The sequence below is a fragment of the Talpa europaea genome (assembly GCF_964194135.1).
Source record: "Talpa europaea genome assembly, chromosome: 13".
Classification (NCBI taxonomy): domain Eukaryota; kingdom Metazoa; phylum Chordata; class Mammalia; order Eulipotyphla; family Talpidae; genus Talpa; species Talpa europaea.
Genome location: NC_140080.1, coordinates 97,626,216 through 97,766,975, shown reverse-complemented (window position 1 = coordinate 97,766,975; position 140,760 = coordinate 97,626,216). Strand labels below are relative to the sequence as shown.

At 54.4% G+C, this 140,760-nt stretch overlaps 4 protein-coding genes across 5 annotated transcripts; 2 read left to right on the top strand and 2 right to left on the bottom strand.

Moving 5' to 3' along the window:
- Positions 1-9,330: 9,330 nt before the first annotated feature.
- On the top strand, positions 9,331-22,230 carry DIPK1C (divergent protein kinase domain 1C; the record flags this gene model as incomplete). The annotated part of the gene is made up of 4 exons (XM_084252330.1): positions 9,331-9,504; positions 16,076-16,765; positions 18,922-19,086; positions 22,012-22,230. 4 exons carry the CDS (start codon positions 9,331-9,333, stop codon positions 22,228-22,230), a joined length of 1,248 nt encoding a protein of 415 aa, XP_084108456.1.
- Positions 22,231-41,042: 18,812 nt separating this feature from the next.
- Positions 41,043-65,941, bottom strand: LOC311183381 (uncharacterized protein C18orf63; the record flags this gene model as incomplete). The annotated part of the gene is made up of 13 exons (XM_084252719.1): positions 41,043-41,174; positions 46,453-46,539; positions 47,144-47,719; positions 51,598-51,784; positions 52,917-53,011; positions 53,122-53,218; positions 53,989-54,098; positions 56,891-56,967; positions 58,380-58,421; positions 59,273-59,384; positions 61,934-61,990; positions 64,029-64,107; positions 65,814-65,941. The coding sequence occupies 13 exons, from the start codon at positions 65,939-65,941 to the stop codon at positions 41,043-41,045; spliced, it is 1,779 nt and encodes a 592-aa protein (XP_084108845.1).
- Positions 65,942-73,484: 7,543 nt separating this feature from the next.
- Positions 73,485-100,101, top strand: CYB5A (cytochrome b5 type A; the record flags this gene model as incomplete). Of its 2 annotated transcripts, XM_084252602.1 has the most annotated exons (5): positions 73,485-73,613; positions 93,223-93,351; positions 94,695-94,724; positions 98,536-98,570; positions 100,020-100,101. In XM_084252602.1, the coding sequence occupies 5 exons, from the start codon at positions 73,485-73,487 to the stop codon at positions 100,099-100,101; spliced, it is 405 nt and encodes a 134-aa protein (XP_084108728.1). The 2 variants fall into 2 exon arrangements, with proteins under 2 accessions (XP_084108728.1, XP_084108729.1); XM_084252603.1 differs by lacking the exon at positions 94,695-94,724.
- A 28,885-nt stretch (positions 100,102-128,986) lies between these two features.
- On the bottom strand, positions 128,987-134,664 carry TIMM21 (translocase of inner mitochondrial membrane 21; the record flags this gene model as incomplete). The annotated part of the gene is made up of 6 exons (XM_084251778.1): positions 128,987-129,082; positions 129,175-129,280; positions 129,355-129,428; positions 131,201-131,298; positions 131,400-131,462; positions 134,367-134,664. The coding sequence occupies 6 exons, from the start codon at positions 134,662-134,664 to the stop codon at positions 128,987-128,989; spliced, it is 735 nt and encodes a 244-aa protein (XP_084107904.1).
- Between the last annotated feature and the right edge of the window lie 6,096 nt (positions 134,665-140,760).

Below are 140,760 nucleotides of genomic sequence, written 5' to 3'. Positions count from 1 at the left end.
TCTGGTTTCACTTCTGCTACTTCTAATCAACATTGTCCTGGCAGTTCAGAAAAATTTAAAGGATTAGAAAGCTCAGAAAGGAAGAAATCAAACCACCGTTATTGCAATCAGGGGAGGAGGCAGAACATCCCAGACGCTGCTGGGCGAGATGTGCTGGTTGGAGGCTGAGCTGAGCCAGGCAAGGAGAGAGTCTGTAATGGATCTGGAGCGCTGATGTCAAAGAGGGCCAGAATCTGTCCTGGCAGGAAACAGGCGGTTTAGCACCGCGAGCAACAAGGCCCTGAGCATCGCCTGAAGTGGCAGGAGCTCCGAGTTTTGTAAAGAAACAAAATAACCAGCCGGAGACCTGTTTTGTGACGGCACCACAATGAGACACCACTCATCACACCCTCTGATGTGGGAGAGGGCGAAGCCATGGGGCATGGGGCCAGGGCCTGCTCTGAGATTGCCCCATCCTGCCCCTCGTCACCTCCACCTTTGTATGACGCCCCCGCCCTGGGGGAGCAGGAGACATGGGCAACCTCCCAGCCCGGAGTAAACCAGACCAGCATCTTGTGCTCTTGGCACCGCAGCCGAAGACGACAGCGATGTGGGGGGCACGCGAAGCCTCTGCACCGTGGCCAGTCTTGCCCATTAGAGCTGCAGTCGGCAAAAGAAGAAGGATAAGAGCATTTGGCAGAGGGCATGCGTGCAGAAGGGAAAAAATGACATGATAGAATGAGAACTTGGCAGAGAGGCTGGAAAGGAAGGCGCTGTGCTGGAGGCCGGCAGCTCGTGAGGCACTAGGTGGAGAGGGTGTTAATTGGTCTGTGGAAGAAAGGCAACTTTTATTTGGCCAGAATTTCTTGGTTACTTGTATTGACTGGCATTGGTTCTATGAGAATTTCTTCCTGAGTAATCCTGTACCTTGGCAAGCAGGTAAAAGGCAGCTTTTGTAACTCTAATTTTAAACATTGTTATAAGGTAAGTTGCTATCAGACTGGCCAGAATCTATGCTTGATTTCTGGATTTCAAAGAGGTGGCCGTGATGCATCACCACTTGATATTTTTCTTTACCAAATATCAGTAAATATCCAGCAGGAACCCGGGTGTTCGCACATCCATGCCAGTAGGAGCAGTGATCACAGTAGCCGGAAGTGGAAATAGCCCAAGTGTCCGTGGACAGGTGAATGGATACACAGAATGTGGCCCATGGAGAGAATAGAATATTACTCAGCCTTCAAAGAGATGGAAATTCTGACACCCGCTATAACGGGATGAAGCTTAGAGGCATGCCAGTGGAGTAAGTCACACACAAATGACACCTGCTGCCCCACAGATGAGGTGTCTGGAGGAGTCAGGCTCATAACGGTGGAACATGAAATGAGGTTGATGGAGGTTGGGGAGCAGAGGAATGGGAGTTGGGTGGAGGGGGTGTGGAGCTTTGGCTTAGAAAGGGAAGAAGTTCTGGAGGTGGAGCATCATGCTGGTGGCACAGCCGTGTGAATGTACCAAATGCCACTGAGTTATACAGTGAAAAATGGTACAATGGTAAATTTTGTATTTTGTGTATTTTTACCACAAAACCATTTTCTAATAGAGGATTATATATCTTTCATATACTTGTTTTTTAAAGATTAATTTTATTTATTTGTGTATACAAGAACTGGGGTACAGGCCAGAGGTACGGAGGTGAGAGGATTCCCTAGAGACAGAGTGGGGAGCAGAAGAGGCGGATCCACTGAAATCCACTGCTGAGGGGAGCAGCGGGGAGACAGGAAAGGTCTGCTGCGCCATGTGGGTAGCTCCCTGGCTGGGGATAGAACTCAGGCAGCAGTGGATGACAATAGCTTCACTGTGCCACCAGGGAGGCCCAGACACTGGTTTTATTGTTAAAAATTAATATCAACAATAAAATACATAATACTGTCCATTTAGGAAGCACTTTGATCATTCTTTACTAACTTCCCCCCCACTGTTTCCACTCAGAATTATCTAGAAAAACATAAACGTGCACGTTGGTTTCGAAAGTCATCGTGTGACCCTTTCCTGCCCTTCCCCAAGTTCTGTGGGAGCAGCGAGGCTGGTGGTCGGGAGGAGCGAGGCCATGAGACACAAGGAAGTTGTTTCAAACGAGTGATGTTTGCAGCAGAAGGGTCCAGGCAAAGCTTGAGCCAACCCCCAAAGCTGCTTCATTTCCATGGATCATCTTTTGGGGTGCTGTCTTCCCCAAGTGCACTGCCTGTAAAGTGTTCTTCGGAGGACGGATGTGCAGGAGGCCAAGATGCAGGAGACACCGTAACCCCGCAGGAGGCCCCAACTCCGGACTCGGGAGACCAGCCCCCGGCTGCTCCCTGGAGAAGCAGAACTTAGTCTGCGTCCCCTTGTTCACGGCGCCTTTCTCAGGAATCCTGATGTCCTTTCATACCCCCAAAGTCCTCGTGTCCAAGCGCAGCTGTGTAAGATGGTGTCTGGAGACCCGGGGCGAGGATTGGGCCTCACCACCCTGGCCGCGCACACGGGGTGGGTGGGGGACAGCGCACCCGGGGGCGCAGCAGCTGTTCTGAGATTCCCTTTCTCTGAAAGGAAATAGAAGCCCGGCTGGCTGGTGGGCCGGGCAGGAGAGACCTGAGGAGGCGGCAGAGGAGGTGGATCTGGAAGGAGGAAGGGCAGCTCGGCCCCACGGTGCAGATGGAGAGAGGGTGCGTTGCTGCGGGAGAGCTGGGGCGGACGTCTGCAGGGAGCAGCTCAAGAGCAATCAATCCAGTGGTCCCTGAGCCAGGCCGGGAGCTGGCTTCCAGGGACGCAGCGGTGCTGGAGGGAGGCGGCACCCCTGCCCTTCCCCTCCCCTGGCCCACCCAGGGCCCCTCCCCCCAGCGCTTACCGCTGGGAAGCCGCAGCAGAGGCCGAGGACCAGGGAGCTCTGCAGGAATGCCCCGCTTCATTCCGGGAGAGCGTTTCTGGCCAAGCTCAACAGATACCAGCGGCGCCAGCAAACAGCCCCGCAGAGGCCACAAGAGTGCTTCTAGATGCATCCACGCCGCGCGGCAATCACGCTGAGCGCCTGCAGCTTTCCAGCCCCGGGAGCTTAAGATCCTGGCGTTCTGGGAGCAAGGACAAGCGTGAGCCCCACATAGCTGGCCCCGCGGTTCCCCAAAGAAGCGGTGTGAGCTTCTGGGCTTCGGCTGCCCTGACCAGCGCGCACCGGCCAGCACGCCCTAGCCCCGGCCAGCGCCCACCGCCAGCCCACAGCGCCCAGCGCGGGGCCCGGGCAAGGCCCAAGTGTGGTCCAGCAAGAAGAGGCCGAGCTGCAGGGCCGGGAGGAAACGGTCGGCGAGGGATGGAATCACCTCTGGCCGGCGAAGAGGGCAGGTGCGTATGAGGGACATCCTCAAAGCACAGGAAAGGCCACTGAGCCCCCCGCCAGCAGTGTCCCCAGCGGGCGAGGACGCGGAGAGGCAGCCCCTCCACCGGGCGGGCGGGAGGCAGGGGGACGCAACACCTGGAGGACAGCTGGGCGGTTTCTGAAACAGCCAGACAGGCAATTGCCCTGAAAACCCAGGAGCTGCATTTCCGGGAACTGAGGGAAGCAGAGACAGGTCCACAGGGATGTCCACGGCAGTGCTGCCCAGCACAGCCCCGAGGTGGAGCCGGCCCAGCCCACACGGCCGTCAGCGGGGCCTGGATAGGAGCTGACGTGCCCGCAGGGCATGCGACTGGGGGCTCCAGATAGGCCGGTGGACGGACCTCAAGGACACGGAGCTAAGGCCGCGAAAGAGCCAGATGCGCGGGACGCCTGTTCTGTGGCTGGATTTGCAAATCTCTAGGCACAGGCCAGTGCTGCTTGGGCCCAGGGGCCAGGGGGCGAATGCAAATGGGCAAAAGGGGGCTCTTGAGGGCAACAGACGGGTCCCCTGAGGACGGTGGTGACGCTTGCACAGCTCTGCCAATTCACCCCAAACCGTCGAGTTGTATCCCTAAAGAGTGGACATCAATGTCCACGGCAGCGCTGCCCTCCACGTCGGTACATCCGAAGAAGTGGGCGGGAGCCTTGGCCGGTGCGGGGGGGCGCGAGCTGGAGGCTGGGCTCGGCCTGGGGCTTCTGGGCAGATGGTGCCGCTCCCTGACCCCGGATGGTGATGAGGACAAGCGACAAGGATGCAAACCTGCGGCGTGGCCCCTGACCCTCCACAGCATGGCCGCTGCTCACCTCCTGGGGGACCCTGGTGGCTTTTGGAGGACAGACTTGCAGGGTGTCAGGGCCCTGCCCTTCTTGGCACTGGCCGCAGCACAGCCGTCCCCCGGGGGGTCCCTGGAGGGCGTGGGCGGGAGAACAGAGGCGCGAGACAGCGACTCCTGCAGCAGAGAGTTCTGAGTGTAAAGGCTCAGATCCCACCCAAAGACGGCTGCGCCCCACACTCACCCCACACCTCAGTACCGAGGGCGGTGCTGACGGGGTGAACAGATGAGCAAGTGAGCGAGCGGAGCCCTCGCATGCTACGCATTATCACAGGGACGTGAACAAGACGGGGCGTCACAGGAGAGAGCAGCAGCTTTCAAATTGGTTCAGGCTGGCCGAGGGCGCGCCTGCCTCAGATGTGGGGCGTCTCGGCAGCTGCAGACCAGAGGCTGGAGGCCCGGGCTCTGGCATCTGCCTCCCGCCCGAGCCATCTCTTTACTACGTCGCAGGGTTTCTGTTGCACAAGCGACGCAAGCTTGTTTAAATAAGGGTAGAAAATTGACACATGGAAAGAGAATAAAATCAGCGGCCGTCCCCCCACCCGGAGATAACACTACAAACATCTTGACGTCTCTTTTCAGAATTACAAAATGTTTCCAGAAATCTTCACAAAAATGTAGGCATGAAAAAAAGAACAAAAAACTTTTTGTTTCTTGGGCACATAGCGTTTGGGAACTCGCTTCAACGCCCAGTGATCGGGCATGAGTGTCTGTGCCGGTCAAGGGGCCTCCCGCTCACGAGACAGAGACCTCAGAAACTGCCCTCGGCCACCGGGGACACCCACGGGGTAACAGAGAAGTGGGGAGCCCAGGGGGGGTCCTGGGGAACCACCACACTGTAAAGGACACCCTGACACTACATCTTTGCTCGGACCCTTCAAGAGTCTTCATTCTGCTAAATTAGGGTGAAACAGTGAGTGAGCCTCATAATCGGGGTGATTTTCAGGAAAATCGCTGACTCAGCCACACTGTATTTGCTGCCTGGTAAAGCTCCTTCCTCTCACCTCGGAACCCTGAGCCCGGCTGTGCAGGACCCCCAGGGGCCCTGGAATTCCCACCCAGCCTTGCCCCGGTAGATGAACTAACGTCCTTATTCACCAAGCAAAAGTCTCACTTAAAATAGGGCTGATCCTAATTAAGACTCAGCAGGACGGCCCTTTTGGAAAGCAATCTGGGTTTACCTAAAAAACTAAAAATGGAAATAATGAATGCCCGAGACGGCTACTTCTGGGAAACATCAACTGGAAACCGTGTATCTTGCACGTTCATGGCAACCCTGTTTCCAGCAGTCACAGCATGGAAACCCTGAGTGCCCAGAGGGAGACCCGGCTCCGCCAGTGCTCTGGGGCCAGCCCTGGTCAGTCCCAGGAAGGTAAAATATGGCCATTTCTAGTGAAATGGAAGGAACCCGAGGGAATCGTGGGTAGCAAAGCAAGCCAGGAGGGCAGAGACAAGGCTGGGTGGTTGCACATGTGTGAGCAACATGAGGAAATGAGGCAAAGGAACTGACAAAGCAAAAAAAAAAAAAAAAAAACCCTTTTGACAGGGTCAAAGGGGCACACGAGGTGGAGAAAGGGACGGAGGCAATCGTGTGTCTGGATAAAGTAAAATTCAACGATGACGGGGGCGTCAACTTGCTGCCGGCCTGGGAGTGCGGGGGGAGACTTTTGAGCGTGTGGGGGCGACGGGTCTGGCTGTCTCTTATTTATTCAGGCTTCTCCTCCCTCCCTCATCACCCCGCAGGGATCACAGATGTGCCCCCCTTTCTGGATTTGCAGGCCTCGCCAGATGGGGCTGCGTACCTAGCCGGGCTCAGCGTGGGCGTGACGTCCAAAATGACTGGGAGCTGGGAGACGTCTGGCCGGGGCGGGACCGCAGGAGCCATGGGAGCGACACGTGCAGGACTTACACCCTCACTTCCAGAAGGGGCCGTGCCAACATCAAGAGAGGAATTAGATCATCGTGCCCAGAGGCAGGGGGTGCGCCCTGGCACCCCACTAACAGCTGGGAGGAAGGTGGCACGTCCCCTCAGCCCTCCCAGGCAGGTGGCTGGAGGACAAGTTGACAGGTGCGACTCCATCAAGTCTGTGCAAACAGCAATACCGGTGTTGCCAAGTCCTCTGAGCAAGAAAAATATCTTCCTAGGCTCATAGAAGGAAGCAGAATTGCGCACCAATGAGGTATTTGTCTAGTGTAATTGAGTCACGACTATAGAATTTTACTTTTTCTTCCAGGAAAGGCCTGCGAGCAAAATACTGAGTCTGTTCTCAGTGACAAGTCCACCTGCCCACACCGACTCGGGGCCCAGAGGGTATGTTCAGCCCTGGGATGTGGCTGGACGGCTCCCTTTAGTCTCGGGAAATTGAAAGAAATGTTTATGTATTAAAAGCACTTTCTCAAGAAAAATCCCACAGGGCGCTCAAGGTTTTCTGATGCTCCAGAGGACGTGCTGGAACACACATTTTGCTCCTCAGCAGAGAGCCAAGGCCCTCCTTTGTGTCGGGAAGCAGAGAGCTGCTGGCGCCCCGGCACGAGACAGTCCTCACCCTCACGCAGCCTCCGGGCCGGGGGCAGAGGGAAACACTCCCTTTTTCACACACCCCAACCCTTGAGGTCCCTGGCCACGCCCCTGGCCTGTCCCCTGGCCCCCGCCCCACCGCCTGGACACCTGGGCTCCTCTGACCCCTGAACCTGGGGTGCCTGTCCTGGCTCCCCACTCTTTGCCTGCGGGGCCCCTACGCAGCCATCATCCCAGCTCCTTCAAGGCAAGGAACGTGCCTGTGACCTGGGTGTGAATGAGGGTGATGGCGGGGTACGTGGCGCTGAGTCATTTCTGATATTATGACTGCAGTTTTCACAGTTTGGGTAAGGAACAGGGAAAGCGTTCTCGGATTTCATGCAATTTTGGAACCGAGTCAGAGCTTATTCAAGTCAACTTGACGTGAAGCAGGCACTGGGCCAGGCTGCGCCCCCAGCTCTGCCCCCTCACCTTTGTCCTGCCCCTCGGGCCCCCACCAGGCCCCAGAAGGCCGCCAGTCACTCTGAGTTCCCCACAGAGCAGCACCGGGTCTGCCCACCGGCCGGAAGCCCTTGCCTGGGAGATGAGGCCAAACTTGTTTTCCTTTGTTCTTTAAGGCAGAGCCCCATGTTTTACTGTGAAAATAATTATTTGTTTATTTGTTTGTGTTATTTAGGGGAGTATCTTCAGGACCAACCGAACAGCGGGGCCGCGAGCCACCTTCACGCACCTCCCCCCCAGAGCCCCCTCGGACGAGGGACTGGAAGGCTTCTGCTCTGCTCAGGTGACCCCAGCCCAGAGGCGGCCGCAGCCCCACTCTGGGCACGGGGCTCTGGGCCGCCAGCATGCAGCACCCAGTAGGAGCTTTATCCCGAGGACATCTCTGGCCTCCGGCCTCGGGGACCACTACAGTGAAGCCCTGTGGCATTTCCACAGCTCTCTGTGGGGTGCGGTATCCTTCCCTTCTGCACACCTTTCTTTATAAGATGCCCAAAGATGTGGGATGAACGATGTATTTTGTGCATCGTTTTTAAATGACGAGAGGGACACGCACCTTGTAAGCCCCGCGCTGGCTGCAGGTTGTGTCCCTGTGAATTTTAGTCCTCTGCGTGGCAGGCTGAGTTTCCTGCGCCTGTGTGTCCTGCTCAAACAAAACTCCCGGGAAAGAACCGGGGTCACACCCACAGGAAAAGGCTTTGCCGCACCCGCGCGGGTGCTCCCAGCTGTGCAGGGGTGAGAGGACCAAGCCTCCCCGCAGCCAAACTGAGGCGCGGGAAACGCTTGCTGGGAGTTGCGTGGGGTGGGGGACCCTCTTACAGAAATGATTACACTTCATTTCTGTGGTTACTGAGTGAACCTCAAAACCCTTGATTTGGGGGGTATGTGGGGTTCCCCAAAGTGTGCCTGAGGGGACAGGCTTTGTCGCTCTGTGTTTCATCACCCCCGAGGGGTCCGCCCCTGGCAGGGGAAGCGAGAGTTAACTCGGGAAGCTGCGGGATCCACAGCGTCCAGGGTGACCAGGGGGCGACCGCAGGCCCGGACAGGGCAGGAGCGAGCTCCCCGCGCAGGGACAGGATGGAGAGGGAAAGGCGGTGGCAGCAGGCCCGGGAGGGAGGGCCGCCCTGGGCGCAGGCACAAGCAGGCGTTGAGTGAGCTTCTGTTGCAGGGTGGCCCCGGAGCCAGGGCGGCAGTTCCCAGCGCCCTCAGCAGGGAGAGGCCACCTGAGAAGGGCTCCGGGAGCTTGTGGTGGGGGAGGCGGGAGACCCCCAGGCTCTGCCCCACGACAGTGAACACGCTCACCTCGCAGCCTCAGCCTTAGACCTGCTGCCTGACTGCCTCCTCCTGCCAGGGGGGAGCTGGCCGCTGAAGGAGGGGTGCTCCTGCCTGTGAAAGGAGCCCACAGCTAGGGCCCCGGGGTGGGAGGTTTGGGAGGTTGGGGAGGTGGCCTGCTGAGGGGGGTCCAGACCTGGGACTCTGCGGAGGGGAGCTGGCCAGGAAAGGGCGCAAGGCAGCCCAGGTTGGGGTGACTCTGGAAGGGAGGTCTCTAATGGAGAGACAAGTCGGGGGACCCGCAGAGCTTCAGCCCCGAGAGTGGTGGGTCGGGCTGCAGTGGGTGGGGCTGCGGGCGGCGGGAGGGGGGGGCAGGCTGGGAGGGGAAGGGCGTGCAGTCTGCATGAAAGATGTTGGCAAAGGGCCCCCAGGGACCTAAACCCGGGGAGTCGGGGAGTCTGAACCCACGACATTAAGAGGGGCGCTGGTTCTGGGGGCGCTGGTCCTGGGGGGGCGCTGGTCCTGGGGGGCGCTGGTCCTGGGGGGACAAGGTGGGGCCGAGGTGCCAAAAAAAAGTGGGAGGGCGGCGGGCAGAGGGTCGGCGTCAGGTGTCGGTGCCTGGCCCGGCGGAGCGGACACCCCCTTCGCCACCCGCGCGGGCGCCGACCGGAGCGGGTAGGCGGCCCCGGGCACCCCGGCTCCCGCCCCCGACGGGGACGGCTCGGCGGCGCGCCCGCGGGCCGCCCCCTCCCCGCGCGGCTCTCCGGGCACCCGCCCCCGCGGGCGGGCCGAGGCGGCGGCGCGGGGCGCGGGCCGGGCCGGCCATGGCGCGGGGCGCGCGCGGGCGCTGCGGGCGCGGCGGGCGGGGCGCGCTGCTGGCCTGCGCCGCGTGGACGGCGGGCTGGGCGCTGGCGGCCGCGCTGCTGCTCCGCGCGCACCCGGCCGCGCTCTCCGCGCGCTGCACCGACGAGGGGAGCCGGCGCACCCTGGCCGCGCTGGTAGGTCCCGGGGGGAGGGCGCCCTGCGGCGCCGGGCTGGGGCTGGGGGGTCCCCACTCGCCGCGTGGGGTGCGGCCGCGCGCCCCGCTTTCCCGAATGGGGCTCTGCCCGGGTCCGCGGGGGGCGCGGGGGGCGCGCTCCGGTCCCGCCCGGTCGGTGCTGTCTGCCCCGCCGCCCCCGCGCCCTGACCTGGCCGTGCCGCGCTGCGGGGGAAAGTTCGCGGGGAGCTCGACCTCCCGCTGCCCCTCGGGGCGGCCGCGTCCGAGCCGGGCGGGGCGGGGCGGGCCCGGATGCGGGCGCGCTGCGGGGCCCGTGGGGAGCGCGGCCGGCGGCCTCCCGGGCTCCCCTCCCCTGCTCGGCGGGTCCGGGACTCCCTCCCGGTGCCCCCAAGTCCAGCCTCAGGGGCGCGGGCGGCGGGACCCTGCGCGCCGGGCCCGGGGTGTGAGCGGAGGAGGCAGCGGAGACCAGTGGCCCGTCCCGGGGGAGGGGGCGACAGGCCGTGTCCACCCCGGGGGGACGTGGGGGTCCCTCAGTTGGGCCCCGCCTTGGGGAGAAAAGAAACTCCCGGGTTCGCCGAGCGGCTGAGCTGGGCCGCAGCTGCCTGGGGGGATTCCAGGGGCGCCGCGGTGGGCCCTGAGGTCTCGCCATGGCCATGAGATTTGCGCCAAGGTGGGTTCCCTGGGGGAGCCGGGAGAGGCGGGAGAGCAGCCACTGGCGTTCAGTGGACTTTTAAGCGACTCTTCTAGCCTCAGGCAGCACCGTCTCCGCGTTTGGTCTGAAAAGTGATCTGTTTTCTAAGAAATCCTCAAGAGACGCGTGGAAAGTTTTGGCTCCAATTGCTTGCACATGGGTGCGCCTGTCGGGACGGCAGGTTTTCCAAAGGTGGTGGCATCAGGGTTGAAAGGCATTTTTTTTTTTGCTAATAAAAATGAGTGAAACATAGAAGCTAAACCCAATCACTTTTTCCTAATGAACTCGGACACCTGGCAACAAAACTGACCAGACTATCCGGCACTCAGCCCTGGCTCCTCCAGCCTGCCTTCCCCCCTGTCTGTCTGTCTGTCTGCCTGTCTTCTACCCTAGAGCAACCTGTCTGTCCGCTGGGCCACCGACATCCTGTCAGGTTTTCTTTATCTCGCAGAGCTCGTGGCCCTTCTCTGTGACGCATCTAAAAGTCCCTTTCACCAGTAAGGATTCGGGGAACTGATTTACCAACTGATTTACCAACTATATATAGCGATAAAAATTAAGTTATTAACTATAGTAAATGATACTTACTTCCAGGATGGAACACCTGTTTACAAAACAATACAACAATCTCCTAAATGAAAGAAGAGTGGCCATTACTTTTCACTTGTTTACCATTGATTAAGTGGGAAAAGCCTAAAAAAAATTAAATAGCCCAATGGAATTTAAATAATCCTCGTCGTGACTCTCCCAGCACCCCAGGCCACAAGCGTGGGGACATCCTTGGTCTGACAGGGAGCTGGAGATGCGTGCTCTGCCTGTGACGGCTCTAACAGCTCCTGTTGGCCAAAGACGCACTGGAACAGCCATGTCCATCTGTCTGTCTGTCTGTCTGCCCCCTGTGTAAAGCTCATCTGATGTTGTCTCATCCAGTGTTGCTGGGAGTGTCCTTTGGACACCCCTTTTGAGCTGTTCCTTCTCTCTCAAGCTCAGGACATGATGTACCCCCACCCCCCATTCTGGTCTGCTCAGGGGCTCGCTCTTATCTAGTCTCTGGACTAGAAGGCGGCATGACCACCGCCCCTGCTGCCCAGCCCCGCCTGCTGGCCGAGATGCATGCAGGGCTGGCCCCTGGGCCTCAGCTGAATCGAGCCTCTGTCTCCCGGCTCCCCCAGCTCTTCTCAATTCATCCTGCCTGGCTTTCATCCCTCCTATAAAGCGGGCTGTTATTTTTCTGACGGGCCTCCAGACTCATTAGCTTTCACACTGAATACGGAAGCACAGAGCACAATGGCAGCCCCCCCCAAAAGGAGCCCTGGGCTCTGGTGGGGCTGGGGGAGGGGCGCTGGACACTTGCTAGCCTGCCCAGGCCCTCCAGCGGCCTCTGCATGGCTGGCCCAGGCAGGGTCTGGGATGGAGCTGAGGAGCTGCTGAGGAGCTGGGAGTCAGCTCAGCAGGCACCTTCCCCCCCACAGCGGCCTGAGGTGCCCCCTTCCTCTGTGGAAGAGCCAGCTGGAATCGCTCCAGAAGTGGAGCCCTGGGACTCTAAGCTCTGGATTTTTCTAGCCAGACGACAGTGTTCTTCTTCACTAAGGCTTTCTGGCACATCCAGCAGCCTCACCCCTGTTTACCTGCCCTCGGCTTCTCTGGGGCTTCTAGCACCCCGTTTTTCCAGCAAATGCGACAGGAGGCTGTGCCAGGGGGTTGGGCACCCGCCGTGGGTGATCTGCGGCCTGGCGCCTGCTCTGCAGGCGGAGACATGGCGGCGCTTGCCAGCACTCAGCCGGGCGCCGTGCGAAGCAGCTGCCTCGAGCGCATCGTCTCCCAACACCGGTGGGGCACGTCCCTACTCTGCACATGGCGAAACTGAGCCCCAGAGGAAAATGCCGCTGCCGTGGCTGTGCCATGGCTGGGAGGGCCACGTTGCCCACAGCCGAGAGCCAAGGCGGCCAGGGGCTCTCCGCAGTGAAGACCATGAAGGGCTGCGGGGGGTTCATGGCCCTTCCCAGCAAGGCGCCTCAGAGCAGCACCAAAATATTCCCACAGACTCTGTTATGCCGAAGACTGAACTCCCCCTTGACTTGTTAGGTCTGATGAGATTCAATTTAGTGGCCTCCGCCGGGGCCATCCTTAGCAGGCAGGCTTATCTTTCTTTGCTGTGTCAGAAGCCCAAGGAAGGCCCCATGGGACAGCAGCCGCCTGGGCTCACGCCTGGGACAGTTTCGTGTTTTCCTGAGGCTTTGGCCCTGTTGTGGTATGTGTCTCCGGGGTCCGAGGGCGAGGCCAAGGCTGCACAGGCTCAGGACTCGGAGGTTCCAGGCACACACCACACCAGGCCCGGCCTCTGCCCCTGACGTGAATGCTGCTGACCACCTAGGAACTTCCTGCTCCTTAAAACAAAACGGAGGCACAGACACACGCCCAGCACCTGGGCCTGCCTCGGACCCCGGGGCGGGGTCTCAGGCCAGTTGGGCAGGCTTTGTGGTGGCCTGAGACCCCGACACAGCTGGAGTGTGACCTCCCCGGCACAGGGCGTGGGCCGTGCATGTGCTTTCCACGGGAGGGGCAGCCTCCCTGAGGTCACTCACTTAAGAGCACTGGTCAACGCCAGGACACACCATCATGTGGAGTTTTTTCCAGCTGACTTTTAAAGACTTATTTTTATTTATTTATGCATACAAGAACTGGGGTGCAGGCCAGAGGTGTTGGGGTGAGAGGATTCACTGGAGGCAGAGTGGGGAGCAGAACAGGCAGATCTACTGAAATCCACTGCTGAGGGGAGCAGTGGGGAGACAGGAGAGGTCTGTGCGCCCTGTGGGTAGCTCCCTGGTCGGGGATCGAGCTTCTGCTGCAGCGGCTGCTGGTAGCTTGATAGTGCTGAGACTAACGCCTGCACCACCAGGGAGGCCCCCAGTTAATTTTTAGATCTGACCCCTGTGGGTTTTGGACACACGTGTGCAGATACACACAGGGGCCGGTCTCCAAGCTGGAGGCAAGGACTGCCCCTCAGTCAGAGAAAAGCCTGATCTTACACGCGAAGTTAAAGTAGTTAAAAAAAATTGCTGCTTCACCCGGACATGCTGCTGCTGAAATGGTCTCACTGTTGTCTCAGGTGATGGCAGCTCATTACTCTGCAAACCTGTTACTTGTACTTCGAGGTCACCGACATTTAGATGCCAGATTAACGCATCCTGCAAACACGTCCCACCACCAGCTGATTTTATATCTGCCTGCCCCTACGCCTCAGCGCGTGCTTTGCTTACTGTAAACTCCTCTGACGCATGAGGTCAGGTTAGAGACCTGTGGTAGCTGGTGAGCCCAGTTGGGGTTCAGGGGGCCCCCACCCACGCTGCTCCCCCTGTTCCCCACCGTACCCCAGCAGGGGGCCAGCTGTGTAGGAGACACGTGCACCTCAATGTGCTGACCTGCAGCAAAAACCAGCCAGAATTAATGTTCTCCTGCAAATCGATGGACTCACGCCCAATGCAGCAACGAGGTCATTGGTCAGAACATCTTGCAGGCCCCGTCTGGAACGCCCTCCCGTCTGCAGGGCAGGGCTGTGCGGCTTTCGACTCGCTCCTGCAGATTTTCAGAAAATGCTGCACCGGGGAGGGGGTGGGATGCGTTTTTTAATGAGTGCTGAGGACAGAGGCGGGGCCTGCCCCAGGTGCTGGCTTCTTCCAGGGAGGCGAGGCTGATTGGGGACCTGGCATTTTGAGGGTGCTCTGAGTCTGCTCCTCACGCCCGCCCTCCTTGGTTCTCCAGGGCCCTCGGGCCCCTTGGCCACTCAGATCTCCGCACAGGTTTCCCTGCCCTCGCCCGCTGCCTGCCAGGCCGACTTGTAATTGTCTTTCAGAACTGAGTTCAGGCACCTCCATCCACCAGCCAGAGGACACCCCAGACCGTGTCTGTCACTCAGTGTCTTGGTCGCCCCCTTTCATCCTCACTTACCTTCCGAGAGAGTCCTGAGCCTCAGGGCCGGCTGTCAGGTGCCGTTTCTTACAGGGGCAGGCGGCTGGAGGTGATGAATTGAGGGGGCCTTGGCGTGGCCCTTCCCACGTTCATGTCATGACCCCAGGCCTGGAGGGAGACCCCCGGGTTAAAAGTGAAAGGACTCAAAGGTCAGCATCTTACCAAAATGATGTCACCTCAAAGTGCCAGATGGACACAGCCCCAGCATGTTTAAAACAGGGGTGTGGGGGCCTATTATGCACCTTCATCAGATACAAAGCACCCCAGGTGGACAGTGGGGGGGCCTCCTGCACCCAGGGCCAGACTCCTGGCTCTGTCAGGGACTATTTCTTTTAAATAAGCCTTTTGGAAACCCTCGCCTGGAAGGTCAGCCTTGGCCACTTGTCATGGTCCGAAACCCCAAACCTAATGCTTTAGGGTCAGGGGTGTTTGGGAACTGCACTTTCTGGGGTGTTACGAGGCTAACACAGCACACGTACTTTGCATTTTGCATGTGAGGCAGATCCAGTAATCAAATTAATAATTCTGCAGCAAAATGTATGCAAATTCACTGAGTCAGTGCTCGGCTCGCAGACTATAAATAGCTCCTACCTTCCTTCTGCTTGACACCACAGGAGGCCAAAGGAGACGGAAAACTTGTAGTTTTAAGAGCATTTAGGGTTTTGGAATCACTCCTGTTTGCAGACGTTGGAGGGACATTTTCTGACTGCAGGGAGCAGTTCGAGTAGCCCTGGGCTTAGTAAGGCTGACCGGCAGGGACCAGCTGAGCAGTGGACGTGGCTGCCGGCACGCCTGCCCGTGCTGGTGAGGCTCCGCACACTCTCCCCTCTCAGCCTGGCCCTCGCGTGCGAGACGGGAAGGGTGTGGAGGGAGCGGGCGGGTGGCCCCACGCAGGTCCACTCTCCGGCCCCGGCCCAGAACTTGCCCTCGCCCCATACCGCAGACCCGCTGGCTGTGCGAGGACAGTTGTGTTAACACGGTGGGGTCAAGAGACAGCTGTGGCCTCACGCCATCTGCCTGCCCAGTAGGACCAGGTGACCCTCGGGCTCTCGTCCTGGAAGGAAGAGAGCCGAGTGTGCTGACGGGGGCCTGGGGGGTTAGAAAGGATGCGTGGCCGCTACTGAAAATGGGCCAAGAGTGATGACCCCCCCATAACTCCCTTTCACTCCGTTCCACAACCCCCCTCCCAGGCCGCAGGACTACCTTAGAGACGTCGGTTGCGTGCTGGGGGTGGCCCAGTCCTTCCGTGAGGCACTCGCCCCACAGGCCCCCACTTGGGGCTCCGAGAGGACAACAGCACCACCAAAGCCCAAGTACCCCACCTCTTCTGGAATTTACTCACGGGCCTGTTCCTGTCACCCCCCCCCCCCAGTCCTGCTGACGCTGCCAGGTCCTGTGCCCTGCGTTCCCCTGGGCCCCTGAAAGCCCATGAGAGCTGCTGCCCTTTCCGGCCATGCTGCTCAGTCAAGGGTGGGGTGCAGGGCACGAGCTTGCTGAGATCGTCATGTGGTCGCGACCGGGGCTGTCACTGGACCATCACCGTGGTGGTCACACGGTCAGCGCAGTGCTGGGGTGGGGGGCATCAAGGTGGGTAGATGCGGCCTCCTGGGCCCCACCTCAGAGAGCTCCCCTTGTGGTTCTTGCATGGGGGCGTTGGGGGTGACCCTCATGTGTGGCCAGAGTGAGAACTAAGGGCCCACCGGCCCTGTCACTGAACCCCGCTGGACAGAGCCTGTCCCCAGCCCGTGCCACGTGGCCGGATGGTGGGGTGCCCTTCTCCCTCCCCGATTTGAGCCTGGTCTGGGTCTGGGGGGAACTTGCCGAGGGGCTCCTGGCCCGCGGGACGCACACCGGCCGGCTGCTCTGCGGGCCCCGTCCTTGCCCCCGCGCATGGCCCTGTCCCTCCTTCCAGTGCCGGGACTACCGCGCGGGCGCGCTGGCGGGCGAGCTGTGCGAGGACCTGTGCGTGGCGGGGACGCTGCTGTACCGGCGCTGCCTCCACTACGACAGAGGCAAGAAGGTGCTGCAGGCTGACTGGCGTGGCCGGCCCGTCGTGCTCAAGTCCAAGGAGGAGGCCTTCTCCCGCTTCCAGCCCCTCGGCCCGCTGGGGGCTGCCGCTGACGAGGAGGGGGGCCCGGAGCTCCCGGAGGCCGAGCTCCTCCTGCTGCTGGCCGGGGAGGTCCGGAACGCCCTGGGCCTGGAGCTGGCCAACAGCAGCCTGGGGCCTCTGTGGCCGGCAGGGTGGTGGGGCCAGCGGCGGCGGGGCCAGCTGGCCAGCCTGTGGGCCCTGGTCCAGCAGGAGGAGTTTGTGCTGTTCAGCCTCCTGCAGGGCCTCAGCCGCCACGCCCTGCCCGTGCTGGGCTCCTGCGGCCACTTCTACGCCGTGGAGTACCTGGCGGCCGGCAGCCCCCACCATCGGGCCCTGTTCCCCCTGGACCAGGCTGCGGGTGCCCCCCGGGGAGGCCGGGGTCAGGCCAAGGCCGTCAGCGACATGGCCCTCAGCTTCTTGGACATGGTGAGCCACTTCGACAACGACTTCTCCCATCGCCTCCACCTGTGTGACGTCAAGCCCGAGAACTTTGCCATCAGGAGCGACCTCACGGTGAGTCTGGGGCGGCCTCGGGGAGTGCCCGGCAGAGCCCTTGGGTTGCGCCATCTAGGCCTCGGTGACAACTGCCCTTGGCGACCCCTGGCCTCTGGCTGGCCGACCTGTCCACTCCTCCCTTTCAGGTTAATGTTATCCCCCCCACCCCACAAGAATGGGGCCACGTGGAGGCGCCAGCTGCAGCAGGCCCCGTGGGCCCTGCTTAGTGTGTGTAGGGGCAGGAATGGGCACAGTGCAGGTTTTCTATGATCCAGCAGACCGGGTAGAGGAGTCAGAGTCCTCAGTGGTTTTGCAGGTTTTTATTGGTGTTTACCAGGTACACGGCAGGCAGGGGCGCTGGGGGGCCAGGAGGCTGGCAGGCCTCCCAGCCCCCAGCAGGTCTTCACTCTGGGCTCTCCGGCCTTCTCTTGGCTTCTGCTTCTCTTGCTTCTCTCTCAGCTTCTCTTTCGGCTGTTGCCGGCGTCCCCGTGATGCCGCCCTTAAAAAAAGCATAGTCTCAGCCCAGGTGAATCCCATCTCCCTAGGCCCACACCGTACTCCAGGTGCCGCCATCAGGCATGCATTCAGGACCGCAGGGATCCACCATCTATCCTGATGGCGGGAGGGCAGAAAAGCCTGACATTTTTCCTTACCCTACAGTGTGCCATTGGAAGCTGCTCCTGGCAGGGCCAAGCCCTGGCTGGGGTGGTGTAGAGGTCAGGAAGACCACAGGGCAGGTTTTCTAGGATCCAGCAGACCAGGTAAAGGAGGAGTCAGAGTCCTCAGTGGTTTTTTGCAGGTCTTTTATTGGGGTTCACCAGGCATATGGCAGGCAGGGGTCCTGGGGGGCCGGGAGGCTGGCAGGCCTCCCAGCCCCCAGCAAGTCTTCACTCTATCTGGGCTCTCCAGCCTTCTCTCAGCTTCTGCTTCTCTTGCTTCTCTCTCGGCTTCTGCTGGCGTCCCCGTGACGCCGCCCTTAAAAGCCCGGTCTCAGCCCAGGTGAATCCCATCTCCCTATGCCCACACCCGACTCCAGGTGCCGCCATCAGGTCGGCATTCAGGACCGCAAGGATCCATCATCCATCCTGATGGTGGGAGGGCAGAAAAGCCTGACATTTTTCCTTACCCTACAGGTGGGAACTGCAGGGGTGCCTGTGGGGGCATGTTTGTACAGTGGCCCCCTGGTGACCCCGTCTGCAAAATGCCCATCTGTCTGATAACATGCAGCTTGTCCTGTTGCTTCCAGGAGTAGACGTTCCCTAGCCTTGATTTTCATTATTATCCACGTATTTTGAAATAAATTATTTTCTCCCCTGACTTGCCGGCAACCGCCAAGCAATGGACCACCTCGGCCGCGTCCAAACCAAAGACAGCGCAGGGCCCAGGGGGTGCTGGTGGCAGGCGGGAGGGGTGCGGGCAGGAGGCCTGCATGGAGGGGCCGGCTTGTGAGACCCAGGCCCTCAGCCTCCCACGCCCTGACTCCCAGGGTCCCGGGCCGGCCGCGGGGTTTGGGCCGAGTCCAGCTTCCCGCGGCTTTCAGTTCAGCGCGTCTTCTTTAAGTTCAGGTGGAGGAAATCTGCATAAATTACATGCTGTTCTTTCTCTGTTTTGGAGCCTATTTGGTTGGGAGCCAGGAAAATAAATCTGAGATTCTGGGGGCGTCCTGCTGACATGGGCTCCAGTAGCCGGGGCTGGGGGGGCCGGGGCCTGTGTCTGGCCCCTCCAGTTTGAGAACTTTGACTTGGCTACCCCGCCCCTCACCCCCACGTTCCTGCCTAACTGATGGGAACCAGTGGGCTCAGGTGACGGCCTATGGGTGGAGACCACTGGGGTGCTGCCACCCCCTCTTACATCACCCTAGACCTGCCACTGGGGCCGGGGTCAGGCCTCTGAATCATTCATTTCCAGGACATGCCAGGCCACTTCTAAAGCCGGGAAAATGTGCAAGGCTGGAAAGTGATCCTTGAGTTACAGCCCAAATGCTGGGCTCTGTCCCCAGGCCCTTCCTGGTGACAGCGGGCTGTGTGGTCAGTGCCAGCTGATGGTGTGGAAGGGGGACCCTGCATGGGCTGCCCAGTACCGGGCCAGCCACCGCAGCCCACAGCCTGGACGGCCACATCTCAGGACCGGGACGCCAGCTCTGTGCTCAGCGCTCAGTGTCCTTCTGATTCCAGGTGGTGGCTATTGACGTGGACATGGCCTTCTTTGAACCTAAAATGAGGGAAATTCTTGAGCAGAACTGCACGGGAGATGAGGACTGCAACTTCTTTGACTGTTTTTCAAAGTGTGACTTGAGAGTCAACAAGTGCGGGGCCCAGCGAGTCAACAGCAACCTGCAGGTGAGCGGGCGGGGCTGGGAGGGGTGTGCATGGGGGTGGGGTGGGAGTGGAGCGGTTCTGCTGGGGGGGGGTTGTCTGGGGGTCCTCCACCCTAGGTTGCTGTCCTTAAATATATAGAGTTCTTGCAGAGCCATTAAGAGTCAAGAACACACACACACACACACACACCTGGCAAGATAAGAACATGTAACAAATATCTAAAAGAGAAAATCCAGATGGTCAAAGAACCTGGAAAATTACTTAATTTTCTTCTTCAAAGATGTTCAAGTTGAAATACAATGAATAAATTTTCATGTATGATGACTGGGAATAGTTCTTAAAATACTAGTAATTAAATATTATTAATTAAAATACTATTAATTAGGAAAATAGACTCATGTCTATTTTGTCATTTCTGCATTCTCTGGGGGCACACGCTGTAGCAGAGCAATTCCATTGGCTCACAGGTCTGAGTATTGTCTTTGAATAAAGTCCTAAAAATGAAATCAGACTTTCTTTAGCAATATGAGAAAAAATGAGAAAAAAATGAAGCATACTCTAATGACAGACGCGCAGGTTACAAATCTCTCTTGCGACCTGACTCCGTTTTGGTACTAGGGCGTGGAGGGAGACATACATATGAAAATGTCAAAAGCAACTACTTGTGGAAGATGGAATTACAGATAATTTTTGTTTTCTTCTTCTTTTCTGTATTTTATCAGCTCTCTATAGTGTCCGTGTTTGTTTTTTTCCATAATGACCGGTCTGGAAGCGGGGTGAGGGGCGCACCACATGATCAGATTGACTCATTTCACCTCACATCGACCCAAATTCCAGATGGTTCCAACATTCACACATAAAACACAGACCCCTCAATGCAGCGAAACAAACCGGGGAGCTGAAAACCTTCCAGAGTCAGGACGGCTTTCCTCAGGGGGATCAGAGCTCAGAGGCCATGAAGAGGAACAACTGACAGATTTAATTAGCATTTTTTAAAAAACCACATGGCAAAGCCAAAATAAAACAAAATTACAAAACCCAAACCCACAGCAAGCTTGACAGTTAAAGAGAGAATTGGCAAAATGCTTGCAGCTCCTCTTACAGAGTGGGGCGTGGAGGGTGAGTGGGCCCTTCTGGCAGCTGCCAAGGCTCAGGTGTCCCCCCATTGCCCTTGGTCCCTCAGATCTGCTTCTCCACGGTTACCCCACTTCCCTGGGGCAGCATCTGGAGATTGGTCCCGGGAGATGGGGGGACCATGCTCACCACCCTGGCCTCAATGAGGAGCAACTCTGCAGAGCCATTGCAGCCCCAGAAGTCTACCTTGCCCCTCCGTTCCCAAGAACACCTCTCAGCACACACCTGCATGCACACCTCCACCGTAGAGTCTGCTTCCCAGGAACCGACCCAAGCCAGGGCCCAACGTCCTTAAGATAGAAAGAACATCTACAAATAAATATGTAAAAGTCCCACCTTATGGAGATCAGCAAAAGCTATTACATTAGCCATTCACTGGAAAAGAAGTGCCCATAATTTCTACTTGACCAGTCTTGACACACGTGACCCAAGCAAATTAAGCCATTTCCACCCTTCCTTGAGCAGAGACGAGCGATAACCCCAGTGTTGGCCAGGGCACGGGGGACAGACGTCCTGCGTGCGGCTGCTGGGGTGTAAACTGGTACAGCTTTTTGGGGGTCCATTTGGAATATTCATCAAAGCAAATTCACATACCCGTTGACCCAGAAATTGCATTTCTAGAAATGTAGTCACATGCACAACCTGAAAATGACCTCCACGCTCGCTCTTGACCCCAGCGCTGCTCATAATGCAGCGGCGTGAACAACCTACATTTCTGTCACTAGGAACTGGCTAAATGACTTCCTGCGTCACCCGTGGGCGATGCCGCCTTGAAAGCAAGGGGAATTCCCAGTGAACTGATTTGGAGGGTCCCCGTGGCGGGGGGTGGTGGGGTGTGAGGCTCTGGGACAGCGTGGCGGGACGCTGCTGTCCGTGCGTGGGTCAGCTGTGCTGGTGTCCACTGTGTGCAGAAGGACATTCCAGGGGGAGGCGCCGCTCTCGGAGCTGGGAGCTGAGTGTTCGGACGGTCGGGAGTGGAGGGAGACTAAGTCTCTCTTTGGGGCCATTTCAGGTTTTCGCACATGGAATGTACTCTCTGTTCAGAAAACCGCCCAAAGGTGACAGTTTTAAAGACTCCTCACCCTTGCCGGGGCGGGGCCTGGGAGTTAGAGTGACTTGTGCTCCCTGAAGCAGGAGCTCCGTAAAACCCAGGCGTCTGGGAGTCACAAGGGAGAGGGTAAGGCTACGTCTGGCGTCTGGCGGGGAAGGGTGAGGCGCTGTTAAGGAGGCCGCTCTGCCGCCAGGCCCCAGAGGGAGGAAACGACGCAAGCGTAAAAGCAGCAGCGTGTTTGCACAGAGGGTCTCAAGAGCTCTTCAGCGCCCCTGACTTTCATGCCCTGTTAGAATCAAAGCCTGTGAGATGGTGGCTTAATTCTTACTTTGCTTCTTTAAGTAAAACACTTCAGAGCGCGCACAGGGCCTCAGGTCAGGGACGGTGTCTTGTCACGGCCTCCGGCACCGCGTGCTCACGGCCAGCGCTTCGCCAACCTGCCCTCTCGACGACCCGGGGTCCCGTAACCAGCCCGCAGACCAGCGCCACCTCCGCCAAGCCCGTGACCACTGGGGCTCTGGGATGCAGCCCTGGCCACCCTCGGGCCTGGGAGGGCCGCTCCTCACCGGCAGCTACTGCCTGTGGCTTGCTCGAGTGTTTGAGGAGCCACCAGGACCTTCTGCGCCCCCAAGGCTGGGTGGGGTGTCCCCCGCAAGGCAGAGGGCGGGCTCGGGGAGCCAGGGCCGGGCAGCCAGCAGCAGGCTTGGGAGGCTCTCGGGGCTGGTTCGCCCCCCAAGGAACCACTTGCTCTCTCCTGTCAGGTCATCTGCGACAAGATCTTCCGACACTGGTTTTCCTCGACGCCCCGGAGAGCGGCCATCTCCTTCCCGCTCCAGCGGCAGCTGCGGGAGGCTGTGCAGGAGTGTGCAGACCCAGGGGTTCCCTCTGGGAGCACCCAGACAGCGGCCCCCAGCGTGTTCTGGAAGCTTCAGCGCCTCCTCCGGGCAACGCGGAGGGAGCTGCAGGGGGCAGAGAAGTAGCCACTGCTGGGCTGGGCGCTCACCAGAGGTGGCCCCGGCATGTCTGAGTGGCAAAGGGGAGATGTCCACTGTGCAAACGAGTGACGGCTCAGTCGCGGGGGGCCCTGGGCAGTGGAATGGCTGGACGCTGCTCTGTCCCTGGTCAGCTGCCCTGGGGTGCACCTCCCTCCCCCATCCTGGCTTCATTCCTCTTGTTTGAAAGACAGTCCTGACCTCTGACCTGTCACCCTATGAAAAAGACTTGGGGGGGCTCAGAGAGGTTTGCCTTGGAGCCCTCGGCCGGCAAACAGCACCGATGCCACTGGCACTGCCCGAGCCTCCCGTCTCCCCGCAAACCACCAGCACGTTTAGACTGCTCTTGGGTGGGCATGACGAGGTGAGTGTGTGCGCGTGCTTGCGGGCACAGGCAAGCGTGTGGCCACAGGTGTGCAAGTGGGGGAGCGGTCCGGGCGAGTGTGCAAGCGCACGCGTGCTGCCTGCCCTGGGAGCGAGTGGGTGTGCGGGGTGTGCGTGCTGTGGGGCGGGGAGAGCTTCCTCCGGCGCCGGGAGCTCCCTGTCTCTCGGAATTAAACGCAATAAACCAAGTCTCCTCTCCTGGGGCGACGCGTGTTCTGGGGCGCCTGTGTGAGGACTCAGGAGGGGTTTTCATTTTTGAGGACACCATCGACTTTATGGGCTGTGTTTGGGGCCCTTTGCTCTCGGCACAGCACCCTCGTGGGGACCAGGGAGCTGCGTGTCTCCCCTGGAGACGTAACAGCGTGAGGCGGGCAGGAGCCGGCGCCGGAGGCGGACGGCGGGCTCTGGACCGGGCGGGTTTGCTCATCCCCGGGGCCCCCGGAGAAGCCTTCCTGGAGGAGACAAACGCTAGGCCGCCTGGTGGTCACCCCACAGACGGGCAGCCGGGCCAGCCGGGTGGCTGCCCGCCGGAACTCATTTCTGGCTGCCCCCCGACCCACAGGACGCACTCACCTCAAGTCGTGAAGAGTCACAAGTGGACACAAGCGCCAAGCCACCTCTGCCCTCACCTGCCCCTTCCGGTGGGGCTGGAGGGAAAGCCGCGCCTCGCCTTGAGGCGAAAGTGATTCCAACTGGATTCTGCGCGAGGGCCTGGACGGTGGGTCTGAAACAAGAGAGAACTGGCTTTGTCTCCCGACCCCCCCAACACACACACACACACACACACACACACACACACACACACACACACACACACACACACGGGCTGCACACGGTGGGGTCTCTGGGCCTCGGCCCCCCTGCTCAGGGCCTGGGAGCAGGACCTTTCCAGGAAGACACTGGGCCCGGGGCGCCCGGGGCGGGACAGGGCCTGCTGTGGGCCGAGCCCCTCGGCCTGCTGGGTCTCGCCTGGACCTGGGTCAGAGCCCTCAGCAGGCCGAGTGGTAGCAAGTCTGGCTCAGGAAAGGGAAAAGGCTCATTTTCATTTAGAACCAAAATGGAAATGAATGTTTTTGCTCCTTGTGGCGACTGTGCAACATGTAATTACCGGCGCAGCGTGTTTTCGTTGCTGGAAAGGAGTGGCTCTCTCCCCGCGGGCCTGACCACGGCTCGCCCGCCCCACGCCCACGCCGTTCCCATCCTGCTGGGGAATCCCCTAGACTGTCTCTGAAAGTTCGGGTTTTTTTCTTTTTTTTTAAGATTTATTTATTTATGCACACAAGAGCTGGGGTATAGGCCGGAGATGCGGGGGTGAGAGGATTCACCAGGGACAGAGTGGGGAACAGAACAGGCAGACTGACGAAACACACTGCCGAGGGGAGCAGCGGGTGAGACAGGAGAGGTCTGCCGCGCCATGTGGGTTGCTCCTTGGCCGGCTGGGGATCGAACTCTTGCAGCAGAGGCTGCGGATTGCTTCATAGTGCGGTGCTTAACCCTTTGCGCCGCCAGGGAGGCCTTTATTTTTATTTTTCAGACCCTTGGAAATTACTTCTACCTAACTGTAGTGGCAGGAAGAGATGGAGCAGGATCTCTATGATTCAAGTAGACGGTGAAAGAGGAGTCCTGGAGCCCTCACTGGCTTTTGCAGGCTTTTATTGGGATTTACCTGGTACACGGCAGGCAGCGGTGCAGGGGGGCCGGGAGGCTGGCTGGCCTCCCAGCCCCCAGCAAGTCTTCACTCTTCCGGGGCTCTCTGGCCTTCTCTGGTGGCCTCTGCTTCTCTCTCTTCTGCTTCTGTTCTTCTCTCGTTCTCTGCTCTTCCGCTGGCATCCGCGCGCCGCCACCCTTATAAACCCAGTCTTAGCCCAGGTGTATCCCACTTATGTGTGTCCACGCCCCACACTCCAGGTGCCGCCACCAGGCATGCATTCAGGACCACAGATCCATCATCAATCCCAATGGCGGGAGGGCAGAAAAGCCTGATCTGTGACTTCCCCTGCACTAACATAACAAGCAAGCACTGTGCATGTCAGCATTTAATATTTTTAATGTGGCAAGTGGGAGTCTTTCTCGCTTACCTAACTGAGCCCGGCCTGAATGGCTACTAGGCTGTGTCCTAACTGCAGGCTTAGTGGACAGAGCTCTCGAAGATGCCGACGGGGACTGAAGAGGAGAGGATGTGTGAGCAAAGCACACACAGGCTATTTTTTAAAAGTTTTATCCAAATTACAGCCAGCAGTGGTTTCCGATCGCCAATCCTTCATCAGCCAATTTCCACAATTTGTCTTGATAAATTATAGTTATAATTATATTTCAATGAAATGGCCTTGGTTTTGTGCCCTGTTGGATTACAGCTGACCAACTACACCGAACTGTAGGCACAGGCCCTGTAACTGACCACGTGACCCCTGAGATGGTCACCGGGGCAGAATCATGAAGCCACCAATGTTTCTAAACCCGCCCCTCAATTCTCATCACAGTTAGTAGTAAGCAGTTTACAGATGCTCCTCCTCCAAGCAGTCCTCCAGGCTTGCCTCCTCTGGGTCCCCTCACAGTCATCCAGAACACCCAGGAGGAGCACCCAAGACAGTCACTGAAATTTTTGGAAGGGCAGCTGGTTTTAAAAGTTGACTTGGGAGCTGTCTTTAAGCATTTGGGCTTGGGGGAGTCTCTGAACAAGGACATGCAGATGCTCTTCTGTGTGTTCTGCGCCGACACCTGCTGCTGGTGAGCAGATATCTCGCTGGTTCTTCCACATCAGTCAGGGCCAGAAGTGGGAGGATCCCTCACCTGCCCTCACCCTCGCCGTGGCCTTTAGACACTGTCAGTGTCAAGATTAAAGCGGACGGATCGTACTCATTTTTGTTGAAAAAGATTACCTCTGGGAGTGCATTTCCTAAGCTGTGAAGCTGGGCGCATCACCTGCTCGTCGGTTGTGGGGGGTTCACCGAGCCCCCACTGTGGGGGGCCTGGTGTCTGCAGCCGGAGAGCACAGCCGGGGCTGGGCCCGGCTCTCCCGTGTCATGGGGGGTCTCGCAGCTGCGTGGTCCACTCCCGGGGTGAACCGCCTGTGCCTCTCCCTTGCTCGGTTTTCACTGGGCTCCTTTGCTCCGCAGCCGTCTCTCCCGTGTCTGAGCGTGAGCGCTGAGCTCTGCCTGCAGGGCTTCTCCCCGACAGCTCCACTGGCTGGTGTAGTGACCCTGGGCAAGACGCTTCACTCTGGACCTCAGCTCCCTTCCCCCCGCGCCACGCCTCTCCTCCGTCCCTGCAGGCCTGTGAGGACACAGGCCGAGGCGGCCGCGGCAGACAGCGGGCTGCCCAGCATTTTGATCTTGGGCGTTTAGCCGCCGGAACCGTGAGGAGTGTCTGCTGCCCAGAAACCGCCCGCCTGTGACTGTGATGCTGTCACAGCTTCGGCAAGAGCCCGTGTGCGGCCAGCAGCAGTGAGAGCTGGCACCTGGACGTGACTCCGCAGGGGAGGCCGCGCCTGGGCTGCCGCTGGCATGGAACAGGTCTCCACGGCCCTGGAGGCCCCACAGCGAGCCCCGGCCACCCAGGCAGCCCCATCTCGGCAGGGCCAGTGGACACGCATCCCGTGGAGCCCCCCACCCCCACTGCCCAGAGAGGCCCCAGGGCTGCTCCCCAGTCCCCGCCGGCTCCGCCCAGTACAGGAATCAGGGCCTCCACTGCTGGGGCTGCAGCCTGGGACCTGAGAGCTGCTGCCCCGGGACTGTCCCTCGCGTCACACGTAACCACAGAGTCCACTTCCCTGGTCCTCGGGAGCCCAGGGCCTGGGCTTGGGGTGTGACAGCCACAGCGAGTCCTTCCCACAGCTGCTCCCGAGTCGTGGGACCACTTTTAGAGTCAAACACCCATCAAACATTTTTTCTATCAAACATCATCTCTAGATTAAACAGAGGCTTGCTGAGCAATCACTCTTGCCCAATACACAGGAGGCGCGGATTCTGCTTTTGCTGTTTCAATTCCTGCTCTTCCTTAAGTCGGGGATCACCGGTGAGCCCACCTGAGAACTTGGTAAACACCCTTGAAGATGGTGCCAGCACCGTTTGACCTGGGTGCCCCTCCCTGGGCCAGCGGCCACTCACCGGTGGTCAGAGGCGTTGCCACCCGGGCCTCCGGAGACCCCCAGAGCAGAGGGAGTGCTCCTGTAGTTGGGCTGCTCCTCCCAGCAGCTCCCCCGCCCCCAGCTCGTGGCAAGGACAGCAAACATGCTGTTGAAAGAGGGGGTGCTATAGCAGGGTTGTAGCCGGTCAAAGGACAGTGCCCAGCAGAGGACAGGCCGCTCTCTGGGGGCTGTTCACCTGCGTGCACAGCTGCAAGACTCTTCAGCTCAGGGGACAACACCAATGGGGATTTAACAAGCAGGGAATCAGAGTTTCTAAGGCCACAAGACAGTGTCCACGCTGTCCAGAGTCCCAAACAAAAGGCCTCTCGTCCAAGATGGCCACATGCCCTGAATGAGGGCCTGTGGTAGCCGGCAAGCAACAGGCCAGGGGCCACCTCCCCGCAGCTGGAGGCCCCCACAGGGGAGGGGAGGGAGGGGGGCACTGAGATGATGCAGCAGCCCCAGCCACAGCCTGAAGGTCAGGGTGGACAGCACAGGACGCTGGACCAGACAGCACCGGAGGTGGCAGCATTGGGAGGCGGCGCTGGACAATCAGAAGCAGTTACAGCTCTCAGAGGCGACCTGGACACAGAGTGTGGTCACTGTCAGCAGCGCTGGGCAGCTCTGGACAAGGGCTGGTCACTTGGTCACCTGGTGGCGGTGGTGTCAGAAACCCCGTGGTAACAGCTCTGGTGTCGGCCCACTCTGGCAACACACGGCCTTCCGAGACGCCCGGGCCCCGGCGCTCCTTCCAGACGGTGTCGGGGCAGCTCTTGGCCCAGCCTCTGCAAAGCTTGTCAGCATCCCTTCTCCCGGAGGCCAGGTACGGCCACCCAGAGTGAGCGCCCCAAGCTGGCCCCTGCCCTGCCTCATACCCTCTTTCCGGGCCCCCACCCTCAAGCCTGATCGGACCATTTACCATCGTCAGCTCGTGGCTCACACCTGACCCAGGCACTAAGTCCACCGGCCTCTCCACTGCCCTCAGCTGGAGGAGCCACAGCCCTGGAGCCCTCCCGAGGCCACGCTCCTCCCTGCAGCCTGAGCCAGCACCTGCCTGCCCCGGGGTGGCATGGTGGGGAGGCCCTGCCACCCGCCGTCACTGCTGCTTCTGCCTGCAGCCTGAGCCCCAGTGGGCGCTGTGGCACTGCCCGCTAGCAGCTTCTGGGCCAGGCACAAAGTGGCCGCCGCTTTTCCAAAGGCTCCTGCTGCTTAGACGGCGTGGGAGGGCGCCAGTCCTACCCACAGCTGCGAGCCGTGGGACCCGGCTTTTCTGTCCCCCACTGAGCATGTGATTGTTTTGGGAACGGTCACGGGCAATGCACTTGCCAAAGCTTGGTGTTCACCGGAGAACACGCTCTGGGCACGAGATTCCTCCGGCACTTACAAGCCGCCATCCGGAAAACACCGCACGGCGCTCGCAGTAGCCTCCCGGGGGCTGCCGGCGGTGCCTCGCGTCCTTCCTCCCGGCAGGACGGCTCTGCCTTGCGCCTGGCGTGGGAAGGTGCTGGCCCTCTGTGGGCCCATGGCTGGACACACAAGCTCTCTGGCCTTGGGGCAGGCGCAGCGTGGCCCCCACGGAACCTCCTGGCTCCCACGCGCAGGGAAGCCCCGGCAGCTGGGCCCCCACCCCCTGCCCGCCGGCTCTGAGGCCGGTTTAACCCTGAAGCCCCCTCTCCTCAGACTCAGCACTGCACATCTTCCTTCTCTGCTACCATTTCATCTCCCTTCTCTTCAACCACTCCCCTTTCATCCCCTCCGGTCGCCGACGTGCCTTTGAAGGCAGCGAGATGAAGCGGTGCGGCCGAGGTGTGTGGTTTGGAGAAAGCTGGGACCTTCTCGAAATGGGGCTTTCAATCAATGCTCCTAGTCACTGTCAGACCTCGGCGGGGCCTCTGCTCCTGCTCGCTTGAAATATTGCTACCTTCTCCGAAGATCCGCGGCGGCCACTTGCAGGCGGGGCCTCCTGCACACCACGGCGGTCCAGGCGCGGCAGGCCCTGGCGCCTTCCCAGGGGCCGGAGCGAGTGTCTCGGGAGCCGCCGGGGTGGACTGTCCAGCTGCTGTGAGGGGTGCAGCCCCTGGGGTGGGGGGTAGTGGCTGGGATTTTCCAGGGTGGAGAGGGAGCCCGTCAGTCCCGGGGTGTCTCTTGGGCCCTCGGGACGCCGGCCCGGCAGAGAGGCCTCCGAGCCTGGCTCTACCCTGGAGGTCTCGTCCCGGCCTGTTCACTCCCGGGCTCAGGTCTAGGGAGGAGGACTCTGGGCTTTTAAAAGCAATCCCGACTCACCGTGTTTCCAGCGCTCGTTGCGCCCGTGGGCTGTGTGCGTGATTCAGGGCTTGGGGGGCTTGAAGGGCCTCTTGCAGCAGGGGCCTGGCAGAACCCCTCTCTCCAGGACGGGGCATGCTTGGGGTGTCAGGAACACAGTCAAGTGTCTAAACTCCTGGGATGCGCAGGTGCAGGCCTGAGACCGCCTGCTGCCCGGGGGTGGGCTGGCCGGCAGGGGCAGGCCCCTCCCAGCCCTGCCGGGCCCAGGTGTGTGTCTGCGCAGGCTCGGCGGGCCTCCTGTGGTGGGGTGTGCCCTCACCACCGGCCTCTGCTCTCCGCACCAGGACAGAGGGTGCCGAGGAAGTGGCCCATACATGTGACCGGGGCCAGGCCAGTGACGGTGACCCGGGGGTAGGGGGACCTCACACCAGGACCAGCTCCCAGGGTTGACCCGGTCAGCCAGGCCCTGGGAGCAGGAGAGGCAGTGGGCGGGGTACAGGGCCTGGGCTCCGGTGGGGCACAATCACTTCCAGAACCACTTTGGGTCAGAGCCTGCAGCAAACACCTGATCCCTGCCCTAGTCTGCCCCCTGGGGTCAGGCCCTGGGCCCAGGCCCCGCAGGGCACCTTGTCCTACTCCCCCACCAGACAGATGTCCTTGGTGACCCCTTCAGTGAAAGCAGCAAGCTGCGGAACGTGGGGTGGTGTGGCTTCTTTTTTGCTTTCTTCATTTTTTTTTTTAAGATTTATTTATGCATACAAGAGCTGGGGTGCAGGCCAGAGGTGCGGGTCTACTGAAATCCACTGCTGAGGGGAGCAGCGGGGAGCCGGGACAGGTCTGCGCCATGTGGGTCAGCTCCCTGGTCTGGGATCCAACTCAGGCCGTCCTCAGAGGCCGCGGACAGCTTCATAGTGCTGAGACTTACCCCTGCCCCACCGGGGAGGCCCGCTTTCTTCATATTTTGAAGGTGAAATGCAGCCAGCACAGGGGCTGCGTGGCGTCAGGCCAGCTGCGTTGGTGTGAAACGTTCAGCGGTTCCCGCCACCATGTCCCATGCGGCCTTTTCTATTTTTGAGGTGGGAACAGCTAAGATCTAGCCCCTTAGCATAAAACTCAATTTTTATTAAAGAAAAACACCCCCTTTTCATACACAATATACACACATGCATTTAAAACTAGTTTTATAAACACAAAACCGTAACCGCGACGAGGGCGAGGAGGGCCCTTCATCCCGTATCTCGCTCTTCTGCAGAGCCGACTTCTGATTTTTCGGTGATAATCATTTCTGGTGACTGAAAATCGCAATATTTATTTTTCAAAGTCCAACTTTTCCAAGGGTCGGTCTTCAAATTTTCCCAGGGAAAATTATTTTGAACTGTTAAATTTAATAAGATTATGGGCCAAGGCCTTGGAAAAAATGCAAGTCTATAAAAACCAAGGTTATTTTTGCTCCAATCCTCAGGACAGACCCGTCTGAGTCGGGAAGGGACGCGGCTCTGTCCTCAGGCTCCAGCCCAAGCTGCCTCCGCCCGCGGCCGCGCCTCCCCGCAGGGCCTCCCCGCAGGGCCTCCCCGCAGGGCTGGCTGTCTTGCCCCCACACCCCGAGCCCTGTCTGGAGCTTGACCCAGCGCCCACGGCCAGCCCCGCTCAGAGCTTTAGAGAAAACTGCCTTATCGGAACCCACCACTCGCTTCCGAAAGGCTCGAGGACGCAGGTGCTCTTTATTGAGACGTGTTGATGGAGGGGATTTGACGTTCCTGCTGGTCCCGCCTTTTTACTGCTTTCGGTTTTCTGAAGTGACCTGTTTGCTTTTTTTTTTTAAGATTTATGTATTTATGCATACAGGAGCTGGGGTACAGGTGCGGGGGTGAGAGGATTCACCAGAGACAGAGCGGGGAACAGAGCAGGCAGCCTGACTGAAACACACTGCTGAGGGGAGCAGCGGGCGAGTCCGGAGAGGTCTGCTGCGCCCTGTGGGCTGCTCCCTGTCTGGCCGGGGATCGAACTCCTGCTGCAGCGCTGTCTTTATCCCCTGCGCCACCAGGAAGGCTCTGATTTTTTTTTTTCTTACAACACAGACCACACATCTAAAAATAGAGGTGGCCGGCATGGCTTTGTCTTTAAAATCCCTGTCTCCCTCCACGGATGTGGGGCTAGTCCGGGCGGCCGCAAGGGCACAGCTGACCAAGGACACTGTTGGGTCCTTGAGACGCCCAAGATCGGGAGGGAGAGGGCAGCCGGGCGCTCCCAGCCAGCAGGTGCGTCAGGCAGAAGCGGGTTCACTAAGGGTATCTCTGGACTCAATGCCCCTTGGGGTTTGGTCTGGCCTTTTGTTCTGGCTCAAAGGTCCTTGGACAACGTGTTCAGCCCAGGCCCGGCCTCGCAGGTGTGTGAGCACATCGCCTGGGGGCGGCGGAGCCAAGGGCGCAGTGGGGGGACAGCACGTCTGCGCCTCGGCCATGCCTTTTGTTCTTGGATTCATCTTTGCGCTCTGACGTTTCCCAGAATCGTGACCCCCCACCGGGATCGCGCCACAGGGCTGGGGCTCACGGGAGGACAGGAAGCACCATCTGGCGACTTGGAGAGCTCACGCGGGGAGGGTGAGGAGGCTCCACGTGAGGCCCGCAGAGAAGCTGAGCTTGGGCCCGCTGGCAGGGGCCTCGGAAGACAGCTGCTCCTGCGGCGGCTTCCAGGGGCCCGTGCAGGCTCATAAAATATTCTAATGTGGGTTTTGGGGGGAAACAAACAGGCATGAGATCCCCGATGAAGTTGTCAACCGTCTCTCCGGCTTAATTGAGCAGCTGAGTCTGAAGATTAAAATAGGAGGCCTGTTTTCAAGCAGCAAACAGCCAAGAGGGCTCAGGAAATAGCTGGAATGTGTGAGGTTTGGAGCGCGTCTCGGCCATCTATCAACTCATCAGCCTGGGTCCTCGATCCAAACACGGCTCCCTCCATCTTATGTACTGTCGTAAAGAAAGAGCTTGCACAGAAATGGACAAGAAAGTATTAAGTGAGATGGTACAATCTCAGGGGAAGGACATCCAGAGACCCTGAAGCGATAACGGGCAGCCCAGGAGGGGAGTCCTGGGGGGACGGAGAAAGCTGCAGGGCACTGTGGGCCTCGCCCCCTCCCGCACCCAGGTTCCCCTGGAAGTGCAAGCTCTCCTCACACAGATGGAAGAACAATGACTCCCCAACCTTCCACCCCACCTGCTTCTCACCCTCAGTGGGCCGAGGAAGCATAGAGTAAGAAGGTTTGGGGTGCAGGGGAGCAGAGGCCTAAGCTCAAGCTGGGGGTGTGCTCACTCCTTCGAAGGCATCGCCCCCTGGAAGCCTGGGGTTCTGAGGGGGATGTCGGGGTCTGCATTAGGATGTGACCTGTTGCTCCTCATTGGGATTGAACTTGGGAGCATGTGTGCACACGTCCTTGTGTGAGCATGAGAGTGTGTGTGTGCAAATATGAGTGCTTGTGAGTGTGTGTGTGCATGGATCTGTGTGCACCAATTGGTACCAGCTAGGGATTCTTGGGGAATCATCACCCCCATCTTCTGACAGCACGGGGCGTTCTCTCAGGGGCGAGGTCCGCTGGGGCCCTGACTCCGCCCGGCAGCTCTAGGTGAGGCAGAGCAGCCTGCTGGTCCTGGCCTTTGCTTCCGCTCTTCCCTTGGACCTGTGGAGGCCACGTTATGTGGGGTGTGGAGGGATCGCCCCCCTCTACTATGCTGTTCCCTTCCGTTGCTGCTGCACCCTTGGGAGAGGCTTCGACTCTGTGAGGGTGGTGCAGAGGTGGGAGGGGGTTGGCAGGGACCAGGCCGCCGTCACCCTCTGCTTTGCCTGGGGGAGGAACACAGCGCCCCCAAGACTAGGACAGAGTTCTGGGGTGAAACCTGGGGGGCACCCATGGAGTCAAGCACAGAGGAATAACAGACTGCACACTTAGGGTTGCAAGCCACGAAGCTTCTTGGTCGATGGAGGAGGACCCAGCCAGCTCAAGGCTGCCCACGGCACCTGGCGTGTGCGCGGAACCAGTGAGGGAGCGGCCCAGGGGCCCTGGTTCAGGGAGCGTGGGGTGCACAGGGCGTGGGCCTCTGCAGCGGCCTCACCCTGCCGGAAGCTGCCTGCTCGGTCGTTCCCCAGTGAAGCCCCTCGGCGAGCAACGGCTAATAGCTCAGGGTCAAGCCAGCGGAGCATCGATCTGAACAAAGCGCTTTTCTCAATTGCTGCCCGATTTGGAAATTGAAATTGACACGAAGCCTCCTGATTCCTTGAAGAAATAAAAGGGGATCAATAATGGCACATGCACGGGGTACTAAGCCACCGGATGGGGAAAGAAAAACTAGGAAATAAATGGCAGTGCTGGAAACAGGCGTCTGAGCAGGCGAGAGCGAGCCGCCAGAAGCCTGGGGGGGGGGTCCCCGATGCCTAGCACAGTGGGGCTGGGCCTGAGTGGGGTTCACTACACCTGGGGGGACTCACCTGTGTGCAGCTTCCTCCACGCTCAGAAGCGGGGCGCTGGAATCTGCAGTGAGGAGGGAGGTGTCGGGACCATGTCTGAAAACATCTGGGGTAGAAGGTTGGGGAGCAGTGAGGCAGGAGGGGCCCACGGTCCCGATGGCCCCCACCCCCACCCCGTGCTAGCTGGATCGCCCCCTTCAGCCATCTTCCTGACACCCGACGGCCCCCCCCCCCGCCCTCCTGCTTTGAGGCCGGACGGTCCAGCTGGCTCAGCCTGCGCGCTCGGGGCCCGTCTGTGCTGGGCTCATGCCAGCTCTGCCCCGCGCCGTGACCTGTGCAGAAAACACACACTGGACTTCTTCAGAGCAGTTTTAGGGTCACAGCAAACCTGAGCAGAAAGTACAGACCTCCCATGTCCTCCCTGGCCCCACAAACGCAGCCGCCCACACCCACAGACCGTGCAGGTGCTGGAACTGGTGCGCCCCCCGGACCAGCCCCGCCATCGAGGGCCGACGCAGGTGCAGCGACAGCCCCCCACTGCTCTGGAGCTGCGGGAGGGGTGCCCACCCCCGCCTGTTCCCGTAGGAAGAGGAGGCGGGATGGTGGGAAAGGATGTGGGCTGCTCACGGGAGGCCGTCGGGGATGGACGGAGAGTGACCAGACTCCCTCACCCTTGAGAGGGGAGGTGGGGGACACGATCCTTTCGGGGTCAGACGAGCGGGGCACAGGAAGGGGTGAGCAGGGATTTGTATGTGCTCCGCTCACTTTTCTGTTCCCAGCGCCTGGCCCACCTCAGGGCTCCGCGAGCGGATGTTGGGTGGATGGGACTCGCCTGAACAAGTGGGCGGGAGCTGGCATGAGGGGGGCTTGTCCTGCTGCGGTGGCCGCCCCGCAGTGGCCAGGACATCCTCCCTCCAGGGCAAGTCAGGTCCGGGGGTGGCAGCCCCACACACGTCCCGAAGGCTCGGGGAGCCGAGAGTGGAGGGGAAACACGGCCCCTGCGGCCCTGCGCGGAGGCTGGCGGTGAGCAGCCGTGGCCCAGGAGGGTGCTGTCGGGGGAGTCTACACGGCAGGCTCCCCAGCTGCCAAGCGGAGCGAGTCCAAGACAGAGACGCACAGGCCCCCCCCCCAGACCTCTAAGTCACGTTTTGGGGTGAGTAGGGTCAGCAGAATTCGCTTTTTTCCCTGAGCAAAGCTTCCCCATGTGACTGACCATTGGCCAGTCGCCAAATGTAGGTGCAGAGAAATAGTCGGGCCGGGCGCTCTCAGCCCGCCTGGGCCACGCCACGTGAAGCGATTTTGCTGCTGTTCTTTGTGGAGGCCGCGGTCGGCGTTAGGCAGGTAAACCGAGGCAGGGTCTGCTGACGTCTCCCCACAAAGCCGCCCTTCACTTCACCAAAGGCTTCCCGGCCTGTGGGTGAACTGCTGGCCCTCGGCCCCCCGCTACAGCAGCAGGCCCCCCGCTTCATGGAGACGAGCTGCCACTTGACACGCCTGCCCTGGTCCCTGGGGCTGCGGGACGAATTTCCACACACTCAGTGACTTGAGGCCACAAAACGTGTCCCTTCCCTTGCTTCCGCAGAGCAGAGGACGTCACCATCACTGGGGTAAATCCAGGGTCAGCAGGATGCGCTCCCCGAGGCGAGGGGGCCCCTCCTGCTGCGGCTGGGGCCTGGCTGGTGACCATATGGCTCCCGCCTCTGTCTCTGCGGCCACATCGCGTCCCCCTGAGGTCGAGCCTCCTCCCGCCTGGCATTGATCTCCATGTCTCAAGGTCTCCGGTCTGATCACACCTGCAGTCCCTTTCGTCCTGCTGGGGAGCCGCCAGATCCCCGGGATCGGCGTGTCACAGGCCAGGCTCCGCCGATGAGCCAGGGCACACGTGACCGGTCCCGGCCGTGGCGCGGGCGAGCTGTGGGTCCTAAGACACGTGTGGGGCGGTGGAGGGGCAGAGCTTGTGGCCCACGCTGCCGTGTGGGGCACTAGGGGTTCATAGGCCAAGTCTGGGGTGGAGGTGGGGACAGCAGGAAAGCTGGGGTGGAGGCCCCTGGTCCCGCGGGGGGTGTTCGCGGGACCAGCGCTGCCAGCTGGGCTTGGCTCACCTCTGCGTGGCCTGGCCAGGCGGGGGGACGGGCGTCTGGGGACAGGGATGTGGCCTGGAGACGGCTCTGCCCTGGACTCAGGACCCCGAGGACAGGCTCCGTCCCACTTGGTCCACTTTGTCCTTGGAACCCAAAGCGGCGCTGTGTGAGGCGCGTCCTGTGGGACGCCAGATCCCGCTGACGTGACTACGTGGAGAGCGTCTCGCTGCACAGCTGCAAGTATTAAAATGCAAACCAGCAGCTTGCAAATCACCAGGCTTTCAGCAGGTCGTGGGGGAGGATGGACGCCGGGCGCTGGTGAAAGCACCTCAGGGTGATGGGTACAAAGTTCCTCACCTTAAGGAACGGTTTAGTTTTGAAAGAGACTTTCTTTGCCTTAATGCATCGAGTGCCTGGTGCTGGCTTCGTCTCTGACCCCAAATAAAGTCGAGCCAGTGGAGACCCTAAGGCCGGGCCCCCCGGAGGGCTGTGGAGGACCCACCTGTGCGGCCGCCGCCTTCAGGTCTGGGGCTTTGCGGGAGGGCACGGCGTGGGGTGAGGCTGGAAACACGCAGCGAGACGCAGCCTTTCCGCTGTTCTGGAGATAGGGGGATGTTCAGTTGCCTCTTCACATAATAGAAAGTTCAAGGTTATTGCGACAGGGACCGCTGGTCGGGGAAGCCCTGTGCTCCGTGACTGATGATCAGGTGCCAGATGAGAGGGAAGGTCCTCAAAGCGAGAGGATCTGACTTCATGCCTTTTAGAAAAAAGCAAGCAAGTGGCACTGATTCAATTTCCTCCAGCTGACCTTCGGCTACGATGAAATAGCAACTTAGAAAAGCTGCCACGTCGGGGCCACTTGGCCAGAGGCCCGGCAGGAGAGCTGCGGGGCCCTCGCCCGGCTGCCACTTCCCGCCCACACTGTCATGGAAAAGGGGAAAGTAACAAGTGCCGGTGAGGACGTGGGAACGTCGGGACCCAAAGAACCGCTGGCGGGAGCGTAAGGGATGTGGCTGTTCTGGAAAGTGGTTTGGCATTTCCTTAAAAAGTCAAACACAGAATGTGCAATGACCCAGCAGTTCCACTCCTGGGAACATTCTGGAAGGAACTGGAAACAGCTCACAGCAGAGTCCACGGCAGCTGCCACTGAGCAGCCCGACCCCACCAGCAGTCGAGGGTGAACGCAGCGTGGTCCGTCCTGGTGCAGAGGCGTGAGCAGCACAGAGGCAGGAACATGGCATGGGCTGCCTGCGGGTGAACCTTGAAAACGCCCCACTGTGGGCAGGAAGCGAGGGCAGAGGCGCAGACCGCGGGCCTCCGCTCACAGACCCTGTCTCCAGCTGGCAGGCCTGGCAGGGACAGAGGCGGTCGGTGGGAGCTGGGGGTGGGGAGGTGGGGTGGGGGTGACTGCGGACAGGGCAAGTTATGGGCCTAGTTTGGGGGTGCGAGAAAGTTCTGGAACTAGGCAGCAGTGCTGGCTGCACAAGGCGGGCACCTCCACAGGTTCAAGGTGGTGCCGCCCGAGGAAGGGGTGTGAGACGCCGAGGACAACTCGGGTTGAGCGCAGAGACGCGGGTTTGTCCGCCGCTCGGCTCCGGTGGACAGAGGTCCCTTTGCTGCCCGCGCAGCAACCCCGCCGCCCCCAGGCCGAGGCGGCCCAAGCCGTGTGCTTTCCCCAGCTTCGGTCTCCTGCTGAACGGCGTGGCTGGGGGGACCCACCTCAGCGGGCCTGTGGGCCGCACACCCCGCGGGCCTGCGAGTTCTCGTGGGCTCGGCCCTCTGCTTTTGTTGGCCCTGCGCCAAGCCTGTGGGCGGTTATTTTTGGCTCACTCCGGGCCTGGCCTTAAATCAGCGTCTTCTGCTCCGATGCTCCCCGTCGGCTCGTCCACATGCTGCTCACGGCGCTCCTGGAAGAGCCTCTTGTTCGTAAATCCTTGGTCCCGGCCCCGGCCCCGGCCCTCGGGGCTCCCTGGAGGAGGCGGCCCTCAGGCCCGGCGGCGGGAGGAGATGGAGCTGAGAACTCCTGCCTGGCCCTTCAGAGGATGGGGGGCGGGTGAGCCTGGCCGTGGGCACCTGGTTCAAAGCAGGTGTGTCTGCAACACCTGAGCTTACTGGAGCCAGGTGCGCCCCGGGGTCTTGGGAGCCCGCGGCCTGGGCACCCGACGGCTGCCGCGCTGCACCCTCACGGACTCACTGTTACAGACGAAACTGTGCCCAGGACAGCGTGGACGCGTCTGGGCGATGCCGCTGCGTGCAGTCAGTCAGGAGGTGGAAGGCCATTGCCAGATGATTTCACTCGTTTGTGGGCTAAAAATAACCACAGGAAACAAGCGGGCAAGACAACAAAAACACATGTCGGGCGGCCTCCCCGGTGGCGCAGGCGGCTGAGCTCCGCGCTGTGAAGCTGCCGCAGCCTCTGCAGAGCCCGTTCCATCCCGGCCGGCTGGCGAGGGTCCCACACGGCGCGCAGACCTCTCCTGCCGCCCGCTGCTCCCCTCAGCAGCACATTTCATCAGTCTGCCCGTTCTGTTCCCCGCTCTGGCTCTGGTGGATCCTCTCACCCTCCCGCGCCTCTGGCCTGCACCCCAGCTCCTGGATTAAAAAAAAAACTTGTTGGAAAAGTCATGACGCGTTTTCGTGTGAAAAACAAACAATGCGCCATGCCTGTCCCGACAGCCCTGGGACGGGCAGGCGACCGGCGAGACGGCTGTGGGGGCCGCGGGCCCAGGGTGGGGGGCGGCCGCGCTGGGGGCAGCTCCCGCGGGAGCGCACAGCCCTGCAAGCAAACGTGCAACACTCAAATCTGATTTCCAAGAACGCAACGCGCCCCAGCCCGGGCTGACGAGCAGTTCTGGGGCCTCCGAGAGGAGCCCGCCCCGCAGGCAGTCCTGGGGTCTGTGGGGGCAGCTGTCCCCTCAGGGCCAGCCTCCGCCTCCGGGCTGAGCGAGTCGGGGGCCGGGACCCCAGCGCTGGGGCCGTGGAGCCCCGCGACGGTGCCGCATCCCGCTCCTTCCCCCGGAGGTGTCTGCTCTGAGGAGGTGACCCTGGCGGGCTGGGGTCACAGCGGAGCCCGAGCCAACGCAGGTGGTGGGCGCTGGGCCCCGGGGGCAGGGCCAGAGGGCAGGCAGCGCCCCTTGCCCGTGTCTCCCCCAGGGTCCCTCCCACCAGCGCCCCGAGCCCTCCGGGGCGGATCGAGGAGGCGCCTCCCTGGCTCTGTGAGCGGCTCCAACACTCATGACCCAAGCGAGGCCGGGGCCTCAGGTCAGCCTGGGCCGTGCCAGCCTGGGCCGGCGGGGGGCGGCCGCCCTGGGCCCTGACGGCCGGATGCGCTCTCCAGGGTGGACAGTGTCAGGAGCTGCCCGTGTGGGGAACCGCCCATGGCGGCCAGCGGGGGCAGGAGGGAGTGGGCGGGCGGGCGGGAGGCTGGGAGGCCTGGGCCCCGCGCTGGAGAGGCCGGGGCTGCCGACATCACACCTGCCCTTGTGCGCGGGGGCTCCGCACCCAGCAGGACCGCGGCGCCCGCGCGGCTGAGTCAGGGCGGCGCCGCGGGTGCTCCACTCCAGGAGGCACAGGGTGGGGAGCTGCCGTCTGCAGAGCTGGGCTGTGGCTGGCGGCTGGGGGTGGAGGTTTCCAGACTCACTGGAGAAACGCGGGCACCCCCTCATTAGGTCAGGCAGGACAGGACCCCAGACAGTGGTGCCCGGCGTGGGAAATGAAACGGGCCGTGATGGCGGGGACAGAGCTTCCCGGGATGGCCACGGCGCACAGACGGGTCGTCCCGAGCGCAGGGCAGCCGTGGCTGGAAGCGGCGGTGAGGCGTGGGCAGACCCCGGGGTTTTACGCAGAGGAAATGGCCTCCAGAAGGGAGTAAGAAGTGCCCTCGGCTGTTTGATGTAAGGATGCAGCCACCCCCTGACCTCTGACCCCACCCACAGGCCTGTCTTCACCCTCCCCCGCCACCGCGAGTGGGGCCCGGGTCTGCTGTCTGGCTGCCACGCGCTCCAGGCCCTCAGCGGTGGAAGCCGCCATCTCAGAAGCCGTGCGTTTAGGACTTCAGAACACGGGCGCTGCTTCGGGGTGAGGTACCGGCCACGCGAGGCCTCAGTGACTGTTTCCCGTGTTTGTGAATCAATCCCACCATCGTTCTCCGACCCGAGTGGGCCCGCAGTTGTGCGTGTGGGGCAAGAGCTCAGACGGTGGCTGGTAAACCGTCTGGGCACGTCCTTGGCCAGTGTAGCGCCCGCACAGCCCGTGTCAGCGTGGTCCCCCGGACCCCGCTGGCAGAGGAAGGGCTTTGTCTGTCATTATTTAAATTTCACCCATGTGCTCTAACTCCTCTGAATTCATGATAGCTTTTATGATAAAAGTATTTTTAAGAGCAAAATGGGGCTGTCAGACCGCAAGACGGTCGCCCCGCCGCCCCATAACCGCGGGAAGAGCGGGACCTGCGCCTCCTCCCCGAGCCTGCCCCTTGCTGGCGCGGGAAGGACTCGCGCGCGCCGGTCAAGAGCTCTTCGGACACTGATGTTCTGTCATTCGGCGGCGAGCAGGCAGGTGTGAAGGGCCCTTCCGAGGCCATCTGGTCTCTCCGTGCTGCCCAGCAGAAGTACCTAGTTAAAACCAGTCCAGGCGAAAGTGAACCCGTGTCACCGGGCAACCCCACGCTCCCATTCCCCGAGAAATCCCACGCTCTTGCGAGGTAAGTAACTTGAAGTGTCTGAAAATTTTCCTTCTGACCTACACAGATGCGCTGGGGCCTCTTTTCAGAAGTGACAGTGTGCAAGGGTGGAAAGTTCGGGAGGCCACGGGACAGGGGTTGCCTGGCAGGAGCGTCCATCTGCCGGCAGCCCCGGAGGGCGCTGCCTCTGCTCCCGGGAGACGCAGGTGGCAGGCTGGGCGGGGCGGCGAGCATGCCCGGCCAGTGTCCTCCTCGGCCAAACAGACCGGCCCGTCGCCGGGACCGTCGTCATGACGTCTCGAAGGCGCGCGCCTGTGCTGCACGGAGTCTTCTGGGGCGGGGAGGCGCCAAGCCACGGGCTTCCACAGAAAAAGTTGCCGATGGCGCAGAAGCAGCATTCTGCCTCTCAGTGCCCCCAGAGCTGACCTGCACTTGACATTCGGCTAACTGGAGCCGGATTTAATCATCGTGTGACCCAACGGGGTGCATTCAACCTGGGGTGTCGGATATCCTACTTGATGTTGTTTTTATTCTCCACTTCATCTGGTTATTTCCCTGGGGGCCGCAGAGCAATCGTAGGCGGCAAAGTAATGAAACGTGGTAAATCTGGTTAAAGAGAAGTAGGACTGAGAGTACATCCCTGGGTTTCATCTCCGCAGCCCCATACACAGTGCGGCTTACTGGAGTTTACGAAGCACTAAAACTAGTTTTTAGGAGAAAAAAGCAGCTGAATTTATTGTTCTGGGAAACAGCTCGCTCAGCTTTAGAACTTGTAAAAGGTCTTTGTTTTATAGGCAGGCCGCGGAAATCTAGGTCACAGGCGTTCGCCGCTGTGTCCCTCGGGCGCCGCAGCCAGCACAGGGTCTTCTGGAGGGGGCATCGCCTGGGCGACGGTGGGCAGGGCCTGGGCACCTGCTGTCACCACCGGGACTGCAGGGCCGGGGCACTGGGAGGTCAGCAGGGAGATGTGTTCGCACCAGCCAGGCCCCGAACCTTGACCCTGATGGCTGTGGGGTCAGCCTTCCTGCTGCTAACTGAGGAGTTGGCGGTGGTTTCTCTGGGTCCCTGGGAAGATTCCCCGCCTGGGCCCAAGCCAATTAGGAGTGAGTCTCAAAGGAAACCCGGCAGAAGGGGCGGGAACTCCCTCCCTACACACCCCTGCCTGAAGGGCTTTTCCAACACCCCAAGCTGGGCTCCACCCCCAACCCCTCCCTTTCCTCCGTGGGGGTCACTGAGTGTCAGGCATCTCCGTGGGTGAAGAAGGGGAAGAGAGGGAGAACTGCTGACTGGAAGCGGGTTCTGGAAGGAGCTGTGTGTCCACAGAGGTGGGGTCCCCACGAAAAGGGTCCCACTAGCATGTCTTCTGAGCCCTCTGCAGCCCAGGAAAACAACAGACCCCTGGAAGTGGTGGAGCAAGGTGGTTTCCGGGAAGAGTGCAGGCCCCAAGTGCCAGAAGCCGGAATCTATCCTGCGCGCCCCTGGTGGGGTGAGCTGGCCTCAGACAGGTCACGTGCATTCCGGCCCAGCACTTCCCAGGCAGGCAGAGGAGGGGCTGCCTGGCAGAAAAATCCGGAATCCAGCAGGCCAAGAGAAGTAAAAGGGCAGTGACAAGCTGCAGAGACCCAGAAGATGGGCCGCAGAGAGTGCTGGAGGGGGAGCAGCCCTGATTTAAGGGCTCGGCTGAGGACTAGCCCCCAAGTGGGAGCTGACAGGAAGAGACGTGTGGCCCAGAGAGCAGGGCAGTGGCAGAGCCAGAGGCCTTGCAGCCGGCTCTCGCCGAGGGGAGCCTGTCACCCTCACTGTGACCCGAGGCCTGGAGGTCTGGCCCTGGTGGGGGGAGGCTCCATGACCATGGGGACCTCGACTCCGGTGTCCTCAGTGCTCACAGCGGGATGATGAAAACCTTCGCCAAACATCTACCCGCACGCGCTCCAGCTCGACAGCATCTTCCAGAGGTAAGACCACAGAGCTCCATTTAGCATAAATCATAAACTGATGAGCTCATTTGAAGAAAACGTACACATTTCCTAGAAGAGTGGTTTTGAAGCCCGCCCAACGACACGGGCGCCTGAAGCAACGTTCACTGGCGGGACAGGCCACCATGCGCCCAGCGTGCTCCACGCGGAGACCCTGCGTGACATACGGCACAGCGTGGAGACCACGAGGACGCCCAGCCAGGGAGACTCACTCCGAGCGGGGCAGCCTGGTGAGTCCATCTTTCCATTCACTGGGGACCCCAATGTTCCCATCATCAGGCTGGGTCTTGCGGTGACTCCTTCAGCCAGGAGGGGCCAAGACACTGAACCCAAACCGGCTGCCACGCCTAGGGAATGGCTGCACTGTCGCCAGGAGCTGGCTCTGCACTGTTGCTGGGCCCAACAGTGTCGCTGGGACTTGCCAGCCTCCCGGGCCCCTCCTGCTGGTCCCTGGGATTTGGGAGGCTCCACCTGCCCCACCTGGCCCCCAAAAGAACAGGGGGTGCAGTCTTATAAGGCTGGAAGGATGCTGGGGGGCAAAGTCACCAAGTATCCATGACCACGGGTATTACTGTGGTAATTTAAGAATCCAAACAACAACTCTGGGTGGGATAAGCCACTTGCAACAGATAAAATGTTTCAGCCATCAGGTTTTGAAACTCGTCTGTTTACACCAGTAGCGTCCCCCACCTGCGCCTAAGGCAGAGGCCACGGTGAAGAGGGGGAGTCTGAGCCGAGCTACCTGAGTTGAAAACTCACCTGCGCTCCAGGTGAGGGAGCATGAGAGTACACCCCTGGCCACCCCCTGAGCTGCTCCGTGAAACGCAGGAGCAGAGGCTGGTCTAAGACCGAAGGATGCATTTTTAGTCCCACCTGGTGCACAGGATGTGTTCATGGTTCGCAGGTGCCCTGCCACACCCCACACAAGCCCAGGAGGTCACCCGCAGGGAGCCACCCAGATGAGGGGCTCACAGAAACCAGCCGGGAACCCTGATAGGTGAGAGCACCACCCAGGCTGCCTGCCGCGAGGACGGCTTCTCACCCTCAAATAGAAGTTTCCACTGTAAGGTACTAGTCACAGACAGTTCAGACGTGTATAAAGTCACCCTACTTCATCCTCTCCCCAGCTGTGAGTGGTCAGGCAGACGGTCCCCAGATGGCTTCCACCCCCTTGAAAACAACAAAATCAAAACCTGTCCCATGACACACAGCTTCGCAACTTGGATTTGTGATGCGGGCGCCACCGCCGCTTCTGAGGTGCACAAGGGAGCCGCCGAAGCTCACATCAATGTATAATGACCCTGACATCTTAAAACATTTATAAATAGAAACTTAAGTATTAATAAATACCCACTATATTATCAGCTCAGGCATCACACCAAATGATACACAACTTAAAACAGAGCAAAAACTGGTCAGAGAACTAGTTTATAAACACGTATTTTTTACCTATATGCTATAGTAAATAAACAACAAATACAAATATAAGTAATGGATGTTAGCAGTATATAATAAAACTATAAATAAAACCAAACACAAATACAGTAAGCAACAAATACTTAAAATACACAGTAGGTGGAAAGCATTTTTGTATTTCTATGGAGATGGCTTTCAGCATTAACTTTGGCTAATATTTTAAGATTCTGGATACAGGCAGACTTTAAATCATTTACTTATGGTTATAAAATTATAATGGTTCTGAAACTAACATACATTTTTTGGAATATGAAAAATAATCGGGGGGGAGGAGGCCCCCAATGCATATAAACGACTAAAAATTGGAACAAGGGAATACAATTTGGTTTTCCTTAATTGGATGTGGAATTATCCTGGTCTTCAACACAATCTTTCAAATGAACCAAAATCTTCATCGATCTCTCTGGTGAATCTGAGCACAGCAAACTTGTCCGGAATCTCTTCTCTGAACATGGAATCGTAAATAAACCACCGGTCAGCCTGTTCGTGTGTGTCTCGGTAGCGACTCACTCACCGAGCGTGGCAGGGCGTGTGCTGACACACAGTGTGCGCCCCTACAGCGAGCTTCCCTGAGCACAAACATTAGGACAGGAAAAGTAAGCCTACCTGGCCCCGGAAAAACTGATGCTACTAGAATCAGCTTTTCCCACGTAGATTAACTTTTATCCAAAAGAAACAGTGCCCTGTAAGTTCTTAGCACGAGCGGTGCGGAGCGGCTGCAGGGAGACTCTAGATAAAGATGGGAAGCCTGGCGCGGCTGAAGTAGTGAACTTTCTTTTCACTGTTCTGCTCCGTCTAATCATGAGCTGAGGTGTGGGGAGTGGACAATGGCGGGGGTGGGGTGGGGGAGGCAGCCTGGGACAAACCAGCCAGGGACGGCACTTTCCAGAGCTGGAACGCGTCCCCGCGGCGCCGACAGGTTACGAACTGGCTAGCAGCTCAGGAACACGCATCTTCGCCACGGCCTTGCGCGCCAAGGGACGCGCTCCCGCTCTCTGCGGTGACTCGCTGCCGCTGCGCCAGCTTCAGAATGAGAAAGGCTCAAGCAAATGGGCTTTAACCAGATGCATCCCCATGAAATGGTGTCATGGGAAAAGAGGGGTGATTCAGGATACTTTGTTTGTAAGATCAATGTTACAGTGAAGACTACAGTGAGTGAGTTCACCAGGCCTAACCCTGAGCGCGAGGGTCACATCTAAGGGTGGAGGCTGCGCTCAGGTGTATTCTGCTGCCAACTGCCATGGTTTAGGGAGGTGCAAATACAGATTATATTTAAAAATCAAAGTTCAAATGATACTTAGTTTTCTGCTGGTTCTTTATTATTTATCTCTGTTTCTCTCCTCTTATCTGGTAGCTCATTTATTTGTAACGTGGACCAAAGTTCTGCTATTTGCTTCGATATACTCCTACGTCTTTGCCAAGAACTTACATGGGTTTGCCAGAGACCAGACAGTGAACACCTGTTTTACTTTTTTCTTGAAACTGTTTTATATCACTCATATTTTTTTTTACAGGGGCATGCATTAATTTTATATTTGGCGAGAATTACTTTCTATACCAACGTCCTGTAATTTTACTAAGTCGTTATTTGGTTGTGGAATGACTTCAACTCTGAAAATTATTTTAGTTCTTCAGTAATTCAAAGCAGGAATATGCACACAGGTGACTCTGGAATAACGCGGGTGTGAGCGGCACGGCCCTTGGCATGGGGCACTTTTCTGCCCACAGGTTCCACTTTCACAAATTCCACCAACAACATCCATGTACACAGAGGGAGGGGGACTATAAATCATACTTGGATTTTCAAGTGGAGGCTTGGGGGTGGGAGTGGGGGGGGGGAGTCAGCTCCAACCCTTGCATTGTTCAAGGTCAACTATGCTTCTAAAAACTATGAAATCTGGAACAGATTTATTTATTTGAAAATGAAAATTTTTAAGGCATTCTAGCACATACATTTTTCCCCCTCAAACACCAACTAAATGAACCAGAATATAAATGTCAAAAGCCACATGAGATATAACGTTATAAAATATATAGAAAGAGACTTAAGTACCTTTCAGTTAATTCAAATCAGGTTGGAAATTCTATTAATTAAGGAAAAAAATGGCAGTTGGGAAACAAAAGTAGTTTGTTTATAAAGGATTTGAATTGAAAGTATTCCAGTCATTCTATGCAAAAAATATTTGTGGATATTTTAGTAATGTGTTTGTTCTTAGAATAGCACAGATGGCAGAATGGAAGAAAATGTAATTTCCAGATGCCTGGCTTTGTGAATTCAGTGCCACAGACCCTGAGTTACCAAGCTCAATCTCAAGTTTAACCTTAGCCAGGACTTTTGGAGCACGGTGGTATTTGCGAAGTAAATTTTAACTTAATAATTAACCTTTGAAATGTCAAGTAAGGCTAATTATCTTGGGTAGGCATCCCAAAGGGGGCACACACATTCCAGCGGTTGTGGGATCGGACTGCGTTAGCTGCCTGCTACCTCGAGCCCTCCCGTTACTCTGCACAGACCCCAGGACAAAGCAGGAGGGAGGCAGTGTGAGACACGCCCCCTTATCTTGGGGGGCCTTTACCATATGTAATAGTTGTTGCGCACAGGCCTTTTTCAAGAGCCATACTCTTCCCAACATTTTCTACTTCCTTGCAGATTTTAAAGCATCAAGGAATTTAAATGTAGCTCCTTACCACGAGGTTGGGAATCCCTAAACACGGCAATCCTACTTGGGGTAACACCAAGAAAAGTAAATGAAAAGATGCCACCTCCCTTACCTGGCGGACATTTCCTTCTTTTACATCCACATCAGCTGGACGAAGGACGATGGATTTCTTGGGTTTTGACTTATCCGACTCACGTCTCTGTAATCAGAACGAAGAGTTAGGTCTTGTTGTGAATCAACTGGTTACACCAGCAGGTGCATTAGGATAGACAGTCTGTGTCTTTATGTTTCTAGATGATCTTGAGCAAATGATGTAAATCTTTATTTAGGGGGCTCAAAGGTCTATCACATGGTAAACAAGGCCAGAGTAAATTGGTTTTTACCTGGCCCCTAGAAGCACTGGACGGTCCAAAATGGGCAGCATTGCAATGAGGCTTCTTTGACGGCTGTGAAGATTCTTGACATACTTTTCTTTTGGACCTGTGAGCTGTTTTGCTTGGTTTTGATCTGGGGTCACCTACTGCAGCTTCAGTTTGATCTACAGATTGCTGCTGCAGGAGTTGGGGCTCTTCTGAGTCTGATTCAAAAATATGTGGATGTTTTTTCACATTCAGTGACTCGTGGCCTTTCCCTACGACCTGTGTTATATATTTGCTTCTTAAAATTTCTTGTCTGCTCATCTGGGAGTCAGCAGCATTTGTCATTATACCTAAATCTTTATTTGCCACCTGAAATACTGAGCTATTAGAGAGTAGTTTACTCCCAGTGGATAATTTTCCACTAGACGGGGGATATTTTGTCACATTTTCGTGGGATTGCGCATTTCTTCTGGGCAGAGACCCAGAAGGCTTACTTAAATCCCCGGCACTTATCTGCATGTTACGATTACATTTTTTTTTAATAGTTGGACCTAATTTGGCCTTGTCACCCTGGATCACACTGGTATTCAGTGAAAACAACTTAGGTTCTGCAACAACATATGATTTTCTTTTCTGGTGGCCAGGATGTAAGACACTTTTGTTTGACCCTGACAAGAAATTTTTGAAAACTGGTATGAACTTAGGGGCGACATTACTCTGGGAACTAGAATTTGTGTCTTGCACTCGAGTCTTTCCCCCGCTGGGCACTGGAACTTCCAAGGGCACTTGTGCCTGGTTGGGCAGGGCTTTCTGTCTGCTCTGGGCAGATCCTGGCTGGGCGGCAGGAGTCGAGGACACACCAGGGCTCGGCTGGCTGGCCGGCGGCGCCACCTGGCGGTCCTCTGCTACCCAACCCTGCGGAAGACTTGGAGCGGAGGCGGGTCTTGTGGAAGGGGCCAGAGTCCGGGAGGGAGGGAACATTCTTTTAGTGGTCAGATTGGGTGGCTTGACTTTGCTTTCCTGAAATGATAGAGATTAGGAAAAAATTTTTTAATGTAATAGTGTCCTTAATGGGGCCTCCCCTGGTGGCGCAGCGGTTGAGCGCTGGGTTGTGAGGCTGCCCGAAGCCTCCATCCTCGGCTGCTCCCCGGCCACCGGAGGAGGGTCCCACATGGCGCGCAGACCTCTCCTGCCACCTCCCACTGCTCCCCTCAGCAGTGTCCTTCGGTCCTTCTGCCTGCTCTGCTCCCCGCTCTGGCTCTGGTGAATTCTCTCACCCTCCCACGCTTCTGACTGTGCCCAGTGCTGGTATAAATAAATAAATGAATAAATAAATCTAAAAAAAAAAATTGTGGTGATACACACACACCTAATATCAAATAGAATTCCCCACTTTAATTATTCTCAGGTGTCCTACTCGCCAGCATTAAGCACACCCACTGTGCTTCTATTGTGTGATCACCACCACGACCTATCTCCAGAACTTTGTCCTCATCCCCAGCAGAAACTCAGGGGTCTTGAGGCAGCATCTCCTCCTACCCTCTGGCTCTCCCTGAGGCCTCTGATGACTTCCATTCTACCGCCTCTCTCTGACTGCGCCCCACAGAGGCACACCACCTCCGTGGAGTCATCGGACTGTCCTGTCGCGAGCATGTTTTCACTGAGCATGTTTTTAAGGTTCATTCATGTTGTAATGTGTCAGAATTTCATTCCTTCCAATGACTGAATGATACTCCATTACATGGAAATACCACATCTTGTTTATCCCTTCATCTAGTGATGGGAGGTGTTGGTAACTTTTTAAATCCATATCTAATGGGCACAGAAGAATGTAGTGGGGTTTCCTGGCCCCGAGTGAAGAGATAGAGAAGCTAACTGAGATACAAGAGCTGGTTTCTACCCCTGGAGACAGCGAGGCTGAGGGAAGGCAAGCATCAGAAGGGGTTTGGGTTTGTTTGCTTAGGGTGCTGTAACAAAGTGCCACAAACTGGGGGGCTCAAGCCACAGAAATGTATTGTCTCAAAGTTCTGGAGGCTTTATTCCAACCTAATGGTGCTGGTGAGTTGGGGTTCTGAGGAAAGACTGTTCCGGGCCTCTGCCCTTGGCCTGCAGGTGTCTTCCAGTCAGGTACTATTCTCCTGCCTGTCCAGACTTCTGCATTTTTTGATGTCAGTCAGAGCTGGGCTAGGCCTGCCCTATTCTGGCATGGCAGCATCTGAACTGTGTCCACAGCTGTTGTTTCAAACAAGGTGACATCCTTGTTTGACACGCCACTGCCCTCACCCTACAAGGCTCTTCCCTGCACACAACAGCTGTCTCGTCATCAGAAGTGACCAATCATGTTAAAGTACCTAGACTTGAACTTTTTACCACCTGACAAGAACAGAATTAAAAAATGAAGTTGAATTCAATTATAGAAAACCAAAAATTAGTCACGTTTTCACACTCTTGGGTGTCATAAACCACAGAGACTTTTAGAGACACACATACTCTTGAGACACCAAAAGAAAACTCACTGCAGGAGGTCCCTGAGAGAGTGGCTTACTCGTGTCCTGATGTAACATTTATCTCGACTGTCTGAACCATGTTCATGCTCACACCTGTTTGGTCTTCATGATGAAAATAATTTCCGGGGGTTTGTTTTGCCCCCTAGCCCGGCATGTATCAGTTATTGTCTTTCAATTTCTAAAATACAGTCAACAGCCCAGGGGGGATTTATAGGTTGATATAGGCTTATATTTAAAATTTATAAAAAGACTACAAAGAGGGCCTATGTAAACAGCAGATGAGACCATAAATAATTCACAGGCCCTGAAATGGTCCACAGACCAAAGCTTTGTAAAGTCATAACCAAAAGACACGTGCTTCCCTACATTACTGCCATTACTCTGCTGGATGTGCTAGAAAACCTGGCTTGGGGCAGGGTGGGGGGGGAAGTGGCTTGATCTTTAATTTCTACGACTATACACACACACATCCTATATAGTAACATAATAATACAGGAAAGCCAAAAGCTTTACCCTATATTTAAATAGGAATGGATATCAAATGGATATATACAATTAAGGGAATAATCAGATAATACTTCGGGACTGCCAAAATGACTAATCAAATGTGTCTGATTTATTAAAATCCTACTCTGTGTATGTGTCACCTGAGCGTCTCTGATTAAAGCTGGGCAGAACTCAGGGAGGCTGAGCTCTAAGCGTGGTGCAGGAGACATGGAGTCTAGAAGAAGGTGTTGACTGTAAATGACACAACACAAGGAAGCAGTCAGGCAAACCCAGAATCCGGCATATTCTCCAGGGCGAATGATCCAGTTTTTCCAACAAATAACCAGCATAATAAAAAGGGAGTGCATGTGGAGCGGTGCAGAGTGAGAGAGACCGAAGAGACACACCAACAAAACCCCTAAAACAGAATCTCTGAGATAATGGAGAATGGGGTATGATCTGGCACCAGATGTCAAGGAATTACTATCAAATTAAGATTTTTTTAATAAACTTTCATAAGCTAGAAATGCACACTAAAGTCTTTACAGATGGAAAAACATTTCTTGGATTTCTTTAAAATCCAGCTTGCCCACCACCCAAAAATGTTGAGAGATAGCTGAGAGCTAGGTGCTAGGTGGCTTCACCACGCTGACTTCCATGATGTTTCTCCAGGTGCTTCTTTGATCTGCCTCGCAGGGGAAAGCAGCTACACCCACTCCCTGGTGACATCAGACAGAAGCCAGGCCTGGTCTGCTTGGTGTTTCCCTCACACTAGAGTCTCAGCAGAAGCTCCAGTAGTTCCCTAGAAGCCCAGGAACGTATTTGGTGGGGAGCAAGCACCCCATCTCTCCTCAAAGATTCTCTTACTCTCCGACTTTTCTATCTTTGACGAGGGTGAAACATTTTGGAAATGTGAAACCTTTTTTGGATGAATGACTCTGCAAGTCTGCCTCTGTGCCTGGGCCCTCGCTGCTGTCTTTCTGATCTATCATATCTTGGCTGTGAGCTGAAGATTCTTGTTATTTACTACATAAATAAGTTGTGTACTTTTTAGTTCGGTTCTTCATGCATGTAATTTCTACATTTAAAGTTGCTCATCAAGAAACGACAACATAATTTCACTCTTTTTTCTTTGACTTATTTTGAAATATTTGCTACATAATGCCAGGATTTTCATTGTTTATCAATCTGTAGTTCTGATCTATACTGTACATGAATTAGGTAAAACTGTTGAAAAATTTGTCATTTAAGAGAAAGATTGCGATTGAAAAACTTAAATTAAATAGCCTTAGATTTTTTCTTCATAAACTTCCCTTTCAACTTGGTTTTCTTTTGACAAAGAGATCTTATTATAGTGTGTAAAAAACAAGTCATCATATTTTCTTCATTGGCAATGCCTAACTGTTATCTATTCTTTTTTTTGAAAATAAAATTTCACTTGGCGTATCATCTTCCAACGTGAACGTTACTGAATTAATTCCATTCCATAAATGGAATTATTCAAAAGCTTTTTCAATAAATCAGACTCAACTGACGTAGCAAAAGTTCAATGTAAACTTGGATTTGTATGAGGCAAATGTTATCAAACAACCCTATAAGATCATTTAATCATTTACCCATTCAACAATATTTAATGAACAACTACTATATACCAGGCACTTGGGAAAGGAAGGTGACTATGCTGCCTCTCCTGTCCCAGAGCTCATGATTCGCCGGGCAACAGCTATCACAACACTGTGTTAACTATAGCAACAGGAGCACGTGGCAGTGACAAATAAAGAGCAGCAACGAATAACTATCAGGAAGACATCAACTGAGGACAAAGCACTCCAGTACGACAGAGGGTGAGAAACCCCAGCGAGGCAGGCTGTGGCACTGGAGGACTAGCGGTGCGTAACGGCTTACCTGCGCAGACGGCTTCGTGAGCTCACGCGTGTGGTAGCACGGCTTAGCTGTCATCTTTATGGGAAACCCACATATGTGCGGCAGCTTAGATTTTAAATCTGAAAGAAAACTTTTCAATACACCTTCCAGATCCACCCTTGGAAAGAACTGCACGGGTTGGCTTCTGATGCAGCTGAGAGGGTACGTGCTGGTGTTAAAGAACAACGGGGCATTTGTGGACGCAGAGAGGAAATGTTACTACATGAAACAAGTACCTGCTAAGACAGTACACAAACCAGTGTATAAATAAATCCATCCTGCAAGACATCTAGAAAACCTATTCCTTCCTTGGCTTGTTCCACACGCGACAAAGCAGCGAAGCGTGTGTTCTCCGGGCGCTGCACGCCTCCTAACGCCGCCAACGGGGACAGCCCGCTGCGTCCTTACACTCTCGCTTTCTCTGTAAGCTGGCAAGCCAATCACCCCAGAAACTATTTGTAAAAAAACCTATGTGAGCTTTAGAGAGGATAAAATAAGTGCAGCAAACAATAAACAGGTCGCATCTCCAAGCACAGCACAAATTTGGTTGAGAAGCAACACGCACAGATTGTGTTCAGCTGCAACAGCCGTTCTTTGAGGAAAGGAGTTACATTTCCTGGTGAAAAAAATTCTCAAGACTCACAATAACATCGTGACAGCTAGTGAAAAGGCAGACTAGCTATCTGTCAACCTCATTTTACATGAAGGTTCGGGTCAGGAAATGCAGCACACAGGACGAGAACACCCGGCTCGCTGTGCTGTCCTTTCATCCCGCCGGCCCGCTGGCGAGGCTGCGCACAGGTGGGGCGGTGAGCGCGCTGCTAACTAAGGCTGAAGAGTTTCACCTGGGCACTAGAGCCCTCGTGAACAGATTTTTAAAAACAATGCTAAGAAAGATATTTTCTTAAATAAATGGGGCGTTGGCGCTGAGCCAAGTGAAAGCCTCTAAACTTGGTCTGTAAAATAATCTTCTGAAAAAGATAAATCCTTAATTCCGTTCTTCAGGAACGTCCCAAATGCCACTGGGGGGCGCCCTTGGCTCAGGAGAACCCTATGATGGCGTGTGTACTAGGGATCAAGTGGACCTTTTTTCCTATCTAAAGTTTCTTTTGCTGTTCAAATTACAAAAATATCATTCTTAAGCTCATCCTCATATAAGAACAGGGAAATTCCAAGCAAAGTAAGAACATGCAAGCAGATCAAAAGCAGAGAGGGAAGCGGCTTCGAGCCGGCAGAGAAGGGTGAACGGACGAGAGCACGGGTGGGCCGGAGGCCGCGCGCACGGCAGAGGCCTCTCACACAAAGGATATGTGAAGGTCCTTCCTCCTATCATTTTGAAGTAGATGCTGCAGTACACTTTTGAATGTCTACAATCTTCTGGAAGCTTATAGCCATACTAAAATTTAAACACAAAGTTGAAGTCCTCTTGAGAGAAAGTTCAACTGGGGTTAAGACAAGAAGCAAAATTAAGTAACTTCTAGGGTAGCGCATATTTGTACCCCTTACCAGTGTGTCCCAGTGCATCCGGAAATCATCGAAGGAGTGAAAAGGACAGTCCGGGGGCATGGTGTGAAGAACACTTAGTACTTGTCCCATTTTCATACTATGAAAGATAAGAGTTGGTAAAGTTTTATGTGCCAACGCTTGGTATAGTTTGACAAGTTAACGGTGATTTTGAAAGTGTTAAAAAAGATTACCAACAGACATGTATGTAATAAACTAATCATTTGCTTCTAGTTCCAAATACACATTGGATTAAACGTTCACAAGAAAACCTTAGAAGGAAAAACTAAATGGAGTCATAAACACAAAGAAATGACTGATAAAATGATGCCATACAAAAGTATGTCTGGGAATTGTCGGCTTGAAGAAAATGTCTATGGAGAGTTGAATGAATCGCAGTCAAATATACGCCCCGTCTGCCTCTTCCCTGTTTGATGATGAAATGATGTGTCTGCTACCAGTTAAAGTTGCTGCTCCTAAGAAGTTTAACATTTCATCTCCGTGGTATTATTGATGGTAAGAGAGTACAAACTCTAGCCCAGATGCTAATGAATCACTAATTACGACACACAAGTTTATGGGGTTTTATTGCTATTATGGCGATAGCAGTCATTTCAAATGAAATCACTACAAATTTTGCTGCTTTTGAAATGAGACCCAATAAAAAGATAAATGTATAATAAAATTATTGTAGTTCATCTGCAGCTGATGCCTTCTGTAGGTATGACTATGTTGTCTCAGCATACTTTTGAGGCAAAATTCAGTTTCAAAAATTCACAAAAGTGGTTTATACTTTGCACCTAACAACGTTAAAGCAAAGTAGAAGCAGCATCTCCGCAGCCCCCGAGGAACCACAAGCTGAAACCTCACCTTGGCAAAATGTAGCACCAGTTGCTTAAAATCGAATGTCCCTCAATGACAGCATCCGTATTAGTCTCAAAATCCTTTATTACTCTCTGAGAAATACCAAAGTCGCTTAGCTTTGAATAGAAATAAGGTTGAACATGTAAGTCCTCGAAAGAATTTGACAGAGAAAAACGTCTCTCTCTCACAGACACACGCGCGCGCGCGCACACACACACACAGATGAATCAGGCCTAAGTTATGGTCACTGACATCATCACTTGACAGTCAATGTTTCAGCTCAACCTGCTTCTCTGCCCAAGTGTAGCAACTGTCACCTGCTTTCCCTGTCACCCTCCAAACCCAAACCCCCATTTTGGACTTATTTCAACTGGCTTTCAGTTTGATGATGTTAATTTAGAACAGAAGAAGGTATTTACATTGTGTGAAAATAGCATCTTAACCAAGTCTCTTTTAAACTGAAAGATGGCTTTGGGGGGTGATACCTCTCTCTGGACTTTTGGAGGGGACAGGATACCCCCAACCACCTTTATACCCCTTTCCCACCTCCTGGATGCGTCTCTCCTCAGCCCGCAGGGCATGTGAGCTTGCGGGGCCACCGACACTGCTGTTGCCCACCCTGGGACACGTTGCAGGGGCGTGAGGAGGGGAGTGTTTCCTTAGAAGGAGTCAAACTACAGCGAGACCCCAAGTGAGAGGGAAACAAAGTCCTAGCAGCTGAGAGGAAACTGCTCCGGGACTAGTGAGAGTGGCTCAGGCCCCCTCGCTGCCTCGGTCTGGCATCACGCAGCTTCGGGGAAGCAACATTCTAACCCCTTTCCTTTAGCTGGAGTCCCGGCTAAACCGGCCAAGCGTTTAGTGTCAGGACAAGTCACCCTCAGTGACTCCTTCCCGGAACGCCCACGGCATTTGCTAGACTGATGGCTATGGGGTGGCAGGGCAGAGGAAGTCCGGATGTGCTGGGCGCGCGTGCGCGAGGACTAACAGGGAGAGAGGGGAGTGCTGTCCTGAGCTGTGCTGCACGTGGGCCTGAGGCACAGCAAGCTGTCTGGTAAGAAAAAGACGGTCAGTGCAGACACGACCACGAGTGTCAGGGAAGACTGGCTGCCGTGGGGGTGGGCCTCTGAGGACAACCACCCAAACTGAATTCAGAGAAAGCAGGTGTCAGGTCCAAATGTCTGGCATTTCTCACATGCCTCTATTTGAATTTAAATCCTCTGGGTATTCTCTACACTGTTCAGAGACAAAACTGGAGACTCCCCGGTACCAGACTTAATGTTTCATATCGGTCTTTCTCAAACACAGATTTTCCTCAAGACTGGTCAGCGGCCTAACGGTTCACCATGCACTCCAAGGGACAGCTGATGCCTGCCTTTACTTTCTGAACAGACAATGTAACGTGTCTCCTTATGTGAACAAGCCCCTACTTCTAAGCAGGTACTCAAATCTAACTTCCTACTTCTAATGCCCGTCTAAAGAATTCATTCTTATTTTCACACTGACAATGCTGCAGTAGCAGAAATCTTTTGGTTGGGGGCCCTTGTTTTAGAAAGAGAATTCTGTTGATTCTGAGGGAGAATTAGAGAATAATTCTAATAGTATCTAACAGCATCCATATGAAGAAGGCTCATATGGATACGATTTCAACAGCCAGGACCACAGATGGTAGTCTAAATCACAGCAATGGAAATGGAGACAGTGAGGCACAGACTTCAGGACCAAGCAGGCACAGGATATGAAACCGTGCTCTCATTTACAGAAATTTCAAAAGCAGGAAGAGGCAAAATTACTACTCAAGGACCTTATTATAAGGTAAAATGGGGCATAAAAATGAGTACAACTCCAAAATTACCAGTAAACACATGATTATGGTGCAGAATTGTATGTGGCTAAAAAGATGGTGGGTGGTCACTTTGGGCTTAGTTTGGGGAAGGTTCCAGTCAGTTTGAGGTATTCCTGTTGATACGCCCATTCTAGTTACCTGAGTGCAGGTCAGCAAGTTTTTGATGGTGGAAAAGTAGACCCCATTCAAGTCTGACTCCCTACTGACTCAACATAACAGGTCATCAAAAGTTTAATCATGAGTGGAGTATCTTAAAGCTGGCCCTTAAGGGATGGACAGAAAAGGCAGCCATTAGAGGGCGCTCCAAGCAAAGGGAGCGCCTTCTGTGCCTTGCCTGGAATTCCTCAGCCTGACAGTGCTGACCCTTCAGACTGGGCCATTCTTTGTTGGGGGGCGATGGGGGTCCTTGCAGTCCTGGCATTGGGCACCAAATGCCACGAACAAATCCCCCCAGCTCCCTTCTTGGTGATACCCAAACTGTCCCCAGACATGACCAGATGTCTCATAGGGAGCAACATAACTGTCTCCCCCTCCACCCTCTCTACAAAGAACCACTGGCCTAGGAGACAGAAACATGTAGTGAGTGATCGCTGGTGTGTGAGGTTCTATGCTGAATTAGCAAAATGAAAGACACATCCTTCCACTAAGAAGTAAAAAACTGTTATGTGCAAAAAATAGATGCCAAAAAAAAAAAAAATGGCAGCATAAAGTCAATCAGGAATAGTTCATTTAGTCTATGCTGAAATTGTGCTTTTAATATTTGAAGGTGAAACAAAAGGCAAATAGTAGGTGCTGAGTCAGGATAAGATCCTAGAAAGTCTTGAGTGTTACCTAAAAAGATTTTGAGCAAGGGAATAATAAAATTAGGTCTGTGTTAAACTGACTGATTTGGGTAAATAGATTTAGAATAATATCAGAACATTAAACATTAAATAGTATGCATTTTACAATAAACATCTTATCACTCTTATTGTTAAAAATTAAATCTATGTTAGTAGCAGTAATAAATATATTAAGTATGTAGCAAACATCGTAATGTTAACTAGAACTCAAAGCACGCAGTACCTCAGGCGGCGGCAGTCTGATTGTATAAACTTCTATGCTTAGACAAATGTGAGTTTCTGTTACATTGATGTCTAGTACTGAAAATAAAATATTCAACTGTGAACACTCTGGAATTACTACTCCAGACTATCAAATAAAGAACTTTAGTAACAAAATCAATTACCTTAGCAATCTATTTGAGCTAGAAACTCAGTTAAAAATGCAAAGTTTTTCATACAAGGCAGAATAAAACAATCACGATAACATCTGACAGAAGGGACATCCCAGAGAAGACAAAGCCCTGACACAAGACAGATACAGATGTGCATGTGGGGGCAGAGGGCATTACAATAACCAGAATGAGACCTCACCGTTGAGAAGACACTCAATAACTCTTTTACAGATTTGGCTTCATTGTAAGTGAAAAGCGAGAGGTACACGTCACGCTTATGACATCAGTTTCCTTCACCAACAAATGCCCTCAGGTACAGTCTTGACCTCCGGGGCCCAAGGCTTGCACCCTGCTCTTCAGATGACTTAGGCAAGTCAGGGCAGTGGGCTGCTGCAAAGAGGCGGGGCCTGGAGGCCGCAGGAGACCCGCGAGGTACTGCAGGAGGTACTGGTAAAGCTCTGGATCAGCTCCGCTTCTCAATGCAGAACTGACTACTAGGATGTACTTGAGTGTGTGAAAATCTAATGAGCCAACAATTTGGCGTGTTGCTGCGGAATATTTAGATGCAGTAAAGGAGAAAAAGTCTATCACAGGAGGCAGAATTCCGCTCTCCTGAACTGCCGCCCGCAGTCACTGACCGCTGTCGTCTCATCAACGCATTGCGGATGAAACCCACTGGCCCAGAGCTGGCTCTAGTGACTGCCACTGACCAACCTAAACAGAGGCCAGTGTGGGCGGGGTGCACAGTGCAGAGGCCAGGGGCTACAGAGGCTCTGCTCATGCGGCAGTGCACACCCCCAGGGCTGACGGACCATCTAACTGAGGGCTCAGGATACCCACCGACCTGCTGCGTCTGGACTACTACTCACGACATCTCCTTGCACACAGCAACACACCATGTCAGCAAGAGTTAGATTAGACGATTAGACCATATCATACCCGGCATATTTAAGATCTTTTTTCTATTTATAGAAAATCATGTTCTTAGAGACATAAAGGTTTTACTTACATACTAAGGAATTTTTAGTATGATTCTGGAAACTATACATAAGTGTCTGCAAAATTAAAGTCCTTAGTCATACTGTTCTTTAAGTAGAGACATTAAAAATATAGCTTTTATTCCAACTAGAAGTGGATTTTTCTCACATAGGTAGACTATATATTTGGAGCCAGAGATGACTTCCCAGGTGAATCTGTGATTATAAAATGTCTGATAAATTCTTATGTAACCTAATGAGCAAGATTACAAGCAGAACTCACTCAATCTGTAACATATTTTTTTTTAACAAATGTTAATGGTTTATCTACTGACATGTATTTTCACACATTTGTACTTACCAACAGCATTTTGCTTTCCCGCCTGAGAAAGAAACTCTCTTCCTTAAAAAATTTATAGGATATATTATTATAACTCATAAATCATGCTTGATAAATATAACCTTTTTACATGAAATTATTAAAGCTAAGGAAATACTTTATTTTTTTTTTTAAGATTTATTTATTTATTTATATAAGCACTGGGTACACTCAGAAGTGCCGGAGGGTGAGAGAATTCACCAGAGCCAGAGCGGGGAGCAGAGCAGGCAGAAGGACCGAAGGACACTGCTGAGGGGAGCAGCGGGCGGCAGGAGAGGTCTGCGCGCCATGTGGGACCCTCCTCCGGTGGCCCGGGAGCAGCCGGGGATTGAACTGGCGCTGCAGAAGCTGCTGGCAACTTTGCAACCCAGCGCTTAACCGGGGAGGCCCCACTAAGGAAATACTTTAAAACACAGTTTTATAAAGGAATATCAGATGACAACTCAGAGAAAAAATATAATTGCTCAAAAAGTATCTCTTCAATTAAAAGCACAGAAATACCCACTTCTCCCCTCAAATAATTACTTCCTGTTATGAAATACTTGGAAGGTGATCATACCTTAACACAAAATTCAGGATACTTTTTTGATTCCAATGATATTAATAATTTGTGTTCAATATTATAATGCTTTACAACTTATATTTCTTTTTTTCTAGATTCCAAGTGTTATGCAATAAATGCTTTCCCTTAAGAAAACAGCAGGCCTCTGAAGCAAGGAGACATATTTATGTTGTTGAGGATTTTGGTTAAGAAAGCTTGAGACTGAGTCTTCAGAAGCTGTTCCCTAAAAATCATGTATCTTCCCATTACAAAAAGATGCACCTAACAGAAGGGGCCCAGAGCAGAATGCTCCAGAACCAAGAGAGGGTGTCACCTTGCACCAGGAGATGGCCCGTTTTATTCCAGGCTGGAGCGAGTCTAGCCATCAGTGAATATGAAAGGCAGTTTTGAAGAATTACTGGAAGTACTCTTTGGGCAGCCTCCATCTGAAAAAGGTAAAGGGAAAATATAGGTAAATTTATAACAACTGGCACGTTCCTATAAGCTCAGAGAAAGCACTCGTGTGTTTCGAGCACCACCCAGCCGGCCGGGGTGTTCTGCATAGGCATACAGTCATCACTACAGCTAACCATCTCAGTTCTAAAATTAAGGAATTGTTCAAAGATAGTCACTTTGAGCCACGGCTGTTGTTCTGCCACGCTGCAGCATGACCTGTCCACAAGTAACAAGGAACTTGGGTTCTGCACATCTGGAGAAGAGGACAGGGGATGCTGACCTAACAGCAATGAGGAACCAGCAACTGAGATGACCATGGTGAATCCCTCCCTGCCCAGCAGGCAGGTTTGGGAGGCTGGAGTAGATGAGGGAATGGGGAAGGCTGCCCTGGGGACAAGGCCATAAAACTGACCACCATGACCAGAAAAAACAGCCCAGCTCTGGGAATGCAGAAGTAGAGGCCAGAAGGCCAGTGCTGGAGACAAGACATCGTAACAGATAACTGCAAACTGGTGCCCCCACGTTAGAAAGTGTGTGAAAACAGTATAAAAGAGAGCCCCAAATCCTCCTTAGAGCACGAACTTCTCCCGTCTTGCCCACTGCTTCTCTTAGCAGTGTCTCTCAATAAATCCACCTGTTCTGTTCTTCACTCTGTCTCTGGTGGTTTCTTTCACACCCCATGCCTCCGGCCTCATCCTGATCTTATCTCCACAACAATAACTGGAGAAGGATAAGATGGCAAACAGAGGTTTTAAATATTTTGGACATGGGCACCTTGCAGTAATAAAGTCAAAGGTGTGAATGAAAAGGCAGGAAGAAAATACATCACAGAGTGTTACTAAGATAGGAACTATGGGTGGGAAGTTTCAATTTTTTTTTTTTTAATAATCTTAAGATATGTATGAAGTGATGGAACTTGGCATATTCTTTTATTGCATTAATACTGAAATGCCAACCATTCTTAGGCTCAGAGAATAACTTTCCTGATATTTAGAATTTGTCTCTAAAATCAAGTTTTATCTGTTTTTATAACATATTTGTCAAAAATAAACAACAGCTTGACCTTGTATTATAAGTTCCCATACTTGACTTTTCTTTTGTAGTACAAGTGCCTGCCTCAGACTTTCCTCTGAGGCCTCTGCATGGAGGGCCACCCTTGGAGAGGGCTAACTCAGGCGAAGCCACCCACACACAGGCAGCTGGTCAGCAGGGACTGCTTGTATGCTTGTTTTTTTCCTTTTTCCTCTTTGTTTTTCTCCCTAAGCATTAAACTCCCACTCTGATGATCTGAACATACCAATAAACGGGTTCATGAAACTCTAGATCCCTGTCCTCAGGGCCAATAAAATTAGGATCCCAGGCCCCTGTACATGCTGCCCACCATGACTCTCTACCCCCCTTGACCTCACTGTGACCCGGGTGATGTGTAATTTCCAGGTCTTCTAAGTAGCAAACCTGTGTTTTTCCAAGTTTCCTGAGGGTTACTGCTGGAGGGCATCTTGCCGTGATAAGGACCCTGAGGACTAGTCCAGCTGGAACAGCAACAGGCTGACCCCAACACAAAACAGACCTTGAAGTCAACATACTAATAAGAAGATGAAATTCTCCAAGTTCATGGCAGAGGACAGCAAAGGGGCCTCCATCAGCCCACGAGCAACTCTTGCTGACCCCAGTGCAGGGGAGAAGCCCATGGGAATCGCTGCAGGTAGCCAGGGCTCTCGAGTTCTAGGGAATGACAGACGGTAAATATGTTCTCGCAGCTTATACACAGCCTTTGCAGGATAACCAAATTCCTTTAATGATTCAAGATGTGTCTCAGTGGAAAGGTTTAGCTGAAATCCCTCCTCATTGCCCCTGAAGTGCCATGCTTTCCCAAGCATGTGACTGAGCGCTGAGAGTAGCGCTGTGAGACCTCACAGGGACTGCAAGTGCCTCCAGATGCTGCTGTGACCTCATCTTCCTCCTGGAACCCAGAGAAGCATTTCATCTTGGAGAACTCCAGGAAGCTCAGGATCCTAAACCCCGGTAGAGGCAGAAACAGAGGCAGCAGAGATGCCTGGATGGGCCACTAGAACCACCAGGGTCCAGTGCCTGAGAGACACAGGTGGAGACAGGTGAGAACTCCAGTCCAGGCTCTGTGGCCTGCGGCAGGTGACACGAGAACCGAAGCCCATGGAATCACTTTTGCCCTTGATGAAATCGACACTCATCCCCACAGGGAACACAACTGATGCTTTGTCCCTCCACTTGTCAGCTCTGTGGTCACCGCCACTATTTTCATCTCTCTGGCCTTCATTACTTCGTCATCAAATGATTCTACTATATAAATTGCCTGCAAAAGGTACTCAACAAAAGTTAAGCTTCTCATCCTCTTTTCTCACTAAATATGCATAAAATAAATTTGGAGGACAAAAAGTTGGGCTCCTTTACAAGTGGATCAATAATTTCTGAGGAAAAATACTTATCTTTGTTTGATGACAAAAGAAATTGAAAACAAAATTAATATAAATAGCATCTGGAATTACTTTTGAAAACCCACCTTAGCTCCATATTTTTCAATATAGACATTAAGTTTTCCAGCTTTATAAAATGGTACCTACAATAAAAATTCACATTTATAAAAATGACTTAATATGTGTTATTAAGTAATGCAATCCATAAAGAGTGAAAACATTCTATAACAGAGGGTCCTGAATCATGGACATGGAATCTGGGTGCAGTGTCAAAGTGAGAGAGACCTTTCTGGGAGCAACAGGAGCCCAGAAATCATTTAAAAAAAAAAAAAAAAAGAAGGCCAATAAATTTCATATAATAAATATTTAAGACCTTTCTTAATATACAAATTCTTAGGCATTAGAAAAAGTGGACCTAAGTAGAAAATTTAGAGAACGTTCAAAAGGCCAAGATGGTCCAATTCACCGTGAAAGAAATATAAATTAAAAGAAAATGTCATTTTTTGCCTAAGAGATTGGCAGATTTTGCAAAGGCTGAAAATAACTAGCATATGAGGTTCTCTCATACACTATTAGTGAAAATGTAATCTAGTAAAGCTTTTCAGAGAGCAGTTTAGCAGTGTCTAGATTATAGTTTAAGATGCATTTCAATCTCACTTTCAAGAATTTAACCCAAAGAAACTATCAAGTAAGTAAAAATGACATAATTTCAATGACGTTACAGCCCTGGAGACTCAGATGTGCATGAGAGCATTACTTCAATCACTGCAAACTCAAACAACAAAATATTTTAGTCTCAAAAATTAGGAGGATAGGTGTACTGACACAGAACAATGTCCAGGAAAGATTGTTGAAGGAAGAACAAAAGGTAAGTTTCAAAATATAAAGTATAATCATTTCATTTTCTATTTTGAATACATCTTTTTCACAGATTTACTATCTTTACAAGAAAGCAAAATACATTTTTAGTTGGCTATTTTCTTCTTTTTATTCTTGCTAAGACTAGGATACTTGAATTTATGAGAAATCTAAAACAATGTCCTCCTTGTTCCATAAAGATTTACAAGGAAAAAATAACACAAATAAGAGGTGTCTTCTTGTTCAAAATCAGCTTGTTTTCTTAAAAAACTATAATAAGGATGAGAAAATGAAAGCTGATGGAACCTTGAAGGAAAATGTAATCAACAAGAACAATAACCTAGAAGAAAAATAAAAGATCCAAAGCTTTTAAATGGCTTTTAGCACTGTTAATAAATATTGATTTCACTGGATTCTGGGGAATTAAAATTTCACTATAAGAATTTTCAGACCAGGGTCTCCCTGGTGGTGCAAGGGAAAGACACAACTTATGAAGCTATCGAACTGAAGCACAAGTTTGATCACCAGCCAGGGAGCTACCGACATGGCACGGTGGACCGCTCCTGAACTTGCCTGCTGCTCCCCTCAGCAGTGTATTTCAGTCAATCTGCCTATTTTGTTCCCCACTCTGTCTCTGGTGAATCCACTCACCACCCACACCTCTGGCCTGTACCCCAGTTCTTGTGTGCATAAAAAATAAATCTTCAAAAAAAAAAAAAAAAGAATTTTCAGACCAAAGAATCTCAGAATAATGTAATTTTTTTATAAAGAGTTTTGGCATTTCATTACCATTCCCAGTTATCATTATATACAAAACTGTGGAATATGTTTCTCATTCTAATTTTACTAAGTGTAAAACATTTCTTAATAAAACCTCCAAATTAAACAAAAAAAACAATTACTTGAAGTTCTTTAAAAACAAATGTGGATATGTTGGAATGAGAAACTTATGTGTAATTCTAAGGGACAAAATATGAGAAATGGATTAAGCCCATGCTATCTTAATATATTGTCATAATATTTTATTCATGTCTTTATCTTAGCATTTATGAAGAACTAAATATAAAATTAGAATCACAAAAATGGATTTTAAATATCACAAAGTCATAGTCTGTTTATATTTTATACTGTTATACTGTTGTTATACTTAGTATCCTGTTATACTATCATTATACTTAGGATATAAGTTGAATCAAACTAGAGCACAATGTAATTTGTTTTCATAAGCCACTTTCAATTTGAACTACAACACCTGAATTACTACTTATCACTACTACTTCCAATGATTAGCAATAATACTTTGCAAAAGGTTAAAATACTGACCGCCATTACCACCCAAATTTGGTTTACTACTCCAGGCACAGGTGATGTAAGAATATCTTGATGCAAAAACAGCAACTGCCTGTGGAGAAGAAACATACTCATTTTAAAGTGTGCCTGCCCGTTTTTACTTTGTTATCCTTTAAATATTGCTTAATTCAAATAAAAAGTTGAAGTTTCTTTTAAACAAGGGGGGGGGGAATTATAGGTTTCTGTATTACTTAGCATACCTCCAACACTGTAGGCACTCAGCCAAGGTTGAAATTAAGAGGATTACAATGTCTTAGATATGGAGATTATATGGAAAATGGCCCCTGCATTTGAGTTGCCCAATCTTTTTAATCTGTGAACCTCAACTCCTCTTTGAAACTTCATCTGCCCAAAGCATAGACTTGAGGAAGGCTAAACCCTATGAAGAAATCATGTCTTTCAACTCCTGCTTACTTCCTTTTCCTTTAGGTTTTTTGTTTTTTTTTTTTAATGGTAGCCAGGGAGCACTGGAGGCAAAAGTCCAAGGATTCTTCTACCAGTGTCCTTACCAAGTGCTTCTGTGTTACACCTACTGAGTAGACTCTTTTCCTTCAAACAGGAAATTCTTCCAAAATCAGAATCAAGTGGAAAATAGTTCCGTGTTCAACAGCCAAATGAACTTACAACAAAACTCACGACAATTCAAATTACCTTCAATAATTTTGTTTCAAAGGGCAAGGCAAAACACAAAAGGGAGTACAGTTGAAATAGAAAAAATTCAAAATTACCAATCAAGGAAACAAATTTAAAAAGCCACAAACATGTGCACTTGCTGCCGGTTGCCTCAGATATAAGGAGGCCAACTGTCTCTGGTGGCATCCTTTGTAGGAGTCTTGGTGCAGCGGGTGCTGGGTTTTGCCAGGCCTGATGCAGCCAGTCTCTGCTTCAATGTCCCAGCCTGTCAGTTGCTGGGAAGGTGAGCCAAGTAACCCCACTCTGTGGCATGGCTGCTTTCACTTTGAGGGCAAATAGCCAAATATCTGATTGAATATTTTCTACTTGTTTCTAGAAGGATCGTAGGTAAGTGCTCAACAGGTATCACGTTACACCTTGAGAATGGTCTGGGCTCCTGGATATAGATGCGTGGGAAAAGAGAGACTTGGGAAGAAGACAAGTTATGTGAAGAGGAGGAAAATGGAGGCCGCCCTGAGTGTCATCCTCATCCTGACAGTTAGCAATAAGTGCTCGTCCTTCTCTAAGAAATCTGGTTAGAGGTACGATATGCTCAGTGGATCCCAAGAGTCCTTCTTTGAGTACCCTTGAGTATCTTTAAAACCTAAAACACAGTGTGTTCTGAGTAATCATGGTGTTATACTTCAGGCTTGGACTACTAATAGTTTGAGATAGTTCTTGGAGAAATACTCTTCCGTGTCTCATACTGATCTGAAAATCAAGAAACTAATCTAAAATGTTTCCACATATCCCGGAGTACCCATAAACAGGAACCACTCATTAAATGTTTACTGAGTTGGGGGGCGGGGGTCTTGACTTCATTCATCAATGTTTGTAAGATTTTTAAATTAAAAAGTTTAGCCATGAAGTCCTGCAGGTGAGATCTCAGTGGGGAGACAGTCCATTTCACTCTTTATTCGTCTTCTTTTTAAAGTTTTCCCCTAAACATCGCCCAATAAACTTGGTCAGATTTAGTCAAAATTGAATTTATTTTGAAATTGTGGAGCGCTGTGTTTTAACGCAGAACTCCCGGACAGCGCGCCACCTGCGTTTTCGGACGGAGGCCGTCGGTACAACCTCCTTTACCTGCACAGGGTCATCTGCAGGCCCCTCGCCTCGCTGCCCGCGCCCCTCAGCAGCACCCCGACAGCGCAGAGCTGGCGCAGATCTGGAAGCGCGAGGAAGAAGAGCGACTGCGGCGCAGCGCCGGCCATGTCTTCCCGTCGTCTGGGCGTGTCTGCAGTCGGGCCTCGGAAGACAGACAGACAGACACAGACTGAGAGTCAGGCAGACGGGCAAAGGGCAATGAAACGGCAGCGAACTCCGGCCCGTGGGGCTGCACACCCCGGCAGGGCGTCCTCGGCCCCACCGTCAGCCGCCCCGCGGCCTCCCCGGCTCCCGCGCGGCCCGGAGGGGCCTCGGCACAAGCTCCACCGCGAAGCGAAGCGATTCGTCACACGAGCGGGGGTCCCGGCGCGCGGCGGGGGGGGGGGTGCGGGGGGGTGGGGGTGGGGGGGGTCCTGGCTCTCCACAGGGCGGCGGCGCCGCCCGAGCCCCGCTCGACGCCCCTCAGAGCCGCCACAGTCCAAGCTCCGCGGGGCTCGGCAGAGCTGGGTAATCCGGGTATGAGCACCACGCACCCCAGAAGCCCCAGGAGCGCCCCCACCCGTTATCTGTTCGCTCCGTCGGGAGCTCCTGGCGCGTCTCCCCGAGGGGAGGCGCGGCCATGGCGGGGCCCAGGTCCCCGGGGTGCTGGAAGCTTCGCGCGAGCTCCCCGACAGCGACGGCAGATGCCGGCCTTAGGCCGCACGCGGGGGCCGCGCCCCCAGGGAACGCCCCCGAGGCCCCGGAAGCTTCGCCTCCTGCGAGAGGGAAGGGCGGGCAGGTGGCGGGCAGGGGTCGCCCTCCGGCCCCGGCTCCCTCAGCGCCTGGAGCCTGCCTCCCGCCTCACCTGGCCGCTCCTCCGCCTCTCCTCAGGGATCTTCCCGCCTCCCTCACAGGCAGCTTGCTCCCAGCATACACCGCGAGCGGAATACCCTGCACTCCCAGCATGCCCCTCGCGCCACGCCCCCAGGCGGGCTCTGCGCTCCCAGCATGCCCTGCGCTCCCAGCATGCCCTGCGCTCCCAGCATATAGTATGTGCAAGGCCTTAGATCCCAGCCTGTCCTGAACTCCCATCGTGGTCTGTGCATCCTGCATTCCAGTCAACATCTGTGCCCCCAGCATAAACTGTGTGCAAGGTCCTAGATCCCAGCATGCCTTGCACCCCCAAAATTCCCTGAGCCCCGTGGAATACTGCTAAGACCGGGGCGCCCAGTGTACCCTGCACACCATGCACTCCTGGGGCACCCAGCTTTCCCCACCAAGGCTGATGGTGCACCATGAGCAGAGGAGGTGCCCTGAGATGATCTGAAAGAAGAGCTGGGGACCCGGGCACGAGGGCCCTGGCTGCCCTTGAGGGAAAGGAAGGTTGCTGTGGGGAGCCACAGGTCCTGACGCCCCATGCTGGCCCAGCGTCGACCTTCTGTCTAGCTAAATACCCATGTCTGCCCTTTCTGTCCCCTGAAAGCCCTCCCCTGGCTGAACTGTCCATGACTGGAACATCTATAGTGTGGTGTGGTGGTATGGGCCTGGTGCAAAGCATGTTAAAAGCACCTCTCATTATTTGCAAATACTAAGTCCTGCTGGTTCTTGGAGGTTGCCTAGGAATTAATGATAGAATACTAAGGAAACAATAGTCTCTGTCCTTGTGGGAGATTGCATTTGTATATGGATGTTAAGGGACGGATAAATGAGCAACAGTTTAGTATGGTAGACAATGATAGGTACATTGGAGAAAAATAAAGTGGATAGGGGAGAAAAGAAGCATTGGGAGAGGACGTTACAGGTCAGGAAGCCTCACAGAGGTGACATATAAAACATGAAACATAGGGGTGTGAGCAACCCCATGGATGCCGTGGAGAAGCTGTAAGAAAGGAAATATTGAATACAATGACCGGGGGCAGGAGGGTGACCAGTTGGCTGTGGTGTAGTGGGAGAGTGACCTGATGTCAGAGAGATTAAGTGGGACAGTTTTAGGCCTTCTAAGCTGTGTGTCTATTTCAGCTACCTGCTTTGAGTGGATGCCTTGCATCAAAGCTTAAGTCACACATTTGCACTACAAGAAGGAAAGCCAAGTGTTTGCATTTGCACTACAGTTTTTTACACTGTATTTTTACCAGAGTAACTTTAGGAGTAGAGATGGTTTGCTAAAGATTTATAAAACGTTGCTGCACCTCCCCCTGCAGTGACCTTCAGGGCTAATGGCTGGTGCCATGGTCCCTGAGGTCCGGCGTGGGCAAGGAACCATGCGCGCAGGGGGAGAACAGCAAACTCCCTAAGATGCAGAGAAGCCGAATACCTGCCAAGAGATAACAACTACCAGAAGCCGCCACAAAGACTTAAAAGGGATGCTGACCACACGGAACCTTATCTCGCTTTCACAAGGCCCACAAACTTTATTCTACTATAACTGTCTTTCTAAAATCTTTTCTTTTCCCGGTCTAAAAAGGTCATTGATTGCTGATTAAAAAACATATGTAATCTAATAACTAGGCTAATTCAAATGAAACATTACTAAACTCTGTATACTAATAGAATTGTTAGTTTCATGATTTCTCTGATTGTGTCCTTGGCTTTGTTAGCTTTGATCTTATGAAAAGTATATTCACCCATGCTAATTAATATAATAAGTTAGTGGTAGAGAGTAGTTATTAAAACAAAAAAGTAATTACATAGAAAAATAGAAAGAATTAATAGCCTGTCTACTCAGAAATGTAGCTAGGTCCAGATATAACTTCGGACATAGATCACTGCCCTGTCAATGATAAGCTAAACCTATGAGCCAGCTGGTTTGGTTCACTGATAACCGATCCTATGCCTTTAGAAAAACATATATATACTGACCACTGACTCAAATAAAGTTGCACTCAGATTTACACTCTCTCTTGAAGTGTATCTGTTTGTCATTTCTTTCGCCGACTCCCTGACCACCCTGTGCGCTTCTCTCAACCCTGAGACGGCCTCATCGTCTACTGCTGTGCTGGTCCGTGGCAAAACGTTATTTCCTAAGGGAACGTCAGGAAGAATTTGTAAATGCGTGTTCCTTTAATTTCTCAGATTTGTTTGTCTCTAAATTTGCCTAGTTCCCCTAGGAGCCTCTGCCAGATATGCTACTTCCTCGTGCCTGTGTTTTAGAATAAGGAAGTCTTGTTGAATAATAATGATGATGATGCACTAGCTAAAATCTAGTGATTGTTTTCTATGCATCAGACTCTGTGCTGAGCATTTTTAAGCACCTGGCTTATATTTAGTGGCCAGCTTATTGTCATGCATCTGATAAGTCACTAAATCAGTGATGTGATCCAAGTCATTGACACCAACGCTTTGCCTTTAACCACTTTCAGAGTTATTTGGAAATGAAACAGACATCTGACACAGTCTTGACATGGGACTATAGAGGTAACCATTCGCTTAAGAGACTCATTGCTCTGTGAGCAGTCATGGATGATTTAGCAGTCCTGAAAACTAGTTCTTGAAAACTAGAATAAGACACACAAAATAACCTAAAGCAAACAAAAGGAAGGAAAAAATAAAGATAAAAGCAGAAATCAGTGAAATTGAAAAGAGAAAAATAGAGAAAAGATTGATAAAATTGACAAAACTAGCAAAGCTGACAATGACAACTAGCAAAGCTTACTAATATCAAGAATTAAACAGAAGATATGACTACAGACTTTGCATACATCAAAAAGATAAGGGACTACTATGAATAGTTCTGCACACATAGATTTCAGAATTTAGATGGAATGAACCAATTCCTCAAAAATGTACAAACTATCACAACTCTCGCACACAACATAACTTGAATAGATCTCTATTACAGGAATTAAATTCAAAGTTTAAAACCTGAAAAAGAAATCCACAGGCCTATATGATTTCCCTGGAGCAATCTACCAAACTTGAATAACCCTAATTCTATAGAGTTTCTTCCTGACAAAATAAAAGGGGAATATTTAAAATTTCATTCTGTGAAGTCAGCATTACTCTGATACCCAAACCAGACACATACAGCACATAAAAAAGGAAAGTACCCATCAATATTTTATTTTTTTAAAGAAGGAATATATCATTTTTAAAAAAGATTTATTTATTTATGCATACAAGAGCTGGGGTATAGAGCAGAGATGCGGGGGTTGAGAGGACCCACCAGAGACAGAGTGGGGAGCAGAACAGGCAGACTGACTAAAATACACTGCTGAGGAGCACAGTGGGTGAGAAAGGAGAGGTCTGCTTCAACACGTGGGCTGCTCCCTGGCTGGCTGGGTACTGAACTCATATTGCAGAGGCTGCGGGTTGCTTCATAGTGCGGTGCTTAACTCCTTGTGCCATCAGGGAGGCCCCCATCAATATTTTAGACATATGAGGAGCAGCTTGTGTCTAGAAAGGCCCTACCATGACACATTTTACTCATTGTTTCTTTCTACTCAATAACCTTTTTTTTGCAACATAGGCATTCTTGAGCTTTCTTTACAACTTCTGAGTGCCCCTGCTGCCAGAAGGAGGAAGATGCAGGACCCCAGGCTGGAAGTGGTCAGGGCTGAATGATAAGGCATGTGCAGATTGACCAAAAGTAACCACAGTAGCTGAGGACTAAGTATTATACTAACATCTTTGCCTCTGGGTAGGATTAACCTCTGCTTTCTGAACATGTGAAGTGTGATAAGGCATGTAAAGCAACTGACAGGTGCCAGAGAAATACTTCCTGGAACAAATAAGAAGACTTAATTGTGATGTTTGCCTTGCTTGCTTCTTGCCAGAGGCTCTGAACTCTCTCTCAAAAAAACCCCAAAAAACAAACAAAAAAAACCAAACAGGTTAAGGCTTTGATGAGGGAGGCACTTCTTTTAGAAGGGCATTCCGTGGAGCGCTGTCTCTTGCTCTCTTACAATAAACCCTGGTGCTCTCTCCTCCACGTGGTGATGGAGTCCTCAATGGATTTTTGAGTGAGGTTCTCAAGGACTCACCAGAGGGACCTGTTGGCACATATAGATATGGAAATTCTTTTTTTTTTAAGATTTATTTTTATTTTTGTACAAGAATTGGGGTACAGGCCAGAGGTGTGAGGGGTGAGAGGATTCACCAGAGACAGAATGGGGAACAGAACAGGCAGACTGACCAAAGTACATTGCCTAGGGGAGCAGCGGGTGAGAGGTCTGCCTCGCCATGTGGGCTTCTCCCTGGCCGGCCGGGAACCAAACTCGTGCTGCAGTGGCTGTGGATTGCTTCATAGGTTATGTCTTAACCCCTGCGCCACCAGGGAGGCTCAGATATGGAAATTCTTAATAAAACATTAGAAACAGAAATCAGCAATATTTAAAAAGCATTATATACCTAAACCAAGGGAGTTTATTCCAGAGATGCAAAGTTGACTCAGAAAATCAATCAATGTATTCCATCATGTGAAAGGCAAAAGAGGAAAAATCCTGTGGTCATGTCGTTTGATGCAGAAAAAGCACTTGACAAAATTCAACCCTCATGCTAAAAATTTAGAAAAAGAGGTATAGTGGATAACTTCAACTTCATCAAGAACATGTACAAAAATCTACAGTTAACATTATACTTAATAGTGAAAGTACATGAAATTAAGGCCATAAAACATCACCACATAGGTATTAGAATACCAAAAATAAAAAGAGCAATAGTACCCAGCGGGTGAGGGTGTGCGGAACTGGATCACTCAGGCTTTGACGCAGGGCATGTCAACCGTACACCTGCTCTGGAAAATGGGCAGTTTCAAAAAATTAAACTGTAGCACATGTCCTAAGAATCACAGTCATGAACATTTACCCTACAGAGATGAAAACTTATGTTCACACAAAAGCCTGCACGATTGTTCATTATGGCGATGGTCAAAAAATGGTTCTAACCAAAATGTTCCTCAATAAGTGGCTAAACAAACTGGGGCGCGTCCACATGTGGTAAGAGCAAGCAGGAAAAGAGCAGGCGGTCCTGCACTCAGCACCGTGGGTGGGGCTCCAGGGGACCGTGCCCGGTGAAAAAGGTCACACTGATCTCACTTATATAACATTCTTGAAATTACAAAACGGTGTGGATAGAAGAATAGTGGTTGGCAGCGCTCAGCAGCACCGTCAGGAGAGGAAGATCTTTGCCGTCAGGCTGGAGCTGTGTGCTTCGACTCCCAGCGCTGGTCACACAAACCCCGCGTGTGGTGACGAGTGACTAGACAGGACACGCTGCTGAGGCCCATGTCCTGACTTGATACTGTGCCCCAGTGACACTGCTGGGGCCCACGGGGAGAACTGGTTGAGAGGGACATGGCCTACATTGCAACTTCCTGGAGTCTACAATTATTTCCGAGTTAAACACTGAAAAGTATAGAACTTTCTTAGAGATCATTCCAATGTCATGCTTTCATTGCCTGCTGTGAAGACAAACATTTATGGATCTATATGACGGAGGCGCCACCACGAGTATGCAGGACGGGGTCTACCTTCACTTGGCCCTAGTGTCCAAGCAGCCAAGGGGCAAAGGGTGCACTTGGAGACGTTTGCTTGGGGCCTCCCTGGTGGCACAAGGGGTTAAGTCTCAACACTATGAAGCGATCTGCAGCCTCTGCAGCACGAGGTCAATCCCCCAGCCAGGGGGCTACCCCCGCGGCGCGGCAGACCTCCCCTGCCTCGCCCGCTGCTCCCCTCAGCAGTGCACTTCAGTAGATCCACCTGTTCTGCTCCCCACTCTGGTGAATCCTCCCCCCCCACCCCCGCCTGTACCCCAGTTCTTGTATGCATAAATAAATAAATCTTAAAAAAAAAAAAAAGAAAACGTTTGCTTGACAGGAGAAAGAAAAAACACTGCAACTGTGGGGGGCGCCCGGACGAACTCCTCCTTGCGGGTCGGGGCGCGCCGGGGGGAGGCTGGGGAGCCGCGGCCTCCGGGAGCACCCGCCGTGGGAGGGGCGCGGGCGACGGGCGGCCTCGGGGTGCCCGGGGCTCCCCGCACCCCGCCCGACGGGTAGCGCGCTGGGCCACCGCCCGCCCCGCGAGGGCCCGCCCGAGCCCGCGGGGAGGCGTCGCCGGTCCCGGCCCCCCGGGCGCGCCGTCCCCGGAGTCACCCGAGCAAGCGGGGTGCGGGGTGCGGGACCCCGCCGCGGGGGGGCGGGGCTCTGGCTCCGCTCAGGCCCCCGGGCGCGCGGCCCCTGCTCAGCGCCACGCGCTCCTTCACGGCCCCGCTCGCGCTGAAGGCGCCCCCGGGCGTCGCGGCACAAGCGCCCCCCGCCACGACTCCACGTCCCGGCCCCGCGGCCCCGACGGCCCCAGGCGACCCGGCGCCCCAAGCCAGCCCCGCCGCCTTCCGCGCAGGCGCACGCGAGCCCCGCCCCGCCCCACCCGCCCCGCCCCGCCCTCGCGGGGCGGCTGGCCCGGGCTGTGAAGGGCACCTGCCGCAGCCTATCAGCACCCGGGCGTGGGGCGGGGCCGCTCGGGGCGGGGCGAGGCGGGCGGCCAGGGGCGGGGCCCTTGAGTGACTCGCCTGCCGGCCAATCCTCGGGGCCGCGCGCCGGCCCGCCCCGCGCCCGGGGCCGCCCTGTGCCCGGCGCCGGCCCGGGCCGGGATGTCCCGGGGCGGCCCGCGGAGACCGCGCTCCGCTCCGCCCGGCTCGGCTGCTCGCTGCAGGGCCTGAGGCTCGCCGCCTTCCGAAATGGCCGAGAAGTCGGACAAGGCCGTCAAGTACTACCGCCTGGAGGAGATCCAGAAGCACAACCACAGCAAGAGCACCTGGCTCATCCTGCACCACAAGGTGTACGATCTCACCAAATTCTTGGAAGAGGTGAGTTGGCGAGGCGCGACGGAGAGCGGGCTCGGGGCGCCTGGCGCGGCCTGTCCCCAGCGCGGCCAGCGCCCGCCTTGCTGCTGACGCACCTGGGGGCCCCCAGTCTCAGCCGAGTCTGCTCACCCCCTGCGTGCACACCTGGGAGCGTCCAGTCTCACCTGACCTGCTCACCCACCCCCGGTGTGCACCTGGGAGCAACCCCGAGTCTCTCACCTGAGCCTGCTCACCCCTTTGCGCGCACCTGGGAATATCCCCGAGTCTCACCTGCGTCTGCTCACCCCTGTGTGCACACCGGGGAGCGCCTCGAGGCGTGTCGGGGAGCCATTTGCAGCAGCCCGAGGCGCGCCCAGGTAGGTCAGGGGCGCCGAGACCCTGTGGGGCACGTCGAACACCCCCTAGCACTCGGAGGGGAGCCACATCGCCCCTGGAGGTGTCTTCCTGGGAGAAGGAGCAGCTAGGAGGGATTTCGACGATCCCTTTCATCTTTGAGTTTGCGCAGAATGGGGTCCGCATCTTGGACAGGACAGGGGTCGTCCCACTTCTGTTACTGCTGGAGCGGACTCCTGATCGGAGCCAGTCGGAGACCATCCAGAGCTGTGCCTCCCGCCAGCAGGGGCGCCCAGTTTGAAGGTGGGGGTGGGGGTCAGCACCTGCTCTCTCCAGGGCTCCTACAGGTCCACCTGCCCCCCACAGGCCCACTTGCTTGTCACCTAGGAGGAGCTCCTTAACTCCATCCAAGACTTAATCCCCGAGGCGATGCCACACTGCTGGGACTGGTGTGGCCTCTTGATGAAGCAGGAAGGACTGAGAGACTGAGGAGTAAAAACTCTCCCAGGGAAATTTGATCCTTAAGCAACTTCGGAAATTGTCAAATAACTTTGCTTAACTTAAGGGAAATAGTCCTTTGGTGGAATTCTTTACAGGAGGTCTTAATTTTCGCAGCAAACTCTAAGCCCCCCCCCCACCTTTATTTTTGCTACCCCTGAATGTGTTTTATCACAGTGGGGAGCTTGAATCATAAATTTAACTTACCCTCCTTCTTTCTCCCAGACAGTAACTGAGAACATTTAGTGATGGGAATTATTTACATAGTTTGAGGGGAAAAGGAAAATAGAGGCCTGGTCTTAACTGGTCCACCCCAGTTTACATCAAGGGACTTTTGTTTTGCACAGAACTTTTTTTTTTTTTAATTAAAAAACTTCAAAAAAAAAAGTTGGGGTTATTTACCAGTAAGATATTTCACTATTAAATTGTCATTTTGGTGGCGGCCAGAAGACTGTGTCTAGATTGGAGTGGCTTGGAGCTGGGATCAGATGTGGCCGCCCTGGCCTGTGCTGAGGGCCAGGACTCCGGCCTGGCGTCTTCAACAGGCCGCAGCCCAGCATCAGCTCTGTGGCTGCCAGGTCTCCACTTGTGGTGCCCTTCCTGGGCTCCCCCCAGGTGCCAGCAGCACCCCTCCCCCAGTTGTGACAACCAGATGTCTCCAAATCTTGTCAAACATCCCTGGGGACAAAGTTCCTCCCAGTGGGGTGTCACTGGCCTCACCTGTATTGCGCATGGCTTTACGGGTCACTTTTCAGAAGGGAAGAATAAGGAGAAGAAGACTTAAGGTTTACTTAAACCGTTTACTTTTATGGGGCGCCCCTCTCGTGCACCTGGGAGTAATCCCCCCCCCCAACCCGGTCTCATTTCTATGAGGCAGGAAGAAGGGGGACCGCACTGTTTTCTGAGTAAGCTGGCAACATGGAAATAAATGTGAGCGGGTGAGTTAGCTGCCAGCACACGCCTGTATTCTCCCGCTAGTTTTCCAACACTTTTCTTTTTAAAAGTAGCTTGGGAGGAATGCCTCTGTGGTCTGTGGTCAGATGAGATGACATGCATTTATTATTCATATATTTGAACTAATGACATGCATTTATTATTCATATATTTGAACTAATGCTCATAGAGAGCTCACCTAAAACCGCTGTTGATGGCAAGAAATAAAAAACCTGTTTCCAGCTATTCCTCTGTACTTGGTATTGGGTAAAATGCCCCCTATACAAACTCCCTGGAGCCCTAGGGGTACACCACTGCTCTTGGGGGTTCACTTCCTGCCTTTTGACCAGTTGACCCAGGATTCCATGTTTGCTGAGCTCTTGTCTCAGACTGTGGTCCTGGAGAGGAAGAGAGATCTTAATTGATTTCATCAGCTTCCATTGGAGCAAACTGGAATGACAGAAAACAATTTGGGGAACAGGAATAATGACCCAGAAGTCCCTGCTGTAGGCCAGAGCCGCCTCTCCTGGGTGCAGTGGCTGGTGGGCAGGAGGAACTGCTGAGAGCTTGGATTCAGACAGGGAGTTAGTTGATTCAGGTGGAGGTGGTTGACCTTTGAAACTGGATCAATTGGAGGATGACAGCTTGCGGTAAGGTGGGACCTTTGCCCCGGCCGGCCTGACCGTCAGCCTTCCCACCACATCCCATTCTGCTTTTTTGAGACGCGTTTTGCATTTGCTGCTACTGTTTGTTTCCCGTGAACCATCTCTGCTTAGTCTAGTCGGCTTTGGCTTCTAGCCCCCAGCACATGCTTGGGGCGTGTGGGACTCTACACACCTCAGACATTCCCCTCCCAGTGCAGGCCACTTCCTGCACCTGACATGCAAGTCTCGTGCTGAGATTCTCGGCAGGATGTTCTGCCAGAATCTCCCTAGACCCCTCCTGTTCCCATGATTTTATTAGGCCAGTGCTGCTCGCCTCACCTACTGCTGACAGAGAAAGGGCCCCAGGAGGGCTGCCTCCCTCCCCCCGGCCCTGTATCTCAGACCCTTCTTCCATCATGTCAAAGCTCTGGAAATCCACGCAGCCTTTGCATGTTAACGGAACAGTTTTCTGCTCCCCGTGGTTTACCTAGAGGTGGCTGTGACAGACGTCCTCGTGTTGCCTCTAAAGCAAACTCTGCGTCTGTGCGGCTCTCCATGCGGTAGGGATCCCCCCACCGCGCGATGGCGAGGCCCCAGGGCGCTCTCAGAATAGCGCAGATCCACGTGCACATGTGCATGCGTGTCGGGGAGATACCCAGCATGAAGGCGGAAGGGGCCCAGGGGGCTGCATGTGCTCTGTGCCTGTTAAGGTACGATGGGAGAATAATAGTGTCTTCCCCACCAGGCTGGTGCAAGAATTAAAATAATGCAGGTTAAACACATTCGCTGAGAGCAGGCCCGGGGTCGGGCACAGCGAACGCTGAGGGCGCCTGTGAGGTAAAGCTGTAAATCTGGCAGGTGATGTTGAAACAGGAGAATGTTATAAGAGTGATCGCCTTCCAGCCAAGAACACAGGTGAGGTTTCGAAGTTGTGCAACTCACTCCGGGTCTTGAAATAGTGGCCTTAAAAAGCTGTTTTGTTGTCCCGGAGGGAATCACCCGAGAGGGAAGGCAGCTATCTAAATAGCAAGAGGTGTTTGGTTACAGGCTGACACTGACCTACACGATTATGAGCTTTGTTGCTTACATAGTTTGTTCTAGTTTGTTTTGTTTTCCCCTCCTGAATTCCAGCTTTTGAATTTATAGATGAGTCTTGCCATGTCTGATGGTGTTGTTAGCAGAACTGATGATTCTAGACCTTTGCAGGAGTTATTTGAAATGAAAAGTAGACGTTTGGGGTCAGGAAGAAAAAGAATTGCTTTCCCAGTCTGTGATTGGGCAGTAGCGTTTTTCCGTGTTTGAGAGAAGGGTCATATAGTTAGTGACAGCTTGTTAGCTGGTTTGCAGTATAATCAGTGGAAGTTTAATTAGTGAATAGCAATCCTCCTGCAAGTGTCGTAGAGCAGAATGCCGTTGTGCCAAGTCGTCCTCACCCTCCGCACACATGATCAGAACGGAAACTTCCCCCTAAGTCATTTCTTGGGACCCTGGAATCTGGGGCTCCGGGTGCCATGGCATCTAGGGTGGTCTTCAGCATCTCCCTGGCCACGCCACCGCTCTGGGCTCGCTGGCTTGGGAGTCTTAGGTGGTGTGTTTATAGCAGCCTCGGTGCTGGGGGCTTCCTTAATTGTTTCATGTGGTTTTCCATGGCCCGTGGCTGCCATGTTGCTGAGACCAGGGCTCTGAGGCTGGGGGACTTCAGATCCCTGCCTCCTGGGTTCGGGAAGAGACTGTGGGTGCCTGAAGTTCCATGTCCTTAGTTCTGAAAAAACCACAAAGAATTTATATCTTTACCCTTAAAGGGGCTAAAATCCTACATGTCTTTGCCTTTATTTTTTTTTTAAGTAACTTTGCTCATACTTGGAACTCCCTACTCTTAGAAGCTGTGGTTGCCAAATATGGTTTTCATGCACATAAAGTAGGAAGACTATTAATTATTATTTAACACATTATATAGTTTAGAAAATAAAACTTAGAAAATAAGGAGGGAGATAGAGATCCTAAGTGGGGAAAGAGGCTCAGGTGTCTTGGGTGAACAGGTGACAGAACCACCTCAGGCTGGACCCCGAAGAATGTGAGCCTCTGGCAACGCCTCTCTTATTTATTGCTACATAACTTTTGTTTCCTCAGAAACTTTTTACTACTTTTGAGAAGAGTTTCCAAGAGTACTTGGGAGGCTACTTTGTTTTGAAACAGTCACACAACAAAAAGCCCCACTGAGATTGTTAGTTTTTGGTTTTTGTTTAGCTTTAAGGTGGGTGAAAGTTCTAAATAAAGAAGGGAAGCAGGTCACGCTGGACAGCTCAGGTAAATAAAAAAAAATAAATCGTGCTCTTAAGTCAACGTGCTTGCCTGTTATTCTAAGGGCCTCTCAAGCACAGAAGACAAGCAGTAGGTGTCTCCCTAATGTAATGGAGCCTGAACCCCCCAGCTGCACGGGTCGGTGCTGGGAAAGTGTCCGATGTTGGGGAACGCTCCGTCCGCCTTAGCCCTGTGGTTGAGGTGCCTCTGCCAGCCAGGGGACTGTCTGAAATGTTCTTCCTTCCTGACCGGGGACTGCTCTGTTGCCTGCCCCTGCCTCAGGCTTGTGAACTTTGGGGGGAATTGCAGGTGTGAAAGCGTTAGGAAAAGCATGTCAGTATTTGGATTAGGTTAAAGTTTTCTCTTGTTATCATTGTTAGAGTAATTTTTTGTTATGTGGCAGGTCCAGTGTCTGTTTAGTAGAACACACTTGGGGGATTGTGTCAATAAGCAAGAATGAGAACAATTCAAAGTACTTTCATTTGAAGTACCGTTTTCAGGACCACGCGCCCCGCGTAACGGGAGAGCATCTTTCTCTGGGACTTTCAAATACACAGCTTCCCTGTTTTGGGGGGAAGGATCCATGGTTATTGTAAGGAATTGGACAAGGTGGAAAGGCAAAGAGGACAATAACCCCCCAGATCCCAGAGGCTGGAGGTGGAACTGTCTTCCTGAACCTTCTCCCGACGCTCTGGACACGTCCCGGTGCCCAGGTGTCGTGTCTTCCCTGCCCTTCCCCCGCCCGCCCAGTATGTGGAGGTGCCTTCCCTGTGGGAGACCTTGTCTCCTGGGCCTGCTCTTTGCTACACGGGTGACACGTCCCCACATTAGGGTCCCCTCACCCATCTCCCTCTGCAGAGTGTACGCCGCGTGCTTGTCAGTCCAGGGTCACCCACGGCCGCTGACGGCACCGAGTCGGCGCAGCGGGTCTCCCCAGGTTGAGTTGTCTTTAGTGGCTGACAGCTTGGGCAAGACCCACCTCCTCTCCTGAGTTATTTGAGTACTTTTGCCAGAAGGGACAACATGTTTTGCATATTAATTCCTGAAAAGTGCGGCTGTAGCCAAAAGTACCTTATTTATCGTCAAATGAGCCACAGGCTTCAGCACGGACCACTCAGGGTGCTGGACCGGGGCCTCGCGGTCGTGGCCCAGAGCCGCCCTGGTGCCCTGGACGTCAGGCTTTTCCCTTGGACCCGGCCGCACGGCTGTCCCGGGAGCCTCCCTTAGTGCATCTGCCACTGGCTGCTCGAGTCTTTTACTGCGTGCTGCATGGGGTGGGGGCTCAGCTCGTGCTGGACAGTATGTCCTGTGAGTCCTTGGCCCCTGGTTAGTGACAGCTGCCGTCCGCTCTCGTGGGTAAAGGCAAGAAATCCCTTTCTAGCATCCATACAGCGGCGATGGTCGGGCTGAGTTCACATCCAGGCCACAGTGTGGGCCGGCCCTGATGCTGGGGGGCCCTGGAGGCAGATGGGCATGGGGAGGAGGAGGGTGGCACCAACTGCCTCTGGGCGCTGTCGAGGGCCCTGCGTGCCCGGGGTCCTGGGTGGAGCCTGGCTGCAACCCTGGAGCGAGGACCTTGGCTGTGGGGTTGGCCTTGTTTCTCTTTGTGCCTCCTGTGCTTGCCCTGAGCTTGGCACAGCGGTGCCAGGAGCGGGCCAGGACACAAAATCTATCCCGTCTTCTCTCCCCTCTCTCCATCTTCCCCAGAAAGCCTTAACAAGCATCACTCATATTCCCTCCCCCAGGAGAAGTCCCTGGAGGGCTAATAATCAAAGCGGTAGCAGTGGGCCCTGGCTGAGCGGGGACGGACACTGGCATGTGTAGCTGATGCACTGGATGCCTTTTGTGCACAGAGCCCTCCTTTGCCTGTGCCCTCTGGATCTTCAAGCGCTCCTCTCCTGTCAGTGGTAGCAGGATCCTCCTTCAGATTTTTTTTGCTGAAGTAACTTTGGTTGAGAACACCCCATAGGTCTGTGGTGTACAGCGTTGTAGTTCAACATCTATTTACACTACACTGTGATCCACGCCACAAGTCTAGCTTCCACCTGCCCACACCCAATTGACCACTTTTACCCGATTTACCCACCTTGGCCCTCTTTGTAAAGTCAAGGGGAATGTGGCATGGGAATTTCAGAAATTTGCAAAGCCACACAGCTGGGGTGGAGCAAAGCCAGGACTGGAATCCAGCCACTGGATTCCCAGCCCCAGCAAGTTCTTCTGCTAATTCCGTGACTAGGGCGTGAGCCCTAACAAGTTGCGAAGATAACTGGGGTAGCTTTCGAAGGGGAAAAAAAAAAACAAAAACCAGCCAGAGTGTGTGCAATTGCATCTCCGAGATTTCCACCCTGGCTCTCAGTAGGAACCAGCAAGTAAGCAAAGGGAAGTTGTGGATGCAAAATTCGAGTGAAAAGAAAATCTGGGGACACTAAAAGGGCAAAAATGTGCTTTTCTTATCATGTGTTCTCATCTTATTGACTGTTGTTGCCTTCCGGAAGGTGGAGGAAACAGTCATTCCAGTTTCTTAGGAGAGTTAATGTTTTATTGACATCCCCCTGGAGTAAAACGTCATGTAGGTGTCAGGTGAGCGGCCTTGTATTTTTGACACCATGTGAGCTTCATCCGGTTCCCACAGAGGGTCTAGTTCCCACTCCCCACCCCGCCACACATTTGATGCCTCTTACCCTCCTGCCCTTTCCTTGGCTAAACGAACACCACCGATTTCCTCTTCTCAAAATCTGCGCGGTCAAATGAAACAAGGGGACGGAAACGAACTCAGGATAGTTTTTAAGTTAAGAACCTGGTTGACTCTCCCAAGAGTCTGCTCCTGACACAGAAGGCTAGGTGGCCTGCGGAGCCAGCTTGGTTTCAAAGAGACTGTTTGCCTGTGGTGGGTGACTGGGAGCAGGCGGCTTGCTGGGAAGGTCTCTTAGGGAGCGGCCTGGGAAGGACAGCTGTTCTGAATGGAAATCCCGGCTGCCCTTGAGCCCTCTGATGGCCTCCCTCCAGGGCTCAGCCAGCCCCGCCTGCCCTGCCCGGGAGCCTCAGGAAGCACCTCTGCTGTGTCCACCTCCTGCCTCTCCCCAGGAAGGCAGGGCTTGGAGACTGCCCTGCTCTCCTCAGCACACGTGCCTCATCTGGCCTTTCAGGACTTCACTGTTTCCATCAAGTTGGTGGCTGCTTTGAGTTTTCAGTTTGAGTCATTATTACATTAAAGAACGCAATTTCTAGAAGGAAACAGGAAAGCTTCATCTGTGGGAACAGGTTGTCATTTCTGCTTAACTCCTGTTGCACTGAGAATCAAATCCGCTCCCTCTCCTGGTGTGAAAGCTCCGGCCCTCCCGCCTCTGTCTCGGGTGGTAACCCTGCCTCTCCTCCACGCCCAGTCCCGGGCGGCTCTTGACTCAAACGAGTCAGGCTCGTTTCTGCCTTAAAAACCTTTGTGCTCACCCCCTCTGCCTGCGGGAGGTGCGGATCAGCCGGCTCAGGTCACAGCTCCAGGTCTGTTCCCAGAAGGGGGCGGCTCTGTCTCAGCTCCTGTTTCACCTCTGCTCTCACCTCAGCGGGTGCTGGCTGGTTTTCTTGCTTGTTGCTCGCTGCTTCCCTCTGACTCGCTGCAGTGGGCACCCCGGGTGCCTGGCGGGTGCTCAGCGGGTGCTCCTATCTCCCTGAGGGGGGCACAGACGCCAACCTTCTGTTACTGTCTCGTGTCCTCCCCAGCCGTGCTAGGGTCTCCGTGCACCAGAGACACCCCTGGATTCCGTCCCAGGGGATTACTAATCGGAAACTAGAGGGGCTTGCTGGTGACAGTGGGCTTTGCCATGGCCGCAGAGCGTGGGGCCCAGGGCTGGCCCTGGGCGAGGCTCTGTGAGGGAGTAGAAGGGGGTGTGAGCGGGAAGGAGAGGGAGGATGCTCCTGCGCCGCCATTCCCCGTGCGCTTTGTTTCCTCTGCGCACTCGGGGACATTTCTTCCGCCATCCATTGTCTTTCTTCAATAAACAAGGCCCTGCTCAGCCTCGCCCCCGCTGGGTCATTCTCATGGAAGGTCCAGCATGCGGTCGTTTCTCCTGTCCACACACACTCTTCCTCCCTCTCTCTCTCTCTCTCTCTCTCTCTTTTCAAAAAGACTGATTTATTTATACAAGAACCGGGATACAGGCCAGATGCGCGGGAGGGTGAGCGGATTCACCAGAGACAGAGCAGGGAACAGAACAGGCAGACTGACGAAACACACTGCTGAGGGGAGCAGCGGGCGAGGCAGGAGAGGTCTGCTGCACCCTGTGGGTTGCTCCGCGGCCGGCAGGGTTGGAACCGGCACTGCAGAGGCTGCGGACAGCTTCACGGGGCTGCGCTCAACCACCTGCGCCACCAGGGAGGCCCACTTCCTCTCTTTTGACTCTGCTTTCCCCAGGTGCTCATTTTCCTTCTCACCTGAGCATAACCCCCCCGAGAAGGGCTAGCAGGCCTGCTGTCCCCACCCCCCCTCCTGCATGCTCTTCTGACCCCCAGCAGTTGACCAAAACCAGCCCTGCTGAGGTCCCCTGAGGTGACACCTGTCCGTTCTCTCCTCTCACCTGTGAGCGCAGCATGCGTAGGTGACCACCTCCCTCTCCTGGACACGCGTGGTGCTTTGGCTTCCAGGCTGCCGTTCTGCGCTGGCTTCCTCCACCTTACGGCTGTGCTCTTTGCCTCCCCCTGGCCGCAGTGGGCCCAGCGTGCCCCTTCACCTGATCATCTCATTCAGTCATGACTTTGAATGTGCCGGGGTCACCTCAGCTTTTATCTCTAGGCCAACAGGAACCTCCCTCCTAGACTCTGGATCTTGTGTTCCACAGTCCGTGCTATATCCCCACTTACATGCCCAGCAGCACCTCAAAGCTACCCCTGAAAACCGACCTGACCTTCCCTCATGAACCTGCTCTGCGCCATCCTGCCCTCCCTCAGCTGTGGGGAGTCCACCCAGGCAGGTCGGAACCCTGGGGCCACACTTGCCCTTTCTTTCTCTCACACCCTACAGCAAAACCCCAGGACATTCTGTTGGCTCAACTTTTAGAATGTAAATAAATCTTTAAAAAAAATACCCAACAAAACAGAATGGATGCTTTAAGATTTAAAAAAAAAAGACTGCAGCTAGATGCTGACGGTGTTCCCGGCCCTCCTGTGTTTCCCTGGCCTAGGCGCCACCCCTCACCTGGCCTGCCCTTCCCGACAGCGTATGCTCGCCTCAGGAGTCACGCTTTACAACATAAGTCCAGTCATGATTGCTTCCCTCTTTGAAGCCTTCATAGCTAATTACATCATCCATTTAAAACTTAGGCTAGAGCTGCAGTACCCAAGAAAGCGTGGCCCCACGGAGCCAGGTACCTACATCACTGGCACAGGACTGGGGACCGGAAGGAGACCCACCCAGTACTGGGAACTGATTCTTGACAAAAATGCAAATGCGATCTGGTGGAGGAAGGAAAGCCTTTCAGCAAATGGTTCTGGAGTAACTGGACATTTCATTCCCTTAAAGTTAACCCAAAATAGAAAACAGATCTAAATATAAAACCCAAACGCTTTTAAAGAGACTTGGAACAAGGGAAGAATACTTAGACATGACAGATAACACGATCATGTAACAAAACTAGGATAAATCGGACTTCATAGAAAGCAACTCTCTTGTTCTTTGAAAAACCTGTAAAGAGAATGACAAGCCACCACGTGGGAGAAACAACTGCCAGTCTCACATCTGACAAAAGACTTATCCAGCATATATAAAGAATTTTCTAAACTCAACAATAAGAAAACAAACTATCCAAATAGAAAACGGGTGAAAGGCTCTGGACACTGCACCCTGAAAGATATGTAGACGGGAAGTAAACACATGGCAAGATGTCCAACAACATTAGCCACCGGGGACACGCAGTGAAGACCACAATGCGGTAGCATCATATACCTGTAGAATGGCCACCCCAGAAAACACGGGTAACCCCAAATGCTGGGAGGAGCGAGATGCTGCTGAGATGCAGACTAGCAAGGCACTCCAGAAACAACCAATTTTAAAAATTAAATATGTTGGGCCTCCCTGGTGGCGCAGCGGTTGAGCGCTGGGTTGCGAAGCTGCCCACAGCCTCTGCAGCACCGGCTCGATCCCTGGCTGCTCCCCGGCCACCGGAGGAGGGTCCCGCATGGCGCGCAGACCTCTCCTGCCGCCCGCTGCTCCCCTCAGCAGTGTCCTTCGGTCCTTCTGCCTGCTCTGCTCCCTGCTCTGGCTCTGGTGAATTCTCTCACCCTCCGGCGCTTCTGACTGTGCCCAGTGCTTGTACAAACAAACAAACAAATAAATAAATAAAAATACATGCCTCTAAAAAAAAAAAAATTTTAAATATGTTCCATATTCTTCACCATGGAGCCCAGCCACCTGCTCCTCGGTGGGTGTCCTGGGTAAATAGGGGCCTCAGGCCCTCACGGAAGCCTGTACCCCGATGTGATGGGCAGTTTTGCTTGTCATAGCCCCAAGCTGGGGACGACGGAAGCACGCTGCATGGGGGAGTGAGAGCTTGGACTGTGGCGCCTGCGTAGGGTAGACTGTGACTCAGCAACCACAGGGAACGAAGCAACTGGGGGGGGGGGGCTTGGGGGCTTTGTGCCAAGTGGATGAAAGACAGTCTCAGCCGTCACATGCGGCCTGATTCCACTGATGTCACACTCGCGAGATGTCAGGATCACAGAGACAGATGGGTGAGGTGACCAGGAGGGAGGGCGAGGAGGGAGATCATCAAAGGGCACTCAGGGGCTCCTTTGTGACGACCAACCGTTGCTCAGCACGTGCATCTGCAGGTGGTGAGTGCCCCAAGACCCGTGCCCAGGACTCCCGACACAGACAGGAAGACACCCCAAACCACAACCAGAAGGGCCCAGCTCCCTGTGCCCCGGGGTGGGGCTAGCATGTCACGTCACCCCAAGGTAGTCCCTGCCTTCACAAAGCGTGTGGTTGTGAGTGAGGCCCCTGGTCCAGGGCTCCGGGGGACGGGACGGGGCCCCGCTCTATGGTGGTTCATGCTGACCTGTAACTATTTCCAGATTAAAGAATAAAAAACCCTTCAGTGGCCCCCACCTTTCGCAGCTGAGGCCACGCATGTGCGGCTGCAAGTTCCTGCATCCCTGGCCCCGGCTCCAAGGGTCCGTCTCTGGCTCAGCCGTGCGCCTCCACCCACCCGTGCAGCGTCCAGCCAGCGCTGCCTGACTCAGCCATGCTTCAGGGAGAGTCCTGCAGGCCGAGTGCGGGGAGGCTGCCGGCCCCAAGGTGGTGAAGGTGAAGGGCCTTGTAGGGAACCTGGGCCGGCGTACGGCTCAGGACATGCGTGACTTGGGACTGGCGCCTTTATCGAGTAGCGGGAGGTGATAGATGCTTAGTTCGTCTTCCTAGTGCCGCCTGCGGCCGAGAGCGAGAACAGGGGAGATAGCCAGCACACCGCCGGCTCTCCACGTGAGAGCCAGTCATTTCTGGTCTGCTCAGGGGCCACTGTGCTGCCTCTGTCTGGGCTTCAGGATCTGTTTCCTTGGTTCCCAGTGTCCCCTGGCTGGCATCCTCCAGCTGTGCCCTGCGGAGTCCCAGCCTGGCCTCCCCCGGGCACTCCCTGCCCCTCAGGCCTGCAGCCCCCGTTGGGCCTGGACTCCGGGCCTGTGTGCCCTGTGCTCAGCTCTGACAGTGCCCGTCAGCCTGCTCACAGGAGACTCCTGGAGGGCAGGGTCACTGTCTTGGTAACGGGGCTGGCATGGGGCTTAGCAGTTGTGCGAGTGAGTAGGTGGGTCTCGCATCTGGCCTTGTTTTCCGTTTCATCCCATGACCCCCATGGTGAAACGGGGAGGGAGACGTCATCACACACTGCCTGGTGGTCCTGAGGCAGCGCCGGCTGCTTGGCGCACCCTGCCTGTGCCACCTCCATCACAGGGCCTGGAGTGGAGGCAGGAAGAGGAGAGTCTTGATGGATTCCACCAGCGTCTGGGCCCTCGCCCTTTGCTTTTTTAGAGAGCTGCATTCAGCGACGATAGAAAGCCCTTGGTTCTGCATCTTTGCTTTTTTTTTTTCCTCCTAAATCTTGTGTAAATTGTTCGCTCTCCAAACTCCTTTGAATTGTTTTTGTTTTTGGCTTCGCCATCGCAAGTGATCTTTTTAAGTACTTTTTTTGCCTTGTCATTGTTTGTGGACAATCTGCTTCCTCCACATTTTTGGCAGCCGCACGTGTTTGGATTGGAGGATCCTGTTTAAAAGGCTGCCAGCACGGCTGGACCGTCCGTCCGCACATGCCCGCTTAGCTGGGAAGGTTTCTGTTGTTATTTATTTTTGCTTGGTTGAGCAACCTCAGAGGGAAAGACTTTGACCTTCGACCTGACACATGGGGTGACAGTGTGGTGTGGCTCTGTGTTCCCTAGTGGGTTTTTGTGGGGACAACCTTGTAGCCAGATAGAGCCCTGAGATAAGGGGTGTGTGTGTGTGGGGGGGGGGGGGACTTTGCATTGGTGTCAGTTGATGAGACCCAGGAAGTCAGGCAAAGGACAAAACTTCTTGGGATTTCAAAATGAGAGACATTTTCCCCTACATTCCCAAAAGGAAGATACACAAGGAAACGTTTGAAGGCACCCCATTACCTGTTCAGAAACACAAATGATTGACTGTGTGTTGTTCTGGGGGCGCGTAGTCAGGACCCCTGCCCTGGCCCTGACCCTCGGGAGCCATCTGTGTGCTGTGGGGTTGCATTGCTCTGGGGCCCGGTTTCTGCACCTGTGAGTCTAAGGATGTGGGGGTCTCAAAAGGTTCTTTTAAATTCTGAACCAGGGCTTCCTACCCCATGGAGTCCAGATCCCTAGCTCAGTTTTATGCTTTTGATGTGGGTCTCACAGAAGCGGAGGAGGTGGAGGGTGTTTAGGAAGCGGGGTGTGGTTTATTGTCAAGGCTGAGCTAGTGACAGGAGAGGGGTGAAAGAGAGGGTTCTGGGGCCCCCGTGGAGCTGCCCTGAGACCGTTGGGTAGCCCCTGGCCTGCTCTGGGGGGGCACGGCCGTCCCTCGCCGCCCCGTGCCGATGCTGCTGGGCTGGTCGCAGCCCCGTCACCTCACTGTGCCTTTCGGAACTCACAGCGGACCTTATGTCCTTCGATGTCACCTTCATTCCCGAGGGCCTGCATAATTGGTCGTTTCTGGCTACCCAGCTTGTGTTCAGGTTCTCCAGAGAAGCAGAACCAGTAGGACACACACACACACACGCACGCACACACACACACACACGCACATGAAGAGATTTATGATGAGGACCTGGCTCCTTGGGGGCCGAGCAGCCCCACTGCTTGCCCCTGTGAGCTGGGAGAAGCAGCGCTGTATGTAGTTCAGGCCGAGCCCGCAGCCCACTGCACGGCGCAGGGCCCAGCAGATGCCGAGTCCCAGGCCGAGGGCAGGAGGAGAAGAGCTGAGGTGTCCTAGCTCAGCAGGGAGCCAGGGAAAGGGCGGGTTCCTCCGTCCTCTGCCTGGTTTTCCTTTTCATGTCGGGGGTGGTTGGCTGAGGCCCGTCCGCATCGGGCCGCGCCCCTTGTTCTGCCGAGTCCACCTGTTCTGACGCTGCTCTCAGCCAGACCCCAGAGCCAGTGGTCAGCTGGGGCACCTGAGACCGGTGGACACACAAAAGGAGGCTTCGTGTTCTCCTGTGTTCAGACTACCAGCCGGCCGCTCAGCTGCGCCGGGTTGGTGCTCTGCTTGGGTGTTTCCGCCTTGACTCGCTTATCCAGGTGTCAGCTCTCTGAAGGGCTCTGGATTATTTTCTTAAAGTTCCTACTTGTCTACATGTCTCCTCTAGTCAACCATTAAGATGGTCCGTCAACATTTCTCTGAATGTTTTATGGCTGTGAAGACCACTGTCCTCACTTGTCTTAAGCTTCCCGACGTGCCCAACCCGTGGTATTTCTTGACTTGATTTCCTGATGGACATGATCGTTAGAATGAGGCTCCTAGAGCACCAGGAAAGTGAGCTTTGGTAAGAGAGCAAACCCACGTGTCCCGAGGACCTGGGCGGCCCGGGTCTGGTGTGCTGACTGGGTCCCGTTAAGCCCTTGGGGGGTGTCCAAGCTCACTTCTCCGCATCCGGGGGGTCTGTCTCACACCCTCATGTCCACTCCAGAAGCAGGATGAGGGGAGAGGTGAAGAGAAAGGGCTTGAAAGTGATGACCCTGGGAAGGTTCTCCTGAATCTTCTGCTTATGTTCCATGAACCCAAATTTAATCACCTGGTGTCCCCAGCCGCAGGGGAGGCTGCGAAGCATCACCATTCCACGTGCTATTTCCCTGTTGAAAGTCTAAGAGGCGGGGCCCAGGGAGAAAGATCTGAGAGCAGTGAGCAGCCTGGCAGCTGTGGCTGCTCCCCAGGGCACTGCTGTTCTGTGTGGGAGCTGAAGTTCTCTGCTGAGAGATCCAGGAGGCATTTGCTTTCCATGCAGAAACCCACTGTCGACCTTGTAGTGTAGGAAATGGTTAAAGTCACAGAAGAGTAAGGCTTTCCTGTCACACAAACAAGACCTCCGACCTTTGACATTGAAATTATATAACTTGTTTTTCCAAAGTTACTAAAATATAGGGATTCTAGGAGTTAAGGCCAAAGGCTCAGCGAAATGTAATGACCGCCTCACTTATGGAGTTATTTGAATTAAAGAGGAATATAACTACCAAGGTGATTCCAAAAATATAATTTATACCCATTTTTATTTTTTGGGTAGAGATGCTAAGGAGCTGGAAATGGTCACAGAGACCAGCAGCGCACGTGGAGCCGCCCTGGGGAGCACTTTCACATGATCAGCAGCTTCTGAATTAATAGTAGCTGCAGACTGCATATTTGAATCTGGAGCAATTTTGATTTTTCTCCCAGCATTTAATTTTTCATTACTTTTATTGCCTTCAGATGAAGACTTTATTACATATTGAACTTGTGTGTATCAGAGGTGGCATCTAAGTTTGCCACTTTCTATCATGCCAGTTTTTAGCGATCCATTTTTAGTGTATTCTATTATACTATTCAATAGAAGGTAGAATTTTCCTGAAATTAAAAAATCCTGGGCACCATAGAATACCCATAAAACACAATTAGCAGTGCCTCTTCAGGTTTCACTAGGTGGTCCCTGCCTCTGGATCAGGGTCTGTGCTGTCCGTGCTCCCTGGCCCGGTGGTGCATGCTCAGCTGCATTGCAGATGCCACACGTCCCTCCTGTGTGGTGGGTCCACGGCTCCTCAGTGCCCTGAGCCACATCTGTGAAGGCCAACCGTGTTCGCTCTCTGGGCTCAAGCTGACTGCATGTTTGTTGAGGTCAAATCACTTTTGCTTGTTCATGTACTTTTGTGTGTCCGATACATTGCAGGACTTGCCTAGCACATAGTAGGGCTTGCCTGACACATAATAGGACTCACCTAGTACATAGTAGGCTCACCTGGCACATAGCTGATGCTCAGTGAATACCCTGATTAAGTGACTTAGCAGTTAATAGGGAGCTGTGGTCGCTGGGTGGTTGGAGCAATGACAGTCAGGGAAGGGTGAGCGGTGCGAGTTGGGATAATTGGAACCGGGAATTGTTGCTCCTTCTTGCTTGCTCCTGGGGCCAGCTCAGTGCAGGATATGCACAGGAAAGTGAAATCTGGGCAAACAGGGGCTTTGTATTAGTAGGACGGTGCCAGGGGAAATGGCTGTATCCCCCGTGTGCCCCCAGCTCTGTTGTCCTGAGCGCCCCTTGCTGTTACCCCAAATTCCCTCCCCTGCTCTGTCTTGGGCCTCTGCCAGGCTGACCACACCACAGCGGGGTTGCGAGGGGCCAGCGAGGGCCTAAGGACAGGTTTCAGATGCGGACCAGCAAAGTTTGACTCCAGTTCTTCAGAATTTCAGCTCTTTCGTCCCCTCTCACTTTGCCTGGGTGACGAGGCCTTTGGTCTTTTCTGCAAATCTTTCAGAAACTCATCAGACCATTCTCATATCATTTCTCTCTTTTTAAAGCCTTCCCCTTTCTTTGGGCACCCCCACATTCTATAACCCGCCCCAAAGGTTGCAGTTGGCTTCCTGGACATTTCTGGGGCCACATCATTGTCCCCAACCCCCCATGGCAGGGCATTCCTGAGGTGGTGCCAGCCCGGCTCCTGCTCTGTCTTGGCGGAGCTGACCGCGAGGAGGAGCTTTCCCTGGGCCTGAGTGGGCGGGGCTGTCATGCCTGCAGCGGAACTTGCTGGGAGACCAGGGGTGCAGGCCAGACCGCTGTCTCAGGCCATCATGACCCGGGTCTGGCTCAATGGCGAGCTGCCGCCCTCCCTCCCAGCGTCCTCCTGTGTTTCATGGAAAAGAGTCAGCGTCACAGCAAGTCAGTCCGTGTTTTTTAGTCTATCAAGATGACCTCTTTTGTGCCAAAAAACACTTTTTTAGAATTTGTGGGGTTTTTCTTTTACTAGTTCTTAAAATCTTAGGCTAAGGCGAAATATTTTAGCATCAGTGTATTCTGTATTATGTCTTTAAAATAGTGATTGGGGTCTCCCTGGTGCGCAAGGGGTAAGTCTCAGCGCTATCAAGCTATTGGCAGCCTCTGTAGCACAAGTTCAAGCCCCAGCCAGGGAGCTACCCACTTGGCGCAGCAGACCTCTCCTGTCTCCCCGCTGCTCCCCCCTCTGTGTCTTTCAGTGGAGCCGCCTGTTCTGCTCCCCACTCTGTCTCTGGTGAATCCTCTCACCCCTGTACCTCTAGCCTGCACCCCACTTCTTGTCTGCATAAATGAAAATGAATCTTTAAAAAGAATAAATAGTGACCGGTGAGATGAGTATCAGCGAAACCCTCGATGTTTCGCTCCCTCCTCTTTTCCTTAGAGTTCTGGTTCGAGCTCTGCCTCATGGGGTGAATCTGGGTGACCGGGTGAGTTGGGGTAACACAGGACACACGCTGACTTGTGCCCGCGCTTGGTTAGGTGAAGACGCCCGTGTTATCGCTATGAAGTGAAACGTTTACTTTCTCCATGCTAGTGCTTTAAAAACTAGAATTCTCTATTTAGAGCTTGTCTAAATGTCTGACTTTATAAAGGCCAGTCTATGTATTTTTTCACCTCATTTTCACCTCACTTTGCCGTGAGACCTGGTGGTCTCTGGACAGCAGGGACTGCAGGAGACCGTCCATGCCCTCGTGTCTCAGCAGGACCCACGTGGCTGGGGGCCCAAGTCTGAGCGGACACGGTGTGCGGGGCGGGATGAGGCATCATTCGAGGCCTCCCATGGTTCTCCGTCCTCCTCATTCCAGGCCCACAAGTAAACAGACTGTTCCAGAATCAACAAAAGGAGCCTTTCGTTGCCGCCGGCTGGAGACGTGCCGGGGGTTGGGGCTGGCTTCCAGAGGGGGCGATCAGCTGCCCGCGCCTCTAGTGGACTTGGCTGCACTTTGCTGAAGTGCAAGAAAAGATACTGAAATAAGGCTGCAAATGCCCACCTGGTGTAGCTCTGGGTAGTGCTGCAAGGCCACGGTGAGGAAAGATACCGAGTGACGTTGGAAAAGATCTAGTGAGATGCTGAGTAATGCTCGTTGGCTCTACGCGCTGCCAGGTGCATGTACTGACACCTTAACCCCTGCCCTGTCGGGTCACCTTCTTCTCCAGGTTTACGTGGTAGTAATAACCCTGGGCCCAGCCGCCCCTGCACCATGAGTTATACCTGCTTTTATCTAACGGAACAGGCGGCACAGGCAACGGTTATCATTTTCCTTTTGAGGTTACTCGCATGCAAATGTGTATCCAGCTCCCTCTAAAGGGACAATTATGGGTGATTTAGGTGATTTTGATTTTTTTGTGTGTTCTCCAATTTTTCTATAATGCGGAGGGATGAGAGAAAAAAGGAAGCAGACGTGTTTGGCACTAGAGATGCACGAGGAGGAAGGTCTCAGAACGGAATGACCGTCCACCTTCCCAAGATGCTGTGTGCCCTGACGTCCTCCGTTATCAAGAGACGTTAAGGCAGACCACAGCTCGCGGTGCAAGGGAGGGTTGCCTCGTTCAGGTGCTGGGCGATATGTAAGTGATTTGCTCAAGAGCAGGTGAAAGTCATGCACACTAACACCAAAGGGCAGGCGGAGGAGCCCCTGCACGTGCATTTGGGGTGAGGACCGAGCATCCCTTCCCTAGCCTAGGCGCGCCCTGACTTCTTCTCGTCCATCTACTGACCGGCCCCTTTTGCCAGCCCTCCTGTACCCTTCATGGTAACCACCCTGTCCTTTTGTTTTACCAGTTGAAGCAGCTGCTAGCAGGAAAGTTCTTTGCCTAAAGCTCTTGCCACACACAGCCCATCCACACCCTCAGCATCCTTTGTTCCTGTCAGAGATCTCGTCTGTGGCTTGCTCTCTCCTCCCTCCATGAGGACAGAGCTCTGCGAGAGGCAGGGGGCTCTCTATCAGCAGGCCGTGAGCTGTGCATGCTTGCAGGCTCGGTGGCCTAAGTTAGCATGAGAAGTCACTGTGAAGGACTTGAGTGGCAGGACGATGTTGCTTCTCAAGAAGAAATCCATTGGGCAAAGATTTAAAAGAGCAATTTTTTTTAAAGATTTATTTATACAAGAACTGGGGTACAGGCCAGAGATGTGGGGGGTGAGAGGACTCACCAGAGACAGAGTGGGGAACAGAACAGGCAGACTGATGAAACACACTGCTGAGGGGAGCAGCGGGCGAGACAGGAGAGGTCTGCTGCGCCCTGTGGGTAGCTCCTTGGCCGGCCGGGGATCAAATTTGTGCTGCAGAGGCTGTGGATATCTTCATAGTCCTGTGTCCAGCCCCTTGTGCCACCAGGGAGGCCCCTTAAAAGACCAATTTTGAGAGCTTGGTGGACAAGCCCAGAGGACGTGCCCCAATTTTCCTGTCTGTTTGTCTGTCTCTGGAACAGCATCCCGGCGGGGAGGAAGTCTTACGGGAACAAGCCGGAGGAGATGCCACTGAAAACTTTGAGGATGTCGGGCACTCTACAGACGCCAGAGAGATGTCCAAGACATTCATCATCGGGGAGCTTCACCCAGTAAGTGCTTTTTTTGGGTGCCTTCACTTGTTTCTCTGAGGTTATTGGTTGATCTTGCTCAAACGTGTAGACGAGTCTATTGTTAAAGTTAAAAAGGAGTAGAGCGAAAACAATTCCTCCGGATTTTAAAGCACCATTTTGACATAAGCAAATTGACCCGAACTTTCTTTGCAACCCCCTGCTTGTGTTTTTCACTGATCCTTAGTGTCAAATGTCTAAGCCAAGGCCATGGCTGGGTGCAGTGTGTCTCATGCTGAGTTTCCACAGAGCAGCAATTCTCCGGGCAGGATTGGGGGTGAGGAGTGGGCACTCGCTGGCCTCTGCCCCCAGGGGGCATGTGGCCCTCTCCTCAGCGTAGGGCCTCCTGTCTGCCATCCCAGAACCTCGGTAGCCAACCAGGGGAGGTTAGTGCCGCCGGGGTGGGCTCTAACATGAGAAAACACAGGTAAATAGGCTTATGCCTCGTGGGCACACTTAGAAACCACTGGAAAATAAAAACCACACAGAGACTTTCTTGCTTATGACGGATGCTTCTTGGAATGACTGGGAATGGAGAGGTTAGGAAGGCCTGAGAGAGGAAATCCACCTTAGTTTTATGAGTGGGGAGGTGTTTCATGTTGTTTGGTGTAGGAGGTGGTACTTGGAGAGGGGCTTCATTCATCTGGAAAGTTTATTTGCCCCCATGGTTTCATATTTCACAAAGTGAAGTCATTTTATGGTATCAGAGAGGCCTGGCCTCGAGAGTGACATTTCTGCCTCCCCTGTGGTCAGTCTTGGTCTGCCTTGCCAGAGGCTCAGTAGATTAATGCCCTTACGATGGAGAGATAGCAAAAATTCTCTGAGGGTCTCGCACAAATAAGTTACCCTTATACACACACACACACACACACACACGCATGCATGCACGCACGCACGCACACATGCACACACATACATATACATATACCTATACATTCACACACACGTGTGCACACGGGCACACCCTCAAAGGGATTTGACAGGACAGAAGAGCCCGATCTAAGTAGGTCTCAGCTGCTCCCTGGGCTCAAGTCACTATCCGAGCCAAGTGAGTGCTCCTCTGCTTTGGCACATACACGCCTCGTTCCTGGACGCTGCTCTAACACCGGAACTCTAGACTGGGAATCTCGACACTCGATGGCTGCTGATTTTTGCAGTCGCGTCAGATGGAGCAAGCTTGGTGTTTAACACCAGCTGGATCAGCCTCAAATGCTGATTTCTGAACGGTAGAGACGAGAGAGACTCCCAGGAAAGCAAGCGCTTTGGCAGAGGCCCTCTCTGTGACTGTCTTCTCATTCCATGATGTGTCTTCTTTCTCGTTGCAGGACGACTGGTCAAAGATAGCCAAGCCTTCGGTAAGTGGCCGGCCCTGCACCTCGGTGACGCGCGTGCCTTTCCCTGTGTTTTATCCGGCCAGGCTGGAAGGCAAAGCTCTCCCTTCTCTTGGCTGAGGCCATTCCGGGCTGGGTGAACCTGTAACCTGTTGACTCAGCAGGATGTTTTCACCTGTGCAGCCGTTGCGTTTCCTTGGGATAAGCTTGTGTGTTATCTCTTAAGACTCACAGACCCTTGTGTGATTTTTATCACAGTTCTCAGCGGAGCCCTTTTAGGGAGCTGCTTTTTTAGGGGCTCACTGTGCTTCCCTGGCTGAAAGATTTGACACAGCTTTATTTTCAGAGAACTTAAAATCTGATTGAGGACATGAGATGTGTTTTCTTCATCTCCACGTCTCTGGAGATAGTTGGTGTTCAGAAAATAAACACATTTGGATGAATTTAATGTTAAGTTAAAAAATAACTGATGGATTATTCCCTTAGGAGAGGAAAATACTTGAAGTAACACTAGTTTTACCATCTGGTTCAGAGCCCCCCTCTGCTAGCTGATATTTCACTGATATTTGAAGATAAATCCAGATAAGCGTTGATGGCAGCAACAGTCCCTTCAAGTCCAAGCTGGCGAGATAGTTGCTGGCACCTAGTTCAAGGCCTATGAGGGGAAGTTTTGCTCAACACTAACACATAATCTGTTTTGTGTTGTGCTGTGGGTTAGGTTGGAGGGCGAGACGGCATGGTCCACAGAGCCCACGTTCCCACCTGGTGGGTACGTTTCCCCGGCTGTGGCTCACGAGACTGTCTCCACAACGAAACCAGAGCAGTCAACCGCCCTTTTTCCTCTTCACCCCAGAGAGCGCAATTAAAGTCGTGCGTGATGCTGTTGCATACAAAGCAATGGCCATTACATGCTCTCCTCTCCCCTTCGAAAAGGCGTGAGGTCATCGCTAAGATGTGAGGACTCCAGGAGACAAAAGCGAGTGCTGTAGCTCCTGTGACTTTAGAGCCTTTTTTGGAGCCATTTGTTTGGACCCTGAAATTCTGTGGGGCATAAAATTTTTGCTTTTTCTCCAAAGTCTGTCGGGAAAATATATATTTTTTTTCCTGTGGGGTGTTCAGTATGTTAATAATCTGGGTGCAAGTTGTTCTGCTCTCTCTGGACAGGAACTTGAAAAGCTGACTAGGTGACCCTGGATCTGTGGGCCAAACCCGTGCCCCAATCCATGATGCCCAATGGGGTGAGCCTGTCTCCTGCCACAGCGACTTGATTTGTCAAAGACTTCTTCCTTATTTGCCGTTAGAACGTTAGGGCTCTGCTTCCCTGAGAGAGGACCTCTAGGAATACGGAACAGGAACTTACTGTTTTTCTTGGAGGCAGTAAGCAAATATTGTGAAAGAAAAGATATGATCACTTTTCCAGATTTATCTCTCTTGTGCTGCCATATTTTCTGGAAGAAAAGAGTAGCCTTAGATAGTGCTCTGCTTGTGAAACTCTGTCCTTCTCCAGGATGATAGATGTACACTGTGGTCTGAATTCTTGAAATGTTGCCGGATAAATACCCTGATAAATTGTGAAGTAAGATACTTGAACCTGCCCAAAGGAAAGCGTGATGTTAAATTGCAAATTAAGGCACATAAACGATGCTTTTAGAGTCAAGCCTTGAGCTGGCTTACAAGGAGACATTGGTGATGTCCGTACCTTCTGTGGGGTTGTTTTCAAAACATCACTGGACAAAGGTTTTGTCTTGGTCTCACGTGATCCCGCGGGAATGGAGACTTTCCAGCAAAGAGGAAGACAAGCTCAGATCCCATCCCAAACTTTGATCTTGCTCAAGGTTACACTTCGCAGGACCACGGCTAGCTCTCATGTCAGCCTTGGCCCTGCTGTCTCTGAAGCCCACGGGGGCTCCGGACTCCATGCAGGGCACACCGGCGTAGGCGGCGCAGAGCATCTCCCAGCACAGATGCACCAAGTCAGGCCGGCTTACCCGTGAGATGGGTCGAGTTTGCAAAGACTTGATGCGTGTTGCCTGTGTTGATAGAGTCGAATGGCTGACTCTTCCCACTAGAAACTGAATCCCTCGTGCTCACTGAGTGAGCAGGTGGCAGACTCTCTCTCCGTGCTCCTTTCCTGCATCTGCTCGTTACAGATGCTGACAGACACCAGCGTGGACCCCACAGCGCCTCCTTCCCATCCAAGTGCCGAGTGGTGGTTGACCTTGCTTTGGTCTTGAGCACACCCTGGGCCAGAGGCCTGGAGGTCACAGGCTCTCAGGGATGTTGTGCTTCTGTGAAGCTCAGTATCTTGGAAGATAACTGCTGTGCGGCTGCCAAGGCCCCGCTGCTGCAGAGGAGGAGGGGGGCCTGGCCAGCCGCGCTTCCTCGAGCGCTCAGCCTGGGCGGAGTGCATGCATGTGTGCGGGTAACCAGTCTGGGGCTGTTTGCCTCCTCTTTACAGTTTCAGGCCTAACTTCCTAGTGGGACAGTCATGTTTTAATTTCAGTGAATGTTCTATTTCAGCTTCAGAACTTTCTCCTAAATGCCAAATAAGAGTTTTGTGTATTTCAACATTTCATGTAACCCTTGTTCATTTTCTTCATGTATACAAAAGTAGAAAAATCATCTGGCAGTGGCCATGAAAGCTTTTGTAATTTCTAAGTTTTAAAATATCATAAATGTGCTGTTTTTTCACTTAAAAACTTACACGAATTACTTAGAAAGATAATGAATGTGTAGTTTTCTTTTTAAATGACTTATTTTTTTCCCCTACCACGTCAGGAATCTTAAAGGCCACATGTCAAGGTTGGTAGGTGTCCTGGCTGCGTTGCTTGCTCTTCCTGAGTTGCCTCTGCCTTTCCCAGAGTTTCTGTCCTGCCCTGGCCGAGTGCAGCTCTATCCCTGCAAACGCTGTGTCTTGCTAGTGCTTTTTCATCTTGAGCTTCGGGGGCTGCAGTGGGCAGACGCAGCTAGCTGGTGACTTGCGTACTGTGGCCCCTTCCTTTAAGGCACTAACACTTGCTGGTGTGGATTTTTTTTTTTTAATGCTTTTTAACATGTTTGTAAGCCCGAAAAGTTCCTAACTCATTAGGCTTTAGTTACCCAGCTATTTGGGGAAGCCGGCATTTCCCCAGAGCCGTCCTTAGTTCAGTCTCATGGTGTTGATAAGAAGCACTTCTCCCAGAAAGTGCTGGAAGGTAACATGGGCTACGGTTGGGGAAGATCCCGGCTCATGGGGAATCCGTGATTCTCAGGGGGTGACAGTGCGAGTCGGTCCCTGAGGCCAGGCCAGGCTCTTCTAGAAGTGTCTTGTCAAAGAAGGCGAGTAAAGGGTCCGGAGAGCTCTCACCATAAATGACAGTCCTTATTTTGTTCTTTCTGGTTGCCGTATCCTAAGATTTGGGTACTTTTGCTTCATGTAAGATTTGAATGAAAAGCTGATGTTCATTGAAGGTTTCATTTGTGCATTTGAAGAATTAAACTGCTCTCCCTGCAGGTAACGATGGGCCAGGCTGTGTCTGTGTGGGGACATGTTTTCAGATTCTGCATTAAAATACATCAGTGTCTCCTGCGTGTGGGAGACTCTGTAGCTTGTGGGAGACTAGATTATGTCATAAGTAGTTTAAATCTAGACACTTCTCAAAATTTTTTCTTCTGAAAAAAATGGTGAAATTTGGTTTTAATGAAAAGATGTTTATGATGTATTTTTCCCTTTGAATGTTTTTGTGAAGTATGCATTTAAGAGCTGTTGTGACTTATTTTAAGACAGGCGTTTAGTCGAGTGAATCAGCGTTCAGCAGTTCCCTTTAACTTCTCTGCTTTTCTGCTTGTGTTTCAGGAAAGTCTCATTACTACCGTCGAGTCTACCACCAGGTAGGTCTTCACTTCTTTTTAAGTGGTTGGTGGATGGAGGCACCTGGACTTACCTATGGCGCCTCTCCGATTCCTGGCCCCCCTCAGGGGACACCCCAGAGGTCACCTCCACTGGATGCCCAGAATACTGTCCGCTTAGACTGTAGAGGCTCTTCAGCGTGACCCCAAGTCTCACCCTCCAGCTGCATCCCCCCTCTGGCAGGAGTAGGACAGAGTCTCTCGTCCCGGGGCAGTCCTGCGGCGGCCTGTGCTCCGTCCAGTCCAAGTTCCAGCTCCTTTCTCCTTCCATACTTCGATTTCTTAAATGCAGGGGTCGTGTCCCCTGGGCTGGCTCCTTTTGCCGCAGTTGGCCCTCAAGTCGAGTCCAGTCGCCCAGGTGCAGCCCAAACCCCCAACTCTAGGGACTAGATTTCTGGGTCTTATTCTGAGGTCATGTGGACATTTGGGGCTGGCTGCATCGGCGCTTGTTGAAATGCCATCGTAATTTTTGGACCCAGGCTCAGAACCACACGTTCAAGTACACTGCACCTGTCAGGGGCCCCCGCCTGCTGTGCTCCCCCTTCCTTCACGGAGGCTGCTCAGTCTCCCTCTAAATGGAAACCAGAAACCCCACCGAGATGAACGTGACACTTGTAATCCTTTTTAACTTAAGTCTTTATGTTGCACTTGATCTTTGAATGGGTCGATACACACAGAGTAGTGAAGGATAAAAACTTTATGACAGGAGGTGTGTGTATATTAGGAGCAACTTAGCTCTATCACCTTTGAAAGCCTATCCATTTCCATTTTCTAAGAAATCATGGGTTCCCATCTAAATTGAAGGTTTCCCAACTCTGTCTCTGACTTGATCTAAATCTCTGATTTATATTAGATCAGGAATCCTGTGCGTGACGACTGAAGCACGGTGAGGGTAGGCATTCTCGTGAACCGGCACCTGTGCTGTGTCCCGGGAGCTGGGCCTGCTGTTCCTGAGCACTCTCGGTCCGCATGCAGGTGGCAGGGTCTCCATTTTCGGAGCTGAACCGCAGGTCGTGGCTCCGGGGGAGCCCATGGTCTGGGGGATTCCAGAGGCTGTGGGCCTGGGCAGGAGCTTGCCCACGTCTCCAAAGCGCGAGCCCCGGCCAGCCTCCTGCTCCCCGTTTCGTGCCAGTGTGAAGTCTTAACCCACCAGTGTGACTAGAATGAAGCCCGTGACAACATTCACTTGTGAGAACCTGTGGTAGTCACCCCGGGTTTGTGGCCCTGGGCTGCGCCCCAAGTCCGGGCAGTGTCTCTCGGGGAGCAGCAGCCCCTTGTGAAAGTGGATGGGAGTGGACGTCAGCGGCACAGGCTGGGGGGTCGCATGGGCCGCGCCTGGCCTGTGTCTCCCTCGCCACACCGAGGCCGTTGCCGGGGCGAGGCTGGCGTCCCGCAGCGACACTGAAGCGCCGTCCCTCACTGTCTTTGCAGCTGGTGGTCCAACTGGGTGATCCCCGCCATCTCCGCACTGACCGTGGCCCTGATGTACCGCTACTACATGGCGGAGGACTAGCCCGCGGCAGGGGCTGCCTGGACAGAGCTCGGACGCCGGAGGGAGAATGTTCATGTGCTTTTCCTGGAACGTAATTGTGACGCACGCCCCCCTCCAGCTCCGTTAGAAACAACAAGCCCCAGACAACCGTCTGCTCTTTCTACTCCTCCACGTCTCAGTGTCCCTTTGTATTCATCAGTTTATTTTGATGTTCTAGCACTACATAATTTACCTGTTGTAGAATGATCTTTTAAAAATATACCTGTCTTTTAAAATCCACCACCACGTGTGCCTGTCAGTTTGTCGCTGGCGTTGACGCTCAGAGCCTGGCGAGCAGCAGACACTTGGGCCCACCCTGGGGCTGTGCTGGCGGCGCCTTGGGGAGTGACTGTCTCTGGACCCTCCTGGTGCTTCTTCAGATCTAGCCCGATGACCCAATAGTGCGTGTTTCCAAAGGGCTTCCTTTTTCAAGGGAATGAAGAAAAGCCCAGAAATTATATCTTAAAGATTTCAAATAATTGCTCTACTTGACATAGATAAGAAAGAGGAAAGCGCCTCTAGGAGCTGTAAGAGAAACTGTCTCTTTGATTAAAAAACACCAACATCGACATCAAAACAAGCCCGGCAGGGGACAGCCCGCGGTCCCCTCTCTCAGCTGCAGCCTGGCACCCAGGCCCTCGGTCACACGGCTTCTAGAGCCCTGCCATTCCTCAGTCACAGGCGGTGGCTGGTGACATGCTCGTGATAGTAAATGTCGAGTCATTGCCATGTGAAAACACAAATTTGGAGGGACTGGGGGACATCTGGGACCTAATTTTTGAAGAAATTTACCGCTGGTGACGAGCTATGGGGGGTCGTGGCTTCTCCTCACCCACACGGGGGCTGCTGCTGCTGCTTTGTTATTACTCTGTGGCTCCTGCTTTTTTCTGATGAATGTGGAAGTCTGAGGGATGAATTCTTTTGGCTCTAGCTCTCTGTGGTTAGCTACGATGGTGCTCTTGAGGTAGCCCACTCATGGGCAATAGAGTTCTTTGAAAATAACTCAAACACATTGGAAGCGAAATTTTAGATTATTGCGGGGTGTTGACTAGTGATCAATGACGTGTATCACCCTTGCCTTTATGGTCACTGAAATTTCGAGTGTGCGTGAATGTGGGACGTCGGGAAGGGGGCTGCATCGTGGTTTTCAAGAAGTTCAGCAAGAGGTGGTGGTAGTGGTGGTGTGGACGGGGGGTGTGCGGTAGAGCCCAGGGGGTGCTGAGGAGGACATTTTTTTATTGAAATAACATTGGCTCACAGCGCTGTGCGCGGCGCAAAATAGAGGGTCCCACCTTTCCAGGCGTGCGCCACCACCCTGTGTTCAGAGTTGAATAAACAGATGTCTGGAGCAACATTGTGCCTCCCCAGTCAGCGCCAAGTGCTCTGATTGGTGCAGCTGCCGACACACGAGTCCGTGGCCCTGAGACATTGGCCTTTGCGGCCTTTGGTAGCGCAGTAGCTAACCAAATATGGCTTTTGAGACCTTCATTCTGTTTTGTGATGCCCTTGCCTCAAGGAGTCCCGTGAAAAGGTCCTCATTTTCCCCTGCTGATGGGAGATCGTTGGTTAACTGCTCAAGGTGTGTGTTGCAGCATCCTTAGGGAGGCTGACTAGGAAATAAGGGGTTTAAGTGACAGGATTAAGGCAAGAAAGGAGCGCTTGCTCATAGGGCTTTCTCCCTGCCCCTGCAGCAGTAAGTCCCCCCAAATTGAGAAGGTAATTTGGGTCCAGAGAACTGAGGAGGCACGTCCGTTAATCATACTTAGAGTTTATTAAAAGGGGCTTTTATGCAGGGGCCCGAGCCCGGGGGCAGGACTGTGGGTCAGGGTAGAATCCACATCTCCTCCATGACAGGGGTCTTTTACCCTGCTTATTAGTATGACCTTTCTTATGTGAGACTAGTGAAGCCAGATGTCCAGGAGGACATGTTACCTGTGTCTTTGACCTACTGAAATGAATAGAGTTGTGCAGGGATCATGAATCTAGTTTAATACACGTGCAAGAAACAGTGGGGGAACTGGCAATCCTCCCAGGGAACGGCAGTCTCAGGTCGTGGCCGAAGATGATGCCTGTACAAGATGGAGTTGCTGTGGTTAAAACAAGATGGAGTCGGGCCTCCCTGGTGGCGCAGGCGGTTGAGCGCAGTGCTGTGAAGCTGTCTGCAGCCTCTGCAGCATGAGTTCAATCCTGGCCGGCCAGAGAGCTACCCACATGGCACAGCAGACCTCTCCTGCCTCGCCTGCTGCTCCCCTCAGCAGTGGATTTCAGTCAATCCACCTGCTCTGCTCCCCACTGTGACTCTGGTGAATCGTCTCATCTTCCCACAATCTGGCCTGTACCCTGGTTCTTGTGTACATGAATAAATAAATCTTTTTTTTTTTTTTTTTTTTAAAAAGATGGAGTCACTGGAGTTGATGCAAGATGGTGTTGCTGTGGCTAATTCAGGATGGAGTTGCTGTGGTCTTCCTACTGGTGGGGAGCAGGCGGCACGGAGGAGAAAGAAATGGTTCCTATTGCGTTTTTAAGATTTCTATATTGCTCAGGAGACGCAGGGAAGGAAAGATACTTGCTGTCCTTTTCTCCGCTGCTTCCTGTTAGAGAAACTGCAGGTGTTGGCCACTCAGCGTCCTTCCTGCCGGAGCGCCCCACCCTGTGAGGGGCGACAGGAGCCCTGGGAGCTGAGCTCTCGTTGCTCTTGGGCGAAGCTGCCGGCCTGGATGCTGAGGGCGGCTCCCTGCTGCTCCCCTCCTACCTTTCACCAGGAGGTGCTGGGCGACATCTCGTGCAGGGCAGACTCCCCAGGGAGCCAGGGACACAGCCGGTGCAGGGGAACCGACCCCCAGGCCCTCGGCTTCTCCTGGGGCGTGTTCGGAGGCTCCCAGGGAAAAGCACCACGAGCCCGCGTGAGGCTCCGCAGCACACGAGACTCCAAGCCCAGGTCTCGAGCCGAGGAGCTGACTTTGCACAGGGACGCCCTGGCGGTGGGGTGGTGGCGCACGCCTGGAAAGGTGGGACCCTCTATTTTGCGCCGTGCACGGTGCTGTGAGCCAATGTTATTTCAATAAAAAAATGTCCTCCTCAGCACCCCCTGGGCTCTACCGCACACCCCCCGTCCACACCACCACTACCACCACCTCTCGCTGAACTTCTTGAAAGCCTCGTACCGGCTTTCCCACTTGGTCACCCTCTCCAAGTGTGCTCCACGCGCAGGGCGAGGGGTCGCTGACGTGGCCGGGGTCAGGGCCGCCCCTGCTCCGGGGCTTCAGTTAGTTTTCACTGCACTTGAGCAAACCCTCCGCTGCTCTCCCGCTGCCACGGTCGCCCCTCCTGCGCGCGTCCCGTCGGGTCACGTGGGTCCCGCTCCCTCCTCGGCCCCGATCTCTGCCTTCTGGAACACGTCCCTCCTGAGCAGGGAGACAGGCCACGTTTCTTTAGGCCCATCTCCAGATTAAAAAACCCAGAAATCACCTCAGAGTTCTGGAGCTCTCAGCCCTGCCCCCGCAGGTGCGCCTGCATGTCCCCCCCGCTTTCCCCTGCTTTCACCTCCTCACGGAGGTGAGCGCTGCTTGCAGGAACTGGAGCAGAGTGGGCCGCAGCCGCGGCGTCTGCAGGGAAGGGCTGCATCTGCCCGAGAGCAGGAGTCACCCTGCGGACCCTGCGGCCTCCCTCTGGCTCAGTGGCCTTATCTGCACGCACCTGTGCCTGCTCCCTATCGGGGTCGGGGTGCTGGCGCTCGGGAGGGCACAGTGACCCTGCAGAGACCAGGTCTGCTCGTGCCATCAGCATACCCACGACAAACTCACAGTCCAGGCAAAGAGGGACAGGATGGTGCCTGCTCTTGCGAGCTCCGTGAGGCCGCCCTGCGTCGCCACCCCCCACCCCTGCCACCACATTCCCTTTGAAGAAGGAATAAGCAAAACGACACCATTAAGTCAGTGAAAAGACAACACACAGTGGAGCGAGCGTCTCCCCATTGTGGATCCATCAGGGGCTTGGGGAGCGCTACGGCCCCAGTCAGGAGAAAGGGGCATGTGCTAACGCAGGGCATCTAAACGGGCAGCGCCATGCACGGGGACTATGTTTCAACAAAGCTGTTGTTAAAACGAAAAATCAAACCCAATGTAAGGAAACTCATCTCCCCGCAGAGTTAGCTCTTCCCGCGTTTGTGATGGCAGAAGCGTGCGCCGAGTTTACGCCAGCAGGGGAGCTCTTCCCATGCCACGGCCCTCAACAATGCTCCCTGAAATCTGCAGCCTCTCCAGGCAGCCTCTTTACGGTGTGGGACGTGAGCCCAGGGGAGGGCTGTTTATGTTTTGCCCACTTACCTATAGTTTGGCAGAAGTATGACTTTGCAGTTAAAAAGAACTTGTCCTAATGCTCGGCCTGTTCTCTGTCCAATGCACACCTCTGCCCTCTGCACCTCCAGCCTCAGGGCTTGCTTAGTTCACACCTGAGCTCCTCTCTTCACGTGTGCTCTGGCTGCCCCCACCTAAACTATCATTTGACCCTGCTATCGTTTCTTTTTCACATTGTGCTTTTAGAGTCTGTCCAATTCCTGGCCCCTGGGAGGTGCCTGTTGACTAATTGAGGTAGTAAATGGCCAAAGTCTCTCTGTGGGTCTCTACCTCCAATCTGTATTTCTGATCTCTGATTCCTGTCATCCTCATCAGATGCACCACTTTGGTATCACTCTTGCCCAAAAGCCTTGGCCCCAAAGTCTAAAGCAGCTCTGAAGGCACTGGGCCGATGGCCGTGAGGCCTTAAGGGGAGTGAGTTTCTGGAGGCTGACGAGTTCTGTGAAGCTGTGCTGCGACTACGGCTGTTTCTCAACTTAGAGAGAGCCGGGGAAGATGTTATCTAGCGCTTCTGATATTCTTGGCACATCCCGAGAGAAGGCCCTTGAAGTGCCTGGTCTGGGATCCTGTCCAGAATCTGGGGGGCAAGGGCGTGGAGGTTATCAGCCGCTGGCACGAAGAAGGGCAGAGTCTGCTGATGAGGCCATAAGCTCTGCGCCCTTGGACCTGGCTGATAACTCCTGCTCCGTCACCCTTTATCTCTGTCAAGCACAGTTCCTGAGCTCAGCTGGGGCCTGGGCCCAAGTCTGGAGACTTCCAGGCTGGTAAAATCCTGGGTGCTGAAAAGCCTTCCCTTTACTATAACCTGTCGGTTTGAGGGGCCTCCAGGGACACGTCATCCTGGGAGAAGAGATGATTCTGACATTCTAGGCTGCAAGCCTGGCAGTGACAGGAGGAGCCTCTCCCCTGCCCTCCTTGGGAGTGTGGGCGCTGACCAGCTGCAAAAGAATCCCCAGCAGATACTATTTAGAGCAACTCGATGTCTGTGGCTGGATTTTATTCATGAGGTGAACCGAACCTCGGCGAGCGGGGGCAGGTCTTGGCCCGGCGTCCAGTGCTCTCCACTGCTGCTTACTTCCTGGGATCGCTGCAGTGCCCCTTCTTGGCGGCCTCCCTGTGCCCGTCAGGCTCAAACAGGATCCCACAGCCCTGTGCCTGGCCCAGAGTTGCTCTCCATAGGGAGGGGCTGGCTCTGCAGACCAAGCCCGCCCTCCTCCTGGACTCCAGGGCACCTGCGCTGCCTTGGTTTGCTGAGTCAGGCCAGCAGAAAACCAAAACAGGCCCGAGACTGCACATCTTTATAAAAATCAATGCCAGGATGCTTGCAGGGCTTCCTTCCTCTCCTGAGTGGCTTCAGGTGGTGGTTTCCCTCCCTTGGTTTTAGAACATGGCACAAAGCGCCGTAGCCATGTGGCTGGATGGTGGGTCGCTCGGAGGAAATGGGGAACCATCATTGTGGTATCTGACCTTACGTCACGTTCACTCCAGTGCGCGCTCATTGCCAAGAGCTTCTCCTTGCACACGGGTCCTCTCATCACCTCTGAATGGTATCACCTAAAATTCTCCCTTCCCAGCCTGTCCGGGCCTGGAGCGGCTTCCAGAGCGCTCTTGGTTTTACAGATTTATAGGGTTTGAAGATATTCCGCCTGGCCTTTGATAGTTGTCTTGTGCACAGGCAACCGGACCTCTTAACAACCCCTCTGTCCGAGCTTCCAAAGACATTCCGCTTGCTCTTTACAGTGTGTACAGGACACATCTCCAAAGCGCCCTGTCTGCTCTTCAGGTCCTGTAACATTCAATTAAACAGCGTGGCTGCCGTTTCATGCCGAGGAATAAAAGCAGCCCAGGGCCAAACCGCAGGGATCGACCTGCACTCAAGGGGACAGAGCAGGCCGCGGGCATTCAGGAGGGCGGGCCCTAATTAAGCGGGCCGTGGGCATTGGCTCGTATGTTTTTTTTTTTTTTATAGAGGCATGTTTTATTTATTATTTTTATTTGTTTGTTTGTTTGTTTTTACAAGCACTGGGTACAGTCAGAAGCGCGGGAGGGTGAGAGAATTCACCAGAGCCAGAGCGGGGAGCAGAGCAGGCAGAGGGACCGAAGGACACTGCTGAGGGGAGCAGCGGGTGGCAGGAGAGGTCTGTGCGCCATGTGGGACCCTCCTCTGGTGGCCGGGGAGCAGCCGGGGATCGAACCGGTGCTGCAGAGGCTGCGGGCAGCTTCGCAACCCAGCGCTCAACCGCTGCGCCACCAGGGAGGCCCTTGGCTCGTATGTTTTTGAGAAGACACAGAGAGACAGTTAATCCAGTGACTGGGTTAAGTAAGATGAATCTAGACTATTGATTTGTTCTGATTCATCTCAAGCTCGTAACTTTCCATCTATAATTCATGTTGCTGTCGAGTGTACACCTACTGGCTCTGGCAGCTGTAGTTCTCACACTCAGAAGGGAACAGAAAGAAAAACTCTTTCTAGTAACTTCTGGCCCAGCTGAATAGCAGTTAGGCTTATATAAGAGGGACGTTAGCCCTCGGACGTTCTGGTCGGACGTTCTGGTCGCTCCCCAGGAGGTTTTCATTCATAGGTGAATGAATCTTCTTTCTCGTGGAAGGTGCACAGGAACGGAAATTCCTAGGGGCCTGCGTCCTCCAAAGGTGAAAAACCACCTGCCATAAGTGTAAGGATAAAGGAAAAACCATTCCCCTTCAGTTCACAGCTGTTCTTGAAATCCACCCCCCAGTGACGGCTGAGCTCCTGCGGGGAGCTGGGAGCCATTTCCGTCTGCGGACACAGCCCTGAACGAGGTGCCCGGTCCCTGCCCTTGGGAAGCTGAATTCTGCTGGGAGACAGACGAGTATGGAGCACCAGTCAGTGAAAAAAAGCCTTACGACTAGAGTAGGGCAGAGTGGGTGATAAGAAGGTGAAAAGAACTGTAACTCTAATTTGGGTGATTAGGAAATCCTCTGTGAATTGCAGACATCTGCGCAGTGGTCCAAATGAAATGAGGGATAAGCCAGGCAGACATGTGATGAGAAGCATCCGTGAGAGCAAGGCAGCAAGTGCCAAGTCCTGGGGCAGCGGTGTGCTGGACATACTTGAACTAGAATGCTTGCCTGGCTTCAACGGACGTGATCTGATTTTAATTTAGGGGGGTCCATTGGGACATACTAGACTCTGGGTAGCCAAGAGTAGGTGTAGATTATTCAAAATGGAAAGTTTAAAATTATTATTACTTTCGTTTATATTTCTAGAATATAAACACCTGGAGTGGGGTGTGCGCATGTGTAAGTGGGTACACCTGAGAGACTGGGCTTATAAGGGCAGCGTCATGGGGACGCCAGTAGAAGCAGAGCAGAGAGCAGAAGCAGAACCATGAGAAGAACGAACAGGAGAGCAAAGAAGTAGAACCACGAGAAGAGAAGGGAAGCAGAGACCACCAGAGAACCCAAATAAAGTGAAGACTTTCTGGGGTTGGGAGGCCCGCCAGCTTCCCGGCCCCCCAGCACCCCTGCCTGCCGTGTGCCTGGTAAGTCCCAATAAAAGCCTGAAAAGCCACCGAGGGCTCCAGGACTCTCTCCTCCTTTACCCCGTCTGCTCGGGTCAGAGACCCTGCTCTGTGTCCTCCTGCCATTACAAAGTAAAGCTCAATAAAAGCCTGAGGAAGCCACTGACGGCTGGAGGACCCTTCCTTTACCCGTCTGCTCGGATCCTAGAAAACCAGCCCTGAGCCCTTCCTGCCCCACATCTAGTGAGGCTGACCCCACGTCTAGCTCTAGGATGAGTTCTAATTAGCTTGAGCTTAACAAACATCCCTTCTCTTGGCCATAGTGGGGAAATAGTTCATTTTGCAGAACCAAGTATGTGGAAGAGACGCTTGCCAGGGTCGGCGGGCAACGTTCCCTCCTCTGGGCAAGCTGTCAGAAGAGACCAGTTCGCTACCCTTAGAGGACAGGGTGTCAAGAGGTATGTCTGGAACTGCAGCCATTTTGGCTTCACAAGGTATCTTGGGTCCTGCCAGTGTGGGGCTTCACGGGGCTTCACGAGGTCTGGGGATGTGCCTGACCCTCTGAAAGGTAGACAGAAGCCTGGGGAAATCTGAGTCCTTGGGGACATTGGCTAAGCTTCTGGGTCTTGCCTCTCTTGAGGTGAGAGACTTTGCAAGGCTTTTCATGGGGTTGGGAGGACATGAAACTGAATCGCCTGACCAGTGTGGACCTGCACCCACTTCTCTGGGTTCAACCTGGGTTGAAATTCATAAATCTCCTTGATTGGCCAAGTCTTTATCACTTGGAGCTCAAAGACTTGCAGCTGGAGCTTAAAACATGCCCCCCCCCCCATAACCGCCCCACCCCGGAAGGAGCCTCCCACGTCCAGGTGCTGGTCTCGGGCTGCTGCTGCGCTGGGGCAGCCTGCTGGGAGTCCTGAGTCTGCAGGGGGAGGCACAGTGGGACTCTGCACTCCGCACCCTCTCTCTGTGGCCCGGACATACCACCGCGGCTCTCAGGCTGCAGCGAGCCAGTCTTCCTGAGCAGGGGCTCTGGGAACTCGGGTGGCGCTGAGAGGCCATGTTGACCTGGTCCTCTTGCTTTTCCAGCGCTAACTGCCCGCGGTGTGGCTGGGGACAGATAGCTCCTCGCAAGGGGCTGGCCAACTAATCTCTCTCGCTCTGTTCTCACTCCCCCTGTAAATAGAGCTTCCGTGTCTGTTTTGGGTCTCGCCCCAAGTCCTTGAGCACATGGGTGATGACTCAGAAACCGAGCCACCTGCTTTTGATTTCCAGGGTTGCCTGCCAGCACGCCCATTGGCTCCCGTTGCAGCCGAAACCTGGGCAATGCGGCAGATATGGCTATCGGCTGTGGTGACAACACTGCCAGTGCCCACTGTGGTGCCTACGGGTGACAGGGACGTAGGGCAGGCTGGGGTTAGCTGGCCTCTGTTTCCATCAGCCTCAGCCTGGAAGAACCATGATTCATAGTGGATCCCCACTTAGACCAGCAAGTGGGAACAAGTCAGTGCTCAGGAGTCCCCTTCCTGTGGGACTGTGGCAGGCATGGAGGTGGGGTGCAGACCCTTCCTCTGGGGAGCAGACTTACTGCCCGTGGCCGGCCTCTCATCTTATACATCAGCTTGACCCAAACAAGCGTCTTTCCCTAACTGTGTTGAGACCGGGCAGGGAAGACCCCAAGGTGCATGCAGGTAACTGCATTTTTAAACTTCAGGTGAGTATTTGGAAGTTGCTAGAAAGGATCTGGGTGTGGCAAGATAGAAACACCCAGTGACTGTCTTTCTGGCTCCAGGAAGCTTTCCCAGGTCAGAATAAGCCCCTTGGGCTGCGGGGCTGTCCCGCTGCGGTTGCTCAGGGAGGCTCAGCTCCAAGCCCTCACGGGTAGCATTAACCAAGCGCATCAGGTGACAGGCCTGGCGTCCTTGGGGAAAGAGAAATCCTCAGTTTGCATGCGTGGAAAGGACATGCGAGGTAAACGCGCGCCCGTCCTCTCCATAACTGTGGAGACGCGTGGAGACGCATGACCCTCCCCGCCGACCCTGACCAGCCTCTGTCAGGCACGGCCCCGCCCTGCTGGGGCGGGCACAGCACCTGCCTGGGCACCCCCTAGGCTTCCCTCTGTCCAAGGAAGGTGAGCAGAGGCCCCAGCGCTCCTTGTGGGGTTCCCAGCGCCCCAGGACAAGCGCCACACAGCCGCTCGCCACGCTGGACCAAACCCGCGGCCAAGGGCCTTTCGTGGGTCTCCTCTCTCTCCCCCACTGGCTTGTTGTAAAGGCAGGACTGGACACAGGGCAGGTTTTCTGATCCCATGCAGACCAGGTAAAGGAGGAGTCAGAGTCCTCAGTGGTTTTGCAGGTTTTTATTGGGGTTCAGCGGGTACGTGGCAGGCAGGGGTGCTGGGGAGCCGGGAGGCTGGCAGGCCTCCCAGCCCCCAGCAAATCCGCACTCTCTCTGGGCTCTCTGGCCTTCTCTGCTTCTGCTGCTGCTGGCGTCCCCGTGACGCCGCCCCTAAAAGCCCAGTCTCAGCCCAGGTGAATCCCATCTCCCTAGGCCCACACCCTGCTCCAGGTGCCGCCATCAGGCATGCACTCAGGACCGCAAGGATCCACCATCTATCCTGATGGCGGGAGGGCAGAAAGGCCTGACATTTTTCCTTACCCTACACCTGTGCTTCCAACCCCCCTCCCCCCACCCGCCAATAAAGCTCCCATCCCCTGGCGGGGCCGAACACGGGCCCGTGCAGCCCGAGGGGCCGTCAGGTGCGCGCCCCACGAGGCCTGCGGCTCTGAACCCCGCCTTCCCCAAGCACCACGCAAGGACGGTGAGACGCCCGCGGTGAGTGGGGTTTGGGACATCCCCTCGCAGGTGCCTACATGAAGCGGTACTTGGAGTTCCCAGAATTGTAGCGGGAAAAAGACTCTCCCTCGGGGGTCCGGCCGAGCTGCCTGGGGGTGCGCAGGAGCCGGGGCGCAGGGGATGTCCGTGCCAAGAGGTCTCGGGTCCACGGGAGGGAAGCGGGGGGCTGCAGGGAAGCTCCCCGGGACGCCGCCCTGGCCCTGCCCGCTGCACGGCGGCCTGGAGAGAGGGGTTTCAACAGCTACGAGACCCGGCACAGTAAAGCACCCCAATAAATTAACCAATAAGGGAAGCTGTGCTAGGAACCGCTGCAGAGAGATGGGGGGCTGAGTGTGAGACCCAGGGATGCCAGCTTTGGGGAGGCCCGGGACAGCCGCGGGAGGGGCGCCGGCACCTTCCTGCTGTTCGGTGGGGACGCCCCGGGGCGATGGGCCGCCACCCGATCCCTCAGGCTGGGTCAGAAGTGGGGGGCCGCTTCCCACAGAAGAACTGCTCCAGGATGCGTCCCCACAGTGGCGAGGCCCAGCCCGGGCCCAGCCTGGAGCAAGGTCTCGGGGCACCCACGCGGGAGGGTCGACAAGAGCCTGTGCTTAACCAGAGCCGGAGGCTCCACTGTTAAGGGGTGAGGGTGGGAGACGGCCCTCGGGGAGATTAGGGACGTGGGGGTGTCAACGCCCGTGGGGCATGTTGTGAATGTGGCATTTCCTAGAAGAGCATCAGATTCAATGAGTGGGCCCGGGGGGTTCTGGCAGACAAGGCCTCTCTGCGGTTTTTTTTTTTTTTTTTAAAGATTTATTTATTTATGCATACAAGAGCTGGGGTGCAGGCCAGAGGTGCGGGGGTGAGAGGATTCACCAGAGACAGAGTGGGGAGCAGAACAGGCGGATTGACCGAAACACACTGCTGAGGGGAGCAGCAGGCGCGACGGGAGAGATCAGCTGCGCCATGGGGGCTGCTCCTTGGCCAGCTGGGGATTGAACTCTTGCTGCAGAGGCTGCAGACAGCCTCACAGGCTGCGTCTGATCCCTTGTGCCACCAGGGGGGCCCCTCTCTGCTGTTTTTAAGAGGAAATGGTGAATATTGTGATGAGAAATTACCTCATACAGATTTCATCTATTAGGTGCCAATAACCCGTCACAGTTCACGAGATGCCAACATTTAAATTAAAAAATCCGTTAAGAATGTATTTGGTTAGAGATGAGGCTGCTGTAGCAAAATACCATGTGGGGGGGCTCCACTAACCCGGGCTCCCAGGTCTGGGGGTCCGGGATTGGGTGTTGCAGGCAGGAAGGGGGGGGCTCTGGAGATGCTGCAGCTCGTGCTGACTTGCTGGCCTCCTCGGGTTCCTTGGCTTGTAGCCCCGCCCCTTGTCTGTCTTCATTCACCCGGTGCCTGTGTCCTCCCGTGTCCGCCTGGCGAGGGCATGCCATGTGGAGCAGCCCCCAACACGACCCCCCAACAGAGACAATCCCAGCTGCAGACACCTTACTTCAAACCAGGACGTAACAGCCAAACTGGGTCTTTCACTGGTGCCCAGAAAGCCCAGCTCTGAATCAGGAGACACAGAGGAGTTCATTGGAGACGGCCATCAAGGGCTCGGCAGAACAGGCACCCCCAAACCCCCGGCTCCCCGAATGAGACAGGACCCAGGGCTGGGCTTTCCCGCAGGGAGTTTCTGCAGCGGATGCTTGTCTCTGTGTGAGCTCAGACACAAGGGCTTTGTTGGGGATTGAACACAGTTTCCCGAGGCCCCAGCGGAGGAGCAGTTAGCGGTTCATCCTGAGGTGGGACTGGGGTCAGCTTGGTGAGGACAGCGCCGCCCCCTCCCCCCGCACTGTGCCGGCTCAGGGAGCTCTAACTCAGGAGCCAGGGCCACAGGCACCCTGGGTCATCTTTGCTTTTCCATATCTCCCCAGGGGGCGGCGTTTGGAGCACCAGGCTGGCTGCACCTTTGCCCTCTCCAGACGTTTCTACCTCACGTGGTGGTTGAACAGCCCATCCCCTTTGTGCTCCAGCCCGGGGCCACCCCAGCCCCTCTCTGCCCACTGCAGGACGGGGCCCCTCAGGAGCCTGCCTCTGACGTGCACTCGCCATCCCAGCACACCCCGAAACACCAGGGAGACGGGTCCCTAGAGAATGTGCTGGGTTCCCGTTTGCTGGGCTGGGCCTGGCCCTGGGCAGCCGGCACCAGCTGCCCTTCCTGACCGCAGGCCTCGGGCCTCTGCTTTCACGCTCGCAGCCAGCCGTCAGTCCTTATCTCACCTCAGATCAGGAAGCAAACTGGGCAAGTCACGCCACCTGTGATGGCCGCGCTGGGCGCTGGGCCGTGCCGGGGTCTGTTCTCACACTCGTGCGACTCTCCCAGGGGCCGTGGGAGGCCCTGGATCTGCTGCCATTGTAACAGGGTGGTCCCCAGGAAAGGGGGAGGTTCCAGCTTCCCTGCCCCACCCAAGGGAGGGTGGAGCTGAGCAGGAAGAGAAGCTGCAGAAGAGACTGAGGAAGGAAGCAGGATGGAGCCAGGAGACCTGGAGGAGGCGCGTGGAGCCTAGAGACATGTGAAGAAACTGCGCTTGTCTTTTGGTCGTGGACTGGGTGACACAGATGTGGGTGAGACCCGTGGGGAGGTGACCATGGCAGCTTTTATCTTGATGTTGATTTTGCTCTTTTCCTTCCGGGCTTGTCCGGTTGTTTCTGGCCCTTTTCTGTGGGTCCCCACTGGAAGATGCTTTAGACTTGGGGCAGGCTTTGGGGCCTTGCTCTGGGCCGATCCCATGTGGATGGACTTTTACCCACGAGGGGACGGGTCACTCTGGATGCTTCATTTAGAAACTAGACTCTTTGCCTTTCCTGTATTGTTTCCTAGTTGCATTAAAGTTCCTTCCCATTAAAGTCTCATGTGTTTTGTGTTGATGCGGCGGATGGCAGAACCCATTTAGAATGGGCAGGTTTGCGGGGCTTGGGCTGCCCCTCTCCCTGTCCTATAACACCCTCACACTCATCCCACCCCCCCGCCCCCCGCTGGGCTCCCCCACCTGCTCTCCTCCAGCCTGGATTGTGGGCAGCCGTGAATTCCTACTGCAAGGTGAATGACTGAGTGTCCAGGGCGGCGGCGATGCGCGAGACCCGAGGCTGGTGCCCGGGGAGCAGACGTGTGCCCCCAGCTCAGTGGCGTGCGGCACTCTGCCCCTTGCGTGCAGCCGCCCGGTGGTGAGGTTGTACTGGACTCAGGGTGAAAGGGGTGTGGTGTCACGCCTGGCTGGCGCGGCCTGGGCCGTGGGGCCGCCACGGTCACACCTCGGCTGGCTGTGACATGGCCTCGCCCTGAGCTGGCAGAGATGCGCATGGACATGCGTTTTAAGGTTTTCCTGCCCAAAAGCATGTGTGTGGGGGGAGCATTTTCCACAATGGATGTTTCCAAAAGAGAAAGTGGGTTCCATGCCCTTTGCTGCTCCCAGGTTGGGGTGCAGAGCTCACTAAATGCATCAGCCACCTCCCGGGAAGGGAGGGCTCAGCCTCACCACCCCCCCCCCCCCGAGGCCCTGGCACCCGCCGGCAGGTGTTGGGCCCGCGCTGAGCAGGGGCCGGGGGCCAGCACGGGTGCCGTCGAGGCAGCACCGGGGAGCCCTGGGCGCTCCCGGCACACCCTTTAGCGGGGTGTGGGCATCAATTCTCTCCTCTCAGCCTGAACTCCGGCGCCCTTTGTCCCTGAGAGGGAACACAGGAGGCTTCTTGTTCTAGAATGGCGGCCAGACAAAGATCGGCCCTCGGGAAGGACAATCCACGGTGAAAAGACACGCAATGTTCTGTGGTGGGTGCGGCATCTGTGGGAGGCCAGTGGGCCCCCCCGCCCAGACCAGGACCACCCCACGGAAGAGCTGGTTCTCCCCAGAGAACCGCTGCCTTCAGGCTGGTGACAGTGCAGGGACATGAGCTCGGGCCACCGTGGGCCTCAGCGGAAGGGGTGACAAAACAGCCACGGGCAGGGGAAAAGCATGCAGGTGCCACCAAGGGGACCCGCTGGCCAGACCTGGCCTGATGCAAACACCTGCACCTGGAAGTGCGGTAACGACACAAACGTGACGTCATGACAACCATGGGGGGACGTAGGGCTCCTTGAGTCCCTGTGAAAATGGAAGGATAACTGCAGGGTGGAGGGAGGCGGGCTCTGCCTCGGGGCCGGGGGAGGGGTGTGGGGGGCCGGGAGGGCAGGGTCGGGCCGAGGATGAGCAGTGCCTGCAGCATCTCCGCGGTGACCGGTTTGGGTGACAGTCGCAGGGAGACGCCGCATGGGGGGACCTTTGCGAGGCCAGGGCTGTGGGTGGCCCCGGTGCGCCTCCGTGGCCGGCTTCCCCGCTGCACGGCCACAGCGCAGTGAGCCTCGGGGGCGCCTCGGGGAGGCTCCCCAGGGGCGTCACCAGTGAGGGGCGCCCTGCCCTTCCCCAGCGGAGGAGACCGCGTGACGCCGCTACTGGCCAGGCCAGGGCTGAGCCCTCAGCAAGGGTCACGGCCGAGGACTGGGGACGGGGGAGGCCTCTGCGCCCGGCGGGCCCGCAGGGGCGGCGGTGGGGGCGCTGGGCCGGGCTCTGGTCTTTCCGGGGAAAGGCCCCAGGAGGAGGTGGGGGCGACGGGCGACCCGGAGGACGGGGTGGGCGGGTGGAGGCCTGGAGGGCAGGCGGCCAGCGGGCCAGCGGCCTGCTGTGGGAGCGGGGCCCTGTGCGGAGCCGCTGGGGCGGCCGAGGCCGGTTCTCGCGTCCCGAGGCAGCACATGGAAAGGTGGAGAATCCTGGGAAAGGGGCTTGGGGGGCATTTTTGAACTATTCTTTCTCCTGTGACTTTTCTATACCTTTGAAGTATTTCCAGACAAACAGCTGGCAGCGTGAGCGCCTGCGACGCTGTTCTCGTGGGGAACAAAGGTGACCCATAAAGGCGTTTTTAGCCAACGGCTTAAATGTCCTTCGCTGTGTGCCCCGGAGAGTTACATAAGTGGATCAGCCTGAGTTTGCCTCCGCCCGCCGTGTCTCGGAGCACCCTGCCCGTGTCAAAGAGATGATTGTTCTCAGGCGGTTGGAAAAGGCCTGGGCGGGGGATCAGCCCCTGGGGCGTTAGAAACCCGAGTCCAGTCGCGGGAATTAGACGGTGGGTTCTGCGCTCCGTGAGGGGAGAGCGGCCTGTGCTGCAGGCTGTGTCTCTGGGCCCAGCAGGCCGTAGCGGGTGGCGTCAAGCGGTTGTTGCCTGAGCGCGGGGATGGCCGTGAAGGGAGGTCTGGCTCTCGCGCCACCCTTCGCGGACTCTGCCCCTTGCTCATGAGGTCGGGTGAAGACGTGCCTTTGAGACCCGTGGCTGCTTCTCCCTGCAGGTGCCCAGGTGAAGGCCTCTGGGGGTTTCTGGAGTTTTCCTCTCTGAGGAGAGCCCAGGGCTGACCCTCGGAGGGCGCCTGGCCGGAGACGCGCCGGCTCCTCGGGGGTCAGCGCTCGCCGGCTGGTCCTCTCGCTTGCCCACGTCGGAGTCATTTTCTCAATCAACCTCTCAATAAAATTCCAATACAGCAAGAGAACAAGGTCACAGAGGGCAGATGAACACACTTACGAAAATTCTGAGTCAAAAGCAAGACCGTTCAGCTGACCGCGTGTGTGGAGGGACAGTGATGGTCAGGCTTTCCCGGCCTCCCGCCGTCAGACGGATGACGGCCCCTGCGGTCCTGGTCCTGATGCACGTCTGAGGGCGGCCCCTGGAGCCGGGTGTGGGCGGACGCAGGTGGGGTCACCTGGGCTGAGCCTGGCTGTAGGGTAGGTAAAAGGTATCAGGCTTTTCTGCCCTCCCGCCCTCAGGATAGATGAGGGAACCCTGTGGTCCTGAATGCATGCCGGATGGCGGCACCTGAAGTGGGTGCACCTGGGCTGAGAGACTGGACTTTTAAGGGCGGCGTCACAGGGACGCCAGCAGAAGCTGAGACAGAAGCAGAGAAGGCCGGAGAGCCCAGATAGAGTCAAGACTTGCTGGGGGCTGGGAGGCCTGTCAGCCTCCTGCCCCCCGGCCCACCAGCCCCCCGCAGGCCTGGCACAAGCTGACGAAAAGCCTGAAAAGCCACCGAGGGCCCCAGGACGGGAAGTCGGCTTGGCTCACAGAGTCCCTGCCCTGCTGCTTTCCTGCCGCTGCAGCTGCGTGTTCCGCGACAGAACGTCAGGGGCGCTTGTTAGCTCTAGTTTACTTCAACTTTATACCAAGGACTGCTCATTGAATGTGTTGTTACTTCCTACACATTGTCTGGCTGCTGGAAATCTCAGCAAAATATGGCCACATAGCGTGGCCCCTTCACAGCTGCAGGAACCTGCATGGTGTAGATAGCCTGGTGGCTGGTCATGAGGCTTTATTTCTCCCTGTGTTTATTTACTGAGCACGTTGGGGTCATTTGTTAGAGGCGCTGAGCTCTGAGCTCTGGGGTCAGGACAGCCGGACGAGGGCCAGGCCCTGGGCTGTGGGCTGTGCCAGGGGTTTGCCCCACGAGAGTCCTGCAAGCGAGGTGGCAAAAGAGGCAGGCAGTGTCCTAGAAAAGTAGTTTTTAAAAATAATGTGCTTTCTTTCAAAGGGCAGCTTGGGTGGCCCAGAGTCAGGCCTCTCATCAAACCAATTTTTCATTTGAAGTCGAGCCTGCTCCCATGGCAGCTGATATTTCAAGCCATCTTGCAACACAAGCCGAATTGGTGCAAATGTCAGCAGGACTGACCTCCAGGGACACAGCGAAGCAGCGCCGCCTTGGAAACTCCAAGTGGGAGAGGCAGCTGCTGTGCTGGGCGCCATCACCCGCTGCAGGAGAAGGAGCTCCGGGGAGGAGGAGGGAGGAGCCCAGGTGAGGAAGGGAGAAAACTGGGCTTGAAACTTGGGGTTTTTCATGTGACCTTGGGTTCAAATTTCTTCAGCTCTCTGATAAGGGGTTGGCGACGATCAACTGTGTTGCACAAGGGCTAGTTGAAGAAAATAGAAAAAAATAAAACTTCAAAAAATAGAGGAACAGGAAAAAGAAAAGCGAGTTTGACAGTTCTTAAAAAATGGGAAATAATGGTCATTGAAAACATCTGCCTCTGGGCCTGCAGGGATCGCTGCACAGCGCCTGCCCTTGACTCTAACACCTGGGATTCCGTCCTCCTGGAACCAGCCGACGGGCGGCTCCCACTCTTCTGGCCTTGGGCCGTGCTAGGGTTTAGTTTGACATCCGCCGAGATAGTTGCTGTGTCTTAAAAATGATCCGAACACTGTTGCAGCTGAGGTTTTTTCCGATTTGCTCACCTTTGAACAGACTTGCGGGAATGCGGGGGTGTCCCAGGTGGGTGCGAGGGGGAGTGGGGAGCCCCTGTGGGAACACTGCAGGGAGCTCCTCCACCTGGCAGCCCCCTCGCATGGGAAGGGCTCCGCCGCGAGGCCACGTGGGAAGGAAGAGTCCCTTATCTGGGACAAATGTTTGCTCGGGTGACTCTTCTGACATCATGTTTTACTTTCCTCTTGTATCCACAGGCAGCGGCTCTGTTGCCAAGTCCCAGGAGTTCATTCACCAGCATCGGGCTGGCTTCTGTCCTGGCCGAGTCCCACCTCCCCGGGAACCCGCTAGGCCCCGGCGAGCACGGCCGTGTCCCCGGTGCGGCTCATGTGGCTCCGCCCTTGGCTTGACCCCCTGCTCTTATGGCACCTACGGGTCCAAGCCCCTTCACACGACTCCCTCTGTTTGAAATCCTGACGTGATCTCTGTTTTCCAAGCTGGTCCGCATTGACCGGGCTCTTGGTGCTGCGGTGGTGCCAGAGCCGGGCCTGCCAGATGGAAACCCAGGGGTGGGCTGTTGACCGGTGAGAGCCCAGAGGCTCCTCCACGGAGCTGGCTCTGGAGGCCAGAGCTGGTCATGGTCACCAAAGCACCGGCCGCCACCGCTGGATGCAGGTGCTGGCAGGGGTCAAGGCCTGGGAGATGAACCCGAGGTGCGGGTGCAGGGGCAGTGAGAAGCGGGGTGCTGGTTGCTGCTCGTCGGGGGCAGGCTCCTGCATGGGCTGTAAAATAGAGCTCATCACTCGGAGCCGCTGGGAGGCCGGCTGGGCTCCCAGGGCGGGGGTGGCAGGGTGACGGAAGCAAAGCGCTTAGCCTAGATCCAAGCATTTGCAGGGGAGACCTGGGGAGGGTACTTTTGCCCGCTCGCTGCGAAAGAACCGCAGCCACGACGCCTCTGTGACAAATGCGCCCACGAATAGCAAGTCCTCACTTTGAACATAGAACATTTTTGGGTAGTTGAAAATTTCCTTTATAGTAATTAAAAATGACAAGACATGCACCAACCTACCACGGTCGAACAACACGACATGTATCTGGTGAGAAGTGAAAGCCCCTCAGGGGTGTGCTCACGGCCACTGCCCAGGGCCCTGACGTGGGCCTCGCAGCCCCTCCGTGCACACGCCCGCTGCAGGCAGGTCGGCTTCTTGGTGTCCACGTAGAATTTATCTTTAAAAGTGGGATCGGGTTATACATCTTACTTTTAACCTGATTTTTTTCACTCCTGAGAGTGTCTCCTGCCACCTCCTCTGTGAGAACAGACGTAGGAATGTTATCTTGGTCTCTTTTTCTCTGTGTTTTGACATTTAAAAAGTTTATCTAGTGGAAGAAGCAGATCATACGTAATTGCAAGGAGTTATTTTATTGTTTGTCACTGTTATTGCTGAGAGTTTTCACAGTGCTTCTGGGGAAAGCCGGTCCCTAAGTCAATCAAGATGAATAACACGTAAACGGGGATCCAAGTGTCCATCTACAGAGCACCTTCCTTTTGTCCACATCAAAGCCTTTATTGCCTCTGCGTTCTTCTCTGTGGTTTGACTGAACTTCATATTAATTGAACCAAGGCATAATGAATTTTCTGACGTTTTAAAACAGCAGATAAAGGCTGACTAAGCCAGTTCCCGTTGGACTTTCCATAATTAACACAGGGTCAAGGAAAAAGTACTTCTCTACGACTTAGGATGAACTTGACTCTCTCCCCCCTCACCTTGCCGGCCTCCGTGATGACTAATCTCAGTGTTGCAAGCATGTCACACATCGTGTTCTTTTGCAAGGATGCACAGAAGTGCCCTCGAGCAGATGTTAGTTTACCAGAGCGGTTGGATCAGCATTGCGATAGTCTCCCATGGTCTCACTCTTGCAAAACCCAGCAGGGGACTTCCTTTGATATGAAGCCACTGAGATTTTCTTAGAAAATTTTCCAGGAAGAGGGAGCAGCCTCTTCCTGGATCGGCCTGGCCGCACGGGCCTCAGAAGCACCTTGCCCAAACCACAGCGCCCCGCCTGGGGAGCTCCTGCGCCCAGAGGCCCAGCGCCAACCCTGGCCCTCACGTCTCACCTCACGGACCATCAGCGTGCATGAAAGGTGGCACTCAATAGAGGAGACAGTGCAGACGATGTGAGTGGGAGCTGGAACGAGAGGCGGGGTCTCGGGCTGGGCCTCCGCTGGGAGACCTTGGTGCAGGCACACCCCATGGCCGCGGCCACTCCCCCCACCCCCCCACCCCGCGTCCACGAGGGGGCTGCGAATAACTGGCAGCGACGAGGTGAATTTGCAGACCCGACTCCCTGGAGGATGAGGACTGGCCGTGTCCACCCGGGCCTGGTGACCAGCGGCAGCTCAGCTCTGCACACACTGGTGGTGTCTCCTGCTGTTTGCCGGGACGCGAGGTGGGGCTCACCTGAGGGGTGGCTGAGGAGTCCCTGGACCACGGGGGGCCTCTGAGGCCGTCATGTGGTTCCCCTCCCTCGTGTGAAGGACAAGGACAGCTCCCTTGTGGCGCTAGGCGGGCTCCGTGGGTGGGCGGGGAGCTGGCTTTTAGGACGTGAGGGTCACAGGCTGGCCCTGAGGTTGTTTGTTATCACAGTTGTCACCCCCTTCCCCGTGTCACACGAGGTGCCCCATCTGGGTGGCTCCCTGGATTCCCAGCTGGTTGTCCTGGCTGAGTCCAGTTAGGGGGCCACAGGCGGGCGAGCAGGGGAGAAGCAGGGCAGGTGGCCCCTCCTGTCTGTCACTGCGGTGGCTCTAACTGCACTGCCCTTCCCTCCCCGCCCTCTGTCCCTCTGTCCCTCCGTCCCTCCGTCCTTCCCTCACACTTGCATACTATAGCCCTCCCCGCCCTTCTTAGCTCTTCCATTACCACGAAGAAACCCACCTGCTCTGGCTTTACTGTCTCCTAAAGTCTTCGCGCGGTTGTTTTCCTGAGCGGGCCCGGCTGATGCCGGGGTTTTGTCACTTCCCTCGACGGAAAGGAATCAGGCAGAGCTCACACAGCCATCGAAGGCACAAGCAAAGTCATGCCCGGGTCTCAGCCCCCAAGCCCGAGCATCCTGCAGACCAGACCACGTTCAAATCCAAATAAATAGAAAGTTGAAACCGGAGCCCATGGCATCCTTTAGTCCCAGGACGTCAGCGCCACGGGTGCCGGTTGCATCGCAGTGCGGCTGACCAAGTAAGATTAGAGACAGGTAGAAAGGAAGTTGTTTCAGGTCAGGCTTTGACATATATACATCCCTTCATATCCAGAAACCCGGCCCGGCGTGAGAACAATTCTAGCGGGTTTAGATGGCGAAAGCTCTCCAGCCGGGCACTGGTAGGGGCACTCCCAAGTATAGTTCAGGGAATACACGGTCCCTCTAGAATCCTAACCACGGTGGTAAGAATGAGCCCATGATTGGCCATGTGAATCTGACAGTAGGATTTCTTGAATACATCGTTTTCCACCATTCAATTATGTCTGGTTATTTTGATAAACAACTGCATTTTCAAAAGCAAGATCAATTAACCAGTAGGTACTCGCTCAAATCAAGCATTTTACAATTTTTGGCTTAAGCCTTGCCTGGGAAGCTATTTAAATCCGAGTGCATGCAGCGTATAAAAGGACACCCCCTTGCCAAGCAGGGACCCTTTACAGGGGACAGAGGAGTGGCTGTAAGACACTCAGCAATTTCATTCTCAAAGCTGGGCCCGAGTTTGAGCTGAACAGCTGGTACAGGAGCAGATTTATTTGTTTGTTTGTTTGTTTATTTATACAAGAACCAGGGTACAGGCCAGATGCACAGGAGGGTGAGAGGATTCACCAGAAACAGAGCGGGGAGCAGAACAGGCAGACTGACTAAATACACTGCTGAGGGAAGCAGCGGGCGCGGCAGGAGAGGTCTGCTGCTCCATGTGGGACCCTCACTGGCCAGCCGGGATTGATCTGGCGCTGCAGAGGCTGCGGACAGCTTCACAAAGTGGTGCTCAACTGCCTGCGCCACCAGGGGAGGCCCCCAGGCTCCCCTCAAACCATAACTCCTGGCCCCTCATCGCAGGTGAGGTTGACACAGCCACCCCCTTTTGATTTCTTGTGTGCAGCTCCTGAGTTTAGAGGCAGCATTCCCACATCACACCAGTAGTATGACTTTTCCAGCAGAATGCCAATATCAGTCCCCCAGACTGATTTATTTGTAGTTGACAAGACACAAGAAGATTTTAAAACACTTGCTCTTTGGAAAAGAAAAGCTAAATAGCTCACAGCCCCACCGAGATCACCCTGGTGCAGGCGTCTGCATGAAACGAGATATCCTTGCCCATCACGGCGGGTCTTCACATGGTGCAATTTCCTAGAAGGGATTCCTGGTGCTCAGTCATAGCCAGTGGAAGACACGTTTCCTGCTAATCTCGAGACTCTTCCACAAAGTGAGTTATGCCCTCCGGGGACCCATAAATAGAAGCAAGGCAGCTTTCACTGTCCAGGAACTCAGAGGTGCTGGTAGAACCTGAGGGCCACAACCATTACTTTTTAAGTTTTAAATTAAAAAATAAAGACATAGGAGTTGGGTCCAAGCCCACTTCACGGTACCTCACATAGCATTTCTTAGACGTGAGTTAGTCACATAAAAAAAACTTCAAAATATTTATATTTTTAAAACTTCCCTTTAACTTTGCCTCCAAAAACTTATTTTTTCCGTCTCCTTCACTGTCGCTATGATAAGCATCTGGTTACCTACCACACTGTAAATGACCGAACTGGGTCTTTCCCTGGTGCCCAGAAAGCCGAACTCTGAACCAGAATTGTCTCGGCATGGCGGAGTTTGAGGCAGCCGTCATGGGCACTGGAGGGATAAACACACCCCAAAATGGCTCCTCGCCGGGCTGTGCTGGGATTTTTTAAGGGGTGAAGGAAGGTGAGGGAGAGAAGAAATCTTGTCGTCTGTGGAAACGTGTTTCATGCTCATCCACTATTAAATTACAGTGTGAGATGAGTCAGTTACTTTCAAATTCATGAACGCAGGCGCCACACTTATCTTTCTTAAACAGTCCATGTTCAGAAACATTCTCAGAATGTACTTGACCTTCCCCTTCCTGGCACGTAGATTATTGCGCGCCTTCTCCGCAGACGCTGAGGAGTGTTCTCCAGACTCTAGTCATTCATGAGACTTTCTTTCCAGGCCCTGTTCTGAGATGCTGGGGTCATGGCATCTGCGTATGAATTTCTGGGAGGCGGCCACACAGCAGGGCTGCAGCAGGCAGCCTGCCAGACTCACTCCCTTGCTCTCCCGACCTGGGGCCTGCGTCCACTGCCCCTGCTCTGCCTTCCTCGGCTTTTCGTGCCTCACCGGGTCAGACCCCTGCCTAGCCCCGGGCTGTGCTCGAGCCGGGCCCGTGGCAGGTTTCCGCAGCCGGTGTCCAGGAGGCAGGCCCGGTGTGCGTTCAAACAAGTAGATGAACCAAGTCAAACCAAAATGAACATCTGGACCATAAGACCAATCAGGGGTGACCGGCAAGCGGGGCGGTGTGAAGAGAGGCCGGGCCCGGGGTGATAACTGGGTGCCAGGCACACACTGAGCCTCAGTGGTGCACACCGTACACTCACGTGTTGCAATGCGATGTGGCTTCAATTAAAAAAAAAAAAAAAGGGAGTGGATGTGGCGGGCAGTGATTTTCCAGGTTGGTCAGTCTCCACATGCAGTTGAGCATGGCCCTGGCTTATGTTCCCAGGAGCTGCTGGGAACAAAGGGGGTGAACCCCAACACCACCCCTTCACGTGATGGGCTGCCCTGTCTGAGCTGGCCGGAGGGACAGGGGAGCGGGGCAGAGGTAAGTGGGACAAAGGGGAGCAGGGACCTCGAGGCGGGCGGAGTCCCCGGCTCACCTCCTCTGTGAGTGTGTGTGTGTGCGCGCGTGTACTGCTCTGCACCTCTTGTGCAAAACCAAAGAGAAGACACATCCACTTCCTGCCTAAGAGAGGTCGCCTGGGCCTGGGGGGGTCACTGGGCTTTCCTGTCCAGGCTGCGCAGCGTGACTTTGGAGAAAACACGTTCGGGTTTCACTCTTCCTAAAATGAAAATACCTCTTAAGGGGTTTCAGAGGGTGACGTTTCTAATGCGGTGCTGTCAGTGCCTCTAAATCACCCCAGACTCCTGGCACCATCAGATATTGCTGTTTTTTTTTTTAAGATTTATTTATGCATATAAAAACTGGGGTACAGTCCAGAGGTGTGGGGGTGAGAAGATTCACCAGAGATGGAATGGGGAGCAGAACAGGCAGACTGACGAAATCCACTGCTGAGGGGAGCAGCGGGGAGACAGGAGAGGTCTGCTGCGCCATGCCGGTCGGCTCCCTGGCTGGGGATCGAACTCAGGCTGCAGAGGCTGGTCAGCTTCATAGTGCTGTGCTTAACCCCTTGTGCCACCAGGGAGGCCCCTCTGTTTCAGCTTTGTTTGCTTGTTTTCTCGGACAAATCCAACATGAACAAAGCCTCTTGGAGGCGTGTGGGAATGACCTTGAGCTTCCCACCCCTGGTGGGGGGCGGGGCAGGGTCTCAAAGCCTGCGCAGATTGCCTCACTCCTCCCGTGAAGTGCATGTTGCCCGGCTTTGCTGAGCCAGCGCGGTCCCCCTGGAGCCCACTGCCACGTCCCAGGACCGCCTGCCCCCGCACCGTCCACTCTGGCACCGTCTCACCCCGCGCCGGCTCATTGGTGGCCTCATTTGCCTGTTCTTGAAGACCAGGGGTGAGTCTTCCTTAATTTTCTGGCCTCGCGACTGGTACAGACTTTTTTTTTAAATTTATACAAGAGCTGGGGTACAGGCCAGAAGCGCAGGCGGGTGAGAGGATTCAGAGACAGGGCAGGGAGCAGAACAGGCAGACTGACTGAAATACACCGAGGGGAGCAGCGGGCGAGACAGGAGAGGTCTGCCACGCCATGTGGGTTGCTCCGTGGCCAGCCAGGATCGATCCGGCGCTGCGGCGGCGGCCGCGGACAGCTTCACAGCACTGTGCTCACCCGCCTGAGCTGCCAGGGAGGCCCAGCACAGTCTCATACAGGACACAAGCTGCAACATTTTACTACGTGCTGAACACATGGAGGCCGGGTCAGTAACTACTGTGCATCAGATTTGATTTTTTAGGGGACTTGAAATTGAAGTGAACACTATGGAAAATGAGTACCAAGGAGATGGATGTCTTTATAAGACTATCCCAGAAGAGAGCGCCTTTGCAGGGTAAATACTTGTCAACGTGGGGCCTTTGGGGAGCTGAAGTCCCCCAGAGCGGGTGGCCATGGCCCTCTAGTGGCCACAGAGGGTGACGGCATCGTGGCAGCCTCTCAAGATGGCCGCCCAGCTTGGAGCCAGCATGGAGGGCCCAAGACAAGCAGCACCAGAGCCACCAAGGCAAACATTCTTTCCTAAGAATCCTTAATACGGTTCCTCTGTTGACCAAATAAGCAAACGCCGGAAGCTCCAGGAGCTGGGAAATGAAACAAGAGCTTCCTCTTGAGGCGAGATGACGTGAAGTCTTGGTGCCTCTCCGGGTGAGTCAGCAGTGAAACACGGAGCTGCCGTCTGCGTGGTGGCGCCTCCTGCAACCCTCCTCAGCCGAGGTGACGATGTTGTCATTAGGCCGGAGGGACCCCCGTGGTGAGCAGGGGGCTGCCGGCAGTCCTAGCTGAGCAGAGGCGAGCTGAGCAGGGTGGGCTTGGAGTCACCCCTCTCACAACAGGGAGCACCACACCACCCCTTTATTAAAGCCAAGGTGCTGGGGGAGCGTCAGTGACACCTTCCTGACGTCAGTGCCTTCCTGCTCAGGGGCTCGACAAGGTGATGGCATGAACATGCTGTCGGCACTTCCCCAGGGAGACAGCACCCCCGTAGGGGACAGAGGGGGGCATTTATATCCTATTCAGAGGAGTAAAGGGCAGGTCTGATGGCCTGAAACTGCGCTGCCGGTTCAAGTTCTTCATCTCAGGGGCGTAGCGCCAGACACCGGCCCCCCGGGGACAGGGCTCCGCCCGCACCGGCTCCCGCGCCAGCCTCCCGCCGCCTCCGTCTCTTTCGTCCTCGCCACCGTCCGTCCCCGGCGAGCGCTGTGGGCAGGTAAGGCTCCTCAAGTGAGTCAGGACGGACAGCACAGCGGGCTCTAAATATTTTATACTTTCCAGGGTCATTCTCTTTCAGAACAGCTGGAACACACGCCAGCATCTGGGAAGGGCTTGTCCGAAGAACGCGCCGCTTGGGCAGCGTTTATCGTGGTGACGGACCCGAGGGGCGAGCTTGAGAACACGTGCGGCCGAGTCCAAGGTGCCGCGGCTTCCCTTCGCGGGGCTGGGCTCACTTCCCCCGGAGCAGGACTTTGAACGTCCCTGGATGACTATTGAAAATTTGTTTGGGAAAGATCTAACTCCCATGGAAAAGTTGTGAGGGTGGCGGTCCAGAGGGGCCTTCTACCCCACCCCCGAGTGAGCTGCTGACATGGCGTCTCAAGACTTCAAATCCTTTATTGCGTTTTCCCACAACAGGGACAGTCTCCCAGTTTTAGGGGCTACATTGTGCCCCCCCCAAACTGATGTGTTGAAGTCCTAGCCCCCAGGAGCTCGCATGTGACCGCCCCTGGAGATGGGGCCCTGGAAGAAGCAGTGAAGGTAGAATGGGGTCACTAGGGTGCGCTCTAGTCCAGGATGGCTGGAGGGGGGCAGGGCGCAGCCACCCAGAGGGGAGAGTCCCAGGGAGAGGCCTGCCCCCCCCCCGCAGCCTGGCCCAGACGGCGAAGGAGCCAGCCCTGCAGACACCTTGACCTCGGCTTCTGGCCTCTGGGACTCTGAGGAGACGAGTCTCTGCTCTTTAGCCCCTTAGTCTGTGTCCACGTATCCCCACCAGAGAGAGAGGTGGTGTTCAATTCCCAAGGTGGACAAAGGCCCGGATCAGGCTTTTTGAACTCAAGCCATCAAGAAATTCAGGGCGCCTCAACCTCGAGGGTGGACGACATGGCTGGGATCGTGCTCAGCCACCCCTCCCCTTCCTGGATGGCAACCTCTTCTCCAAGGCACCTCTTCTTTCGCCTGCTCCCAAATTTCATCTTCACTGACCCAACAAATATGAGACGCATTTGAAATTAACATACACGTCCTTTCCTTAGCCTGTTAACCACTCCAGGGAGTGGGGATCACATGGTCTGGTCAGGGAACACAGACACCCCGCCGCCGGCCGCTTGTGGGTTCCACCCGGACCATTTCATTCCCCAGCTGTGGCTGCTGCCCTGGCAGATCCTCACAGCTGCTCCCTGTCCAGTCTCCTACACCCCTCCCCTGCTGCACGCTCCGTGTGGAACCTCCCCCCACTCACACCACCCCCTTTCCCGGCCTGGAGCCACTCCCCTTGGAGCTGAGACGATTCCCCACGCCTCCCTCTGTTATTCCCGACAGCCCCGGGATGCTTAGTCCTTTTTACCCCCTAAATATTTCTCAGTGCATCGATGCCTCTGGACCTTTGCACATGCTCCTCCCTTGGCTGAGAACACCCGCTCACCAGGTCACGCCTCCTGGAGTTGAACCTTCCTATGGGTAGCCTTGAGGACAGAGCCCTGGGCTGAGATTTCTTGTTACGGAAACCAGCGTGGCCCGACGTCCTGCATAGCCCCAGTGACTATCTGCTGGCTGACGAAATCCCACAGATGGAGCACATCAGCGCCACGCTGAGTACGCTAAGCAGCAGTCTATTAACTATAAATAACTAAGTGGAACTCCAAAAGCTGGGTGCAGGGAACTGTTTGGCTGAAGTGGGATCATCAAATGCTCACTAGCGCCAATCAAGAGCAGCGGGGGCTGGGAGCGGGCACCCCGCACTAGCCTGCATCCTGCACGGTCACTGGCTGGGGCTGAACAACACAGGTTTTGGGAGAAAACATTTCTGAGTTTGTGTGGATGAGACGGGCACGCGGCTGTGGTCAGATGTGTCCCCAGGATCTTGGACAGAGGAGGAAACGCGCCGTGAGCCCGAGGACAGAGGTGCTGGAGTCGGAATCGGAGACGCCCACGCTCACTAGGGCAGCGCTTCCAAAAAAAGGGCAAATGGAACACGTAGGACCTGGTGATGAGAAGGAAAACAGGCTTCTAAAGACCCGCCCACGGCACCATCCGTGGCTACACAGAAGACCCTTACGAGCACAGATTTTTCCTCTCAAAAAAGTTTTACTTCTGATTGTAAGAGTAACCTCAAAAGCGCTTATCTTGCGGGCCCGGGGACATGGAAGGAGACGCTGGTCCTGAGCCTTGCAGCAGCCGGGGGGCGGGCTTGAGTGGGTCCCAAGAAGCGTGCGCGCAGCCCTCCCCAGCAGGACATCTCGGGCGCGGCCACATGGACACTGGCCACGCCACGGGAAGGGCAGGAAGACACGGCGGGGGGCAGCCCAGTAAGTCACCCCGCCTCTGCGCTGCCCAGCCCGAGGGAGACCGGGCTGTGAAAAGACGTAACACAAGCAGCTCAGCTAACCACGGGCGGCTCAGACTGCTCTTCCTTGGTTTCAATTTTGTTTCATAGACTTTAATCAGTTACACATTATTCTAAAAGCATAAAATACTGAACTCTATCCTCTGAATTTACACGGTGTCAATTTTTAGTAACGTGGCTTCTCACCAGGGAAGATGTCAGCAGAACACGGTCTGTGACCGATGATGACTTCACGACGCGGGCTCTGCTTACCATAAAATGCGCTCTAGTTCACGACTGTTCACACCACAGCAGAAATCTCTACCCCCCTCCGTCTAAACACACCACGACCCGGGCCCAGTCTCTGTGACTGGCAGTGACGTCAGAGCCGGCCGGTCCCCGGCGTCCGTGCTCCTCGAGCTGGCGCGTCACCGCTCAGGACCGGTTATCTTCGATGACAATCGTTCTTCCAGGGTAGGCGTCAACTTCTACAAATATGTAGCGAAACTCATATTCACCACTCTCTGGGTTCTGGGGAAAAACCGCGTTTCAAGGAGTGAGCCCCGTGCAGAGCTGAGGGGCCCGGCCGCGCCCTGCGCCTGCCCGCCCGCCCGCACCCACACCTCCTTCACTTCCAGGTGCACCGTCCCCTGCCGCCCCGGCTCGGAGCCCTGGATGTAGAACTTGATGCGCATGTGCTTCAGCCCTTCCTTCGAATATTCCACGAAGCTGTGGGGAAGATGGAGGCCGTGGGACTGAGCTCCTCTCCTCTCCGCTGCCCCCACGCTTCCCCCGTGCGGTACCTGACGTGCTGCCTGCGCCCACGCCGTGTCGTCTCCCCGAAGCCTTTAACCGGCTCCCCGAAGACACTGATGACCTGGGGGGAGTGGTGGATGAGGTTGTCAGCCAGTTGTTCACTGCTAAGGAGAGCGTTTCTGACAGACCCCATGATTTTTTTAGAAACCCCCCAAATTTGTAAATGGGACCCTTTCAAAATGACAATGAGAAATCTGTAAAGAAAAGTTATTATGCAGCAATCACCCCACAAATCACACTCCATGCAGAGACTGAAGCAGGTGAGCCTGAGGCTCCCACACCAGAGCGTGAGGGCAGCTCAGGCTGAGGCGATGCCGTTCCCACTGCCCTTGCAGACAACACATGCCACACAACACGTGTGCAGGGCCTCTGGGACATCAATGCACCGGGGTATAGTGGGAGATCTACAAGACCAATGTGACTGTCCAGGTCACCCCACACTGTGAAAGGAAAACAAGAGCGACCTATGAAGACGTCAGGCCAGGGGGTGGCGCGCCTGGCTCCAGGTGGAAAATGCACCAGGAAGCGAAAACGTTTTTATGGAATTTAAATCGCAAATAACTTGAAAAGGTTAAAAAAAAAACAAAAAAAACACAGATTTGTTATCAGATGAAAATACTGCCTAGATTCTCAAAATTTACTGTCTCTGATGAACATCGGCGTCATATTTTTCAGGTATACATGCTAAGGAGTCCATCATGTAAGATGAGAATTACTCAGGGCTGTACAGCCGACGCAGAACAGTCGTTCAAATAATGGCCTGGAATCAACACTCGGGCATCAACCCCAGAGCCCCCCGTTTCTCAAGCAGACCCACCACAAATGCTGACGAGATGCTGTCAGTCAACGGTTCACAGGCCACAAATGCCTAGCCTCTCACTAACATGCCACCTTTACTTATTCTGTGTAATTTTGTCCCAAACGCTGAGATGCACGCACGGCTGCTTGTGAGTCACACAGCAGCGCTGCCCCGCGGGCCTGTGATCACGCTGTGTGTGTCCCGTCGCCTGCACGGTGCTTCTTGCCAGTCTAATCTGGGCCCCGACTATGAAAGCCCCTCTCTCCCCCCACCTCTTTTATTTTCAACGCACCCAGGAAGTGCGCCCTTGCTACCTCCTCCACGTCTTCAGACTAGCCAGCATGGAATTAAGAGAATCCATAGCTTTGAAGAGGAGGTGCCGAGAGTACCAGCCTCAAGTTCCTCCCTGACGTGACTACAGAAGCGACGGCATCTGAGGGCGGTGCCCCGGGAGTCTCGAGTTCTGATGCTACCTGCTGTTTTCTTTCAAAGTACCAGAACTGAGACTTCAATGACTGATATTTTTCAAAGTGGAGGCTTTCTATCCAGAGAGCAGGAAATCAGGGGATTCACAGGCTGCGCCGGCTTCTCTGACTGGAAAACATTACACAAAAGCCGTCCTCCTGGACCAGAGCCTCTGGAGAGCCGAGGTCCGTCTCCCCATCGACCCCAGCCCGGGGCCCGGCTTCCAGATGACCATGTTTGGGCTCCGGCTCTCCTGCTGTCACCTCAGCTGAGCGAGCTCATCTCGAGTCAGCCTCCTCTCTGCAATGCGCATCGGCAGCCGCCACAACCAGGCTGTGTGAGAGGCCGGCGGCCGATCCCAGCGCGCCATCCGTGACAACTAGCATCGACTTTCTATTGTTCAGGTAGGGAGGAGACCCCCTACAGGCCTCTGCCTACTTAAAGCATTTCAAACACAGAGCTGACGTGACCAACTGACCTTATCACATACGTGTCCGCGTCGGCCCTGCGGGCAGGGAACCACCCCACCCCACCCCAGCCCGTCTGTGAGACTCTCCCTGAGGACTAACCTCGGGGTGGGACCGGCATATGTCCAAGGCTTTCCCATATATCTTGTTAGGGCTGGATGAAGAAAAAAGTTCTTTGAAAATAGTGTAAAACAAGCCACCTGAAAATCACAAAAAAAAAAAAAAAGTGAAGCCAGGAGAGACGGAGACAAGCGGTACTCGGGAGAGCTGTGCGGGGCGTTATACTTGCTGCGTTTTCAACCTGTAATGCTGACTCCAATAAGCACCACTACCAGGTAGGTGAGGTCGCGCCCGGCTTCCTTCACTGTGGAGAGAAAACACCAAGTCACCGTGAGCGGCACAGGCAGGAGGCAGCTGCGGTGGGCCTGGGGAGGCAGGCGCGGGCCCTCGGGGGCTGTGGCGTGGAGCAGCTTGCTCAGATCCCATGAGCCAGAGGAACTTCACCAGAATTCAGGGCCTAGACCCAGGTTTCTATTTTTAGTCATTTCAACACCTCCTTACTTTCTAAGATGAGGAAATTCTTTTCAGTCCCCAGCTCCTCAGAGCGGATGAAAACCACCGTCACAGACCAGGCAATGCCGGGCAGTTCACTGTTCACAGATCAGAGCGTGTTTTGTCACGTGCAGTCGAGGGGGTCAAAAATGGCCTCAACTCGGCTTTCTACTCCTAGGGTCACTTTCGCTAGCGTCCTGCCACCCCCACGGGCCGGGCACAGAGGAAAGCAGGGCTGACGCAGACCAGCGTTTGTTCAGACTTGTGAGCTGAACAGACTTAGAAAATAAAGAGCCTGCAGGGGTGCTTGTCTCTTTCAACTCGAATGAAAGAGGAGCCTGTGGATTACACCCAAGTCCCGGGCGCAACAGCCATTCAGCTGCGGCATCGACACGGGACAGAGTCTGCGTGCACAGCGACTTGGGCACTTGCCTGGCCACTGGCACTGCCAGCCACTCGCCACCGTGGCACGTTCTCCCTGATGCTGGAGAGTGACTCACCTCCTGGCATCTTTATAGCTCAGTATAGTCACCGTATTTGAATGATTTCCAGAATAGGTATTTCTTACACTTTTTTTTTCAGAAAAACAACAAAATGTTAACGGAGGTTGTTACTATTTCCTCCACTCTTTTTTTTTTTTTTACAACAAACTTCTATCACTTTTATAAATTAACACTTATTTAAAAGTGCTCTTCAGCACAGCATAATTCCTCAAGCTTTCCACACTGGTTTCTGCATAAAGAGATGATTCAAATAAACACTTTCTCTGCCCTAACCGTGTCACTCATGGGCTTGATCCAACAAGCTCTGCCACAGGTCCCTCCTCTTAGCGAGGCTGGGTAGAACCCCACAGTCAGCCTTCGCTCCTGTTCCCTGCGGTCATGGGACACACTTAACATGCCACTGAGCGCCAGGTCCTAAGCTGAGGACACACCACTGGCTACCCAACATGCTGCCATGTCATACTACTGCTCATGTCAAGGCTTTGGCCCCACTGCTGGCTCCAGGAGCGCCTGGGCACGCCCGCATTCCTGCGCCACACAGGCCAGGAGGCCGCCTTCTCTGTTCACTCGCACCTACTGTGTACCTACTATGTGCGAAGGCCTGGCCCCATCCACAGCCCACACACCTTTGTGTTTCTTTCTAAAGATTTATTTAATTATTTATTTATACAAGCACTGGGCACAGTCAGAAGCACAGGAGGGTGAGAGAATTCACCAGAGCCAGAGCAGGGAGCAGAATAGGCAGAAGGACCGAAGTACACTGCTGAGGGGAGCAGCGGGCGGCAGGAGAAGTCTGCGCGCCACGCGGGACCCTCGCCCAGCGGCCTGGCATCGAACCTGTGCTGCAGAGGCTGCAGGCAGCCTCGTAGCCCAGCGCTCAACTGCTGCGCCACCGCTGCACCACCGGGGAGGCCCTTTAGTGTTTCTTTTTAATGGTACTCTAAGTGGTCTTCACCAGAGGCTGCCTGTTGTCCTTTTTTTGTTGTTGCTATTAAAACTGTTAAGAAGTATGTGCACTAAAATGACATGAATCAAAATATTAACAAAACATGTTTGCACGGTATTAATAGGGTGTCGGAAATGCTCTGCTTTGTCTTTTTTTATAACTCACTTGGGAAATAATAAAAAATGAAAATGCCTTATCTCATCTGTGGAAGCAAAGTCTCTTTTCACTTTTCCTACTGTCCATTCTGCTACTGTACCTGTCATCTGAAGGTAAGCAACTGTCTGGAACATCTTTCATTCCACAGTACGTAGAGCCCAACCTGGTATCTGGGTATAAGAGTGCGACACTCAAGAAAAGTGTTTGTTGACTGAACTATGGACTACGATCCATAACTTCTCTTCTCTTTATTTCTTAGTCTACCCAATTACTCTTGATTATATGCTCTCTAACTTCTTGTTTTGTAAAGCACAATCTTTTTTTTTTTTAATATTTTTTATTTATACAAGAACTGGGGTACAGGCCAGATGCGCGGGAGGGTGAGGATTCACCAGAGACAGAGTGGGGAGCAGAACAGGCAGATTGACTTAAATACACTGCTGAGGGGAGCAGCAGGTGAGACAGGAGAGGTCTGCTTGCCATGTGGGTTGCTCCGAGGTGGTTGGGGATCGAATGGGCACCTTTGGTGCTGGGCTCAACTGCCTGTGCCACCAGGGAGGCCCAATCTTTTCCCTTTGTTTCACACTGTTTTCCTCCTATTTGTGTGATAAGGTGTTTATGTATTTACACACAGGATTTCTTTGACACACGCATTAGCATCCATTCAAGTGCTAAACAGAGAATATGGAAGCTGGAGAACTATTTGTGAATGGCTGTCCTAAAGGAAAATGTGCATTTGCCAGTTGTGTGAAATCGGGGAGTGCACTTCATACACAAAAGGGTCCTCATCTATGTCTGGAAGAGTGAGCATGAGACTTAAGTGAGACGAAATAACATCTGGGAACTCTACTTGTATATTATAAAGTCTTAAAAGGTAACGTTTTATAGAGGGTTCTCCACAACAGAACTGATCAAAATTAATTTTCAAGTGAGTTCAAATTTGTGAAGGAAACTGCAGGTCCGCATTCTGATTCTAAACTGGGTTTCCTGGCTCTACCTTCCCCCTTGCGTGAACTGCGCCCCGCGCTCTGCACAGCGCTCGAGCAAAAGGGCCCTGGCAGCTCCCGCCAGGCCTGGGAGACTGACGCTGCCGGAGACTCAGTCCTTTTACCTTTCTGCGAGGTCGAGACGGTGGTTTCCTGGCTCTGACCTCTGTGCACCGACACGTGCTTGCTGCCGTCCTCCTCTGCGCTCCGCGCGCTCTGCCTCTGCGTCCAGAAGGTTTTCTGGGGGACCGCGAGGACACGCCTGGGGCGCAACGTTTTCTTCTGCTCTCGCGGCGCCCAGGCCCACGAGGGCGCAGTCTCCCAGGGAGCTCTCAGCCCCAGGGGCGATGAAAACCACCGCTTCCCCGAGGACCTGTGCAGCCTCTCCGTGGAGCGCACGAGCCTCAGGAAAGTGCACATCATGTCCGCGGAGCCGGCCCGCCGCGCGAGGCCCCGACCGCGACGGCCACCGCCTCCCTGCCCGGGGCCGGGCGCTCACGCCCGCATTCACGCCTCACGCGGGGACAGCGAGCCGGGCAGATGCCGGCCTCGGCGGCGCGAATTATGACGAGAGGCACCGGAGAGCCGCTGCCGCCCGCCCGCTCGTGTCCTCGGCGCTTCGTGCTTGAGCTAAAACGCTTTGATTGCCCGCGATGCGAACATTGACCAAACTCTGCCCGCCATGTCTTCGCAAAGTAATCTGGGCAGCCCCTAGGAATCCTGGGAGCGGTAGTTTAATGCCCTCACTCCCAGCAGAGTGGCCGCGGCGGGAAAGTCATGAGAGACTACATCTCCCACAGTGCACAGCGGCCGCGGCGCCTGCGCCGCCTCCCAGACTCCCCCGCGAGAGTCGCCCGCGCAGGCGCCGCACGCACCGGCGCGGAAGGGCGGGGCCGCGGCGCGGGGAGGGGGGTCCGGGTGGCTCAAGCCGGAACTTGCAGACTTCCCGTCAGCAGCTGGCCGAGGGGTGCGGCCTTGCGAGCCCCGGCCAGGCCCCTGTGAACTGGGGGTTCCCGATCAGACGGCGGCCCAGCGTGCCTCCAGGGAGAGGCCGTGGCTTCCCTTCCCGAGGAAACCGGGCGGGAGTTCCGCGGGCCACTAGGGCCTCCAAGCGGAGAGGGACGAGGCCGCCACCCCGCAGACGCCTGCGTTACAAACTCCGATTGACCGACGGGCCTGGGCTTCAAGACAAGCCGAGCCCCGGAAGCTTCTAGAACATCTGCGGGACACCCTGGAAAAGCGGCGCGGGCCGCGGGCGCGCCCGCCCCTCGCTCCTGCGCACGCGCGGCGACGCCATGGGGGGGCGTGGCGTGAGCGGAGCCCCGCCCCCTCGCCGCGCGCCGCAGTGCCCGCGGGTTTCCATGGCGACCGGTCGCGGCCGGCTCCTGCAGCAGCAATGGCGCGGCCTGCTGGCCCAGCACCTGCCGCGCGGCGGCCTCGGCGCGGCGCGGGGGCGCGCGGGGCAGGGCGCCGGGCCCAGGTGACTGTCGGGCCGCGGGTCGGGAGCCCCGCGAGGGAAGCCCCTACTCCCCCAGTCGCCCTTTCCCTTGTCCCCCCCCGGGGGCGCCCCTCCCGCGCACACTGTCAGAGAGGGGAGGCCAGCCCGGCGGCGGGGGCCACCCCAGTCGTGACACCCCTAGCGGCCCCCAGGGAAACTCGCTCCCGCCTTTCCCGCACTTGTAGGCCGGGGCACCGCCCCACCTGTGAGGACAGGTGCGAACCCGCTGCCACCCTGGAGTAGCCTGAGGGCCCCCCATCCCCAGGAGCGCTTCCCCAGAGGTGCTTGCTTTGGGGCCAGGGCGAGCTTTCTCCGACCGTGTAACTCAGGTTTTCTTTTTTAAAAAGATTTATTTATGCACAGAAGAAATGGGGTGCAGGCTGGAGGTGAGGGGGTGTGAGAGGATGCACCAGTATAACTCGGGTTTTCTCTCTGACCCACGAGCACGTTTCTGTTACGACTGTTCTTAAAACTTCCCCCACCTGCTTTACGGAAAGGGAGGCTGCAGCTCCCCTTCTCAGGCCCCTCTGCAGGCGGAGGGTGCCTTCTAGACTGCCTGCTGCTCCCCCCACCCGCCTGGCCTTTACCTCCTGGTGCCTTCCTTCCAGGTCCTGGGGTCTGCGCCACTCCTGTGTGTCTCCACGGGTCTCAGGGTCCCCTCAAGTGCAGGCTGGTCCTCCTAAGTGTGCGAAGGCAGCTCTGCGGGGTGAGAGGGTCAGGGGGAGAGGCTGCGGCAGATTTCCACAAGCATCTTCGCTTCCTTCTGAAGATTTAGGGTCTCTTCCCAGACTGAGTGGTCCATTGGGGAGGATCAGCTGCTCTCACCGTCCAGCATGGGGTGACAAGCTGTGTCTGCTCTGGGCCCAACTTTGCAGCTGGTTTGCCAGGTGGAGGGATGATGCTAGGGACAGGTTGCATTCTTGAGGGTATATTTTGCTTGTAAGTCTCCATTTACAAAGTCAAACATACTGGACCTAGTAAGCTAAATGACTACATTTAAGCATAAAAAAGGATTTTGCTACCAGATCAACTACTTAGGTTGTTTTTGTTTCCCCAAGTTCCCAGGACTGTGTGCTGTGTTCCACTTGGGGGCCATAACCCCACTCACACTGGTTGCAAAGCAGAACACTGTCCCTTAGTGTGTGGTGGTGATAGTTTTTTGTTTTTTTTTTTTAAACAAAATCCCTTTTTAAAATTGAGCTGTTGACAACGTAACATCGTTTTAGGTGTGCAATATAATTTGATATTTATATTGCAAAGTGATCGCCACAATAAGGCTAATTAACATGTGTCTGTGGTAATAGTTCTTCAGTGAATAGCTGTGAAGGTAGACACCAGCCTTGTGATGAGTGAAATGGTGACAATGCCTGCAAGTTCTGTCATGTAGGAGAGAGAGACTGGAATTGAAACAGGAAGCTTGAACTTTAAGTCAGTTTGTGACTTTTCCTAAAGTTAGCGTTATTTACGGGGCTCTGTTTAGTGAGGAGAATGATTTCTAGGAGGGATCCTTTGAGAGTTGAGTGAACTACCTGGTGAGACCGTGTATGGGGTGCCTGGCATTAAGCCTGGCATGGGAGTTTGCCCTGGGACCTGAGGTTTGGTGACTCTACACTTACTTTTGGGTAAAGAAAAAAAAAGAAAAATGAGCTGCTGAGAATGATGGATGATGGTGGAAGTAGGTGGTTCTTTTTAATGTCTCAATGCAGAACCAATAGACTTGCATAAGGAATTAGTGGTTCCCTTTTTACACCATGTGAATATCATATTAACTAAATATTGTAAACTAAAATATATAGCAGGAACCAATCATGTTGGCTAAATTTCTACTTGGTTTAATTTTGTTGGTTTAACAGATACTAAAATCAGATCCAGAAGGTAGATGTTTTAGTTGGCAAACCTATTCAAAGCTGTCAGGCCAAACCTGTCGCTTGAAAGAACAGTGTTTTTAAACTAAAGGTCCTCTTACTACTTGCACCAGCTAAAAGTGCTCTCTACAGACATAGCGATATGTCCATGTGAGGAGACGCTTGGAACTCATTTGTTCACTGAGTGACCCTCAAAAATATGCAGCTGGTTTGTTTTATAATAGATACTTAGAAGTCGCTCTGGACTCACCGGTGGGGGGGCTGCGGGGGACAGGTGGTCTGGCCTGGGAGGGTACGGGACCCCAGGTTCTGGCGCGGAACCTTTGCCAGGTCATTTTCCTTGCCTTAGTCTTCCAGTCTATGAAGTGAGGGGCTCATGAAGTAGATTTTTATTGTGGAAGGAAAAACGACGAGTAGGCTGTACTTTTTAAATGGGTAGGTGCCTGTGGGCAGGGGATGCCGGGCCTCTTCCCCACAAATGAAATCAGTGCAGAGGCTTTGGGAGAAAAGTTCATAATTTAACTAGTAAGTAATATAATACATTTTTGTAATAAGGTAAATTTTCCGGTAGAAAGCAACAGTTGCATTAATTTTTAAGATCAAATAAGAGACTTCAAAGAGGTTTAAAGTTTTCTTTAGGCTGTGCCCCCAGATTTTGGGGGATCTGGTCCCCAGAATGCTGTGAAAGCCTCGGAGGACACTTGCCTGAGCCTAAAGGGTTGTGCTGTGAACTGTGATTCCAAATCTTCTTGGGCAGGGGATTCTCAGTTTTGAAATTAAGCCAACCACTCCCCCCCCCCCATTTGTTACATATTCAGCATATTAAATGTTAGGAAATGGATGGAACACTTTCCTCTCAGTCCTTTAATTCTCAGTTAAAACCCCCCAAAACCTTGTAACTCATGAGTCAGATGATCATGAGGCAATACCTTGTCTTTTCTTGCAGACCTGATACGTGTTTACTTTTCTCTTAAGAGAGAAGCACAAATTAGACGATGTGGCATAGCCCGCTGTCAGCTGCTTCCCCACTGAGGTGTGTTGGTTTAGCAGGTGTTTGTTGCCTGTTTCCTCCTGCTAGGCGCTGCGGGGCTGGAGCCAGCGGTGAAGGGAACGCCTGCATGAGGCCTGCCCGGGCTGCCTTGGCAGTGAGCGTGGCCCAGGCGGGAGCAGCGAGGGTGGCTGGATGGGGCCTGTGCTGAGGAGGCGGGTTGGGGAGTGTGTGCAGAGTTCAGGAGAGCAGGGTAGGGAATGACGCGTGGCATCTGAGGGAGTGCATGAGGGGCCGAGCGAGCCTGCAGACACCCGGAGCTTCCTGTGTTGGAACTGCGCGGTTCAGTCAGCTGAGCACTGTCAGCCCCAGGCAGGACCTGCCTCGCAGCAAGGCCTGGGGGGCTCCTAGTGTGTCCCGGGCAGACAACTTTGAAGACTGAGGGCACATCATCTCAGAAGTGAAGTTCCTGTGCCCTGCAAGTAAGGGTCGTGATGTAAACCCCCCGGCCTGGCTTGGCCGTCTCTCAGGCCTGCTGCTGCTAGGTTACAGCTGTGGGTGCCTCCCGTCCGCTTGCTCTTTAATGGTCTTGGAAAGGCCTAGGTGATAGTTTTCATTTTTGTTTTTAACATCTGTGTCAGCCGACATGCCTGCTTCCCAGGGGAGACCTCTACCCAGGGAGGGGAAGCGCCTTGCCCACCTGCTCGGAGGCAGGCCCTCTGGGTGACCACAGTGCTTCTGGCCTGGCTGAGGTGTGCCCGCTGCCCAGGCCTCCCGAGAGCAGGGGTGCAGGGCAAGCCAGGCCCCCTCTGCTCAAACCTTGAGGATTTCCCTCTTTACCTTCCAGAGAGCTCATTGCACTTTTAAGTTCTGGGGATCCCCTCAGCTGTCCCCCCTCCCTCTCCCCCTTATGGCCCACGTGTGTTTTGAGTGTGAGTGCACATTTAGCCACGGAATCAGCTCGGTAGGAAAACCAAGTGGCTACTCTGAGAACAAGATACTTGAGTCGTGGCTTGCATGGACTGAGCACGTGGAGGATATCCCAGCCAACCCCAGGTCGTAACTGCTGCTTGGGTAGCCTGCTGGGTGGAGACATGCAGCTGCTTCCAGACCTTTCCAGGGGTTGTGGCACGTCCTCCCTGGGGCTGTCTTCGAATCGCAGGAGCCTGGGTGCTGTGGCTCCCTGGGGATTTCAGGTCCCTGCAAAGCTGCTGCTGAGGACGACAGGTTTGAGGACTGATTTTAATAAAATGTTAGGAATCCCCGAGTGGATCTGGCTGCATGAAAGATATGCCCAGTTGTGCCGGATCTTCAAAGCCTTCCACTGCAACGTTCACCGTTATTTTATGTAGCACTAAAAGAAAAGACGGCCAGCTCAGATCCGGTCTCCTGAGGGTGAGATGGGAAGTTGAGAAGGGCGGGGCAGTCTGACAGCAAAGCCCCCTGCTCAGGTGTGCGCCCCCCGGTTTACAAACACTGTCTTGCTGCTTCATTGGGTTTCTGTCGTGAAGCTGGTCAAGCAGTGACGTCATCTCTTCCCTCTTTCCGCTAAGCGCATCTCACAAGCGCCTCTGACATGCCGGCTGCGTGCAGCGAGGCTTTAAACCTTAGGTTTCGAACACCTGAGAGCCAGTCCAGCTTTCAGGCGTGCTTATGCACGACCCCAGGGCTCCCCGCCACCTGCTCCTGCCTCCCTCCTCTCAGCCTTCTCCCCCTCTCTCTGCAGAGATGGGGGTTCGCAGTGAGTAATCTTTGGCGTTCATGAATCCTTGAAAATTGTGGAGCAGGGAAGGGACATTCACTCTGGTTTGAATTTTCCCCGTTTCCTTTCAGAAAGGAGCCAGGTGTCAAACTCGCTGCGGGCTGTGCACCCCAGAAGCAGCGGGCCAGAGGCCAGACTCCCTCCTGGAACGCCGGCTCCATGCCCCTGGACAGGTAGGTAGCAGGAGTCTGCCACTCGGGGCTGGGGGTGCTGGGGATGGAGTTATTCGAGTCCTGTCGATACCGGGCTGCTATTTTGAGCTCTCTAAGAATAGCGCCGTGTAGGCAGGAGGCACAGCACGCAGCGCTGATGTGAGTCACCAGCCTGTCACCACTGTCATTATCAGACCAGTTTTATGAAGCTAAACTTCTGAAAGTGACAAGTAAATTCAATTTTCTTTTTTAAA